The sequence below is a fragment of the Sphaeramia orbicularis genome, chromosome 7 (genome assembly GCF_902148855.1).
Source record: "Sphaeramia orbicularis chromosome 7, fSphaOr1.1, whole genome shotgun sequence".
Taxonomy (NCBI): Eukaryota; Metazoa; Chordata; class Actinopteri; order Kurtiformes; family Apogonidae; genus Sphaeramia; species Sphaeramia orbicularis.
In genome coordinates, this window is record NC_043963.1 from 46,801,829 (window position 1) to 46,946,007 (window position 144,179).

The 144,179-nt window shown below is 37.7% G+C and overlaps 3 protein-coding genes and 1 long non-coding RNA gene across 4 annotated transcripts; 1 reads left to right on the top strand and 3 right to left on the bottom strand.

The window, feature by feature from the left end:
* Positions 1-7,858: 7,858 nt before the first annotated feature.
* Positions 7,859-33,139, bottom strand: LOC115422483 (actin-associated protein FAM107A). The gene is made up of 4 exons (XM_030138832.1): positions 33,088-33,139; positions 16,650-16,752; positions 12,996-13,137; positions 7,859-7,981 (listed from the first exon to the last, which is right to left on the bottom strand). Exons 1-4 carry the CDS (start codon positions 33,137-33,139, stop codon positions 7,859-7,861), a joined length of 420 nt encoding a protein of 139 aa, XP_029994692.1.
* A 9,356-nt stretch (positions 33,140-42,495) lies between these two features.
* Positions 42,496-61,778, top strand: efhd2 (EF-hand domain family, member D2). The gene is made up of 4 exons (XM_030139619.1): positions 42,496-43,020; positions 54,610-54,757; positions 54,851-54,985; positions 60,412-61,778. Exons 1-4 carry the CDS (start codon positions 42,731-42,733, stop codon positions 60,541-60,543), a joined length of 705 nt encoding a protein of 234 aa, XP_029995479.1. The 5' UTR covers positions 42,496-42,730; the 3' UTR covers positions 60,544-61,778.
* A 24,151-nt stretch (positions 61,779-85,929) lies between these two features.
* On the bottom strand, positions 85,930-91,692 carry LOC115422485 (ribonuclease inhibitor-like). Its single transcript, XM_030138833.1, has 5 exons — positions 91,653-91,692; positions 90,404-90,701; positions 89,974-90,144; positions 89,691-89,737; positions 85,930-86,848 (listed from the first exon to the last, which is right to left on the bottom strand). The coding sequence occupies exons 1-5, from the start codon at positions 91,690-91,692 to the stop codon at positions 86,313-86,315; spliced, it is 1,092 nt and encodes a 363-aa protein (XP_029994693.1). The 3' UTR covers positions 85,930-86,312.
* Positions 91,693-92,301: 609 nt separating this feature from the next.
* Positions 92,302-92,931, bottom strand: LOC115421828 (uncharacterized). Its single transcript, XR_003935754.1, has 3 exons — positions 92,888-92,931; positions 92,554-92,758; positions 92,302-92,469 (listed from the first exon to the last, which is right to left on the bottom strand). It is a non-coding gene; the product is annotated as an uncharacterized LOC115421828 (long non-coding RNA).
* Between the last annotated feature and the right edge of the window lie 51,248 nt (positions 92,932-144,179).

A 144,179-nucleotide genomic window follows, 5' to 3' on the forward strand; every position in this document is an offset into this window, starting at 1 on the left:
AAAAAATCTTGATTAAGGTTCTCATAATTCATGCATGAAAGGGTTAAATCATAAGCACAAAATGGAGTCATATCTCTCCGACAATAGACATATAAATAGAACTATTTTGAATGAGCGGTGTCCTTGTCTAGAAATAGTCCTTCTTTCACCGTGGGGAGGGTGAGCGACATACACGGGGGTGATAAATGTCTGTTGTAAGGCCGACACTATGTGGGGCAGAGAGCACCTGCCAATATGCAGCAGCTGAAAAGTAAGGACAGTAGTCCCAGAACAAGTCTGTGATTCTGGATCTGGGATTTATTAAACAGACTAATACTTTTGCTAATCTGTCAGATTGAAATGACAAATGTGACACCAAGTTATAGCTTCACAGTTTATTATACAGCTTTAGCTCTCTACCAGGGGAAGGCTGTAAAGAACATCAATAAAAAATCACAGTTAATAGATATTTCTGTGTCTATGGAAACATGAACAGAGACTTTTCTCACAGAGATTTGGATGTTTTCAACACATCAGCTTCAAGGACTAAATGTTCACTTGCTACCCAAAGTATCCAAACCAGTGAAAGGTGCTATTATTATCATTACTATATTTTTTCTTTTTTTTTTTTTTTTCTCAATCAAACCTTTATTTAACCACATCTCTTTTACAAGGATGACCTGGTCAAGAGGTCAGCAGGACACATCATGAAAGAATACAGGTTTAAAACACAGTGATAATAAAGTAAAAACAAACTAAAATTTAGTAATGGGGGGGGGGGCTTAATATCAAATACCACATTAGCCCTTATTTTCTGATGCAACAAGATGTTCTAAGCACTCCTGTGTGATTTTTTTGAAATTTTCGTCCAAAAACCTCCCCCTACCCTGACAATTACTTTTTTAACTCTGAAAATGGCAGCTTTCACAGCTTCTCCACTCTTTTGTCCAGTGAAATGTATAAATATGTTCATGATGGGCCATTTAATGATCTTGTCAGTGCCATATTGTATCGTAAGAGTACTTTGTACTATGAAAAGTCTAAAGTCAAGGTCATGTTGTAGGTTAAAGGTCACCAAAATGCCAGGTTTTTTAAAAAATTCATACCATTCTGACATTTTATCAAATCTGTCCTCAGTTCTCTTCCCTCTGGTTTCCTGGTGGGATCCCCCAAGGCCTTTGGCCCTTTCAAAGACACATCAGAGACTAAATATTGCAACATGTACATTCCATTTGAATTTGCTGCCGTTAGTGTGGCGGGGAACACTAGCACACATTTTGGAATCACTAACACTTCATTCATTCATTTTCTGAACCCGCTTTATCCTCACTAGGTCACTTGGAGCCTATTCCAGCTACTTATGGGCGAAGGCAGGGCACACTCTGGACATGTGACTAGTTCATCACAGACTGAACATATAGAGACAAACAATCACTCTCACATTCACACCTATGGGTGATTTAGATTAACCAATTAACCTATCAGTGCATGTGTTTGGATGGTGGGAGGAGCCAGAGTACCTGGAGAGAACCCACACAGACACGGGGAAAACATGCAAACTCCACACAGAAAGGTCCCACCCCCCGTCAACCGGTGTTGGAATCGAACCCAGGACCTTCTGTCTGTGAGACACCAGTGCTATCCACTGCACCACTGTGTCGCCCAGGGCCAGACTGAGACTCATTTTCAGCCCTGGAGTTTCATACCTCAGACCGGCCCACTTTAGATCATGACCGATTCTTATTAAAATCATGTAATTCTAACCTTACATGTCATCTTCATCTGTGTCATTTGTGCCTAGTGGTTCAGGGTTGTGCTGCTGAGCTGCTCCTCTGTCATCAGCAGACTCTGCTCTCCCTTTCACACTTCCTCCAGTTTCCCTAGACTCACCTGCACCTGGATCACAATAAAAAATAATATCTACAGACATTTTGACTTACTGAACCAATTAAGATATTTACATTGGCAAAATATGCTGGCTTATTTAATATTACATTATGCTATTGCCTTTCAGTTGTGGGCTTTGTGTATTTACTGTCTCACTTTTAATGATAAAAAAATAACATAGGTCAGGACTATGGTTTGGGTCTAGAAAGTGGTTTTAGTGGAACTAATGCTTGTTGACACAGTCTGTTCCAACAGCTCACCTTTTCCTTCCATCCTGACAGGAACAATCCCCTCATCACTACTGGCTCCTGGCTCTGCTTCTGACACTTAAGCACATTTTAAAGATGGTCATAATTCTCAGCACAAATCTTCTATTTTCAAAGCCTTGGTGTCAGTTTCATTCATGTAGTGCTGAATCCTGGAGCATCTCAGAGCACCTTTCATATTGAACAGGCCTACACCATACTCTTCATTGGAGCCTATTTCTTCTAATCCTCTTCCCTCTCTGAGCAGTCCTACCTGCCCACTCTGGACTTGTGGGCTCATGGCTGGTGTCTGCTGCTGGATCTGCTTTCTGACTCTGAGGAGCTACAAGACAAAGTTTCCCAGTTATGTGGCCTCGCATCATACTATTATTTAAATTGCATAATGTTATGTTCCATGCCACAATGCCACACATTTCATTGACTCGATAATTAACTAGCTTAAAAGATGGTTTACCCGTTTCATCGTCCTCATTAGTTGTTTCCAACCGGAGGTCGTTTTTGTGAAAAAGTTGCAGATTTTGTCACATTTGGCTTCGTTTGCTTCCAGAGCTTTTCTCTTTTTAATTCTTGCTTCTCCACACCACCCTTACTCTTTCTATTATCCATGTTTCAAACAGCAAACACAGCTGACCGCCGACAGCCTACAGAGCACAGATGGTATATGCTCCACAGCTACAGTACAGAGCTACTAACCGTATGCAAGGACATGTTACGCCAGGTCACGGTGCGTCCGCAAAAAAAGCGGAAGAAAACAAACAGTTTACTAGTAGAGGGGGTGTGGTCCAGGAACAGCGGCTACAGATTACGTGATCAACTCAGTGCTATGACTGAACACCGGCCCCCCAAAAATAAATAAATAAATAAATAAAATATTAAATACATATTTAAAGTGAACTCCGGCCCTCGCGGCCTAAATATACCGGCCCACCGGGAATTGTCCTGGTCCTCCCGATTCGCCAGTCCGGGCCTGGTGTCGCCCACAACAGGACATATGCATGTAAATGTCAAAGTCATGCGAAATGACTGTTTGTTATTTTTGACATGTCTACATGGAGATTACAATGAGTAAATAGTTCTGTTTAATGTGACTTACGGAATGGAAGTTGTTTGTGGTCAATAGATGTGTTATGAGCCCAACACTTGGAAGAACCCACAATAACAGCTTAATTCCATGAAATACGCATTTTTGACCATTTGAGTGACCTTTGACCTCTAATTTGACCTTGACACTGCACCTTTTGTAGTACAAAGCACTCTGAAGACATGACAGGTCTCACAAAAAAACATTTAAGGGCCCAGCATGAGCAGATTGCCACATTGTACTTAATCAAAAGTGAAGAAGGTTTGAAAGTTGACCAAAAACTCCACATTTTCAGGGTTGAAAAAGTAATTCCTGGGGTGGAATGGGGGGTGGGGGGGGTGGGGGGTTTGGGCTTGATTTGAAATTTTTTTCACATTTTTGTATTCCCAAGACATGGGAGCATTAGAAAATCTGGGCTGAAGTTGAATCTGAAAATTTTCCTGAAATAAGCCCCCCCTATTAGTAATAATAAAAAAGTTTGACAGTTTTTAAGTGCAAGTTTTAAAACTGAACCTTTGACGTTAAAGACATGAGAGGACACTTACTGCATCAGAGTTCAATAAACAGCCTGGACAAAAATAAAAGTAACTGCCTGGATTTAACAAAGCAAATAGTTCAGATCCTTCCGTTGATTAGTAGTGCAGGTTAATGTTTGAGCTGGAACAGGTTATTGAACTGTAACTGATGCACTAAGTGTCCTCTTGTGTCTTTAACGTCAAACAGACTGGACAATGTCAGGACTGATCAGGATCATCAGACCTGTGACAGAATGGTTCAGGGGGAATGTGATGTCATCTGGGCGGCCATGGCTCAGGAGGTAGGGCGGGTTGTCCAATTACCAAAGGGTTGGTGGTGGTTCAAATCCCGTTTTGTCCCAGTCATGTGGCAGGGCAGCTGTGGCTACGTATGTAGTTTACCACCACCAGAGTGTGAATGAATGATGGCTCCATTGTACACGCTTTGAGTATGCGTTATTAGAAAAGCACTATATAAATCTAATTTATTACCCCGCCCCCTGAAAGGGAGGCAAGAGGAAGGTTTTTGTTTTGTTTGTTTGTTAACAAAATCATTGGTTGAATTCATACCAAATTGGGCTTATAGATTGCCAGTGACCCAAAATAGATCTGATTACATTTTAGGAAAAGTATGTGAAAGTTAAAAATTTTTATGAATTTTTACAATCTTTTTTTCCCTAGTTACTATGGGTGAAATTTCAAATATCTGTAGCAGCAAAACTATAGGTTGAATTCATGCCCAGTTGGGTTTATAGATTGCCAGGGACCCAGAATAAATGTGATTATATTTTGGGAAAAGCAGGTCAAAGTTCCATTTTTTATGAATTTTTACCTCTGCCAAGGAACGGTGGAGGTTATGTTTTCATCGGGGTTTGTTTGTTATTGACCTCCGCCAAGGAGGTTCTGTTTTTGCCAGCGTTGGTTTGTCTGTCTGTCTGTCTGTCTGTGTGCAAGATAACTCAAAAAGTTATGGACGGATTTGGATGAAAATTTTAGGAAATGTTGATACTGGCACAAGGAACAAGTTCTTAAATTTTGGTGGTGATCGGGGGGGGGGGGGGGGGGGGGGGGGCACTGATCTGCCTTGGTGGAGGTCTGCGCTCTCTGAGTGCTTTTGTAGTTACATCTTTTTTCGCTCTCATTTATTTTGAATGGGTGAAATTTCAAATGTCTGTAGCAGCAAAAGTATAGATTGAATTCCTGCCAAATTGGGTTTATAGATTGCCAGTGACCCAGAATAAATGTGATTACATGGGAAAAGTAGGTCAAAGTTTTTTTTTTTTTTTTAATATCTTTATTCTCTCCCATTTACTTATAATGGCTGAAATTTCAAATGTCTATAAAAACATTAATTTTGTTTCAATGTACTTCAAACTTGGCACATATATAGAGGCAGCTGATATGCTGACATCAGCACATGCATAGACATGATGACATCAGCTGCATCGATGGCAAAATAAACTACAAAATGTGCGAGGGGCGGGGTTTGTTGTGCCTGGAGCCACTTTTTATTATTATTATCATTTCCACACATGGATTAACCTCCATAAAGTCAAGACTCTAATTTGGGATGTGATGAAGACTCAAAGCAGCAGTCTGACTCTCCATCATCAATAATCAAAAATGATGGATGGAAAAAAATATTATGAACCTTATTGTGACACTACATAAGCAATATGTGTCAAAAAAGATGGCATAGTGCATCAAAACCAAAGGTGGTGTAGTGAAACATTGCTTGTGCAACTTTTTTTTGGGCTGGGCACTATATTAAATATATAAGTATATGGCTCTATTGACGTCTAAAGTCATTCCTTAAAACAAATTATTATTATAGTATTAAGTCATTTCATTCTAAAACACACTTGGGTCAATGAGTCACTTTTGATCTATGTGTGTAAACTTGACACAGTAATATAAAAACTATTTTTCATGATAAAGTATGAAAGAAAAAAAATTGAAATAATGATCTATGGTAATGAAAAACAACATACCTAAAAATGCTTGGGATATTCAATCATAAAATAAATTGATTTAATCCGTATCTGTATCTTTTTTTATTATTATTATTATTATTATTATAGGACAGACCTGATACAAGTTGAGAGTCACATTTATAATCACAGGGTTTCAAACACTTCTAACATTTAACCAAATACTTCCTTGTATCACAAACGTATGGAATTTAAAGTTAATGTTAAATAATGTTGTAAGCATGACCAGTACAGGTACACTTTAAAATGGTGGGAGTCAAGGTTGAAAAATAAATATTCAAATTAAGGACTGATACCTGAAAACTAACAAATGGATGTTTCTTACTGAAATGAAATGTGTGAATCTTCTTAAAATAAATATTTCCAAACACACTCATTCATCTTTTGTACATGTTTCATATATGCTTTGTGTCAGTACAAACTATATATGTGCTTCAAGAACTTCAAATTACATAAACTTGTAGTGATTGTTGGAAAAATTGATGGGATTTTCCACAATCACATTTAAGATCACATAATCACATAAAAGCCTCTAAATGGCCCTCGTGAACTGTATACTTTCTAAATATTAATAAGGTAATACCATAAAAAAAAGTCTCAAAAGACTGTGTATTCATGTCATTTTTAATTTTTCCATCTTGTCAGAATTGTAACATAGTCTAACACAAAGTATTATTTAATGATTATCAGTATGTTCCAAACACCATGAAAATGATCACCAGTAATAAGGTTCATAAGGCTGCACTTTAATCTCAGGTTCTCAATCTGGAGTTTCTGTGTGAAAATCTGTTTGTTCATGTGCTTGAATCATAAAGAAATCTGCATATACAATCATTACATTAACATATCTGATAAATCATGCAAGATCATACAGGTTTTTCTACAATACATACTATTAGAAGTGAAACGAACACAATACAAAACATATTCAGGTTCTAAATCTGAAATGTAAACATTTTCTAAGAAGTTCAGTCAAATATGTGGGACAACAATTTGACTTTCGCAAAATAAACACATGACATTTCCTTAAATTATAAGTTTTAAGCATTCTTTAATTTGTATCCATTTTTGACAAACTTACTTCTATTTGTATTTCTATTACTTGCTGGTCAGAGTGTACCTGTGCAGTATATGTTCAGACCTGGTATTATGTGTCCTGGGTGATCGGGTGGACAGTTCAAATGTCAGACACAGTTTGGACACATGACATCAGATCATTCAGACCATATTCAAAGGCCATCTGGGACAGATGTCTTATACTTTTAGCCACGTCCGCATGAATATGTCCTAATGGACTATTATCATCTAACCAACACTGTAAACCCACAATGGGCAGGTCGTTAGCCTCATAGCATAATGGCCCTAAGTCATACACTACAATAATGACAAGTGTCATAATATAGTTTTATATTGTCATAAATATCATTGCTTTGGTTAGTTTGGTTTAAATTGTTATCTTTGCTTCTAAAAATACCTCAGAGATGGTTTTACTTAATTTCTCTCAACATTGCTTTTTTTTTAATGTTCTAACTCAAAATTTCTAAAATATTTTTCATGTTCTAACTCAAAATTATACACACACACACACACACACATATATATATATATATATATATATATATATATATATATATATATATATATTTTATATATATATATATATAAAATATATATTATATATATATATATATTTTTTTTTTTTTTAAACCACAACTAACCATCTGCTTTCTTCACATCTCACACAGGAAGAAAAATCTCCCATTAAACTTTTGGAAAATATTGATGTTTATAAACTATATGAACAAAAATATTAGGACACATCATGGCTACAGCTGTAAGATGTCCTGTTCATATTGATTTCACATGTAAACATCAACATTTATGATATTTATGACAATATAAACCTATATTATGACATTTGTCATTATTGTTTCATAGCCCAGACCCCTGTTAGAAAAGAAACACTTAAATTCAATGTGTCCACATACTTTTGTCCGTATAGTGTATGACTTAGACAATTATGCTGAGGCTAACGGACTGAGAGCTGACCACTTGTTGTCAGATCACCCATAACACATGTTAATAATGAGTCTGAACAGGACCTTTATGGTAAATCTGGATACATTCTTCTTTAGCACTTCAGGAGGTACCAGCCTTGTTCTGCTGCATCGCCGTGTGGATCTTTCTCAGGTTCTGGCGAACTCTGACAAATTCCATCAACTGAGCTTCTTCACGAACCCTCTCCTCGCTTTCCTTCTCTGTCTGTCAAAAAAGGGGAGACATTTCCATTATGAATTTTTGCAAGATACGTTACTTTATATATATATATATATATATATATATATATATATATATATATACACACACACACACAGTGTCATATCTCCTCTTCTCACAGATCAAATTTGTTGTTGCTTTTAACCAGTAGGGGGCAGCAAAGCATCACCTGAGAGTCTGGATCAGGGGTGTCAAACTCATTTTCATTCAGGGGCCATATACAGTACAGCCCAATACCAGACCAGTAAAAGATTAACTGTTTTGTTTTTGTTTTGTTTTTTTAAGTAAACTTTAAGTACAAATTACATTATGAAAATATTTACATCTACAAAGTTTCCATAAAAATGTGAATAACAAGAACAACCTGAGATGTGTTAGGAAAAATAAGTGCAAGTTTAATAATATTATGATGCAGTTTATCATTTACACACACAGATAATACAGTACAGAAAATAATAACAGACAGAATATTGTAAAATTTACACGTAGTTGTCTTAAGACATTTCATGTTGTTCATATTTGTTCAGGTTATTTGCATTTTTTGTGAAAGGATAGTTTGTAAATGTAAATATTTTCATAGAATTGTACTTTTTTGACTAAAACAAAGGGAAAAATGTGGGGTTGTCATCATTTATAGGTTATTATGATAGTATTTTACTGGTTTGACTCACTTGAGATCGAATTGGTCTGTAGTGGAACCTGAACTAAAAGGATTTGGACACCAGTGACTGTTAATATCTTCAATGTAATTTTTGCATTTCACAGATTCATCCCACAGACCGAACTTGACCTTTTGTTGGGCTGATTTTGGCTCACGGGCCGTATGTTTGTCTCCTGTGGTCTTGATGATAAAAGAAAGATGAAATTTATGCGGAAAAACAAAAACAAAAACATGACAACAATTGTAACAAATGTAAGATGAGCTAGATAGGATGTGATGTCATCAGGTCTTGGTGGGTTTAACATAGTATATACTCCATGCATACTGCAGCTATATTCCATGTCTGATACCACAGGTTGTGTGGACTGATGAAGGAACTGACTTTCCCCTGTCTTATTCATGGGAAAGACAACCGTTTAAGTAAAACAATGCACGGGGGGGGGGGTCACTTTGGCACAGAAACACACAACAAAGTGAATGTGTCCTCAATACAGGTGATGCATTCATACCTGGAATTAGAGCTGCACACTTCTGATCAGATTACCAAAAATGCAGATTAACAAGGGAAGTCTATCTCTTTCTGTGTTTCCTGCTAGTTGCTGTGGCGATTCCTGTACTTGTGTGTGGGCACAGACACAAGAGACTTGGATTTACCTCTAGGGGAGGTAATGAAACAGGTCTCTCAGTCCCAGGCAGTACCTCAAATCAAATGAGGGCGGGGTGACAGTGATGAGATTTATCTATAAAACTGCATTTTCTTCCTCTGGATTTCAATGGATATGTCAGTTATGATTTTTATATTGTACAGTTGGATGAAATTCTTGTAACTTTGAGACTTACAGTTTAAATTCTGTTACTGTTTTTTTGGATATTTCATTCGAGTTTTGTTTTTTAATCCCAGTATTGTAGAAACCTTCAAAAATCATGTGCAGAAATTATCACAGAAATGTGTTCATATCGTCAGCCTCATAGCATAACTGCCTAAATTCTACACAAATGGACAAATGCCGCTTATTTTAATCTTGCATTGTATAATTTATTATCAGGTTTTACTGTTATTATTTCAATGTAGGGCTGCACGATTTTGGCAAAAAATACATTTTTTTTTCTTCTAAAAACTCAATTTTCAATTTCGATTTTTGGGTAAAACTACCAAAGACAACAGAAGTCAGCATGTCATTTTCGTGAGCAGCCCACAATGCAAGACACTGCCTCCTACCTCAAATCTATGATGGTATCACGTGATGGGCCCACTGAAGTTTTTTTTTTTTTTTTTTCATTAAATCTTTATTGAATTAAGTAGAGTATACACACAATGTATACAACAAGAAAATAACATAAAAAGTTTGCCAGGGGAAATACACTACAATACAATGTCCAAATCAGAGCAAATACTGATGGTTTTTAGAGTCTTTTTGTTTCCAGATTTATCTAACAGCTTTGAAAAAAGTTCAACACCTTTCAAAAAATAAATAATATTTGGATTTGTGTTACAGAACTTACATTTGTGAATGAAAAATTTAGCAGGTGAGAGAATTCCTTCCTTCCTTCCTTCCTTCCTTCCTTCCTTCCTTCCTTCCTTCCTTCCTTCCTTCCTCCCTCCCTCCCTCCCTTCCTTGGGTATCTGGGCCCACAGAAGTGACACCATTGTAAGACAGGCATCAGTCGTGTGTGCGTGGACCACATAATATGAGTGATCCCCATGTGGTTCTATTTAAATTGGGGGACCGACTCAGGACACGCTGGAGGGATTCTATCCCCGGAGCTTGTGGATGTGTCTGGGCAGAGGACTGTCTGGGTTCCTCTGCTGAAGCTGCTGACCCCGTGACCCAGTCCCGGATTGGAAGAAGACAGTACAGGGCAGCCATGGCTCAAATGGTAGAGCTTGGCGGATTGGCGGAAGGATTGGCGGTTCAAATCCCACTCGGTCCATGTGCTGTTGTGTCCTTGGGCAAGACACTTCACCCTCCTTGCCTTCAGTGCTGCTACTCACACTGGTGTGTGAATGTGTGTGAATGTTCGGTGGTGGTCGGAGGGGCCGTAGGTGCAGATTGGCAGCCATGCTTCTGTCAGTCTGCCCCAGGGCAGCTGTGGATACAGATGTAGTTTACCACCACCAGAGGGGGAATGTGAGAGCGAATGAATCATGGATCCTCTGTACGCACTTTGAGTATGCCTTCATAGAAAAGCGCTATATAAATCTAATCCATTATTATCATTCATTATTATTATTATAGTACAGTACGGATCTGGGACAGTGTAAGATGAGTGATCCCCATGCAGCTATATTTAAATTGCGGGATCCGTGCGTGAAACCACGGCTTACATTGGTATCACTACTGCAAGCTCATTAACAGATTTAAAGTCCGGCCATTACACAGACTTCTGTGAAAGACCGCTGTCACAGATGAGAGGAAGAGCCTATGATAGCCCGCAGGCAAGAGATGAAATCGATTTGACCGTTTCCCTTTTTTAAAAATGGTCCTAATTAAAAAATCCGATTTCGATTTAAAATCGATGCAGTCGTGCAGCCCTATTTCAAAATAGAACAAATTTTTATAGGAATTTTTACGATGGACATTGCTGGTCCTGAGTACTAATTTTGTGTCATGTATATACATATCATGACAAATACCTTGAACCTTGAAGAGTATTGGGACACGTTCAGGAGGGAAATATGGGAATAATCATTAAAAAAAAATATGGGAAGTATGAGTACAAAAAAAAAAAAAAAGACGGAACAGCTGACCGACAAAAAGTATTATACACACTCTGCAGGAAGGAGTTTCCTTTTCACCAAAGCCCTTTCAGCTTCAAATACCACATTAACGCAAAGCATACATTAGTTGGGGATTCTGTTAGCACTTCAGCTAACGTGTTGCCCAGCTTGCGACAAACACGTTAAGTGCATATATATTCCCTTCTTTCTTGAGTCTCCTCATCCAAAATGGAACGCAATTAATATATATTAAAAATGTATGATATTTAACTGTGATTAATCAAAATCAATCCACAGCAACCCTGTGATTATTCTTCAACCCTGTGATTAAAACTTTTGTTTGACAGCACAAGTCATATTACAGATTTATATTGGGATAAATATCATATTGATTATTAATATTGATGTTTATATGTCAAATCAACATGAAAAGGACATCTTACAGCTGCAGCCATAATGTGTCCACATATTTTGTCCATATAGTTTATAAACATCAATATTTCCTTAAAGTTTAATGGGAAATATTTCTTCCCAAGTGAGATGTGAAGAAAGTAGGTGGTTAGTTGTGGTACAAAATTATTTAGTCAGAACATGAAAAATATTTTAGAAATTTAGACGTAGAACATTTAAAATCATAATCATGGATTAAAAATAACAATAATCATCAATGTTGAGAGAAATTAAGTAAAAACCATCTCTGAGGCATTTTGGAAGCAAAGATAACAATTTAAACCAAACTAACCGATGCAATGATATTTATCACAATATAAAACTATATTATGACATTTGTCATTATTGTTTTGCATCCCAGACCCATGTTAGAAAAAAAACACCTGAATTCAACATGTCCCAATACTTTTGTCCGTACAGTGTATGACTTAGGCCATTTTGCTATGAAACTAATGATATGTAATTCATTAAACAGATGTATCACAACAGTTCTAGTGGACAAATCATCTGTTGCTGAAACTTTTCTGACCTCATCCACATGAACCAGTTAATCCTATAACACCAAACGTATCATATTTGATATGTGAGTTTTGAAGCCCTTTACATGATCAGTGTGATACATTTTTTTTTTGAAAAACGTAATGTATACAATTAGATACATGCAATACACAGATAATCCACTGGGGGGTGGAATTCATTCACCAGAGGCCTTTCCAGTGACACTACAAGACTGTCATTACTGAGGAAAGAGGCAGAACTTTGACAATTTTGAAAAGGAATAACCAATTTGTTAGACATGTTTGTGTTACATTATGTTGTTGTTTGTTCAAAAATAATAATATTTGAGCATTGAGACCCAATATATTAAATATGATACAAAACTGAAACTCATACATGGAAATTGATATTGAAAAACATTTTTTTAGGTTGTTCAGAAGGACTAATAAAGGCTCCAGTTTCAAAGAACTGGAATTTTCTGTCAGTGATTTAATGGTTCAGGCTTTACAGGGTTAACCAGAAAAATGGCATCCGTCCACGCCAATAAAATACTTTATGGAAAGTTAAGTGTTACCATTAATAAGCAAACTCCAGCTGTTGTCGAATTCTGCAGAAGTTCTTAAATACTTCAGTATACTATGCATTAATGCTGGGTACTTTTATCTCCTTACCTCAAGTTGTTTTTGTTGACGTCTGAGCAGCACATCCTCCAGTGGAGTTCTGCTGAGCTCCTCCTCCTCCTGGTCACTCTGGACTCTCTGTCTCCTCTCCAGGGCTTGTTGAAGTTCTGATCTGCTGCTTAGTGCCAGACCCCTGAACCCATGGACGACAAATAGAACTAGACTATCGTTTGGTAGAAAAGTAAAGGCACAGGTCATTTGTAAACAGTTTATATCTAGAAAAAACTGTTCTATGAATTAAATATGGCACTGCAGTGTAACCTCTAATATATGTGTACCCTCCTGGTGAACTGCACTGGTCTGATTTCTAATAAATAAACCATTATGTGAAGTGATTCCTTACAAGAAATAGTCAGGCTACAAACTTGTATGCCTGACGTTATTCTGAAACAGGTGAATAAAATGACCATGCTCTGTGAATTCAGTTTAGCCAGGACTACCATGTGATCTATAATGCTGCCTTCAGGTGCTATCGGGAAGATAATCCTTTCCACTTGTCAGTTTGAAATGACCAGTGACCCCTGTTAACAGTTAAGACTTTACAACATAATTACTCTCTGCAGCATTACAAACAGTCAAGATTTGGTCTGAAAAGTAAAGATAAAAGGTTTTGGCATATTTATGTATTTTTAAGTTCTATTTTAAGTATGTTGCAGTTGCACATTCTGACTACTTAATACTGTATGTCATATTATTTTGCAGGGCCATGCCTTCATTTTGTACAGTTAATTATATTAAATGTACATGTCATACTGTTTTGTATAATTGTACAATAAGCCTTAAAGTCATAATAATGCTGTCTTCACATGTTATTGGGAAGATGATCCTTTCCACTTGTGATTTCAAAATTACCAATGCGTTGTGTTCAAGTGCTTTTGCTGTCAGAGTGAAATGAAAAATAGCTGACACACAATGTATTATGGCCTGTTACCTGTATAAAATAGTTTTGGATGTGTTAATTCATGTGCTACAGGATTTTTTTTTTTGTTTGTTCATTCATTCATTCATTTTCTAAACTTTATCCTTGAGAGGGTCGTAGGGACATGTATACACTGACATAATTTCCTGATCAACATTTTAAGGCCAGTTGAAAAATTGCAAGAATTTACATTTTGCACTGTTGGATCTTAACCCTTTCATGCATGAAATATGAGAACCTTAGTCAAGATTTTTTTTCTTGAGTGTTTTTATTCTTCCTTAGGCATGAAAAAAACAATGCGATCAAGGTTTTTTTTTTTTTTTTGTCATGGAGTTACAAAAATGTCCATGCATTAATTTTTTAAAGTAAAGAAACGTGTTTAAATTTCAATATCAGAAAGTGATTTGAAAACAATGAAATAAAAAATATTTTTAATGCTGCTAATCTGATTTTTTTTGGTCACATTTTAACATATTCTAATGTTAGTTATTGCTCACTTCATGGAGATAATATGCAAAAAAAAAATGTTTTGTCTAACAAATGGCAATTGATTTACACTAACACATGTTACTGCAGATGAGATTTATCTAAAACAGCAAAATTACAGTAATGGTCTGAATGTCAGTGTATGGGATGATGCACAAGCGCCCACTGTGTTGACTGATATAGAACTAAAACAACAAAACCCATGAATATACTAGAGAGCAGCTGGAGAATAAATGCCCACTGTAGTGACCACTATGCATGAAAGGGTTAAGAAGGTTCTAAGTAGAGTTTCAAAATGCAAAAAGAAGAAATGGGAGACCAAAAAAAATTTGAGTAAGCAATTTATTTAACAATTAAACTGAAACAGGCTGTACATCAGCCAATCAAAAGTTTAAGACCACAGGCTTCAAAAGCCAAAATCTGTCCAAAAATGTGGATTCAGTGTCATTTTGTGTCAGGTATTCACACTGTCAGGACCTCCTGATGACAAAGGGAAAAAGCTTTCTCTCTTTGAACATGGTCAAATTGTTGAGCCGCATAAACAAAGCCTCTGGCAACGCAACATCACAATAAATTGCTTACTCAAATTTTTTTTGTCTCACTCCCATTTCTTCTTTATGCATTTTGAAACTCTACTTAGAACCTTCTTCCAACAGTGTGAAATATAAATTCTTGCAATTTTTCAACTGGTCTTAAAATTTTGATCAGGAGTGTATATAGAGATAAACAACCAATCACTCTCACATTCACACCTACAGGCAACTGAGCTTAAACAGTTAACTTATTAAGAACCCACAGAGAACCCACATACATGAGGAAAACATACAAACTCCACTTTATTTATTTTGGTAAAACAGTATTTTTGCAAATTCTGTATATGCTATAAATGTGCAAACTCATCATTAACAGCAGCTGAACATTAATAAACTAGTGTTAATCATTCACGATTAAACCCTCATTGCTCTCCGACAAAGTTCAAAGGTCATTTTCACTTCTGCAACTCATGTATCAAATTTTTTTCCAATTCCCCAGGAGAAAATAAAAGTTGTATTATTTATCCATAATTCCCATAGCACATGAAGGCAGCATTGACTTGTACATAGCTTATTCTCATTCCCTGAACCCAAGTGAAAGGATCCCTTAGTTCTGAGATGAGCCAACTAAATAATTTAGACACAATATGGGTACACAAAGAAACAACTGGTGATGGGAAATCAGCACAGCTCATAACTGGATGCATACCGGTCAAGTTTAGTTTTGGCTCTGGTGTCATTCCATCAGAAAACTGCATATGTCATTCCTTTCCATAAAGGTGGTAAATAACATGATCTTGTACATGCTTGGGTTATGGGTTAATGAGCAGCTAAAAGGCTTTTTATCCACATATTCCATTCTAACTCCATTGTAATCTGACTAACCTAACGCTGGTATTGCAATATTTCCACTACTCACTTAGTAATTAACAATATACTGTAGTTTCACCTTGTATATAACAAAAACACTGTGCTGCTTATGCTGTTTTTTTTTTTGTTTTTTTTTAAAATTGATTTTACAAATGTCTTTGACACAACTGACCATTCTTTTGTTCTTGCAACATCATCCTTCCTTGGATTTGATGAGGGCAGATGCCTGTGATATCAGAATTATCTCTCAGATGAAAGGGTGCAGTGGTAATATTGTGGTAAAATAGAACATTCAATTGCCCAAACTTCCTTGGAGACATTTAAAACGAATCAAATATTAAAATAATCATACATTTTAGATGTTAAAATTTCAATAAAAGTCTGACTGTAATGCAGCTATGCCACTATTCAGCATTGGAGAGATTCACTGGTGCATTGTTTGTTATCAGGGCAAAGCAGTGGTGGAGCCAGGTCAGTCCTTGTTTGCATAAATATCACTTTACACTGCTTGCAAGAGCTTACAGGGCTGTAGCAGCATGGAGAGAAGGTGTATGATTGCAGTTCTGTGACAGAAAGAAAGAGACTCTCATGTATTCTTAATGACACCTGCTTCAGAGAAGAAGACTGAGGAGAGAGGGATTAGAATTAGACGCATTATAATGATAGACAGCAAAGCAAACACATTCGAAGAAAAAATGGGTGAAGATGATTTTCCACCTTTGATCATTTCAGGAAAATTGGTAAAAAGGGAAACCCTGTTTTATATATTTAAAAAATCATATTAGAATTGGAAGCAGACACATTTTAGGAAAGTATGACTATTGTGTTGTTACCAACCTTTTGTGGGCCAGTAGCAGTTCCCTGTGAAGCTCATTGTGTGTCCGGGAGACCTTAGAGACATTTGACTGACTTATAGACGCTTCAGTCTTAATTCCATTATCTGAAAGAAAAATAGGCTAATGTATAAAACATGAAATGATATGTAGGGTTGTCATAAAAAATAAAAGGGTCACATTAATTTATGTCTTTAATTTAAATCTCACTGAGATTAAAAAATCTCTTTTCCAAAAGTGGCCTCACCCAGAGAACAGGATGGACATAGTTAAAACAAATCAAGCCAGAACAAACAAACAACTTGCATTTGCTACAAAGAAATAAAATATCTGGTTATATACAACGAAAGACCAAATTAACCCATAACAACCCTTGCATCAATCAGTGACCAAAAGCATCTACTGATCTAAACTGTTTAATACCTGTTGATCCACTAATCCTATCAATACAAGTAAGTAATTGGTGTAAAATGCAGTTTGTCTTCTTTTCATGGTCATCAGATATGACCCATTTGGATGTTCAGAGGTTCTGTAGTTACCATGGAAACACTGCCATCTTCTACAACATTGATTCACCAGTAAAACCCATGGAGTGGATGGACACACTTGTTTTTATGGTCAGTTATTGATATATTTTACAGAAAAAGTAACTTTTTCTTCAGTTTTCTCTGTTTCTGATATAATAATAACCCTCAACTTTAATCTGAGCTTTAATGAACATCTACATGATCAGTGAATTATATAGAAAAAAATCCGATTTTCACAGAAAAAAATACAAAACACTGAGGATAACATTATAATAAATGGGAATATATGACTTAAAGGTTAAATTGAGAGAAAAGTTCATTTAGGAACTGCCATATAAGTAGCACTGGGTCTGTATGGGTTAAGCCAGGGGTGTCCAAACTTTTTTTAAAGAGGGCCAGATCTCATAATGTGGAGATTGCCAGGGGCCAGTGGTCGCTTCAGATGTTTTTTAAACAGTAAAAATTACATATAAAAGCGCTGTTCTACAACAATTTTATTTTCATTGTCACAATATCATTTTTTTTAAAAATGGCAATGTAACCAAATCTAAGCCACTCAGGTGTGAACAAATTAAAAAAAAAAAAAAAAAAAAATTCTGCCTTCCTTTCACATCTGGAGTCAGATAACATAGAACAAACTGTGTGGAGTATCTTAAACGTCCAAGAAGTTGATAAAATTCGTAACCCCACATTCATTTTAAACATGACTTATGTGAGTAATCATTACTCATATATTACTCAGTAATGCAAAGTCTGTTACCATTTAAGATGAAAACATATGACTCTTACTCTTGTCTTTCACAAAATCCTTCAGAAAGTAATATTTTGTGTCACATCTACAAGTACATAACACCAGCAGTTATAGGCAACTAACCTGGCAACTTGGTATCCTGCCTTGGTGGTGAATTCATTGAACTCCCAGGTTCACATGAAGAGTCACTGTTGTGAGTTTAAAGCAGCTTGCATTTGCTTCACTTTTTCGGAGCGCTCACTCCCTGCTAGCTTGTTGTACGTGTTAGCTTGTTTTGTCTGCTAGTGTGTCTTTACATTGAATTCCTTAAACAAGGCAACAGTCTCTTGACAAATTAGGCAAACACAATCGCCTTGATTTTCAGTGAAAAAAAAATTGTAATTCCCATCTCTCCTGGAAGCGGCGGCCCTCACTGTCAACTTTTTTTTTTTTTTTATTTACAGGCGCCGTGGTTAGAAATTAGCTAAAAGGGTTCACGGCAAAGTCACAGAGCCAGATAGAGTTAGAGTGGTGCTGCCACCATGAGGTGAAAGCAGAAACTGCATTTTGAACCTTTTATGATTCATGCACTCGGTTCAACAGTCCAAGCGGGCCATAAATAATACATTCTAAAACTGAAGCTGTGGGCCATGTAAAATCTGACCGCGGGCCGTGATTGGCCCCCGGGCCGGACTTTGGACATGCCTGGGTTAAGCCATTCATATATTACCCATTTGGTTTTGGGATGAGAGAAAAAAAAACAAAACACTTTTTCTTCAGTTTTCTCTATTTTGTTAAAATAACCTTTGAATTTATGCTGTTTTCATTCATATCTAAATTAGACATAGGAAAATACATGATTTACAGTAAAAAATGAAAAATACAGTGCATAACATTATAATGAATGGTGATAAATTGCATGAGAAAAGTTAAATAGAAAGGAAAATTCATTTGGGAACTGACACAAAAGTAGCACTAGGTCTTAATGGGTTAAATTAAGTAACTCGTTCTGACAGTTTCATATCTTCAGATCATTCCATGAAGAAGGCCGAAAAGCTGTTTCACTGAGCTCTGCTCTGACTTTGGGAACCACAGACTCCACTGCTTTTAATTTTTACACAGAGATTTGTAAATAAATGCTAACCAGTGTGAGAGTGTGTGGATATACAAAGGACTAGACAATATAGTGATAAACAATCATTTAGTCATGAATGTCTCATTCTTGCCTGAGAATAAACAAGACAAAACAATGCAATGATCCCCATATCAGAGATAAATTAGAGATAAATTATTTTGTTGAATTAATAAATAATGAAAACATATACCTTTTTTCTGTGTTCCTAATTCTAAAACATTATTTAATAATTTTTATTGACCATGTCTGAAGGATTCTTAAAGTTTTCAGCTGTCCTGTAGGTCTGGCTTTGTGAGGTCACTCAGACCCCAAGTTTTACCTGAACTGGTGAGAAAAGACATAGATGATAACGGAATTTATACGGAAACATAATGAATTTTGATTTGCCTTTTCTTACTATAGCATGACGGTCATGTAATTTGCCTATTTTTTTCTTTTTCCCCTGACCATTTTTCCTAACACTAACAAAGTTGTTTTTGTGTCTAACCCAATTAAACTTTAGCCATGACATTTTCACATCCTAAAAGTGCATTATGTTCTAAATTTAGTGCCTCACCAATCTCCAGCACTGGCATCAGTATTCCGTCCAGAAAGAACAACTGAAATGAACTGCAGGATATAAATTGGGAGCAAATTAGAGGCTGATATGTATTGCCTATTTTACATCACAAGAAGAGCAATGACTGTGTGAATAGACTAAATAGGCAGAGAGAGCAGCGATAATGGGAAAACAGCTGTGAAATAGAAAAATAAAACACTGTTTTGATTGTTTCAGATCAGTGATGTTCTAAAACACACACAGGACAGTTATAAGGGGGGATAAAACTGAAAACACATGCTTCTTCCTCCTGTCTGGTGTGGTTCACTGATAGACCTGTTAGACAACAGGATGAAAAGTTTGTCTATGAATTTTGTTTTCTTGAGATATTTTTCTTCCTGACTAGTGACTGTGCTGTAGGTGAATCTACAGAGTTATAGTAACAAAAGAGGATGGTATGATAAAGGTTACTGGTACTTAGTAAGTGTTAACCCAGAAAGACCCAGTGCTACTTACGCAGCAGTTCCAAAACAGCTTTTTTTCTCTATATTTAACTTTTCTTAAGTGACTTATCACCATTTATTATATTATCCACTGCATTTTGCAGTTTTTCAGTGAAAATCAGTTATTTTCCTATATGTCATTTACTGATCATGTAGATGTTCATAAAAGCTTAGATTAAAGTTGAGGAATATTAGCCTAAATCAGAAACAGAGAAAACAAAAGAAAAAGTGACTTTTTCAGCAAAGGTATCAATAACTGAACATATAAACAAATGTGTCCATCCACTGTCATCAATCCACCTCCATGGGTTTTACACATGAATCAGTGTTGTAGAAGATGATGGTGTTTCCTTGTTCACTATGGAGCCTTTGAACGCCCAAATGGTTCATATCTGATGACCATGAAAGGATGACAAACTGTATTTTACACCAATTATTTACATGTATTGATAGGATTAATGGATTACCAGATATTAAAGATACATCAGAAGATGCTTTTGGTTGGCGGTGGCTATTTGGATCTTTATGCGTTAAATTTCCTGGCATAATTTAACTGCGTAAGCTAATATTAAAATTAATTCATACTGAATTATATGGTCTGCCAGCTAGCATGCTAATTAGCTCAGGTACTGATAATTAGTGTGTTTATGCACAAACTGGACAAAAAAGTCCCACACCATATTTAGTCTTAACCCTTTCATGCACAGTGGTCACTCCAGTGGACAGCTGTTCTCCAGCTGTTGTCTTGTTTATTCATGGGTTTTGTTGTTTTAGTTCCATATCAGCCAACACAGTGGACACTTATGCACCATCCCATAATAATACACTGACATTCATACCATTACTGTAACTTTGCTTTACTTGATAAACCTGATCCGCGGTAAGATGTTTGAGTGTAAATCAATTGCTAATAAAAATTGGGAATATGATAAAATGTGAGAAAACATCAGATTAGCTGCATTAAAAATATTTTGATTTTATAGCTTTCACACAGTAGATCACTTTCTGATATTGCATTCCTCCCTTCAAAAATTAAACACAAGGTGTCCAGTGGAGTGGACATTTTTGGAACTCCACAAAAAATTATGAAGGTAGATTTGTTTCTTTATTGCTTTAACCAAAAAAACATTTTTATTAAAAGAAAAAAAAAATCAATTAAAAAAACATTCACTTCAGAGAAAAAAGTGTTCAAATGCAATTTTTTGGGTTGTAAATTTTTTTTTCTTTCACTTTTTTCTATTGATTTTTTTTTTATTAAGGCAATAAAGAAACAAATCTACCTTCATAAAAATGACTGGTTTATTTAAAAAAAAAAAAAAAAAGAATTCAATTGCATTGTTTTTTCATGCCTAAAGAGGAATAAAATCACTCAGGAAAAAAATCTCGACTAAGGTTCTCATAATTCATGCATGAAAGGGTTAATCTTATTTATCTTTTAGCTTTGACAACACCACACACTGACTGGCATCATTTCAGTACATTCATATCCATCAGTTTTTTTTAACATAATGTTGCTGACTCCAGATCTGAACAACTGAACCAAACCCAGAGAACCCCACAACCACAGTCTGTAAATACTAATGATGGGTAATGACTTTGCCCACCCGTCACCCCACCCATGACTCTGGACTCATCCTATATGTACGTCCTCCAGCGAACTGATGGCTTTTTCAGAAATGACACCCTGCTCACTGCATCAGCCAGGATAGAACCTGCTGCAGCTGAAACCACAATAGGAAGTCACCTATGTGCACAGTTAAATCCATGTTGGGGCTTTTTTGTTGACCAGGCAGTGTACATGTCACATTACTGTTATCAAAGCAACTGTATGTCTTCACATTTATTATTACATATATTATTTATTATTATACATTTATTAACCAGCTAAAATTACTAGGAAGCACGTAACATTACACCGTTAGTCAATGTATTTGATGATTTCAGTAACTTTTGGTCTCCACCCCTCACTCTTCTCAGACCCCACCTTCTTCATCCAAATATGGGCACTTTTTCCAAAAAACAACATGGTAATGACCACATCAACCATCCTCAAGGTTTAAAATGGCAGAAAACAACCAGTCAGTGACTAAGGGTTCATTCAATATTTATATGCAGTCTCTGGAAAACTAGAAGAACATATAAAATACAGGCAGGTAAACACACCACTGTACACTGACGGAGTAACTGAGACTGACAGTATTGTATGACTCCAAATAATATTTTTTACGACAACGTCACAAAATTTACCTTTGACAGTTCTAATAATGATCTAGTAAATTAGTTTTTTTTGTAAGTATGGTATAGGGCTATAATGTAGTCACACTAATAAAAATATAGTTTATACTGAACAAATAAATGAATTCATTTTTTTGTTTTGTTTTATATAATAGTCATAGTCAGTACTTTATAACGGCAAATATAAATAGAGCACTTATCTAGTCCACTGTCTAGTCTGTCAGCCATTAACTTAATGTTGTACCATCTAACACTACAAGAAAAGCATTAACATTTCTACAAAGTAATGTCAATTAATTAAAAATTTAGGATGCAAAATAGGTGATTGCGTAAATATTCACCCTGTTATTAATCCAGAAATCACTGAATGGTTTAGGCCCAGAACACATTAGGGATATGTTTAAGGACTATAAACTGAGTAGGACTCTTAGATCTATGGACTCAGGTCAGCTAGTCGAGCCCAAAATACAGACTAAATGTGGAGAAGCAAAATGTAACTGTTATACTGCAACCAACTGGAACAAACTGTTAGTAGAGTTTAGATTTGCCCCGAATGTGGAGATTTTTTTAAATCCAGGTTAATACAATATAGTTCTTTTCATGTCCCTGAGAATGAACTCTTTATATGGGGCCATTATTAACTTTCACTCTGTTTGCACTCTAAGTCTCAATCAGTTCCATAATGTTCCAGGTAAGTGGTGCTACCAGCCTCAAAACTAGTGAAATGGAGATCACCTGAGTGCAGTGAATGTGTCTCAAGTGAACGTCGTATAAAGACACCTGCATCTGGAAGGTCCAGTCACTGGTCAAACAGTATGCCTGTCTACAATTACAATTACACCACAAAGACAAAATGACACTGAGCAGCTCCCAAAAAAAAAAAAAAAAAGAAAAAAAAAAGGGGGGGGAGGGGGGGCGCTACTGAAAACTGTAAATCCACATCAGACCATTCCCTGGATGTCAGTCAGTGTCCTTGTTCTTGCTTATGACATTAACCCATAAAGACCCAGAGGTACTGTCGTGGCAGCTCCCAAATGACTTCTTCTCTCTATTTAACCTTTCTTAAGTGATTTAGCACCATTTATTATAACATTATTCTCTACATTTTAAATTTTTTCAATGAAAATCAGGTATTTTCCCATATTTAATTTACTGATTATGTAGATCACAGGTGTCAAACATGCGGCCCAGGGGCCAAATCCGGCCCGCCAAAGGGTCCAGTCCGGCCCCTGGGATGAATTTGTGAAATGCAAAAATTACACTAAGATATTAACAATCCTTTTAGTTCAGGTTCCACACTCAGACCAATTCAATCTCATGTGGGTCAGACCAGTAAAATACTATCATAAGAGCATAAAATAATGACAACTCCAAATGTTTCTCTTTGCAAATGTAAATATTTTCATGTATTTACACCAAAACAAAGTATAATTTTGCAAAAAATGCGAATAACCTGAAATGTCTTCAGAGAAGCAAGTACAATTTTAACAATATTCTGCCTGTTACTAAATGTTTTTTTGTGTTTGTAGATCCACTGTGATTTGTAAGTTCTAATGTACATGTGTAAATGATAAACTGAGACATAATATTGTTAAAATTGCACTTATTTTTTCAGTTTGTTCATGTTATTCACATCTTTTGAAAGGATAGTTTGTTGATGTAAACCTGTTCCTTATGTAAATTAACTTTTTTTTTTGCTCTAAAACATAGAGAAAAGTTTGGAGTTGACATTATTTGTATATTATGTTATTATTTTACTGGTCCGGCCCATTTCAGATCAAATTCACCTGAATCTGGTCCCTGAACTAAAATGAGTTTGACACCCCTGATGTAGATGTTCATAAAAGTTCAGATTAAAGTTGATTGCCATAATATCAGAAACAGAGAAAAATGAAGAACACTTGACTTTTGTCATTAACTGAACATTAACCCCGTGTTTCCATCCACTGTCATTGATTCAACTCCATGGGTTTTACTGGTGAATCAATGTTGTAGAAAATGACTGTTTCTCCACAGTAACTACGGAGCCTCTGAACGTCCAAATGGGTCATATCTGATGACCATGAAAAGATGAATAACTGCATTTTACACCAATTATTTACATGTATTGATAGGATTGATGGATCAAAAGGTATTAAACATTTTAGATCACAGGTCTCAAACATGCGGCCCGGGGGCCAAATCCAGCCCGCCAAAGGATCCAGTCCGGCCCCTGGGATGAATTTGTGAAATACAAAAATGAGACTGGAGATTTTAACTATCTAGGATGTAAGAATCATTTCAGGTCAATTCAATCTAAAGTGGATCAGACCAGTAAATTACTATCATAATAACCTATGAATTATGAAAACTTTAATTTTTTCTCTTTGTTTTAGTGTAAAAAAAAAGTAAAAGTACACAAGAATATTTACAGACTAGCCTTTATCAAAAAAAACGTGAATAACCTGAAATCTCTAAATAGAAGTATGTGGAATTTTAATAATAATCTGCCTGTTATTTAATGTTTTGTGTATTTGTAGATCCACTGTGACCTCTAAGTTGTGATTCACACGTATAAATGATAAACTAAGGCGTAATATTGTTAACATTGCATTTGTTTTACTTAAGAATTTGCAGGTTGTTCATATTTGTTCATGTTATTTTCGAGCGCAATTCATAGATGTAAACATTTTCATTAGAGAATTTTACTTTTTTCACTCAAAAATTCTTATCCTAAGTATTTGTATTATTTTCCTGGTCTGGCCCACTTTAGATCATATTAGGCTGTGTGTGGCCCCTGAACTAAAATAAGTTTGACCCCCCTGTTTTAGATGAATAGATGGTTTTGGTCATCAGTGGATGTTTGGGTCTTTATGGGTTAACTGTACTTTGTGTATTACTTCAAAGCAATTCAGTAAAAAATAAAAGCCACAAATGCACCACACTGGACCTGTCTATTATGTGAATTACATGCGGGGGCAGAACCTATGGGGAGCAGACATTGCCGGCCAGAAGTGACATACCATCGTAGATTCCCGGTGATCAAATATGAGTAAACAAGCAGCAGTCAGTGAGCAAGATTGAGTGGAAAGCTTAAGTTTGTGCTCGTTGATTGTACAGCCATGAGGTTTGCACTCCAACATTGTTCTAGAGACCCCTAAACACCCCTAACTGTTAACCCTTTATCAGGCAAGTGAGTATTTTTAGTAATGTCCACACACATTACAAGACAGTGACAGCAACAGTTCCAGTGAGGACAGTGAGTCCACAATCTCAGGTCCAATGTGGTCTCCAGGGTCTGTAAGGTCCACCTCTGCATGAACAGTGAGTGGACCTGCTTTGTTCAGTACCATGAAGTAATGGTACTAATGTAAGGAATGATGTTCAAAGGGATCATGTGGATGTGGACAGGGGTCTGGATCAGCACTGATGTTGTAATGCTCTAAAAGTGATGTTCTAAATGTTCGAAAACAGGGGTGTCAAACATGCGGCCCGGGGGCCAAATGCGGACCCCCAAAGGGTCTAGTTCGACACCTGGGATGTTTTTGCCAAGTGCAAAAATTCCACAGTCTTGAATTGAATTAAGCAAAAAAAATTTAGCTTGAATTAAGGAAAAAATCTTGAATTAAGCCAAAAAAATAAAATAAAATAAAATCTTCAATTAAGTAAAAAAAAAAAAATCTTCAATTAAGCCAAAAAAAAATCTCAAATTTAGCAAAAAAAATCTTGAATTAAGCAAAAAACAAAAATCTTCAATTAAGTAAAAAAAAAAAAATCTTCAATTAAGTAATAAAAACTTGAAGTAAGCTAAAAAAATAAAAATAAAAATCTTGAATTAAATAAAAAAAAAATCTTGAATTAAGCCAAAAAAAAAAAAAAATCTAGAATTAACTTAATTTTTTTTTCTTTGTTTTAGTGCAAAAAAATAACATTAAATTATGAAAATATTAACATTTACAAACTATCCTGTCACACTAAAATGTGAATAACCTGAACAAATATGAACAATCTGAAATGTCTAAAGAAAATTCAGTACAATTTGAACTATTTTCTGCCTGTTCCTCAGTGTTTAGTGTCTTTGTAGATCTGATCCATAACGCACATGTAGAAATGATAAGTTGGGGCATAATATTGTTAAAATTGCACTAAATTTTCTTACGTTTTTTAATTTAAATTTCAGTTTTTTCAGGGTTGTTTTTTTTTTTTTTTTGGATAGTTTATAAAAGTAAGTATTTTCATAATTTAATGGGGGTTTTTTACACTAAAACATAGACAAAAATTTGGAGTTGGCATTATTTATATGTTATTATGTTATTATTTTACTGGTCTTCAGATCACATTTAGCTGAATATGGCCCCTGAACTAAAATGAGTTTGACACCCCTGTTCTAAAACATGTTTCTTTCAACTTACATCTGTTTTTCTTGTATTTTTTTTTTTTATATATACACTTCTTGGATTGGATTTTTACCACTTATGGGTAAGGAACCAAATATGGCAGCTTCATTAAAGGTGGGGTATGAGATCTTAGAAAAACAGTTTGAGCAAGCTACATTTTGAAAATACTTAATTCAAAAGTCCAAACCCCTTTCTTCAGACATCCCCCCAAAGCCACGCCTCCAGAGTACTGGCACATGCAATGCTTGTTCCTGAGGGTTCACGAATGCTGCACAGCAACAAGTCGCCAGCTCCGGCAGCCCCAGCCCTGATCCATGCATACCTCATTCAGTCTCCTCCAACACCTCCACTCAAACCCATCCCAGTTCAAACCTATCTGACTAACGTTACATTTCCTTGTGATTTCTGTTAGTGACTAAACAGTTTGCCAGTGCACTTTCCATCTGAATATAGCTAGTATAGCCAAGCTCTGGCTTCGTTTCCTGTACAAGTGCTCCAAGCCTCTGAGAACGCACAACTCATGCACGAAGAGGAGTACGCGCAAAGGGGGGAGGGACAAATGACAGTTGAGTTTGATAGACATCTCACCATTTAATCATTTTGATTGGGTGCTCAAAATGATTGGATGGTGTTTTTTCAGTCCAGGTGACTACATTTTTTTAATTTTTGTGTTAGAGCATTTAATTAATTGGTTGTAATCGGGGTGTGAAGGGGATTTTAAGCAATATAGTAAAGAATGCTCCAGGAAAACATTTCGCACCCCACCTTTAACCTTCATTTTCTACATGACAATAAAAAAAAAAAAAAAAAAAAAAAAAAAAAAGAAGATAAATTTCCCAAAAGTAAAAAAGTCTTGTCATGTCCTCCAATAACACACTGAGGTTGAAATTTGGAATTTCAGAGTATTTCTATGAGTGACTTATAAAGGGTTAATATTTTCAGTGTCATTTTTGCACTTTGGAAATTCTTCCTGTGAGCCGGATCGGACCATTTGGCGGGCCAGTTTTGGTCTTATGTTTGACACCCCTGGTTTAAAATAAAGTGGAAAGCTATTCATAAATGGTTTGACGATAACAAGTTGAATATTCTGAAACTGCAAATCAAAGCACAAAACTCAATCCAGACTTGTGGCCGGACTTCCAAAAGACTGTTCATGTGCTACCTGGCAACCACTTGAGCAGTTTTGCAAATAAAATGGAGAAAAATTGTTGTGTCCAGATGTACAAACCTGAGTGAGACGTATCAACACAGACTGTGATTCATACCAAAGCTGCAGCTTCTAAATACTGACTGTGAGGGGGTGAATATTTACGCAATCACCTATTTTACATTATATATTTTTTTAGCTGAATTAATCACTTTGTTGAAATGCGTTTGAACTTTGAATATTCTTTTTATTTTTAAGTATTAGATTGTTTATGAATTCTTGTTAATAAAGCCAAACCATACTTGACCATAATTTTATTTCGCAAGGTGTGAATATATTTTATAGATACTGTAAATTTTACTTTAGCATTCATTTTTCTAACAACTACTTAGTTTTACTCCTTCCATTTTAACATGAATAGCTCTGTAATTTCCCAGTTTGATATAACTGAAGAACATCTACCTATCTATTTATCTACTCTGATTTAGACCTAAATGGATGGAAAATAACACATTGAATACATACAAACAAGAACAGACTAAACTTGAACTAAAGATGTAAAAAGATGAAAAGTCAGTAAGACCAAAGTGAAAATGATGGGGAAGAAAAATGACGCAACAACACAAAAACACACCAGGTAATCTCTGATTTTGTGAATCAGTGCTCAGTTCTCATTCAACAGTAGAAAAACACAGAACACAGATGCAAACATAGAACATAAGGAGAGAAATGCATTGTAATGTTTGGAGCTCTGTCGCAAACATTGAAAATTAACATTAACATTGGAGTGAGGTTAATATCAACTTTTTTCAGAATACTGTTTTTTTTGTTTTACTTTGCACAGAGGACCAGTGGAAATGTCCTTCAGATGTCTACTTTTGGTTTTTATACTTTGAAGACTAGGAATGCATTGATATCGATACCAGTATTGGTTATCGGGTCCGTACTGAGCATGTGTACTTATGCTCGTAAAAGTACTCCAATACAACCGCACTGACACCTCTTACTGCAGCGTGACATTCGCAGTTAAGTACAGCAGGTAGGCGGCGGAGGAGTAATGTCAGCGGTGTGGAGATTTTTAAAAATAAATGATGGTGATAAAAGTGACGCTGACTGCAAGTAATGTTAAAGACAGACAGATATGGACGGAGCGTTCTGTTCGTCCTCTGTGTACGTTCTATCCATTTTCCAAGTACCCAGGTTCCCCAGACGGAGAATACCACCAGGAACTGTGGAGGTGGCGGATCTTTTCAAAGAACGATTGTGTGAGTTAGTGAAAAACTACTGACATATTTATGACAACTACCCTCATCAGCATCAATATCAACATTAATATCCACATTAGTGTTACCTCTGTCATCTCCATGTTTGTTATTATTGACTCTTCTTCTCAAAAAACCTTACTCTTCTTCGTGGTATTTGTCCAGTATGGTTAATTAAGAGCCCTCTCATGGATTGACTGAGAAACGTTCCTTCCAAAACATTAAATGTCAGTAGCAGCACTTTGTTACAGTCAGACCAAGGTTAGAATAGTTTTGGATTTTTCATTATAGTTTAGTTTTATTTAGTTTTGACTTTTTTTTCTCTAAGTAAGTTAGTTTTAATTAGTTTTTTAGAGCAGGTTTGCTAGTCTTTATTAGTTTTCGTTATTTTGTAAATGCTTAGTTTTATTTATTTTTTTTATATCTTTTCCCTTCTTCACTGTCATATTCAAATAAATCCCAGACAGGACTCTGCTGCTTTCTCCTAAATTTAGTCTCCAAGTTTCCAGGTAGAATGGGGACCAGAAGACGACTAAACGACAAGTGACGGACCGTTAAATATCATATGGTGCCAGCAGCTAAAATTGCTTGAGGGAAATAAATCGATTTCATATCAATCCGATATTGACAAAGACGAAAACGAAGGGAATTTTATCCAGAATTTTTATATATTTTAGTTAGTTTTGTAAGCACACAATACAGTTTCAGCTAGTTATCGTTTTTTTCTTCTAATTATAGTTTTTATTTATTTCAGTTAACGAAAATGGTTTTACAATTCTAGTTTTTGTCATTTCGTTAGTTTTCGTTAACGATAATAACCTTGAGTCAGACTAATGACAACGACAATAAAGCACATTTTCAAAAGGAACTAAGAACTGTAATGGGATTATTAAGTACTCATATCAGTACTCGATATCGGCAAGTACTCAAATGTAAGTACTTGCGCTTGGTTTGAAAAAAAGTGGTATCGGTGCATCCCTGTTGAAGACATTTCAGACTTTGAACTTTACCATTTTTACTATAGTAAAGAAGCTGAGTGTCTGTACTGCTACTTGAGAAACAATGGGCCTTAAATTTGCCTTATGTTTTCTCTTATTTTTTCCATTAAGACAAAAAAAAAAGAAAAATCAACTCTGGGTGCACCAAACCTTCTGCCCATCCAAATCTGCTCTTACCCAGGTGTGCTGAGTGTTGAATCTCACTAGATCATAAATGGGATGCACATGGTCGATTAACATACGGGACACCCACCAAACAACAGAAAAGGGCAGGCGTTGTTCCGTGTACAAACAGTTAACTATGGGTCAGTAATTTCAGAAATGCTAGAGTGTCAGTACTAGTGTTTGTTTGCTTATATGCTCAATTCATTTTCTTTTTTTTCCCTTTTTAGTCATGGGCTATTATAACAAAAAAAAAAAATCTGAGGGACGACATATTAAAGTGAAAAATATGTATTTCTACTGTACCATAAAGTGTCCCTTTATTAAATTATTATGATTTTACAAGTTATTATTTTAGCTGCTTTTATTTGTATTTTTATAGTAGCTTTTATATATGATGTACAGATTGGATAGCACTTTTCAAATTTGTTCTACTTGTTACAATGAAAACATTCTATTATATTCTACTGTAATCTATTCTCTTCTATTCTCTAGTCCAGGGGTGTTAAACTCATGTTAGTTCAGGGGCCACATAAAGCCCAATATGACCTGAAGTGGGCTAGATCATTAAAATAATAACATAATACATAAATAATATCAATTCCAAACTTTGTATGTCTAATTTCTATGTTTTAGAGTGAAAAAAGTAAGATTACATTATCAAAATTTCTACATCTACAAACTATCATTTAAAAAAATATGGAAAAACATAAACCATGACCAAAATTAAATTTATTAAGAAAAAAAGTGCAATTTTAACAATTTATGCCATTATTTGGCCTCAACTTCTCATTTTTACATGTTCATTACAATGTACAGATCACAGTGGATCTACAAATGCACAAAACATTTAATAACAGACAGAATATTGGTAAAATTACTCTTGAATCTCTTAAGACATTTCAGGTTGTTCGTATTTGTTCAGGTTTTTCCACATTTTTTGTAAAAGGTTAGCCTGTAAATGTTCACATTTTTGTGTAATTTTACTTTTTTCACTCTAAAACAAAGAGGAAAATATGTGGTTTTCATTATTTATACTTTATTATGATAGTATTTTACTGGTCTGACCTACTTTAGATGGAATTGAACTAAATTTATTTTCACATCCTTGACTTTTAATATCTTCAGTGTAATTTTTGTATTTCACTAATTCATCCTATTGGGATCCCTTGGCCCACCAAGGGATTTGGACCCTTTGGTGGGCCGGTTCTGGCCCCCGGGCCACATGTTTGACACCCCTGCTCTAGTCTATTCTATTCTATTGTGTTCTATTCTGTTCTGTTCTATCCTATCCCATCCATCTCATCCTATTCTATTCTGTTCTATCATATTCTGTTGTATCCTATCCTATCCTATCCTATCCTATTTTATTCTGTTCTTACATATTCAGTTCTATCCTATCCCATCCCATTTTATTCTATTCTATTCTGTTCTATTCTTTATTTTTGTTTTTATTATTTCTAATACAAAGGCGCCCAATCAGACGCTCCACTTGACAGCAATGCTCTGGTTCAATTAACGAATAAGCTATCTTTCAACCACAAATTGAATAATCAATCATAGAAATTCCTCTAAAACATAAAATAACCTGAATGAGTTTGTCTCATGTGTCTCTGTGTTCCTAAAATTTAAACATATGTTTCTGTGCATTGAACAAAAACATCCTGGGCTGTGATGTTTGTCTTGGTTAGATTACATGCAACCACTTATTACATTTTTATCTTACCTGGAGTAAGAGCAAAAATAAGAAAACACTGGTAAATCTCACAAATATATGGGTAGTAAGAAAATAAGGTACATGTCAAATATGGATAAAAATAAGTGAACATGTGTTGCATGAGGCCCAGTGTGTGTCCTTGTGCCACCCCTACTTACCTCTTTTGTGGTTGTTGCTCTGCAGATGAGTCCTGGTTTGTGAAGCCACTGGTATATGATTACTGTTATGAAATGAACCACCGAGGGACATGGTTGTACAGAACTGAGAGGTATTCAATTTAGGATCAAAATTCAGAGAGGAGGATTTGATTGTTTGATGACAGGGGAGACAGAGGGGTTGTTCTCAGTGCATGAAAAGGCTCGATGAAGGGCAGAACCCGAAGATCTGACATGAGTCCCCGGCTCCTGCTGCATGCTGCATGACAGCTAGAGTGAGAGATAACACAGCACGACGGCAGGGTAAGCATCATGGGAAGATAGACGTGAAATCAGAGAGCAGGGCAGATAAATACAGTGGTGTGAAAACAGATAGCTTAAGCTGAGATGTACAATGCATGATCTACCTAAGCAGGTGTATATGACTGACCAGTGCTGATCACTGAACAGATAAGAAATGACTAAAATTCACTGCAAAAACTACTGTGGAGCTCACTGAGCTAAAATAGGGGAGAGGAGTAAGAGGAGAGAAATGGTGTAGAATTACAGAATTAGACAATGCAGATTCTGGTGACTGGGTAATTGCACGAGAAACATCTAAATAATGCCTGAAGTAGAAAGTGTAAACACTATTGTCTGCAAGACTTTTCAAAAGATACTGAAATTATTATGCAATAGAGAATTGTCTTTATGGTACAATTTATTGAGCCACTGTATATTAGTTATGTTTTATTCTTGCATGTGAAGAAGTTTTAGAAGTCATGAAACAAACGTTACAACTACTGAAAAAGCAAACTAATAGCATTTACCATAACAAATGACATCTTTGCCCTTTTGTGCTAAATAAGGTCCCTAAATTATATAGAAGCCCTTTTACAAAGGTAGACTACAAACTATACTGGTTGTTTTTTCCTACATACTTTAATCAATGCAATAGAATCCAAAAAAAATTCATACCTGTGTTATACTGGTCCTTCATGAGAAGCTGCTCTCTGTGAACATTAGCCATCATGTGGATCTGGCCGTCAGTGATACTATTCAGAGTAGTGTTACTTGAGAGGCCTCACTGACTGTCCAGCCCCTTGTGTTCACAGTCCACAGGGAGATCTGTTTGGCATTAACACTAAGCACCAACAGGGCTTTCACCTGTTTCACAAAAACTACTGATTCAACATATTTACAACAGTACAACAGCAAAAAAAAAGGAGAAGAAAAAAAAGAAATCCAGTCCCTGTAATGTAGTCAAAAGTAGACCTTCGAGGTACATTTAAACCAGCTGTTATTGTGTAAACAAACTGAATCTGATGGTATTAAACCAATCCAGCATCCATTCAAATGAATTATGCACACTGTGAAGGAGCTGTAGTGATCCCCTCCCCCCCACTAATCAGGTGTATGCCATCCACCTCACACTCATTTAGTTCAATCATTTTGTATTTACCCTTACACCTATTTAGTTTAATTATTCAGTATTTGCATTTAACCCTTTAACTTTATCAGCCTGAGTTACTGATGATCACTTTTTGTGTTGACAGCTAAAACAGTACCTATTTAGTTTGTCCTCACTTAAAGTTTGCTCATTTCATTTTGTTTTCTCTTTTTCCTTTTCAGGTCAGCGGGTGGGGCACTCACATGGAAGCACGCCCATGTGAGTGCAGGCCAGGTATCGAGGACTTGCAGCTGACGTCACTGTTCATGTGATTGCTGTTTACACCGCCATATTGGTAGGCACGCTATCTGGATCCAGAAAGTCAGAACTGTTGCTTTATATCGTGTTTTTCTGTGGACTCGTGTTTGCGTGTTTTGTTATTTGCGAGTATGTCTGCTTGTGATAAAGGCACCATACATGAGTTTCAATGTTTACTAACAACAGTGATGCGCGCGCAACTCAGAGGCAAAAACAGTAGTACCAGCTACCAGCCGGCTCACATCAGCCGTACACCTCCAGGCTCTCCCCTGGAACTCGTGAACAAGCCAATATGTTAGCTCTGAAACGGTCCATTAACTGTCTCTGTCCAAAAGCCGATCCCATCTTCTCTTTCACGGCCGCATAATTTGACTTGACCGCATGGGGAAGGCTGTCCCATAGTAGAAAAGCAGACTGGCACAGACGGGTGGGCAGTATTGTCACCAGCTCCCCACTGAACTCACCGGTGTCGCCTGCCGTAGCTCCGACTGTCACTTCCAGCTGAGGAAACTCTGGCTGCCATTGCTGGCAAAGGGAGCAGGTAGATCCACAATCACTCTCTCTCTACAGGGTGATAGTCCAGGGGAAGCCCTCCTGGTAGGTTTAAAGGGGTCTTCATCACCGGACCACATGATGACAATTCTTTTTTTCCACACCGCTAAGCTAGGCTAACTATACTGAGAAGCTAGGCTAACCACGGTAATAACTATAAACAGCGGTCGGCAGAACAGAACCACCGCTGCCGCCAATGGAACCCAGCGGTCTTTCTGCCGAACTTATACTTGGTGAAAGCTAAGGAATAAACGGCATACAGGAGTTTAGCAGGTCCATCCTTTAACACGTTGTACGAACGAAGGAAAGCTTGCCTACCAATATGGCGTCGTAAACAGTAAACCACGTGATCATGTGACGTTTGTGCAAAACCTCAATAGAAGATCTGCCTGATCAGACCAGACCATGCAGCCCAAAGGGAGGGGAGGTTTAGCAGGGGAAGGAAATAATTATCTGTCACAAGGGGTGCATTTTTTGGAGATAGATTATTATATGGAATACAAAGGTTGATATTTACGTGTATTTTTGTAGATGGGTGTAAGTGAGGTGAAGGTTTATTTCAAACTTAAAGCTAGTCTACACTGAGTTCACCTGTGGTTGGGAGGTTAGTGTTGTGCGCCAGACCTATTTAAAGGGGTCTGGAGCCTTGTAAACTGTTCTTCATTTTTCCTGGTGTCTGTGGCGGGGGAATATGCTACCTGTTTGCAGTGTTGGGCAAGCTACCAGTTCTTCTGCCATGAACGAAGTTTCACTACACAGCTACCACCCAGTCAAATGTAGCAGCTAAGTTACACAAACGCCGCAGAAGTAGATCACTACATGAGAAGCTACTTTAAGTTGCACCAACTTAACATGGCAATTAACATAAGAAACTACATGTTTAAATTACCAAATGCATGCAAAGTCAATTCCATTGGGTTATCAGTATGCCAGAGTAACTATAATTACAGACCAAAGACCAAAAATTGCTGACCAAATACTGACATCTGCAGACCAGGTAGTTAACAATGCTCACTACGGTCCAATTGGAGTTCAAAGTCACGTGGAAGTGGAGGGCAGTAAACAGAATACTTTGGATGGCTGTGCAGGGCAGGGGACTGACTAAAAACCAGGCGTTTCACCCAGGGGTGGGGCCCTGCATCACACACATCGTGGACATTGTGGACAGTGCACTTTTGAGTTTACCTGATTGGCTTTGATGTGTGGAAGAGAATGATTTATTTAAGGTGAAATATGAACAAGGATGCATTGTCAACTTAAGATTTAAGAATTTTATTTAAACAAATGTTCAAAAACAACTGTAACCCTATGTTTGCCTCATGTTGAATACATTTCCATTCATGCAGCTGTTTGTGTGATCAGTAAAACCTACAAACTGCTCCTGATTAAGTCATGTTAATTTTATAATAGTGAACAAATACTACTGATGGATTTTTGGGTAAACTAAATAGAGTAGTCTGACATGTCACTGTTTCTACAACATGTGTTTTTCTGGACTACTTAAAAAAAAAAAAAAGAAAGCAAAAATTGGGAGTATACCCACTTCACCAGGGACCACTGCACCACTGACAAACTGGTTCCTTTAGTGCAGTGTTTGTCAAACTGGGGGGTGTGAAGTCTTTCAGGGGGGTCATGGGGTCAGTCCTGAATGTTTTTTTGTTCTTCAGGTTAAAACATGTATCAGGTGGAACTAATGTTTGATGTTTGGAGCACCCTGGACTCATTTTTTTTTTGTAACTTTTTTTTTATTGTATACATCAGCAGCAAAGCAGGTTATCAAAACATTTAAGAAGCAATGTGTAGTTCTCCACGATGTGGACATTTAGCTGCCATGCAATTTTTTTTCATAATACATACAAAAGTGTAAAAAAAACAAACAAACCCCAAAACAAATAAACAAAGAAAACAAAAAAAATATAAATGGGTGCTTACGGTTTCAGTATTTCTCACAAAAAAAAAAAAAGGCAATCATAGCATTACAATACTTCTGGGTTCTTCAAACATCACACATATTCACGCAGAAAAACACAAAACGAAGAAAAAAACACAGGGAGATTACAAAAAAAAAAAAAAAGGGGACACCTTTAGAGGAATAACAGAGATTCTGGATGGCTAAAGGATATCCCCTTTAATATCTAAAATCAGGTTTGACCTTCAAAGATGGAGAAGTTTGCCCCTTTCACTTATAGGACGAATTAACATAATTAAAATGAATGTTTTACCAAAATTACTTTTTCTTTTTCAATGTCTACCTTTATTCCTTCCAAAAAGTTTCTTTAAAAGTATCAATCAAGTTATTTCTAGTTTTTTATGGTGTGGTAAGGCACCCAGAATACGTATCGCTGTTCTCCAGAGATGTAAATTTAATGCTGGACTGTCCCTTCCAAATTTCCAATTTTATTATTGGGCATCACATATACAAAAATTATTATTCTGGTTTAAATCTCTCCATCCTCCATGGTGTACGTTAGAGGTGAAATCATGTGGTACATCCTCACCTATGGCCCTGCTCACTTGCCCTATTTCCACTAATCCTTGTGGCTTTACCAACAATCCAGTAGTGAGATCCACTCTCAAGATCTGGTACCAATTCAGAAGGCATTTCAAATTTACTTCTGCCTCTCTTCTAACCCCTGTGCTGAAAAACCATTTATTCCAACCAGGTTTATCCGACCCCATTTTCACCATTTGGCACAATAAAGGCCTCAGAACTTTTAAAGATTTTTATAACAATGGTTTATTTTGTAGTTTTGCAGATTTATCAAAGGAATTTCATCTTCCTCCTTTTCATTTCTTTCGTTATCTACAAATTAGACATTGTGCTAAATCTATATTTCCAACTTTTCCCTCTTCACCCTCAAACCAGCTATGCGATGAGTTTCTCTCTTTTAACCCCTCACAAAAGTCATGTATCTCAAAAATTTATAATAGACTCTTGTCTGCAGACAGCTCAACTACTACTAAAATTAAGACTGCTTGGGAGAGTGAGTTAGGGCTTTCTTTACAGGACGATTGGTGGGATGCTGCTCTTAACAGAATTCATACCAGCTCAACTTGTGCTCGACTTACGCTTATTCAGTTTAAGGTGTTGTATAGGGTTCATTTTTCTAAGTCGCGCTTGTCGCAGATCTATCCCACCATTACTGATAGCTGTGATAAATGTCATACTTCACCCTGTAATCTCTCCCATATGTTTTATTTGTGCCCAGCAATCTTTTCATTTTGGCAAAAGTACTTTGACATAATTTCTAAGGTACTTTCAATCACAGTAGATCCTTCTCCTCATATTGGCATATTTGGCTGTCCGGAAGATTCCAACAGATATAGTTCTAACCAGTTGGAGGTTATCGCTTTCACCTCACTATTGGCAAGACGCCACCTTCTCCTCCATTGGAAATCCACAAAGAGTCCTTGTAGTACTCAGTGGCTTAAAGATATTATGTCCTTCTTAAAAATTGAAAAGATTGGGTATTCTTTGAAAGCCATCCCTTTTAAATTCTATAATAAATGGCAGCCCTTCTTAACTTTTTTTGAATCACTTCCTTCTATTTCTTGTGATTAATGGACCCCCCCCCCCCTTTTTTTTTTTTTTTTTTTTTTTTTTTTTTTTTTTTTTTTGGAGGGTGCGTGTGGGTATGTCTAGCTTTTTGTTTTTGTTTTGTTTGGTTTTTTGTTTTTGAATTCAAAGGGATACATTTTGTCGTATTTGTGACAAATGGATCAAGTTTATACCCTGGACTCATTTTACGGACATCCACCAAACCAGTCTACTGCCATGGTGATCTGTCACTAGACAAAGAGTTTAGGTTTGGACAATGGACAAGGATGGGACTGGAAAAGACACATGGGACATGTTTATGTTTTGGACTAGTTTGGACAGTTTGGGCTTTAATGTTCTGAGATGTGCAATGGAAATGAGCTCACTGACCCACTGATATTGGTCACATGTTCATCTTTGATACCAAAATTTATTTGTTCTAAAAAAGTAACTTTATTGTCATAGTTGATATTAAAAAGCATTCAGCTCAACAATTTCTCCATTTCCTCCAAGCACATTTCCTATTTTTATTTGGAAAAAATATTGCCACAGTCAGCAGTGTGGTTGAGTTTATTTAGCAAAAATCTAAGTTATTTTTAAGAGGGAATCCGGCTGTAATGCTCTTTACTGTGGGTTTGGCGGCTCTGAAAAGAGCCTTTGTGGTGATCACCGTCCACATACCTCAGCCAACAACCATCAAATGGAGTGGCATGCACAGACATTTTGGGGGGCAGGTGCTCATTGAAAAATAAGGGCACTTTGTGATCAGTCAATCACCATTGTTTTATTTCTCTGGAATAAACACTCATTGAAGGCTTTTAGCAAGTTAGGCAGCTGCAATGATAGATCAGTGTATTGGTTGCAAAATAAGAAAACTGTGTTTTTTCCCCCATCAGGACCAAAGAAGTGTACAATTTTGAACTGAGGAGTGAAGAGTGCAGCATTACCACTCTCTAAAGCAGAATCCTCCTCTGTGCCATGTCTTTAAAGATTCTGATGACCTCACTGTGATTTATCTGGATGTCTTTCTGTATGGCAAGCAGGAGAGCTGCTTCCCTGTTGTAGCTGCCTAGAATTGAATAATAGTAGTTTTAATAATAGCCTTTTTTTTTTTTTTAAGTTTTAATAATAGCCTATTAAGGTAAATACAAGATTACTGCAAGTCTTGTAACATAGAAATAACTTATGGTTGGTACAAAATGGCGGGGACTGGGGCATTATTACACGTTTTTAATCGTCCAGTATTTATAGATGATTATGTTGGCATGGGCCACAAACATTCTTCACAAAAAAAAACTAGAAGCACTCGGAGAGCGCAGACCTCCGCCAAGGCTGATCAGTGGCGCCCCCCGTGGGCCCCCCCCACCCCCGATCACCACCAAAATTTAATCATTTCTTCCTTATCCCATTTCCAACAAACCCTGAAAATTTCATCCAAATCTGTCCATAACTTTTTGAGTTATGTTGCACACTAACAGACAGACAAACAAACAGACAAACAAACAAACAGACAAACAAACAAACAAACCCTTGCAAAAACATAACCTCCTTGGCGGAGGTAAAAACAAAAAAAACCCTAACTTTTAAGAGGGCACCTGGTTGGTCCAGAGGGCAAGGGGCAGGTGCTAGAGCACCACCTAGTGTCTACCTGTGCATGCCACTGACTACCAGTCAAAAGTTTGGACTCACCTTCTCATGTAAATGACATGAGATGAACCACAGATGGCCAACAAGTGCTCAGCATCACTGGGAACTCCTTCAAGACTTTTGGAAAACATTTCAGGTGACTGCTTCATGAAGCTCATTGAGAGAATGCCAAGAATGTGCAAAACAGTAATAGAAGCAGAATATGGCTATTTTGAAGAACCTAAAATATAAAACATGCTTTGAGTTATGTCACACTTTTTTTTTAACTACATAATTCCATGTGTTCACTCTCAAACATGTTACTGCAGATCAGGTTTATCAAGAACAGCAAAGTTACAATAATGGTATGAATTGCAGTGTATGAGGTGATGCACAAGCGTCCACTGTGTTGTCTGATATGCAACTAAAACAACAAAACCCATGAATATACAAGAGAACAGCTGGAGGATAACTGTCCACTGTAGTGACCGCTATGCATGAAAGGGTTAATATAAACATGTGAATTCATCAATGTGAGCCACTAGAGGGTACCACACACCTGCAGGTGTAGCTGTGATCAGTCTGATAACAACAGTGTAGTACCGCCTGTATGAAATGGTTTTTGTTCAACACTATTTCCTTGAAAAACTGCTTTCTCCAGCTCTGAGGAGCTTGCACTGACATTTCTGAAGATTTCAGTTTTTTCCTTAACTACAGGTAAGAGCTGTGGGTTCCATGTGTGACATGAGGAGTCGTCTCTGCACTTGTGTATAAAGAGGAATGTTGATCAGTGGCAGATTTGGTAAAAGAAATTGTGACGTGTAATTCTTACACAGACGTGTCAGGTAATGAAGAACAAATACTTCATTACCTTACTTGAGCAGAAATTTTGCTAATGAGGATTGTCATTCATCACAAGCACAGATATTCATAATACTCCTCAAAAGTCCATTATCTGTACCAGATACTTGTTTCAGATGAGTGTCTTGGTCATCCCTATTTATAAGCAAATTATATTATTTTGTACCAACCATAAGTTATTTCTATGTTACAAGATTTGCAGTAATCTTGTATTTACCTTAATAGGCTATTATTAAAACTTGAAAAAATAGGCTATTATTAAAACTACTATTATTCAAGTCTAGGCAGCTACAACAGGGAAGCAGTTCATCCAGACATCCAGATAAATCACAGTGAGGTCATCAGAATCTTTAACCCTTTCATGCACAGTGGTCACTACACTGGACAGTTCTTCTCCAGCTGTTCTCTTGTATATTCATGGGTTTTGTTTTAGTTCCATATCAGCCAACACAGTGGACACTTATGCACCATCCCATACACTGACATTCAGACCATTACTGTAACTGTGCTGTTCTTGATAAACCTGATCTGCAGTAACATTTCTGAGTGTAAATCAATTGTTTTTTGTAAGACAAAAAGTTTTTTTTTTTTTGCATGTTATCTGCATGAAGTGAGTAATAACTAGCATTAGAATATGTTAAAATGTGAGAAAACATCAGATTAGCAGCATTAAAAATGTTTTTATTTCATTGTTTTTATCTCACTTTCTGATATTGGGTTTTCAACACATGTTTCTTTACTTGAAAAAGTAAATGCATGGACATTTTTGTAACTACATGAAAAAACTCAATCGCAATTTTTTTTTTTTTTTTTTTTTTTGCCATGCCTAAGGAGGAATAAAAACACTCAAGAAAAAAAATCTTGACAAAGGTTCTCATAATTCATGCATGAAAGGGTTAAATACATGGCACAGAGGAGGATTCTGCTTTAGAGATTGAAACCTTCAATGAGTGTTTATTCCAGAGAAATAAAACAACAGTGACTGACTGATCACAAAGTGCCCTTATTTTTCAATGAGCACTTGCCCCCAAAATGTCTGTGCACGCCACTGCTGGTCGGATAGATAGATAGATAGATAGATAGATAGATAGATAGATAGATAGATAGATAGATAGATAGATAGATAGATAGATAGATAGATAGATAGATAGATAGATAGATAGATAGATAGATAGATAGATAGATAGATAGATACAGGGTGGGGAAGCAAAATTTACAATGAACATTTAGTTGTTTTTTCTCAGCAGGCACTACGTCAATTGTTTTGAAACCAAACATATATTGATGTCATAATCATACCTAACACTATTATCCATACCTTTTCAGAAACTTTTGCCCATATGAATAATCAGGAAAGCAAACGTCAAAGAGTGTGTGATTTGCTGAATGCACTCGTCACACCAAAGGAGATTTCAAAAATAGTTGGAGTGTCCATAAAGACGGTTTATAATGGAAAGAAGAGAATGGCTATGAGCAAAACTATTGTGAGAAAGTCTGGAAGATACAATTAAAGAAGAATGGGAGAAGTCACCTGAATATTTGAGGAACACTTGTGCAAGTTTCAGGAAGCGTGTGAAGGCAGTTATTGAGAAAGAAGGAGGACACATAGAATAAAAACATTTTCTATTATGTCCATTTTCTTGTGGTAAATAAATTCTCATGACTTTCAATAAACTAATTGGTCATACACTGTCTTTCAATCCCTGCCTCAAAATATTGTAAATTTTGCTTCCCCACCCTGTAGACAGACAGATAGATAGATAGATAGATAGATAGATAGATAGATAGATAGATAGATAGATAGATAGATAGATAGATAAATAGATAGATAGATAGATAGATAGATAGATAGATAGATAGATAGATAGATAGATAGATAGATCATAAGTATAAAAAACATCTTGTTATTGATTCTTGATAGAACATAACCCAGGGCCACTGGTCCTATATTTCTATTATTTCCATTTGTATATTATTATTATTATTGTTGTTGTTGTTATTATTATTCTCTGCTGTATCCCTCCCACTCCGCAGTAGTAGGTGGCGGTATGTGCCTAGAATGGCTTGTGTCGTCCGTCTGTAAATAAGGAAGCAGAAGTCAAAACTAAACTACAGAATGGGAGGGAGGTCATGAGCCACTGTGACACTTCCCGGAAAACAGACACTCGTGTCAGCTTGGACTGAGACGGCTGGGTTACTAATAAAAAACACACTTTAGATCAAGTTGTTTCAGATCAGTTTGCCTGCGCGAGGACAGCCTTCTGAAGTGACCGCGCGGATTCTCCAGACAGACACGCGCGCGGTGACGCCTACTTATTCCTCCACTTTTAGAAAACATGGCCACGGACGAGCTGTCCAACAAACTGAACCGCCGGCTGCAGATTGAGGACGGAACCGAAGAGCCCGTCGCCTTGGACAAATCCGAACACCAGAATGGGTCAGAAGAAGACAAGTCCACCACGGCCAACGCGGACTCGGAGCTGTTCGCCAAACTGACGCGGCGTGGGGAGCTGAACGAGGGCCACGGAGAACACTGTCAGCCCAGCATGAAGGCGTTCAACCCCTACACCGAGTTCAAGGAGTTCTCCCGAAAACAGATCAAAGACATGGAGAAGATGTTCAAGATGTGAGTGTGACATATGCATACAAACATACACACAAAACACACACTAAATACACACTCAACTTCCCCGTTTAGGCTGAGGGCTCGAATAAGGAAGTAGAGTTTGCAGGTTGACCATATTAGGAATATTATAAGGCAGATGTTATCTGGCTGTAACTTCCAAAAATACAACCACATGTCTCAGGATAATACAACACTTCATGATAGAATGTTTTTTTTTTAGTCTTACTTTGTACATATCCTATACTGCCTCTATATAAATATCCTTATTTGTTGTATATATCACAGTAGAGATTGAAATCCAGTAGGATTCGTAATCCTACTAGGACAGATAGGAATTGTAGTTTGTCCAGGACAAACTACAATTCCTATCTGTCCTAGTAGGATTTGTAATCCTACTAGGACAGATTGAAATTTTAGTTTGTCCTAGGACAAACTGAAATCCTATCTGTCCTAGGGTTAGGGTTGGGTTAGGGTTAGGGGGGGTTGGGGGGGGGGGGGGGGGGGTTAGGGGGTTAGGGTTAGGGTTAATCTTCAGATCCTAATTTCTTGTAGGATTTCAGTTTGTCCTAGGACAAACTAAAATTTCAATCTGTTCTAGTAGGATTACCTAGTTGGATTACGAATCCTACTGGATTTCAATCTCTACTGTGACACATATATTTGTCATCTAGTATAGAGTTAGCTTTTAGTGTATTTTACTAGTAATTAATAGCATTTTAGTAGTATAGGCTATGTATATTTAATATTTCATCTTATAGCTTTTTGTTGCCTACATTTTTCCGTATTTTGTGTGATACTTTTATAGTCTTTTTGTGCAATTTCGTGCAGTTTCGTTGTATTCACTATGCAATGACAATAAAGCTTCTATCTATCTATCTATCTATCTATCTATCTATCTATCTATCTATCTATCTATCTATCTACAGGGTGGGGAAGCAAAATTTACAATGAACATTTAGTTGTTTTTTCTCAGCAGGCACTACGTCAATTGTTTTGAAACCAAACATATATTGATGTCATAATCATACCTAACACTATTATCCATACGTTTTCAGAAACTTTTGCCCATATGAGTAATCAGGAAAGCAAACGTCAAAGAGTGTGTGATTTGCTGAATGCACTCGTCACACCAAAGGAGATTTGAAAAATAGTTGGAGTGTCCATAAAGACTGTTTATAATGGAAAGAAGAGAATGACTATGAGCAAAACTATTACGAGAAAGTCTGGAAGATACTATTAAAGAAGAATGGGAGAAGTTGTCACCTGAATATTTGAGGAACACTTGCGCAAGTTTCAGGAAGCGTGTTAAGGCAGTTATTGAGAAAGAAGGAGGACACATAGAATAAAAACATTTTCTATTATGTCAATTTTCTTGTGGCAAATAAATTCTCATGACTTTCAATAAACTAATTGGTCATAGACTGTCTTTCAATCCCTGCCTCAAAATATTGTACATTTTGCTTCCCCACCCTGTATCTATCTATCTATCTATCTATCTATCTATCTATCTATCTATCTATCTATCTATCTATCTATCTATCTATCTATCTATCTATCTATCTGCATTAAATGTTTTTGCTGCTAAACAGAACAGAGCCAATAAAGCACAGGTGTCAAACATGCGGCCCGGGGGCCAAATCTGGCCCGCCAAAGGGTCCATTCCAGCCCCCAGGATGAAAGTGCAAAAATTAACCCGAACAGTCCAGGTTGTCCAAATCCTTTTGGTTCAGGTTCCACATACCTGAACCTACAGTAAAAATAACAACACAATAACCCATAATTAATGACAACTACAAATTTTCTTTGTGAAAAATTATGTGGGAAAAAATGTAAGTGAAAGAAATAACATTACACTGTGAAAATATCTATATTTACAAAATTATTCTTTCACAATAAAATGTAATTAAAAACAAAGATGAACAACCCGAAATGTACAATTTTATCAATATTCTTCCTGTTGCTAAATGTTTTGTGCATTTATGGATCCACTGTGATCTGTAGTTGTGTTAATAACAAGAGATGTAATATTGTAGATATTGTTCAAATTTTAGTTCCAAACTCCAAAATTTTAACAATATTCTGCCAGTTACCAAATGTTTATGTAACATTGTGTGTAAATGTACATGTATAAATAATAAGTTGAGGCATAACATTGTTAAAATTGCACTAATTTTTCAAATGAAATTTCTGTTTTTTCAGGTTTTTCACATCTTTTTTGTCAAATGTAAATGTTTTCATAATTTAATTGTGGTTTTTTTGTACTAAAACAAAAAGAAAAACTTGGATTTGTCATTAGTTATAGGTTATTAAGTCATTATTTTACTGGGTTGGCCCGCTTGAGATCAAATTGGGCTAAATATGGGCCCTGAACCAAAATGAGTTTGACACCCCTGCAGTAAAGTGACAATATAGCTCTATTCTATTCTATTCTATTCTATTCTATTCTATTCTATTCTATTCTGATGCAGTTTTAACCTCCTAAGACCCACTGTCCTCGTTTGTGGACAAGAGTGTCACAACTTTATACAAAAAAATGAAAAGAAAACTGTGCACCACAAAGGACATTCCATAAAAATTTTAAAAACTGCATCTGAAAAAACTGTTGCATCATGATGTTTCCAATATAGGCACTTATTTAATAAAAAACAAAAAAGCTTGTACTTTGCTGACATGTCCTGGGTCTTAGGAGGTTAAGAAGCACATGGGACCTGCCGATAGGCCTTTGGTTATTGTAGTCGTCTGGCACTTTTAGGGATTAAATAATGTGAATTGTATGGATTGAGTTGTATGTAATTGTATGCTGTTTAAATTACTGTTAGTGTACGTGCATCTGTGTAGAATTCAGTGCATGTGTGGTGATTGCTGGGTGGGGACGTTATGTAAGTCCCTGATAAGGAACTCAAACAGTGCATTGTTGTTGGTTGCCTTCACTGTCCACAGAAAATGGCACAGCGTTGTGTTGTGAGGGTCTGGAATAAAAGGGAACCTGAATAAAAGCTGAATTTAGGGCACATCCACACTAATATGTTAACACAAACTTCATAGATTATATCTAAACATACTTACTGAAACATGCACTGCTGCTGAAAAAGGAAGTTTTCACCAATGACTTGACTAGAGCTGAAGTCCCAGCCCTTTGGCTATGACCCAAAGGACCCAACTTCAGAAAAAACAGCAGTCATCGAGCCCGTTTACATGACCATAAAAAATCTGATAACTGTTATTAATCTGATAATTATAATAATCAGATCTGACACATTTACATGCACTTCAGAAACGTGATAATAGAAAAATCCTGGTTTACATGTTTGAGCTCATTATCGGGTGTCTATCAGAGGATGTGATGATACACTTACACTTCCTGTTATCGTCTTCCGCTCATGTTTGACTACATCACGTCCGTTTTCTACAATTTCAATTGTGTTTACACATGTTCGGATGTAAAAGAATAAAATAAATCAGATTACCTTTGTACATGCAGGAAGACATTGGAGTATTTGGGAGAAATCCAGGTGTGTTAATCCGATTTCTCATCATCAGATTACTGCTGTTATCTAATAAAACATATCAGATTATCCTGTTTACATAATCAATCAATAATAATCTGATAATGCCAGATTTTTAGTGTGCATACAGGCTAATTTTTTTTCCTCTGTAACAGTTAAGTGACATGTTTTTATTTGTTAATTTTCCGAGCCAAGAAATTTGCCATTATCAGAATTTGTATATGAAGTAAAACGTAGTTTGTGTGACATGTGTCACCAAGACACCCAATACTTGATGTTTCATCATATTGCAGCTTGTTCTTCAAGAGGAAGGTGAAAAGCATTAAAACAAAATGTCTCTACAGTCTGGACAGTTATAATAACATCATTTCCCTGACTTTTTGCATGTGAAGTCTCTCTATGTACGTATTTTCATAGACTGTTACTTCAGTAGTTTTACAGTGAAATGCAACTTTCTTGACTTGTAAAATTGTCTTTTGAATTGATGAACAAATGTGTAAATGATTTCAAATTCACACAGGATCACAAAAATGAGCTATTGTCGACTGTAATGCATTAAAAAAAAAAAAAAAAGTATCCATTTGCCCCTACCATAAGGGGTGGGAATTCAGCTCTTTATAACACCTTACCTGCTGTAAATGTCAGTAGTATCATGATAAAGTATTTAACTGCACAACAGCTGCCACAAGAGACATTTTTTTTTGTCTTTTTGGTTAATTTTATTCACATTCTGTTGAAAGTGTTCTATCTTTAAATTTTTCCTGGGTTTCTACTTGGGGTAGGTCGAAGTCTGTGAATGACAGATGTGTATGACATCTCGCTGCTGAGTTCAACTTTTGAAACTTTTTTCTCTGACAGAACTTGCAATAACAAGACCATAAAATGACTTTGTTACTCAAATGCTTGATGAACTATTTTACTTCATCCATGACACCTTACACTCCTGTATCTACACACTTTTTTTTCTCCAAATATGGTCATTTCTGGGTCACAAAACATACTGATAGGAAAACAAAAATAAATTACTAATAATTAGTTGAAAATGTTCAGCACAAAACAACATTAGAGGGTTAAAATGTCGGAGTAATGTGGACACTAGGTCTAAATACAGACATACCAGGAATTCCGTTCGCTTGAGGTTTCTGTCCAACTGATTTCTCGGACAGTATTCACCTGATTCTTTTCCAATTTCACACACATGTTCTTCATCACTAGGAGACTTGCAGTGCACAGTTTGACGGATGAATTTCAATTTTTGGATTTTTTTTTTTACACATTTTTGAAAATTTCAACTTTATCCAAATGAGTTCTCAGACACTATTCACCCAATTCTTTTCAAGTTTCTTTAGGTGTGCCTTTCACTCAATTTTTGCATTCTTACAATTTTTTTAAAAGATTGAAAGTTAAGTTAAGACTCAAATTTAATCCCTGGGTATTCAGGGTATCAGTGAGCAGGAGGGGCAAAGGGTTGTGTGACTGGGCAGGGCTATTAGTAGGCTCTGCTTACCTTTTCACTTGTTTTGATATTCCATTTAGGTTATTGTTGACTGTGAAGATATGTTACTCTCTTCTGAGAGACGCATTCAGGTCATAGTTGTGTGATTACAGATTGCATATTTAACCCATAAAGACCCAAACATCCACTGGAGACCAAAACCATCTACTGATCTAAAATGTTTCATAACTGTTGATCCACGAATCCTATCAATACATGTAAATAATTTGTGTAGAATGCAGTTTGTCATCTTTTCATGGTCATTAGATATGACCCATTTGGACGTTCAGAGACTCCATGGTAAACATGGAAAAACCGTCATCTTCTAGAACATTGATTTACCAGTAAAACCCATGAAGTTTGGCAAATGACAGTGGATGGAGACACTTGTTTTTTTGTTCATTTAATGATGTATTTTACTGATAAGTCACTTTTTCTTTAGTTTTGTCTGCTGCTGATATAACAACCCTCAACTTTAATCTGAGCTTCTATAAACATCTACATGAGCAGTGAATAAAATATGGAAAAATGTTTGATTTTCACAGAAAGAACGCAAAAATACAGAGGATAATATTATAATAAATGGTGATAAATCACTTAATAAAGGTCAAATAGAGAGGAAAAATTCATTTGGGACCTGCCATAAAAGTAGAACTGGCTCTTTATGGGTTAAACCATTCACAGATTACTCATTTGGTTTTGGGATGAGTAGAGCTTTGTTAGTGAGGCTGACAGGAAGTGTGATTGCAGGCTGAGTCAAGCCCAACCATTGACAGGGAGCTCAATTGTTTGAGTTTCAGATTGACTGCATTTACTCTACCAGTAAATATAGTGGATAGTGAAAGGACTGTTTACTATACAACTAACCTCAGCCTTTTATACTAACATATGTTCTGACTATTCCTGACAAACTACAGTATGTACAACACTAGGAATGGATGCTAACACAGCAATTATTGTTAAGACAGTAGTTGTTGTTTTTTTTTTTCTTATTGTGATTATGATAATTATCTCATTCCTTCATTCAGGATGAAAAATCAGCCCTCAAACTATGAGGTATGATGTATGATAATGGTAAGTACTGGCTGATAAATGTTTGACCTTATTGCCCAGCCCTGTCCAACATGCTGCTGAATACATGAAGCTGATGTTCTGAGTGTGGATGGGTTTTTGTGTCCCCCCCTTTGAAAAATCTTGTGTATATTCTGATTGTTGATTTGGGGTTGAAATGTTATCTCCAGGGGGAATTCTAGTCTTCATACTGATCACTTTGGCTGTAAGGTTTTGCCATTGCATGTAGAAGATTTTTGGCTGTTGTTCTGTGAAGTCTCACCCAGATTCTTTAGGTTCCTGCCATGTCCAGGCCCGTTCAGGCTTTTGAAGGAGATTGCTAACTTTCTTCATGTGGGCTCTTTGTACAGCCTTAACTCTAATATATGATAACAATATTTAAAGTATAAATCAGTCTATTCATCCACCCTTTTCTTAATATCTGAGTTCTTATTTTACTTTTTTGTGAGAGTTTGTAAAGAAAACAGGCAACTACTGTTCTTAGTGGGAAAGATCTGCTTTCTTCTCTGAGTTAAAACTTGGGCAAGAATTAATGAAGGGACATAAAATGAAAAGCTGCATCCTTGTTGAGGAAGCCAAGAAAGGAGGAAATGAAGTCTGTTTGGAAAAGGAACCAAATCCTTTGAAAATAAAGGTCTTAAAATAGATGTGGAACTGTGCCAACCAGTGAAATGGGCTTTGGAAATGCAGATGGGTAAGATTTACAAAAGGGGAAGTAAGTTATGGAAGTTCTCATTCAAAAGTAGAAGGTTATATATTTTATGGCATCAAGAAGGGTTAAATTAGGTCAATAGATTTATGAGGGTTAGGGTGGAACAGCAGTTTATATTACAGACATGTATAATAACAAGCAGTTTTGGACCCACTGCCATACACATAGTTTATACATTTCAAGAACTATACATATTGGGGAGAAAACATATACAAACTGACAAAAAAGGAAGATTAGGGAGAAGGATTAGATGAGGTTAAAAACTATAATATATGCTGAAACAATGAGAATAAGGTACAGTAAAAGTTACAGTTCAGGCTTCCACAAAATGTGGTTGTAAAGGCTGAATATACTTGACCCAGTTGGTCCAGAGTTTAAAGAAATTTGTTTTCTTAAGACAAAGACAAAAAGTAATCCTTTTCATTAAATTAATGTCATTCACTATATCTCTCAACTCCTGTATGATGGAGGGTTCAGGAAGTAACCATCGTCTCGTGAGGGCTTTTTTGCAGGCAACTAGCAAAACATTAAACAAATATCCATCAGATCACCCTATGCTAAATTCAGCATTCCATAGAAATAATGTAGGGAATTGCAAGGGTAAGTCACATTTAAAGGCTTTTTAAAGCTTTATTAACCTCTCTCCAGAAGGGTCAAATCACAGGACATTCCCAAAATATATGCTGGTGCTTCCAGAGACCAAAGTGTGCTTTCTGCTGGGGTGTAATAAAAAAACGAATAATACATTTCCACCTAAACTCGTGCCAGATGTGAAACTTAGTGCATTTCCATTGTGGTTTACAGACTTCCAACCAAACTTCATTTGACATTGAAAGATTACTTTCTCTTTCCCATCTGTCTTTAATATATCCTGTATTGTGGCACTTTTTGCCACCAAGCCTTTATAAAATTGAGAAATAACACCTTTATTACCTCTGCCAAGGAGGTTATGTTTTTGCTGGCGTTGGTTTGTCTGCCTGTCTGTGTGCAAGATAATTCAAAAAGTTATGGACAGATTTGGATGACAGTTTCAGGAAATATTGATACTGGCACAAGGAACAAATGATTAAATTTTGGTGGTGATCGGGGGGGGGGGGGGGGGGGGGGGGGCAGGCACTGATCTGCCTTGGCGGAGGTCTGCGCTCTCAGAGTGCTTTTCTAGTTTATCGTATTTTGGTAAGCATCACAAAATACTTTGAATATAGGATCGTCTAAGTCAGTTTTGTTTCTGATGCTGTGCTCAAAATAGTTACATACTTGGAGGTATCTATAAAAATCTGATTTTTCAAAATGGTGTTCTTTTCTCAGATTCTTCAGTCTTTTAATTGCCCCTTTTCTGTTAGGGAATAGAATGTTGTTATTCCCTTCAAAATCAGAACCTGTAGTCCATAGTACTGGGTGATCAGTTTTTAATGACTTTGATGTTAATGTTCTGGAAGCGGTGCACTCGTTTGGTCATGAACTATGACTGTCAAACAGGAAGGACAATCTGATGACCGCAGAGCTCCTCAGTTCAACAGAATGTTCTGACACAGAGCTGACAGCAATTCTGAACTGTTGGCAAAGGACACTCTTTCCTGTCTTCCCCTTGTTTTTGAGGAAAAAATACTTCAGGGTGGAGATTCTTTAACTTTTTGCCCCAAATTGTAATGTGGTGCAGGTCGCAAGTCAACTGATGGTAGGTTTTTAAAGGCTGATATAATGACGATCGATCGGACCAGGAAGAATCCAGAGGCTGATTAATCGGCTGTAATCGATGCCATCACTTTGACTTTATGTATTTTTTTTTACCCTTTATTTAACCAGGTTGATCCCATTGAGATGGGGGATCTCTTTTTCAAGGGAGACCTGGCCAAGATGGCAGTGATATAGACACATAATTACCTCCGCCAAGGAATGGTGGAGGTATGTTTTCATTGAGGTTTGGCTAAAAACAAAACACTTTATTCTGAGGCTGGGGTGCTGATAAAGGGGGCTACACATGACAACAGAGGGTACAACAGAGGCACAGAAGGCGGGTCGGATGTTCAAAGCATGTTAAGTTTTACTTTTGGTTTTTGGTAGTTACCCCCACCCCCCCAATGGTGTCCTTCACTGTACCGAAAATGTATTGAACCAAAGACCCCTGTACCAAAAATGTACTGAACCGAAAATGTTCTGAACTGTTACACCTCCATGCAACAATCAATCCTAGAAAGTCCTAGAAATCAGTAAGAAGTCCTTAAAAACTTAGAGGATCTGAGAGGTCAGGATTGAGTTGATTCTTGAAATGTGCAGCTTAAAACAATCGTTAATACTACTTTAGACATGAATAATTGTATCATGCCATTGTCTTTGTGCATGGTCAAAGTGTAAAATGAGGTTTTCCATCATTAACATTATTTGTGACATACTTTGCTAATCTAAACATAGCACTTTCTTGGTTAACATGCACATAAGAATCCTGGAGGATGTGGGAATGTTCTGTCACAACATGTAGAGACAGTGAAAAAGATGAACAACTCTGTACTTGTCTGTAATGGGTTTGGAACAGGCTTGGACAGTAGCCAAGTGGACGTCTATGTTAGGTTCACCAGGGCCCTTGGAGGATTTGACAACTTAAAGTATTTAGTTTTTAGCTGAGGGTGGGGGTGGTGGTGCGTTGGAGAATATTTACACAGGGATGCTAACTTGTCATGTTTTTAGATGTAAAGCACTTTGGGCTTCTTTATGCTGTAAAGTGCTACATAAATAAACTTTGATTTGATTTAATTTGAACTTTTGGTGCATAAATTCAGGATGGATTGGTACTTGGACTAGGTACAATGTGAATGTGTGAGTATCCAGTATTTCACGGTAAACAGACAGTGGACTGATCAGGAGCCATTTAGAGGTGAGATCTACTGAAACAACACTTCAATAGCTACCAAAATATTTAGCATGATGTTACATATTACATTGTTGTATGTGGTTCAGTATTTCACCATTTGTCCAAAGGGAATCAGAGTTTGATGAGCAGCCAACCTCCATATCTCTAATAGTTTAGTATCCCTTTAAGTGATTCTGACAGACATTCTGTCTCTATTATTATTATTTTTTATCAGTATTGGCACAGTATTGCATCACAGTATTACACAGTGTTTTAATTCAGGAATAGGAGCAGGAAACCAGCAGAAGTTTTTTTTCCGCTACTGAAACAACACTTCAGTGGCTACCATAACTGATTCTGATTCTTGAAATGTGTCGCTTAACACTTTCAGTGCCATGGGCCGATTAAATCGGCTTTACGAAAACAACCTGTAAAGTGCCACGGGCCGATCAGATCGGCTTTGGAGAACACGCCATATTTGTGTACAAACAAACCATCCACCCCCATTTCTTTCTCACATTTCGATGACGTTCTTTCTGTGTCCCCCTTTTGAGACCAATCAGACGGGAATTTGAGGTCACGCGACCGAATAATATTTTTATATCTTTTTAATGTTTCTTATTCTCCGGTGTTTCATCAGAGGGAGCCCTCCATGCCGGGGGGCGGCTGTGAACTCCGGGGGCTGTGGCGCCTTCTCTCACTGGGGTCCGCTCCTTTCTGGTGGGTGGGGGTCCCAGTTGGCCCTCTCCCACTAGTTGGGATGCGGGGCTGTGTTGCTGGTGCCTGGTCACCGGGGTCGGCGGCTGCATCCTGGTGCGGATGGCTCCCTGAGACAGCGCCTCCTAAATTGATGTTTTACTTTTACTTGTACATTTTTGTTCTGGTCTACCCGTGCTCAGTCAGTCTTCTAAAGTATGTGTGAGCTTGTGGGTTTGCATGTATATGTGTGTGTGGGTGGGGGGCGGTACTGATTTTTAAACTGATATGTAAAGCACTTTGTGCTACAGTTTTTAATGTATGAAAAGTGCTATATAAATAAAGATTATTATTATTATTATTATTATGATGAATTATGCAAATTACGATCAATAATGAATCGGCTGCGTCCGGTGCGTTTTGGATCTAATCAGCAATCGGTCGGATGTTACCGAGCGGTTTCCTGCAGGATTCTTCAAATATTATGAAAACGACGCGAAATACTGAAAAACGGCCAAATTCTGTGGCACTTTTAAGGCTTATTATCCCCTTAACTGTCTGGCACTTAAAGAGTTAAATCAACTTTTGAACACTACTTTAGACATGGATAATTGTATCATGTTATTGTGTTTGTGCATTGTCTTCAGAGTAACTGGTTTATTTGTTTGTTTATTTTTTATTTTGAATATCAACATTTAAAACCAAAAACAATGAGGAAAAACTTAAAAAAAAAAACATTCGAAAAGGAGCTGGATGAATGTCATTTTATATACTCCTCTCCCCCTGCTACATCTTCCTATACTGTCCACAAAGTCCCATGCCAGCTCCACAAAACTTCGAAAATCTTACACATATCAAAATAAATTCTGACCAAGCCTGCACACATATCATTTTCCATTATCATATAATTTACTATACTGTGTGTATGTATGTATGTATGTATGTATATCTATCTATCTATCTATCTATCTATCTATCTATCTATCTATCTATCTATCTATCTATCTATCTATCTATCTATCTATCTATCTATCTATCTATCTATCTATCTATCTATCTATCTATCTATATCTATATCTATATCTATATCTATCTATATATATATATATATAAAACTACATTCACATGGTTGACCATAACAGCAGCACATTCACTAAACCTACTAATACATTTGATGTGAAAGTGGGCATTTTGTTGAAACTCTGTGGCAGAAATGATATTGTCAGATAATAATGTGATATTCCTATTTCATTCTGGCTAGGTATGACGCTGGGAAAGACAACTACATCGATTTGATGGAACTGAAGCTCATGATGGAGAAACTTCAAGCTCCACAAACACACCTTGGTTTGAAGAACATGATCAAGGAGGTCGACGAAGATCTTGACGACAAGCTTAGCTTCAGAGAGGTAAAGGCCAACCCACTGAGTAGACCAGGTTCAGAGTAGGTACTGACTGTCCCCTCTGCAGAAGTCTCACTCTGTCCTTCCTGTCCTTCACAGTTCCTACTGATTTTCAGAAAGGCAGCAGCAGGAGAGCTGCCAGAGGACAGCGGCCTCGGTGTCCTTGCTCGTCTCTCTGAAATTGACGTCTCTACAGAGGGAGTCAAAGGAGCTAAAAATTTCTTTGAAGCCAAGGTAAGTTACTACAGGGGTTCAATATCAAAGTCATCTTTTCATTAGTCATTTCACAACCACACTCATATCAGAGTCAAAATACTTTATTAATCCCAGGGGAAAGATGAAGAAGCAAACTTTTTTGTTTTTTTAAAATATGCTCCTCACTGAACCCAACTGAAAAGTCCCCTGTACACTAGGGCTGCACGATTTTGACCAAAAATAAAATCCCGATATCACGTAATATGAGTGATCCCCATACGGTTATATTTAAACTGGGGATCTGTGCTTGAAACCAAGGCTTACATTGGCATCACTACTACGGGCTCATTAACAGATTTAACGTCCGTGGTCATTACACAGACTTCTGTGAAGGACCACTCTCTCAGTTAGGAGGAGCCTACGGTAGCCCACAGGTGCGCGGCCTGGAAGTGCGCGGCTCGGAGGCATGCGGCCCGGTGAGATAAAATTGATTTGACGATTTCACTTTTTTAAAAATCGTCCAAATTTAAAAAATCCAATTTTAATTTAAAATCGATTAATTGTGCAGCCCTACTGTCCACACCTGAATAATTGTGCTTGTATGTCAATACTTGCCATTAACAAGAAGAAGCTAATGCGACAGTAGTTAATGATAGCACTAACTTGGTTAATAAAATACAACTGTTGGTAAGTTGTCAGGTTATAGTGCACCTCACAGAGGGCTAAAATCTTTTGCATGTTGTGTCGTAACAAAATGAATTTTCTATTTTGTGCCACGATGTTTGTATCTCAGTTTCACATGACATGTATATTATTACTTAAGATTGGCAACGCTGTCACACCACAGGTAAAATAAGTTGCTGTGTTGATAAGGATCCCTGGGTTATCTTTCCCACAATAACTTAACTCTGCATTTTTGTATTCTTGGTGCTGGATATTTTCAATACAGATTACCTTTTGTATTAGAAATTCACACAGATTTTAAGTTCTGATTGAAACATGATCATCACGTTTGGACATGTGCATATTTCTGTTTGTGCTAAAATGTGTCACAAACTTGCATGTTTTCATGTCTTTGCATTGGCTTTATTTGTAAGCGTGTAGCCAAAGAAAGTTGATTCACTTTTCATTCAACTGATGGCCATATGATTCCCCCTCCCCAGTTATTCATATGAAAGTGTTTGATCCAATCCGTTACTGTTAATTTGCTGTAATGAGTGGAACAACATCAAAAAGATGCATATTTTTCAAATACCATGGCTCTTACCAATTTTCTTTATTGATGAAATGAGCTGGTGCTTTATGTTACCAGGCAGCCTAACAAAGAGCCCTAGTGTGTGTCCTGGCTCAGCTTTCACTGGTGGATTACAACACCGCTATCTGGTGGCAGGGTGGTCAAACCACCACATAAACTATCCATAAGACCAGAGACAGGAGAAGGCTCATGTCATTCTAGAAAGGAAGATAATGAAATGCAGGAGAGAATTAGAGTTTTACTTCACAAAGACATGGAACTAACATTGATGGAACTGCTTCTGCCTCTGTGCTGCCTATGTTAAGTCTGAAAAAGTGTTTAAAGCCTGATCAAATTAAATGGTATTCTTAAGGTTCATCCACTTCCTGGTTGGTCAGTTTTGTTGATTATTATGTTTTGGTCGAGGGCAATAACATCATAACTAATGATTAGGGGTGTGTATTGGCAAGAATCTGGCAATACGATACAAATCACAATACAAGGATCACGATACGATATATCACAATATGATATATCACGAAATATTACAATATATCACGATACTGTTAAAAGGCAATTTTGTATTGGTTTTGTTTCTTTTTTTAAAAAAAGATTAATTCCTGGAAGAATGGAATTACACCACAAATATGCGCAAATACTAAACAAAAAACTAAATGAACCTCCACAATATCTGCATTTGAATAAATACCTAAAAATATTGATACAGTACTTTTTAATATCGATACAGTATTGTAAAATGAAATATCACGATATATTGCAGAACCAATATTTTCTTACGCCCCTACTAATGAACTCAAATTGGCTTCATTATTCAACTTCAAAAACTAATTAAAATGTCCATCTCTTGTAGGTCAACATGTTACACAGGGTATTTAATATTTCTAGCTGACATGCTTTTTTCGGAGTATTGGATGTGAGTGTGTTTTGCTGCGTTCAGTTTTCTGTCATATGGTAACGACTCAACTCACCTTTGCTGGTTTTGTGGTTGGTACCAGATACTTTGTTTGGTGTCACCTCTATGACCTTTTTCTATTCATTTATTAGGCCTTTCAAAATAGCACATTAACATCAAAAAATAAAAATAGATTCAGAGACAGTTTCGATCCTCACATGAAACTGCAACAGGAAATAACTCTGGTATTTCTTCTTGTACAATCACTTCCTTCAATGCAGTCACTTCCAAAAATGTGCAGTGACCCTGCTAATGTGAATTATGTGCAATAAGTTGTGCAATAATCTTCTTTTCTGCAACAACAATGTAATATTTATTCAATAATTAGCAAAACATAAATGCACTATTCTGATACAGACTTGAATTCATAGGTATACGTAGTGTTTTCATAGGTAATGCATACTGTTAATACTGTAAAATTTGTTCATAGATATACCTACTGTCACATTCTATTAATATTCAAAATATTGTATATATTCATATTTAGTCTATTTTTTTAAAAATTATTTTTAGCTCTATTCTTATCTTTTGTAGAATGTTATATTCTGTTTTAATTTTTAGTTTTTGTAATTTTATATCTGCTCTATTGTTTCTGAAGTATCAGTGTTTTATTACCTCCGCCAAGGAGGTTATGTTTTTGCCAGGGTTTGTTTGTTTGTTTGTTTGTCTGTTTGTTTGTTTGTTTGTCTGTCCGTTAGTGTGCAACGTAACTCAAAAAGTTATGGACAGATTTTGATGAAATTTTCAGTGTTTGTTTGAAATGGGATAAGGAAGAAATTATTAAATTTTGGTGGTGATCGGGAGTGGGGGGGCCCACGGGGGGGCCCATTTCCAACAAACCCTGAAAATTTCATCAAAATCTGTCCATAACTTTTTGAGTTATGTTGCACACTAACGGACAGACAGACAGACAGACAGACAGACAGACAAACAAACCCTGGCAAAAACATAACCTCCTTGGCGTGGGGGGGCCCACGGGGGGGGCCACTGATCAGCCTTGGCGGAGGTCTGCGCTCTCCGAGTGCTTCTAGTTAATATTGTTGCACCGACTGGAGTAGCACTCCCAACTCAATGACAATTAAGGCTATTCTCTAATCTAAAAATGCATATTTATCATGTTCTGTGAAATCCTTCAACCGCATGTGTCGCTGAATACGGATATTTTCCAAGTAGTTATTTGCCTCTGTGGGTTTTAAAAAATATTCTGTCCATACAACCTTGATTTCACAAAATATCTGTGTCTACACTACAACCTAAAAACTACTCACTGCCACTCAGTGTAAACACTTGGGCAAACCATAGTTTCTGTCTGGACCATCAGATAATATTGGACAGCGCAGATGCAGAGGCTTTAGTTGAAGTTAGTGAAGTTACTGTACATGTTGGTACATGTGTGTCTGACCTCAGTTGTTCTGCAGGGAATCAACCAACTTACACACATACGATATCAGGGTCATTAAAAAGCATTAAAAGTCATTAAATAGATTTTGTGAAAATTAAGGCCTTAAATCGCATTAAATTCGATGTCCAGTGGCATCAAAAAATTAAATACACTTGATGGAAAAACATCATCACAGTTTATTTTGATTATATAAACATTTAATAATTTTGATTGGAAGTATAGTGGGATGATTGACAGGGTGAACCATTTAATTGGCTATTGTTTATGGCTGATGCACGAAGTCACAACGCCAGATGCTTGGAATGCAACATGCTGTGAGCATGGAGGGAGTATTAGGGTCAAGTCACGTGGTTATGTAGGGAGTGCCCGACTACATTTTATACTGTAATTCAAAAAGTTGCTGCGACCCCATTCATACCAGGTGACAGACTGCTCAAGTTGAGTCTCATCAATACCCTGTGATAACTACCCTTTGATCTCAATTAAGAGGAAATATTTTCCAGAGAATGTAATATTCATGTATACCAAATCCATATGAAGACAATAGAATATCATAATTATTGATTTCGAAGTTAAATCTATAGAAAGTGAAAGAAAAAAATCCTTCACAAGCTAGCTATTTCATGTTGAGACCTATTTTTGGTTATGTAGGGAAAAAAAAAAAATATTTTTTTTAGATTAGTGACAAAATAATCTTAAATTCCAATGAAGCCATGCTTAAGCAGAGGGTTACATGCTTACTTTTAGAAACTTCCATTGGTTTAGCTCATTTGATTAATTAGTGATTTAAAAAAAAACATGTTTTTTGAAAAAAGTGAAATTCCCTACATAACCGGCACCATCTGATATTAAAATGCTTAAAAAAGCAATTCACATCAAATTTTTCAGAAAAAAAAAAGATTTTTATAATGATAAAAGGGTGTATAAAAGGTCATAAAACTATTGAAAATAGAAATATATGATTGAGAGTTCAAATTATAGCAATGATAAGTTATGTTATTATTCATTCTTAGAGAACTTTCTGAGGGACTGAATTTAGTTCATATAAAAAGTTCTGTAATTTTCTTGAAAATCCTTTTGTGGCAAAAATTTTAATGGATTTAGAAACTTAATATGTTATGCTATTGAACTACAAAAAGTTTGAAATTATTATCTCAATTCTAATTTTTTGATTCAAAGTCAATAGGTGCGTGACTTGACCCATTAGCAGATGTTGGAAAAATGGGAAAATGGAAGTTTCAGCAGAAGTGGTTGGAGGAGGAACTATTCAGAACCTGGTTAAAGCCTGTTGATGGTAGACTGTCATAAAACTATATATAAAACTATATCTGCAGTTGGACATGGGCATTAACTTTGTTTAATGTGGCTTTAAAAAGCATTAAATTTGATTTGCTGATACCTGCAGAAACCCTGTATAAAACTTAGATGTGATGTTTCATGTGCAGGTTCATTACACAAAGCAATAATAGATGTGCACATCTGGGTGAGACACTATTGTTTAGTAATCTCTTTTTTTCCCCTGTTCACATAGATATACAGGAACCAGAGTTATAAAAATCTGCAATGTTAAGAAACTCAATTTGTGACCTAAAATGCCCATTACAGGTGGACAAGAGGCCCAACTCTAAGGAAACAAATATCTGTTTTGCTAAATATCTGTATTGTTGTGTACTACGTTAAAATGGGAGCAATATCAATGTCTGATATGCAAAGTAGCTCAAACTAAATATGTTTACTAGCTCTGAGTAAACCACTATGTGACACCACAGGGCACACAGGTGTTCTGACATGTTGGTGAAACAACAAAAAATGACCAAGTGATGATTTAATTGACCTGAGAGTTGTTTGCGTTTCAGGTTCAGGCCATCAACGAGTCCAATAAGTTTGAGGCAGAGATCCGTCAGGAGCAGGAGGCCAAAAAGAAGCAGGCCGAGGAACAGAAGCAGAGGCAAGCAGCATTCAGGGAGCTACAGAAGGCCTTCAAATGACCACCTCTGTCTGCTCTCAGGACCACAGGCTTCAATAATGCTGTCTGTGTGTGTGTGGGTGTGTTAATATGCTCCATGTATGGATGACTGTGAGAGTCTAAGTCAAACCTAGATCCTAGATTTTACACAAGCTCATTATTAATCTAAAAAAAATTTAACTCATAAAAAGCCAGTATGATTTATGCCTATAGACAAACAGATAAATCATTCCTTTTCAGTCTATTGAAACAATCTTTCCATTGTGCTGTACCTCGAGAAAGCCTTTCCACACCAAGTCTGTATTCTTACTCCAACATTGTTGCACATTAAAAAAAACCACCTGATGATGTGTTAGTCATGGTTAAACACTGACTCTAGTCTCACTTAGAGACACATCTATGCCCTTAGCTCATTCCACTATTATGAAATATGAGGAAAAACCTCCCTGGGCTGTTTGGGAGAGGACAAAGATAAAACACAGAGGGTGAGGGGTGAATGTGGAGGTTAAGGGTCCTTTTTTTTTTTTTTTTTTTTTGCATTTTTACCTTGCACAGAATGTAAACCTGAAAATCTGTGTAAAACCTTGATATATTGCTAAAAAGTCTTGAGAGAAATGAATGATCAAATCAAATAAGTCCAGTGGAAACAAAAATAAAAGGCATATTAGATAGGAAAAAACAACGGAAGACGCCATATAGGATGAGCAGCGTGAACATGTAATACAAGGGAGAATGGAACCCAGATATATGATAAAGCAGAGGTTCAGCTCCACAGTTAACAGCTCAGGTAATAGTATGTATTAAATACTAACTAGCAGCCTTTAAATACTGATGAGAGAACAAACTTAATTTGCCTTTTTTCTTTTTTTTTTTTTTTTTTGGGGGGGGAGGGGCTGATTTTCTGAAAATTCTGTTAAAATTTGCAAAGCATTTGTATGTTAGTGACAGCAGGTAATAACGTCTGGTGTAGTCTTGCTTATCCACGTATCTGCTTAGTTTTAGTTCACCTTAGTCCGTCTGGATCAGAGAGAAGCTATAGAGATGGAATGGGACAATGAAAACAATGCTTACGTAATGTGTTGTCTCATGCAAGTCTTTAGGGGTAGCTGAATAAGTAACATGTTGAACTCACAACTACTACAGACAACACAAACACAAAAAATATAAATGAGTTATGTTAAAGGCTTTACATAATGCATGTTGGTGAATTGTGTGCATGCAGCAGAATAGTAGATGATTGTGAAGAGCCTTAAGAAAAAAACAGCCCATTCACAGCATCTGTATGTGTCAGATGAGGTTTTTCATCATTAACATTATTTTTGACACTTTTTGCTCATCTAAACATAGCACTTGCTCGGTTAAAATGCATGTAAGAATCCTGCAGGATGTGGGAATGTTCTGTCACAACATGTAGAGACGGCGAAAAAGAGGAACAACTCTGAACTTGTCTGTAAGGGGTTTGGAACAGGCTTGGACAGTAGCCAAGTGGACGTCCACATTAGGTTCACCAGGGCCCTGGAGGATTTGACAACTTATAACATTCAGTTTTCAGCTGAGGGGGTGGGGGGGGTTTGAGAATATTTACACAGGGATGCTAACTTGTCATCTTGTGGTGCGGAGAATAAATTCAGTATAGATTGGTACTTTGACTAGGTACGATGTGAATGTGTGAGTATCCAGTATTTCATTGTAAACAGACCGATATTGGACTGATCAGAGGCCATTCCGATCAAACCTAGCTACTGTAGTATAATGCTACTGTTAGCATGATGCTACATGTTGCATTGTCGTGTGTAGTTCAGTATTTCACCATTTGTCCAAAGTGAATCAGAGTTTGATGAGCAGCCAACCTCCATATCTCTAATAGTTTTAATATCCCTTTGGGTGATTCTGACAGGCATTCTTTTTTATTATTATTATTATTATTATTATTATTATTATTATTATTATTTTTAATCTGTTCTGGCACAGTGTTTCATTATAGTATTGCACTATAGTGTTATTAATAATAATAATAATAATAATAATAATAATAGAATAGAATAGAATAGAATTGTCTTTACTGTCATTTGACAGTACAAAGTACATCAAACGAAATTGAGTTCGATGATTAGGGACATCAGGCCGCTGCTCCTACTAGAGCGCTGCCACAAACCCTTTTCTTCAAAAATTGCAGTGAAGAACAAAAGATAATGCAAAGCACAAACATAAGACATCATACAGTTTTCACACAGTACACATGGACACATGCTATAATAATAATGGATTAGATTTATGTAGCGCTTTTCTATGAACGCATACTCAAAGCGCATACAGAGGATCCATTATTCATTCACTCTCACATTCCCCCTCTGGTGGTGGTAAACTGCATCTGTATCCACAGCTGTCCTGGGGCAGACTGACGGAAGCATGGCTGCCAATCTGCGCCTACGGCCCCTCCCACCACCACCAAACATTCACACACATTCATACACCAGTGTGAGTAGCAGCACTGGAGGCAAGGAGGGTGAAGTGTCTTGCCCAAGGACACAACAGCACGTGGACAGAGCGGGATTCAAACCACCAACCCTTCGGTTATTGGACGACCCCACTCTACCATCTGAGCCATGGCCGCCCCAATTACATATTACATAGTATTTTAATTTAGGAATAGGAGCAGGAAACCAGCAGTTAATCCACATAATTTTTTTTCCCACTACTAACTAGTTTATGTTGAAATTAAAAAAAAAACAAAACAAAACACCTGATTCATTTGACTTAAAGGTTTCACTTTGTGGAATTTGGACCAAATAAATTCAGTAAACTGTGTTTCAAAGCTGTTCAGTGAAACAAATTCCCTGACGTTACTTTAATAGCAGTACATTTCCATTCATTCCAGGTTAGGTTTCCTCTGTCTTCATGCTAGAATTGAGGAGTTTTGCACCTTTGTCACCTGTTTCCCCTCTGATGACACTGTATCCCTGTCTATAGGCTGAAATTCTTGAAGTGTTTTTTTTTTCTTTTCTAAGTAGCTTTGTGGCCGTTTGTCTTCAGCTCAGCTCAGTTTCCCTGATTTTAGGTCCATAACTGCCTGGGCGATGCAAATGAGAACGCTGCATTTGAACTGTGCAAGATTTGGTAAATGTCAGGAAGTAGCTCAGTGCGTCCTGTTCATCATCCAGGGTTTGCAGTCTTAGTAAACTGACTCTTTAGAGAATGTCACATTTTACTTTCAAGTTGTACTGATGCTGTTACCTGGTATTTACCAACCTGCTGACACTTCACATGCATGTAACTTCGTATCTTAAATTTAAGCAGTATTTGAAACATAGGGTTGGGTTTTAATCCAACTGTAGTATTTCTAATCCTGGCTTTTTTTTAAATTCATTCCCATTTTTATCATTTCCTTGATTTTAATTTTAATTGCTTTTGTATTAAGCAAATAGTATTATTTACTGTTTTTGTCATACATTTAATTTATGTATGTGAGGCATATTAACCACTGCCAAATAATATAACTTGCCCACAGCTTAGTTTAATCATCAAAGCAAGCAAACAACTAACAGATAATAAGCTTCCCACATAGACTGCATTTTCCCATATTGGTTTTCTATTGTTTTTAACCGTTTCCTGTAAAAGGTCCACATCATTCAGACAGCTCCTGGCAGATAACTACATAAGGTTACAGATTTGTGTCTGTATTTGAGCAGAACTAAAATTGTAATTTATTTAAGGGTACCCAGTTGTGGAAGTTATGTAACATGGGAGCAACTTCCAGTTCCCAAACCCCATTTAAACATTAGAATTTAAACCAAATGTGGTTCATAAACCTGTGGCAGTTCCTTCTAAAGTCCTCATTGCACTTTTCTCACAAACTGTCTTCTCACCAGCATCCTTTAATGAACAATCCTAATTAGTATCCTGCTTTTAACATGCAAGCCATCTCTAAAGCTCAATTCAGACCATTTGTGACAAGACAAAACTATTATATAACATTGCTGGTACCAGGTACTTCTACATTTTTGCCGTTTCATCAGTTCCAGAAATGCACCTGCAGTAAATAACTTCCTATTTTAGACCTCTGACAATCTATGTACATACAGTGAAGCATATCAACCTACAAAAAAGGCATGACTATGCAAATAAGGCCTGGGGTGTCCTCAGTGAACCATGAGTGCCATTATACAAATAATACTGTTTTATTTTTGGCTCAAAACACCATCGTAACTAATATGACAGTGTTTATGACAGTGCCTTCTCATGTTTCATGTAAGTGACTATTTTTACAATTATACTTGCATCTTGCCAAGATAAGGAAACACTTCCTCAATCGGGTACATGTTTTTAGCTGTGAGATTTGCTCAATTTGCACTTGATCATTTGATGTGTCTTAATTAACGGATAATAAAAATAGCTTCATATAATTATTCATTTTTCGCTTCATGTTTGTGAGACTTGAAGCGTCAGTCTGAACAGTCTGTCATGGTGAATGAATGAATGAATTGCTCTTAAATGTCAGTTTCCTTTTGGTCCTTAATAGGAATTAATATATATATATACACACACACACACACACACACACACACACACACACACACACACACACACACAGACTCGTATGTCTGTTTGTGCTGTGGAGACTTTTTGTTAAGTAATTGTTTTGTATCATATTGTTCCAGACACAATTCAAGCCTAATGCATTTCCTGTTGTTACACTGTTGATTTTTCTGTACTTTTTTTAACCAAATATCTTAAATATATACAGCAATATAATTAAATCCTACTACTTTTATATACAAATCTTTTCTTGTTATGTCTTTAAAATTGTCTTAAACCAGGGGTGTCAAACATGTGGTCCACAGGCCTAAACTGGCCCGGGATGAATTTGCAAAATGCAAAAATTACACTGAAGATATTAACAGAAAAGGATGTCGAAGTCATTTTAGTTCAGGGGCCACATACAGACCAATATGATCTGAAGTAAAATGATAGCATAATAAACTATAAATAATGATAACTACAAATGTTTTCTCTTCGTTTTAGTGCAAAAAAACCCATCAAATTATAAAAATATTTACATTTACAAAATATCCTTTAGCAATAAACTGTGAATAATCTGAACAAATATGAAGTACCTGAAATCTCTAAAGAAAATTAAGTGCAATTTTAACAGTATTCTACCTGATAGTAAATGTTTGGTGCCTTTGTAGATCGGATCTGGAATGCTCATGTATAAATGATAAGTTGAGGCGTAATATTGTTAAAATTGCACTTATTTTTCTTAAGAAATTTCAGTTTTTTCAAGTTATTAACATCTTTTTTTTTTGTTTGGATAGTTTGTAAATATTTTCATAGTATAATGTTTTTTGTTTTTTGTTTTTTTACTAAAACAAAGATACATAATTGTAGTTGTCATTATTTATAGGTAATTATGTTATCATTTTACTGGTTCGGGGATCAAATTAGTCTGAATTTGGCCCATGAACTAAAGTGAGTGCGATGTCCATGTGTGAAACGCTGCATCGTCACTGGTTGATTCTACTCAGAGCTGAATGGGCCTGTAGCTCATTCCATGTTCATTCCACTGAATTTTCCTTCCATGTCATTCCTCAAAGTCCTTTTTGTGACCAGATCCAAGTGTCCTTCTTCTGTCATGACGCTAGTCCAGGTCCATATGGTCAGACCTGCAGGGTTAAGGGACTCAACTTTGAATATAGGAATCCTTGTTGAGTTTCAGCGCCTGGTTTCATTTTCCATCATAATAAAGTCAGCTGTGAACCATGTCGATGTAATTTCTGGAAGATTCAAGGCTTTTTGGATTTGGAGTTTCTGGGCTGTGTAACAGAAATTAGAAATATGTTTCTTCTTTGCTTTTGTTTAGTTTCTCTGTGGTATTGTCATAAAGCTGTTTGAGAATGTTTAAAGCATATCTCATGTCTTGATGTCTTGGTGAAAAAAAGAGGATTTAATACACATTTTATTGTAATTTCTAATTAAATGCATTTTTTCTGTGGCATAAAACTTGTGTCCACATGTCTATTACATGTCCTACTGTGTGATTATTCCTTCATTTTCTGTTACTGCCTACTCCTCTGTAGCCACTGGACAAGTTACCAGGTTGCTGACACGTAGTGACAAACAACCGTTTACTTTCACATTATCTATGGGTAATAATAACAGAGCAGCACAAGGATTGTAGCGCCGCTAGGGCGTCTCAAAAATCACTTTTCTCTTCAGATCACGGTGTTATTTAAACCAGTTAGTGTCCAACATGATAATAGCCCCCCCAAAAAATTTCAGCAAAATCTGTCAACGTTTGACACTCCCCCCCCCCCCCCCCCCGCCACCACAAAGTATGAAGGGCCCATCAAAAAATGTCAAAAATGCTCATTTTAACCCAGAAAATCACATATAATGAGGTCTTAAGTTTCCACAAATTGCTTTTTTCTGGTATTTTATAGCATCCCTGTAATATATAAGTGAAAATAAAGTGATTTTAAGATAAAATAACTCAATTATAGGCTAAAAACTTGAAATAGAAAGAAGTTCAGAACAGTAAATCTAGTTGAACACAATGTCTATTTTCTTAACCCCCTTTTCAGCAAAATACAGGTTTGAGTTAAAGACAAATATAGCTGAACACTTAAATAATAAGGCTAAATACAAGATTTAAGGTTGCATAAATCAAAGACTTTAATGATGACATGGTTCTGATAATCTGGACATACTTTTATACATGTGCATTTCACTGTTTAGTCAGATATTACTCGCTCTGTAGTTTCTCTTCCATTTCATTCCTGAGAAACTCTGGTAGCTTGATTCTGTGGGAACCAGACACTAAGATGTTCCCTCTATGGACACCATCCATGGAGCATCATTAACAACAGATAGCTCCGAGACATTCATTCATTTTCTGGACCTTCTTTATCCTCACTAGGGTCACGGGGGTCGCTTGGAGCCTATCCCAGCTACTTACAGGTGAAGGTGGGGTACACATGTAACCAGTTCATCACAGGGCTGAACATACAGAAACAAACAATCACTGTCACCTATGGGCAATTTAGATTAACCAATTAACCTATCAGTGCATGTGTTTGGATGGTGGGAGGAAGCCGGAGTACCTGGAGAGAACCCACGCAGACACAGGGAGAACATGCAAACTCCACACAGAAAGGTCCCACCCCCATCGACTGGTGTTGGAATCGAACCCTGGACCTTCTTGCTGTGAGGCTCCAGTGCTATCCACTGCACCACTGTGTCGCCTGAGACAATAGCCCTCGTTTGTCTGTACTGTGGCTCTTCCTCCCACTGCTCTGGGGGTGCTTCCTGCCATGCCCCATCCATGCCTAGAAGGTCACATATCAGCCAGGACTGGACTGGGGTCCCACAGATCCTCCAGGTCAGGACTGGACTGGGGTCCCACAGATCCTCCAGGTCAGGACTGGACTGGGGTCCCACAGATCTTCCAGGTCAGGCTGCTGTCCATGCAGGAACTTCTGTGTGGGAAAGGTGGGCTTTCCTCTGGTGAATCCTGCAGCTTTGGGCTTGGCCTGCAGTTGTCCTGCCATGGCTGCTTTGGTTTCTATTGGTACTTCTTTCTAAAGGGACTTAGTACCACAGTAGACTCAGTCAGGTACCACATGTGAGGCAGTATGGATGTCTGTACTTTAGGCACTTTAATACCCATTTAGTATCCATTAAGCATGGTAATGCATTTAAAAACAGCATTTTTTGGCGTTTTTTTCACGTTTTTTGATGGGCCCTTCATACTTTGCGGTGGTGGTGGTGGTGGTGGTGGTGGGGTCAAACGTTGACGGATTTTGCTGAAATTTTTGGGGGGGATATTATCATGTTGAAGATTAACTGGTTTAAATAACACCGTGATCTGAAGAGAAAAGGGATTTTTGAGACGCCCTAAGCGCCGCGTTATGTAATAATAGTGCAATATGTAATAATGTAATAATTATTCACCTCATTATTTAATAACACTACAGTTGGTAATAACATGCCACATTTTGTAAAACAAAATTCTTGAACGCATTTTGTAATAACTTATTGCAACAGTTATTACAAAATGCGGGTGTAGCATTTTTTTTAATGTAATAATTTGGTGTATTATGTAATAAACCGTCGAAAAACCTCTGAAATTGATGCGTTTAATGGAAAAACCTTCATACCAGCTGAACAACATTAAACATTCCAGCTTAATTAAAATTCAGTTTAAAAAACTAGTAGGTTGTTTCATTGGTCATTCATTGAAAATATTCCAAAAGTCAAAGTTGAATATTAGTCCCAGACATTGCATTTTTCTGAGCTTATAAAAAAATAACAAAGACAGTATTTACAAATTTGCGAAGACAGTTTTTTGAGAAGGGTTTACTCTATCTTTTGGTGCTATTTAGAAGCCAATATGACAAATGGCCTCAAACTAGTTTTAATTTGAGGGTTTTACTTTGAAAGGCAATTTGCCGACTTCCTGTTGGAGACAGCTCTTTGATGTCCACCCAAACATTCATAGTTCTCGATGTAACGAACATTTTGGCATTGGTTTCATGTCTCTCGGACATCCCTGCTGGCCGCTATGGCAGTTTCCGTGTTTTTTGACATAGGTGGCGCTAGAGAGCACCTACGGAGTTAATTTTCACATTTTTTTCAAATTTTTCACCAGACCTGACATGCTTGCCAAATTTGGTGAGTTTTTTTTTTTTAGGGGGTCAAAATCGAGTTCAAAGTGGGGGCGGAAAAATAATAAAAAACGAACGAAAAACAATAGAGGCCTTGCCTTCTGGCAAGTCCACTCACACAGTGAGTGCCCTCTCAGCTCGGTCCCTAATAAATATGTATGTATGTAAAAAAAAAAAATATATATATATATATATGTATATATATATATATATATATATATATATATACAGGGTGGGGAAGCAAAATTTACAATATTTTGAGGCAGGGATTGAAAGACAGTGTATGACCAATTAGTTTATTGAAAGTCATGAGAATTTATTTGCCACAAGAAAATTGACATAATAGAAAATGTTTTTTATTCTATGTGTCCTCCTTCTTTCTCAATAACTGCCTTCACACGCTTTCTGAAACTTGCGCAAGTGTTCCTCAAATATTCGAGTGATAACTTCTCCCATTCTTCTTTAATAGTATCTTCCAGACTTTCTCGTAATAGTTTTGCTCATAGTTATTCTCTTCTTTCCATTATAAACAGTCTTTATGGACACTCCAACTATTTTTGAAATCTCCTTTGGTGTGACGAGTGCATTCAGCAAATCACACACTCTTTGACGTTTGCTTTCCTGATTACTCATATGGGCAAAAGTTTGTGAAAAGGTATGGATAATAGTGTTAGGTATGATTATGACATCAATATATGTTTGGTTTCAAAACAATTGACGTAGTGCCTGCTGAGAAAAAACGACTAAATGTTCATTGTAAATTTTGCTTCCCCACCCTGTGTATATATATATATATATATATATATATATATATATATATATATGTGTGTGTGTGTAAAAAACTAGAATAAAAATGAGGACATGATATGATGTGAATGGTACACACACACACACACACACACACAATAAAGTTTTTCAAAATCAAAGCCTTAATAAAAATGATAAATTATGAGTTTTATGCTCAGCTGTTCATACACTTTCAAGTCACACACACACACACAGATCCCCACCAAAATTTAATCATTTGTTCCTTGTGCCAGTATCAACATTTCTTGAAAATTTAATGAAAATCCATCCATAACTTTTTGAGTTATGTCGCTCACGGACAAACAGACAGACAAACAAACCCCGATGAAAACATAACCTCCGCCATTACATTTGGCGGAGGTGATAAACCAGCTCAACAGCTAATAAGCAGATAGAAATATATAAACTAGGTCTGCAAGTCTGCAGATCTTTATTGACCCTTTGCACCAACGTCAAAGTTGTCATGTGACTAGAGGTGCAGTGCCATGGTGGATGGCAAAATTGACACAGCAAATAAATGAATGAGTGACGGATTATGGCTACCAGCACCAGGGGCACAGATAGGAGGTGATTTCAGCAGAAAGGTGCAGGTGTTCAGTAGGGATGAAAGGAGGATGGACACAAAAGGGTGGGAGCTGGTGTGAGTGGAGCTGAGGTGTTGAGGGTCACGGGAGGTGGAGCGTCTGGTGCAAGGTCCCGCCTAATGCTACTTGCAGCTTTAATTTAGTGTTGGTTCATGTTTTATCCAATACAATATTAGTTTTTAATAGTGCAGTCACTGATGCTATTGTAAAATAAAGTGAAAGTGACACATTCAATTTTCTAATATCAGCTCATAACATCATATCGACAGCATAAGGCAGGAGTGTCAAACTCATTTTAGTTCAGGGGCCATATCTTCCCAATATGATCTGAAGTGGGCAGGACCAGTAAATTAATAGCATAATAATATATAAACAATGCCAACTCCAAACATTTCAATGTGTTTTATAGTGAAAAAAGGAAAATTATATTATGGAAACATTTATATCTATAAACTGTCCTTTTGAAAATGTGAATAACCTGAACAACCATGAAAAAATTGAAATGTATTTGGAAAAATAAGTGCAGTTTTGACTGTGTTTTGCCTCTGTTTATCATTTGTAAATGTGCATTATAATTTACAGATCACAATGGATCTGCAAAATACACAAAATATTTTAGTAACCGGCAGAGTACTGGTAACATTGCACTTACTTCTCTTAGGACATTTCTAGTTTTTTTTTCTAGTTTTTGGTTCATTTGTAAATTTACACATTTTCATGTAATTTCACTTTTTTATTCTATAACAGAGGGAAACTTTGGAATTGTCATTATTTGTAGGTTTATACGGTAGTATTTTACTGATCTGACCCACTTGAAGTTAAAGTAGGGCTTTATATGGGCCCTAAAGTAAAAGAGTTGACTGTTAATATCTTGAGTGTCATTTTTGCATTTCACAAATTCATCCTACGGGCCAGATTGGACCCTTTGGTGGCCGGTTTTAACCCCCGGGCCGTATGTTTGACACCTGTGGCATAAGGCATGTGATGGTGTTTTTGTGTGTGTTGTCCAATCCTCAGCAGCTCAGTAAGCTCTAAGCTATTTCACTGAGGTTGACGGTAAACCTTTGTCCACTGTTGGTGAATATTAAACTCAGCTCATTGTTGCTCTAACATATAGGATACAGGAGTTATTGAGCTCTAACTTGTGGAGTCTTATCACTTTCTCATCATAAATGAACCCCAGAGTTTTGTAGGTCCAGATCATCACCCAAACGCAGTGACTGTGTTCACACCTGCCCAAATAAAGCCGCTCAAAGCTCAAACAAAGGCTGCTGGAGTGAAAACATACTTGGACACAGTTTAAGTCCAACTGCTGATGCATGACACTGGGATGTGAGAGCCTGTGCACATTATAAGAGCCAAACCAGAGGGTTGAACTGTTTGTCCTCTAGGTGTCACTACTGCTCTGTGTTGAGGCTCCGGGTATGAAGGCAGGTGTGTCACCTAGGACATCAGGGGCTCGTTTCTGGGTTGAGTAGTGAACGCAGCTGTTTGCGCGCCTCTCAGCGCAAATAGAGAGCGAACGCAGAGGCTTAACGAACCCGAAACCCGTTTCTGCGCTCGTTTCGTTCACTAAGCCATCAATCACTCACTAATTGCGTTGAAGGGTACAGAAAGAAAACTGTGGGTAAAAATACTTAAAATGACTGAGTGTGACATGGGGACTCAAAATTAATATGTTTTTTTTTTTTGTTTGTTTTTCATCTTTCAAAAACGCATGTACAAAACATGGTGGTCTCATAAGAAATGGATCCTAAATGAATCAACGGGCTTTAGCTATGATGGTGAAGTACAATTGTAATCAATATTGGATAAAAATATTGAAATGATAAGTTTTTATGAACGCTAGTATGTTGTGACACAGGGACAGCAGTTTGTACCTTTGTTCAGTAGTCAGAGTAAAAGACTTTACATTAACTAAAGCACTACAAATATGCTAATAAACTGTTATTTACATACATATTCCAACTGTAGTGATATATACAGATAATAGCAGAGCATATTTGACTAATAATTGGATTGGACTGAACCTTTCTATATTATTGTACTGTTGAATTGTTAGTTCCTTCAGATTCACAGACTTTAAATATCACTGATACAATCAAGAACAAATATTATTAAAGTTAATAGTGCATTTACATATTTTAGTCCTTTTAGGTTAATTTAATATTGATTATATCTTTCTTTTTTTCTACAAGTGATACTGAAATTTCTTAAACAGTTCAATAAAATAGAGTTCTTAAGTTAAAAATGAGCCTATTTGAGAAATGATAGGTGAAACTTTAATTTATGACCCTGATGTTCACTTTTGCTTGATCTGGCCCCAATGGCATCTTAACGGTCCATTAATTAAGACATCATGTACACCATTAAATGACTGAAATGTTAGATAATAACATAATTCGAGCCCTTGAAAGAGTGGAATTTTTTGCCTCCTTTTTATTTTTCAGGCATTTTCTTAGCCATGGCTGAAGATTGTAAACAGTTCACTTACAGGTTTTGACCCTAAATATAGTATTTTCTTTTGTTCAGACAAGGAATAGTTTTTAGATGATACCTGTTTGACAGTTTCGACACGTCACGTCAACAACACGTCGGATGACGCTTCTGAGTAAGACTGGAGTCACAGTCGAAACTGTCAAGCAGGTAACATCTAAAAACTATTCCTTGTCTGAACAAAAGAAAATACTATATTTACATAAACAGAAGACAAAATGAACGTCTTTAGCCTTAGGTTTGGACCCTGTTCAGCAGGTCTGAATGCTAACATAGAAACAAAAAAGACAACTTGTGTTATGCTTAATGTTAATTACTGATGTTTTTGTTTACCTCCAGGTTATATTATTCATTCATTCATTCGTTTATTCCTTATCTGAACCTGCTTTATCCTCACCAGGGTCACAGGGTCGCTTGGAGCCTATAGGGGCGAAGGCGGGGTACACCCTGAACAAGTCGCCAGTTCATCGCAGGGCTTTTTATTTATTCATTCACTCTTGTTGATTTGAAACGTCTATGTCTTGTCTTGTCACGGGCTGTTGAATAGTTAATTAAAGTCCAGCTGCTAATGACAGTTACACATCTTGTCTTGCTTACAATACATTTACATGTAGATAACACATGACTAGTCTTTCATGATCTCACTTATGTGTGGATGCATACTTTATGAAGGACCAGCTCTGTCAGGGCTTGACTTGAACTTCTTTGCCCATCAGCTACTGTGGATCCTGACTGCAAATATTCATCTTCTGATGTCATGTGCAAAGTCCTTCCCGCCGTTTACAGCGTGTGTGTGTGTGTGTGTGTGTGTGTGTGTGTGTGTGTGTGTGTGTGTGTGTGTGTGCGTGCGTGCGCGTGTATGCATGTCGGTTGGTCTATACGTTGTCCATATAAGGTCCAAATGTAAATCTCATAGAACTTTAATGTCTGTTGTGAAATAACAACGGTTTAAATTAGTACTTACAAATCAGACACACCACCATTTCTTTCTTTATTTTTTATTAATTTTTTTTTACCCCGCCCAAACCCCGGCGGGGTTTATGGTGTTATGGAAAAAATATTACTCTACTAATTCGTCTATAATAATGAAGGGTAAGATCAAACGTTCAGTGTCAAAGAAATCACTTTATTTGGAGCTCCATAGAAAGAGATATCACTCAGACAAAGACTGAGACGGTCTGAACCCAAAAATACAAATCACCCTGTAGTCTTCTGTCTCCCATGAGAAAATTATGATATGTAGAAAGTGTTTTGGCTAGTGTCAGGAACTTAGAGATAAGACCCCTGTGAGAAATCTTCTCTATGCTACTCAGGTGTTGGCCTGGCCTTCTACTCTGGACACAACACAGAACAAGTCACACTATCTGAAATAAAGTTAGAAACCCATATGATATATGAAATACATGTGGATATAAGTAATATTTCCATTACAATGGTATATCATAATGCACGTTTCTGTGTCCGACGCATGTATCGATGATATCAATAACTGATCGATGATTGTCGTTGTTGGATCACGGGAGTACACTATCATACAATGGCACCACGGGTAGAATGCTATTAATAAGTAAAATAATTTCTTTAGCTGAGGTAAATTATAAGGACGATGACGGCGCTTGTAATGAGCCAAACATATGACATCAACTTACAGGTGGTATTTTTAGCTCCAACATTGCAGTGATCAGTATTCTTCCGCCGTTCCACTACATCTGCCAACGCAAAGCTTTTCACCAGGTTAGGCCTGGGTTTGAAGATCTGTCTGCACTGAGGGCAGCTGTAGATGTTCCTCATACCTACTGTATCCCAGTAGGTTTCAATACAGCTCATACAGTAGCTGTGTCCACAGGGGATTGTCGCCGGATCCTTCATTAGATCCAAACAGATCGCACAGGAAAGCGCTTCCTCACAATACTTATTCTTGTTCTGTGCCATTTCTCCTTCGTGTCGTCGTGTGGACTGGTTACATTTCCGGTTTGAGCATTGATTTATACATGTAGTGTTTCATGTTGGCTCCACCCACCTGTAACATCTTGGGTTTTTTTTTGTTTTTTTCTTTTTCCACCTGGAACATCTACAGCAGTGGTGTAGTCTACCTGATACGCAGGTATACGCCGCATAGCCACTACAAAAGGCGCCAAATTTCCGTATAACCGCTGAAAATGCGCAAAGATACGTATCGGCATGATTTAGGTAAATATTAGACAACATATAAAGCTGGTAGAAACCATGTAAATGTACAAAGTTAATGCTATATTCAAATGTTAATATAGTTAATTCATAAAATTGTCAATGAAAATTTAATTAATTCATTGGACTAGATCCAGCCGTGCCACAGGGACACATTTCCTGTTCAATAGTCTGTGTTTAAACTAAATTACTTATCTCCATGTTTAATACATGTATAAATAGGTCTGAGTATGTACTTTCACATGACATGTTGCAATTTACAGAAAGAAAATTGTGGGTAAAAATACTTAAAATGACTGAGTGTGACATGGGGACTCAAAATTAATATGTTTTTTTTTTTTTTCATCTTTCAAAAACGCATGTACAAAACATGCTGGTCTCATAAGAAATGGATCCTAAATGAATCAACGGGCTTTAGCTATGATGGTGAAGTACAATTGTAATCAATATTGGATAAAAATATTGAAATGATAAGTTGATGATATGAACAGTTCAATAATAGGTTTTGACCCTAAAAATAATATTTTCTTTTGTTCAGACAAGGAATAGTTTTTAGATGTTACCTGCCTGACAGTTCCGACGTCACGTCAGCAACACGTCGGATGACGCTCCTGAGGAAGACTGGAGTCACAGTCGAAACTGTCAAGCAGATAACATCTAAAAACTATTCCTTGTCTGAACAAAAGAAAATACTATATTTACATAAACAGAAGACAAAATGAACGTCTTTAGCCTTAGGTTTGGACCCTGTTCAGCAGGTCTGAATGCTAACATAGAAACAAAAAAGACAACTTGTGTTATGCTTAATGTTAATTACTGATGTTTTTGTTTACCTCCAGGTTATATTATTCATTCATTCATTCATTCATTCGTTTATTCCTTATCTGAACCTGCTTTATCCTCACCAGGGTCACAGGGTCGCTTGGAGCCTATAGGGGCGAAGGCGGGGTACACCCTGAACAAGTCGCCAGTTCATCGCAGGGCTTTTTATTTATTCATTCACTCTTGTTGATTTGAAACGTCTATGTCTTGTCTTGTCACGGGCTGTTGAATAGTTAATTAAAGTCCAGCTGCTAATGACAGTTACACATCTTTTCTTGCTTACAATACATTTACATGTAGATAACACATGACTAGTCTTTCATGATCTCACTTATGTGTGGATGCATACTTTATGCATTAATGAGCGTGGTGGTTCTAACAGTTTGCTAGTAGAGGGGGTGGTGTGTGTGTGTGTGTGTGTGTGTGTGTGTGTGTGTGTGTGTGTGTGTGTGTGTGTGTGTGTGTGTGTGCGTGTGTGTGTGTGTGTGTGTGTGTGTGTGTGGTTGGGGGGGGGGGGGGTGCAGACTGCTGAGGGGGTCCATCTATAGTCAGATGAGGGTGAGGGGGTCCATCCAGACAGGTGAGGGTAAGGGAGGAGGTCACAGATCCGGGCTCACAGATATCCTCTAGTTCTTCATACTGTTGTCAGATCAGATGACTGGAAACAGTGGGAGCGGAGGCGTTCATTCTGGGTTAAATAGTGAACGCACCTGTTTAGCGCAGCCTTCAACGCAAATAGTGAGCGAACAATGGCTTAGTGAACGAAACGAGCGCAGAAACGGAATTTGGGTTCGTTAAGCCTCTGCGTTCGCCGACCCATCGTTTGCTCTCTATTTGCGCTGAAGGGCGCACAAACGGCTGCGTTCACTATTTAACCCAGAAACACACGCATGGAAGGGCTGAAGCTGTGGTTTCCAACCTTTTTTGGCTCGTGACCTCATTTAAACATCACAAATTTCTGGCGACCCCAGACATTCAAAACTGAGATTTATTTATTTATTTATTTATTTATTTTTTGCTAAAATGAATGTGTTTTTGATCCGGTAATAGTTTTCTATACTCTGTTTCAAATCCAGGTTAATTTTAGATGACATTTAGTCTATATAATGTATATTATTATGGACGGAGGCAGAAAAGCCAGATGTAGATTGCTGCACAAAGGGAGAATTTGATTTTCCTTGGTCAGGATATGTACAGTCAGTCCAGCTTGGATTTACAAGGCTGACAATTAATACTGAACAAACAAGAACTCAAACTATGAATTATGAAAGAGCTGCAGCATCTGAAACCGACCACAATGAACATTTGACAGATAAACAGAACCACAGTGCTTCAGTTTCACAACCACAGTTTGTATGTCTTTTATGTATGGGATTGTCTCTGTCAACTCACCAAATATTTTTTATTGTTAAGGGTTTTTTTTGTTTTGTTTGTTTTTTAAATCACTTACTAGAAATTCCAGGCGACCCCACATGGGGTCCTGACCCCAAGGTTGAAAAACACTGGGCTAATGGGTTTTAGGGCTGTTGTGTCCAGTGAATGTTTGGTGTGTGGATATGTTTTTTACTCTCACCCTGAACAAAGGAATGGACTTAATGCCATTCACACCTGAAGCAATAAATGTGTGGTTTTCTGTGCATGTGAAGAACCTGACCACAGCTTCTCTCACAAATACACAACATGCTAACAGACAGTGAAGTAACCACAAACCCATCCACCTGGTCACTGGTAGAAGACATCCCAGTAGCTGAAGAAGTAGACTGATCTTCTACATGCGTTTCTATCAAATGTTGTTTTTCTTCACCTCATCCAGGACATAAACAACAGACAGTGCATCCAGAAGGTCCACAGGACCATCAGGAACCCAGATCAGACCCAAACCCAACTATTGGTGGTGGTCCATCAGCCCACACTGACAGAGGCTCAGAAGTTCAGACTGACAGGAGGATTATTGGGAGAGTGTCCACAGTGTTTGTTGAGGTAAAGGTTCCGTCCTGTGGATTTGAGTCCATATTGATATTAGATTAGATGGACCAGGGCAGGGCTGCACACACCTTTACAGTTGGACAACTACTACTAACATGACCAAGTCTAAATGATCAAGTACAATAAACATGGATAAATATATATTTATTTACAGTGATGAACACATTTATTAGACCACCACCCAATATAAGGTTTATGTCACAGCCCCCCTAAATGAACAGCATTGGTCATTACATCATTATCAGTTTGAATGTTTCTGTAATGGTTCATACACCAGTATGTAGAAGATATCTAACAAATGAGGTTTTTAATGTTCAAATATATTTATTATTATTATGACCCATGAATTTTAAAATGTAATGTTTTGCAAAAAAAACACCCTGAAAATAGGAAAGTACATTATTATTTCTTGATGAAATATGAATTTATTGTTATTTACTTTTATTTGTGAACAGAAAAATGGAAGTTTCCATCAACAGTTGAAGTGAAACCCACCAAACTGACCTGCTCATATAATCACCTCAGTCCAACATATAGTTCTGACTGTGAATTTAATGTTATGAATCCACATAAATAATGAGTTTCCTGGGTGTTGAATGTTTCCTTTCCAAACATTCCGTTGCTTCTTAATCCAGTCGGTATTTGATGCCATAGATTCTACAGTCCATTTGTCAGTGTAATAACTGTGAGTTTGCTCCAATGTGTGAAAGGGTTAAATCAGTGCAGTTGATTTGGTTCCATCTCCATGTTGTGTTGATGGATACTCAGTGTCTGTGGAATATGTTGGAGTTGACCCAATTTGGGTTCAGGAGACAGTTTGACCACCACTTGATGTTGAGTTGGTGTTTAATGGTGGCTTCTACTCCACCCAGCTGGTTTAACATGGACTTCAGACTGAGGTCAGTTTAAGCCTGGACTGACTTTAGAACTCAACTATTTCTACATGTTTGGTATTTTCAGCTAATATAGAATATGTTTGTGTAAGTTCGTACATTAAATATCTGCTAACACTATGGATTATTGACCAGCCTCTGCATTTAACGTCATTCCTTGGTTTCTCTCCATTACCTGGAGCTGCTGCGTTCAGTCGTAGTCTCTGGTTTTGTTAAGGTTAAAGGTAAACATACTTTATTATTCCTGCAGTTATCAGCTAGCATTAGCATTTACCAGATGTTCCTCACTACCCTGTTGTGTTGTTCTGTTGTAAAGTCCATGATATGAGCCAGCTCATATTTCTACTTTATATTCAGCTTTGTTCATCACTTCACTGGTCACATATTTGTGTTGTTTCAGTATTTTGTAGTAAAACAGTGCAGACAGTCTAAACTGAACCCCAATAACATGTCCAGTGTCAGTGCAGGTACATGATGTTTGAGTTGATTTGGCAGATGTTAAATCTCTGCACATTGACCATTTTTCTGATCCTTGGTTGGATTCTGTTTTCAGTGTCCATTTGCAACAGGTGTGGTAGACCACTGTCAGGGTCCAGTGAGCCCCCTTGTGTCCATTTGATGGACTACACTCCATGTTGAACGTCATCCTAAATGACTGCTGTTGTGGTTCTTTTGTTGTTCAGTGCAGTTTATGAATGACATTGGTGTTAATTTGTATTTTGCGTCCAACCACAGCTAACCTACAGAATTGTGTGTGGTTGAGGACCATCATTAAAGTGAGTCAATTAAACTCCTGGAGCGATGGTGTCTTTATGGCAGAACACTGAGGCTACACTTGGAAACCCCAGCATCCATCCATCTACATACACTCACACTAACCAAGGCAGCTCATTATGTTGGAATGTAAATTTATTTGTAGACTTTGATCTGGACTCTGAGACAAATGTATGGTTTTTGTCTGTGGATGAAAATATTTGTCTTTTACAACTGAACCTGATCTGTGTAAAGCTGTTTCTAACATGACCACATTAATACAAGTTAACAAGTAAAGGTTTATGTCCTTTTAAATGTCCAAAAATGAATCTGATCAAGGCGTTAAGTCCAGCTTCAGACATTAATGAGAGTGAAATAATGACAGTGAATATTTTCTCCAGTAAATATTAAATATCTGTAATAATTTATGGTTTTATGACTAAATTTAAAAATAGAATCAAAGTGATGGATTGACACATACACCTGTGTCTAAGGCTCACAGTGTTGTGTTCGACACCTGGTGGTCATTTTACAAACTGCAACATCAAGCACTGTCTTAAAAGAGTGGTATTTGTCTTTTTTCAGTGTCATTCTTCCTTTTCCCACATTTCCCTGTGGTCTCCATAAACTGTAAATGCTCTGCTTGGGTCTGAATTCTTCATTCATTCAACTCCACAGGTCCATCTTCAACCCTATTTCTGAGGAATGACACCAGAAAGGTCGTTTTGAGCGCCGGCCGTTTAAATGCATATGAGCCACTTCAGGCCCCGCCCCCTCCAGGTTGTCTGCTGTGCTGCTCTGTCCTGTTCAACCAACAACTGAACATTTTAGGTAATGGGCTCCAAGTTTGGACATGTTTTCAGTATGGACTACAACCGCTGCTACTGATAAACAGTTATGGTGAAATACTGGAGAAATGTTTGTCTGATGTCTTGACCTGACATGAGCAAATATGGAGATGGACCTAGTTAGAGACGCAACTAATTAAGAAGGAATTCAAACAGGTTGGAGAAATCCACTGGATTTAATATACAAATGAATCTAAAGATAGTTTAGCAGCAGCTGGAGGGTTCAAATTCAAACTGTCTGAACTATTAGGGTCCAAATACACAAAGAAATGAACCACAGACTAAGAACAGTGGGTTTAGACAAATATGAACCATTTAAACAACAGCAGAGATGTGACCATTAATGATCACAGCTCATTATCAGAATACACACCATTAGACCATGTTAAAATCTAATTTATTAGATTTTATCTTTCATCTTTACATTGTGTTCAATTGTCTGATATAAGTCACTGTATTTATTACTTTATGGCATTTATTCATTGTATACATTGTATTTGTGATAGCTCGAGCGTCTAGGCACATTTAAAAAGGAGCACAGACCCAGGATTTTAGCAAAAATACAAATTTCTTTTATTTTCTTCAGAGCGTCAAACCAACACAACCTTCACCGACCCACATCCAACACTAAATGACCTACATATATACAAAAATGCACTGTGCATGTGACCAAACTGCACCATTTTTCCACAGGGGAGACACAATTTACACACACTAACTAAACAGTTCTTTCTACCTTTAAAAACACCCCAGACTCATAAAATACACTATTTACAAATATTAAGACAAAACCAAATACACAAACCTCACTATACAAGCACATATATATGTATTTACATTTATCCCGACACCAAAACACCCTTCCTTCAACCACCCCATGTGTGCTACCCTCCCGGAACCTATAAGTAGTGTCCAAGCCCCCCAGGGATTCTTTTAGCTGGACACACTAGAAACGGAAGCCCTAGTGATGGTGAGATGAAGCCTCATGAGGCATTGAACCACTTGAGCCAATTGGTTCGAGAAAGGGTTCATTTCTCGAAGCTTCATGTGCACACGAAACCACCTACTGGCCATGTGTATAATCACAGGCAGCTGGATCTGAACCACAGAATGTGTGATGCAGTGAATTTTTGGGTCTGTTATGGCTCTGTGGAATGACTATGAATAACAAAAAATGTATGACTAAATAATTTCTCTACATAAATTATCGCATATGTGAATAATAAAATATTTTTCAATGTATTCTCTGTGTGTAAATTTCCTCCAAATGGTAGTATCACAAGTGGGAGGTTGTATAATGTTTTTTTTTTTTTTTTTTTGGCCACTTCAGGAAATTGTCAGGGACTTAAACAGGCAGAAGACAGTGAAAGTGTTTGTGGAATTAGGAAGAGGACACTGAACATGCGTGTGTAACTTGGACAATGATGTACAGGACAGGGGAGATTTGATTTATTTTTATTCAGAAATATCAGTTTCTCAACAGTTTTTGGTTTGAATTAATTTATTTATTAACACAACCTCTCTGGTGTTTGAAAACACCCTTTCACATGGTACAGAAGATGCACAAAAACACAAGAACAACATTATATACATTGGGGTACAGTAATTTTTTGTCTCTCCCAGTCCTCCAGATAAGCAAACCTTATGTGTCTGAAATAATGTTAGTTTACCTTATTAGGAGTTATCAAATCCAAATGTTCCCACCCAGGGAAGTCCTCCTCTTCTTCACTGGCTCCATCCTCTTACTCATCCTTCTCTCCTCACTCTCCTAAATCTTCAAATGACCTCTCTCTCTAAACTCTTCAAACTATCTCCAACTATATAAACGCCATCCAAACTCTAGTATCCAAACTATCCAAACTCTGTTAAAACTCTGCACTGACCCTAACTCTCAGTCAAAAACCCACATTTTGAACAGAGCCTGAGGGGTTTGTATTGCTGTCAAACCTGAATCACATAGAACCACCTCTGAACCACTGTGCAAAGCAGTCACATGGTACAGCCGGGTAGCGAGGCTTCGGACATCATCATTTTCAGCTCCTCCCCTAAATGAAGCAAGCCTCGACACGTGCTTCGTGGAAACGCCCCCTCCATTACTTGACACTAGTGATGGAACTTTTGGCTCTTTGAAGGGAGTCGTTCAATCAGGAGCTGTTCATTGAAAAGAGCCGTTCAAAAGATTGGCTCTTTTATGTTTTTTGCATTATTTTGAAACACCAATGTTTTAATGACTAAATAGGCTACATGTGATGACTGACATTACATTTTAAAGGTGTTTAATTGGTGCGGCAGTAAATATTATCTTACCGTAAAACAGAATAGTTAGTTCAAACGTGTGGGCTAAATCCATGACATGAGAGGTGACATTAGCCAAATGCTGGAATTTGACCAAAAACATCACAGTACATTATGTGGACTAGTGTGTAGCCTAAAAATGAAGAAGAAAATAAAACGTTTTCTTATGAAATAACATTTTATTCTCCTCAAAACAAGAATAATAAATGTGTGTAAACATACAGGAAAAAATTGCACAAAACACAACAGTGATTAATCACTGCAATTACTTAAATACCTGAACTATGGTGGAATTCTCAGAACAAGAACAGTATGTTGGTAAACATACAGAAAAAAATGCACAAAAGACAAAAACGATTTATTATTGCAATTATTTAAATACCTTAACAACTGTAGTACATTTTCCCTCAGAACAAGAACAATAAATGTGTGTAAACATTAAGAAGGAACTGCACAAAACACAACAGTGATTAATCACTGTTATTAATAAAAATAAAAAAAAAAAGAAAGAAAAATGAACGGCTCTTTACGAAGACTCAGTTCCCATCATTCATTTCAAAGAGCCGTTGAAAAGATTCGATTCATTCGTGAACGTCACATCACTACTCGCCACATGCTTGAAGCCTTGGCACATCTCCTAACATCACTAGGAAGCCCACATAAGGTAAGTTAGCGTCTACACATTCCTCACAATATTCTAAAAAAATAATGCCGATACATTAACTTTATACAATTTTACCACTGCTATACACCTTTAAGACTGACTATGCACCGACTTTGTGATATACACCGGCACATTACGCACGCCCAGCGAAAGAGGACCACCGCACACACGGCTCACCATCCCCTCGCTGGACCCACTCCATCACCAAATTAGTCTCCAACAAGATTCAATAAAGATACGTTTAAACATATTGTGTGTATATTTCTTTGTGCTATTTAACGCTTACATACAGTTATTCAATATGCTAAAATAATTAATACCGGACGTAACAGTGACCCGCTGTTACAGTTTTTATTGTATTAAGTATAGTATTTTATAATATTCAAAAGCCTGACCATGGACAAAGACTGCAAATTAGCTGAAGCTAGATGTCTTATATGCGTCACATTTTCCCTTTGGTTTCAGTGCCGTATTCATCATCCCTGTTAAATAAACAATAAATAAATAAAAACATGAGACCCATTTGTGTAGATTCAGGCCATTTACTCAAAAACATGTTGAATATGAATCCAACAGAAAACCATTAAAGCTGCATTTGAACACCAACACCAACCAGACTAACACTGTTCAGGAGTTTGGAAAAGAACCTCCTTTTCATAGACATATTGGACAGACGTGTTGGAAAGGGTCCATGTTGACCTGGAGAACCACTGGGTCCCATTTGGAGCCTGGATCCACATTCAGAGGACTTCTGTGATGATGAGATGCCTGTTTCATGTGGTTTACTTGGTGGTGTTTGTGTTGGTATTTGAATCGGATTCACTGTCTTTCACTCACATTCACACACTTTTAAACAGACTGAACGTCAAACTGAGGTTCTGGTTCAGGATCAAATCTGTCTTTGTTTTGATGCTAAATAGAGTCTTGTTGGTTCTACTTTGATGTCAGTGTTGGATTATGGGAGATTATTTCTATGAAGGCATCATCATTGTGTTTTCATGCTGTTGATACTGTTTATGTCGATGTTCGGAGGTTTGATCCAAACCTTCAAACATGACCTCATCATTGTGTTTTATCTGCTGCAGTTGGATGGACAGACTGAAACACTGCTATTCTTTGATTCATACATGTATTTAATTAGTGTTTCCTTCATATTTTCTGGTTTACATCTGTTGGAATGACTTTAAGTTTGTGTAGTTGAACAGTTCCACATTGGCGTAAAAATCCCGCATGTAAACACTGATCAACCTTTACACATGTTCATTTAATGGCTCATATATTTATTTTCATAGTTCATGGATCAGATCCTGTCACAGATATACACTATATTGCCAAAAGTATTGGCTCACCCATCCAAATAATCAGAATCAGGTGTTCCAATCACTTCCATGGTCACAGGTGTATAAAATCCAGCCCCTAGGCACGCAGACTGCTTTTAGAAACATTTGTGACAGAATGGGTCGCTCTCAGGAGCTCGGTGAATTCCAGTGTGGAACTGTGATAGGATGTCACCTGTGCAACAAATCCAGTCGTGAAATTTCCTCGCTCCTAAATATTCCACAGTCAACTGTCAGCTGTATTATAAGAAAGTGGAAGTGTTTGGGAACGACAGCAACTCAGCCACGAAGTGGTAGGCCACGTAAACTGAGGCGCATAGTGCGAAGAGGTCAATCGCTACTGACCTCCAAACTTCATGTGGCCTTCAGATTAGCTCCAGAACAGTGCGCAGAGAGCTTCATGGAATGGGTTTCCATGGCTGAGCAGCTGCATCCAAGCCATACATCACCAAGTGCGATGCAAAGCACCGGATGCAGTGGTGTAAAGCACGCCGCCACTGGACTCTAGAGCAGTGGAGGCGCGTTCTCTGGAGTGATGAATCGTGCTTCTCCATCTGGCAATCTGATGGACGGGTCTGGGCTTGGTGGTCGCCAGGAGAACGATACTTGTGGGACCGCATTGTGCCAAGTGTAAAGTTTGGTGGAGGGGGGGTTATGGTGTGGGGTTGTTTTTCAGGAGCTGGGCTTGGCCCCTTAGTTCCAGTGAAAGGAACTGTGAATGCTTCAGCATACCAAGACATTTTGGACAATTCCATGCTCCCAACTTTGTGGGAACAGTTTGGAGCTGGCCCCTTCCTCTTCCAACATGACTGTGCACCAGTGCACAAAGCAAGGTCCATAAAGACATGGATGACAGAGTCTGGTGTGGATGAACTGGACTGGCCTGCACACAGTCCTGACCTCAACCCCATAGAACACCTTTGGGATGAATTAGAGCACAGACTGAGAGCCAGGCCTTCTGTCCAACATCAGTGTGTGACCTCACAAATGTGCTTCTGGAAGAATTTTCCAAAATTCCCATGAACACACTCCTAAACCTTGTGGACAGCCTTCCCAGAAGAGTTGAAGCTGTTAGAGCTGCAAAGGGTGGAGCGACGTCATATTGAACCCCATAGACTAGGAATGGGATGTCGCTTAAATTCATATGCGAGTCAAGGCAGGTGAGCAAATACTTTTGGCAATATAGTGTATTTATAAATGGTGAAGATGAGGCTTTAATTAGATTCAAATAATTGAATAATGACATAAATGAGTAGTTTGGTCAGTTTGGACGTACAGTTGTAGTTCCCACTCCAGACCAGGTGGTGGCAGTAAGGCTCACATTCACATTTATGGACCAACACCCCCCATACATTAAAACTAAAGGCTGTTTATGAAATATGAGCAGTAGAAAGTCCAGATGTTTGTGTTAACATCTACACAACCACATGTCCACAAACACAACTACACAACAGAACTACACATCACACAAATACACTGAGGATCCAGGATCATAGAGTCCAAATCCAGCAAACAGCGGTTCAGTGAATGTGGTTTTGAAGGTGTGGAGGTGGATCAGTTTGTCAGAGGAGACTCTGTAGAAGGACACAGATCCAGCAGGACAGTCCACATACACTGATACTGAACCAGAGGAGGAGGAGGAGGACTGTGGGAGGGGTGTGTGTTTGTTTTCATGCCAGACACTGTATCCACCTCCGTAACAGAACAGATTCCAGGACTGATCATTTCTTCCAAACACACAGTCTAAATCTATTCCTTTCCTTCTGATTCCTCTGTAGGTCACTGATATATTAACCCGTCCACTCCACTGGACCTCCCAGTAACAGCGACCAGTCAGACCAGTTGAACACATTAGCTGAGACCAGTACTCAAATCTGCCCTGATGATCAGGATATGACTGAACCGCCTTCACTCGTTTCACCTTCTTGTTGTTTTCAGACAGTTTGAGGCATTTGTGCGCTGTGTTTGGATCCAGGGTGAGTTCACAGAAATCTGATGGACAGAAGAAAACACAATTCAGCAGCAGTTATTGATCAGTGATCAGCTGATTGACTGACAGTCTGATCACATCACTGGGTTCAATTCAACTGTTATTGATGGATGGATCATGTGTGAGTTTGTCTCTGATCAATACTGATCAATAACAGATCAATCCAGTGTTTTATAGATGGATCTGTTGTTTCTGAGCACATTTTCACCAACAGACGTTCAATAAAAACAGAAACGAATTGATTTTCCTGTTTGATTTTCCTGATCAGAAACAGCAGATTCAACATTTCTAAAGGACTGAATTTTCCGTCTTTGTCAAACAGAAAATGGTATTGAACACATTTTCAGTTACTGACAGAAACACAAAGAATGGGACAAATGATGGATTTGAGCCCCAGGTTTAGATCAATTCAATATGTGAACCATTAAAGGAAGTGTTGAAAAGAACAAGTGAGTGGAGGTGTCCAAATGTGTGCATGGATTTGTTAAGAGCATCATCCAAACAGTCCAGAGAGAGGCTGGATGGAGGTGACAGCCAAAACCATTGGGTGGTTTATGACCATGAATCTGCATTGAAGATAATTAGAGGATGGAGCCAGTGTTCAACATGAAGGGTGAATGTTTCTGTCATGGTTTGGACTGAGTTCAGATGTCCCAACAAGCTTCAGGGCTCTGATCAAATGTGTGTGTTTACAATCATGTTGACAGCAGGAAAAAAACCAACAATACAAATGGTCCAGTGAAGGACGGCCCACTGGAACCAACTGGTTTAATGGATCCACCACAGGACTGAAATGTGGAAATGGACTAAAAACACATATGTGACAAATGTTGGATTGAGTTGATGACTATATATAGAAAAGACTGGAGTGAACCACAGACTGAACCACAGACCGAACCACGGACTGAACCACAGACTGGACCATGGACCAAACCACAGACCGGACCACAGACCGAACCACAGACTGAACCACAGACTGGACCATGGACCGAACCACAGACTGGACCATGGACCAAACCACAGACTGGACCATGGACCGAACCACAGACTGGACCATGGACCAAACCACAGACCGGACCACAGACCGAACCACAGACTGAACCACAGACTGGACCATGGACCGAACCACAGACTGGACCATGGACCAAACCACAGACTGGACCATGGACCGAACCACAGACTGGACCATGGACCAAACCACAGACCGAATCACAGACCAAACCACAGACTGGACCATGGACCAAACCACAGACCGGACCACAGACCGAACCACAGACTGAACCACAGACTGGACCATGGACCGAACCACAGACTGGACCATGGACCAAACCACAGACTGGACCATGGACCGAACCACAGACTGGACCATGGACCAAACCACAGACCGGACCACAGACCGAACCACAGACTGAACCACAGACTGGACCATGGACCGAACCACAGACTGGACCATGGACCAAACCACAGACTGGACCATGGACCGAACCACAGACTGGACCATGGACCAAACCACAGACCGAATCACAGACCAAACCACAGACTGGACCATGGACCAAACCACAGACCGGACCACAGACCGAACCACAGACTGAACCACGGACCAAACCATGGAGTGTGATTGGTTTGTTTTATGGTTCTGATGATTTTGTGTTTGGTTGAATTGTTGCTGTTTTTGTGGGTTTAATGGTTTTGGTGTTGATGCAGTGGTTCAGACAGACGTTCATAATGAAATCCATCCATGTTCAGATGTAGAATGGCCCCTGGATTATTGTTGGTACTAGTGATGTCCCAATCTGGATTTTTTTTTGCTTCCGATCCAATTTTTTTTATGATTAATTTTGCTGATACTGATCTGGTACCGATCCGATACTGATACTTTTTACAATGAAATTTTGATTTAAATTTGGAGTAATTTATAGGTCATTATTCTATTATTTTACTGTAGATCCCAGTTGGTCTGAATGTGGAACCTGAACTAAAACAACTATGACACCTCTGACTCTTAATAACTTTAGGATCATTTTTACACTTTCCAAATTCATACTGTGGGACAAATTAGAGGTTCTGGCAGGCCGGTTTTGGCCCACGGGCCATATGTTCACCACCCCTGCTATAGCGTGTCTATGGACAGGTCTGTCCAGGGATTAGACAGGGGTGCGTTCCGTACCATATGTACTTCACAATGAGTACACGCATATCACACGACCATACAAACTGAAAGTGAAACTTACAGACGTTTTATAAATTCCCTAAAAGATCCCACAGAGTTGGGTGCACTGCGCACGTACTGTGACCGACGTGGACTCTGTGGATGTTTGAGGTTTCATAGTCGAGCATACCAATTTCCTACGTTTACATCATCTTACATTGTGTGACACAGAGTATGTGTACGCGGAGTCGTAAAAATTGAGCTTTGCACGAATGTGTCCAGTGGACGTCTGCTTTGGGTCCGAGTTTGAGCGGATGCCCAGATCGGCCCAATGTCGTGACTAAATCCAGTCTTCTAAAAAATGCCAGACCAGCTGCTGATACTTATCTTTAGATCGGATCGGGACATCCCTTGTTTGTCCATTTAATTCTTTGTCAGTCAGTGACAGTACAGACTATAAATGTGCATTAAGACACTAGAGCTCTGATGTGCACTAAATAGTCTGGGACTGGACCTGAGGACTCACTGCTAAGGGTATACAGGTCCATGTAGTACCAGTCCAGACCAATCAGCTATCAGCTCATCCTTTCACTAAACTGACTGTCTTCATGAACACTTTAGATGTTTAGAATGTGGAACCAGGTCCCAGTTTGGGTTCAGGTTGGTTTTAATGAATCTAATGAAATCACACTTACACTTCCTTGGACCTGGTTTCAACATTTGGACTCCAGCAGGCTCCAACCTGAAAGGAGGAGGAGGGTCAGAGCAGCTGGAAACATGGACATTCCATCACTCTGATCCACTGAAGCTTTTCTGTTCACATCCACTAAATGGTTCCTTCTGAATCACTGACTGAGTCTGTCTGTGAACATGTGCTGGACCTTCATACAGGATGGATCCCAGCTCTGACAGATGGTTCCTGTCAGCTCTACCTGTTCTATCTGCCATTATCTGTGGATGCATCAGCTCAGTCCATACCTGACAGTGTCCAGTCTCCAGTATGGATCCTCCACTAGAGCAGACAGCTCCTGTCCAGAGTCTCCTGGGTGGTTGTGGCTCAGGTCTAGCTGTCTGAGATGGGACGGATTGGACTTTAGGGCTGAGACCAGAGAAGAACATCCTTCCTCTGTGATCAGACATCCTGACAATCTGCAACACAAAACATCACATCCATCAACTGAGGATGGAGATCAGTGGAGCTGGAGTCATTGAACAGTCTGTGAATGCATGGGACTTCACCAACATGACTTCACTGTGTAAAGTCTATGAGTTCCAGACTCTGAACACAGTTGAAGATCAGTAGAACTGGTCTGGAGTTCAACACAAACAACCACTGACAAGTTCAATCCATTCAACAACTGGAGACAAACATTGAAATGATGTGTTGTGTTCTTTGTTGAACCCTGACCTGAGAGTGTCCAGTCTGCATCCTGGACTCTTCAGTCCATCTGACAGGATCTTCACCCCTGAATCCTTCAGGTCATTGTTGCTTAGATCCAGATGTGTCAGACTACAGGACTGGGATCTGAGAACTGAGGACAGAGCTTCACAGCTTCTCTCTGACAGGTTACAGTCACTGAGTCTGGACAAAACAAAAGGGAGGAATATAAAGTTATTGATCTGTTTGAAATGATAGATCCATATTTGAGATGTTTGATCAAACTGATTGTTCTCACAGAGCTTTGTTGGAGGCTTTGACCACTGGCAGCAGCCTCAGAAGAACCTCCTCTGAACCAGAGTATTCCTTCAGGTCAAACACATCCAGGTCTTTTTCTGATGACAGTAAGATGAAGGCCAGAGCTGACCACTGAGCAGGAGACAGTTGTTCTGTTGACAGACGTCCTGATCTCAGGTACTGTTGGATCTGATCCACCAGAGACCCATCCTCCAGTTCATTCAGACAGTGGAACAAGTTGATGCTTCTCTCTGCAGACACATTCTTACTGATCTTCTTCTTGATGTACTCAACAGTTTTCTGGTTGGTCTTTGAGCTGCTTCCTGTTGGTTTCACCAGACTTTGTAGGAGACTCTGATTGGTCTGCAGTGATAGACCCAGGAGGAAGCGGAGGAACAGGTCCAGGTGTCCATTTGGACTCTGCAAGGCCTGGTCCACAGCAGTCTGGTACAACTGGACAGATTTGTCCTTTGATAGTTTAGATTGACCAGATGTTTGTTGTTCTGACAGCAGATTGACTCCAGTGTTGGTGAAGGTCTGATGGACATGAAGAGCAGCCACAAACTCCTGGACACTCAGATGGATGAAGCAGAACCTCTTGTCCTGGTACAGTCCTCTCTCCTCTTTGAAGACCTCTGTGAACACTCCTGAGTACACTGAGGCTGAGCTGATATCGATGCCACACTCTGTCAGGTCTGATTCATAGAAGATCAGGTTTCCTTTCTTCAGCTGCTCAAAGGCCAGTTTTCCCAGAGACTCAATCATCTTCCTGGTCTCTGGACTCCAGTGTGGATCTGTCTCAGATCTTCCATCATACTTGACGCTCTTCAGTGTGGCCTGAACCACCAGGAAGTGGATGTACATCTCAGTCAGGGTCTTGGGCAGTTGTCTTCTGTCTGTGGTCTTCAACACGTCCTCCAGAACTGTAGCAGTGATCCAGCAGAAGACTGGGATGTGACACATGATGTGGACACTTCGTGACGTTTTGATGTGGGAGATGACTGTGTTGGTCTGTTCTTCATCTGTGAACCTCTTCCTGAAGTACTCCTCCTTTTGTGGGTCAGTGAACCCTCTGACCTCTGTCACCATGTCAACACACTGAGCAGGGATCTGATTGGCTGCTGCAGGTCGTGTGGTTATCCAGAGGCGAGCAGAGGGAAGCAGGTTCCCCCTGATGAGGTTCATCAGCAGCACATCCACTGAGGTGGACTCTGTCACATCGGTCAGGATCTGAGTGTTGTTGAAGTCCAGAGGAGGTCGACACTCATCCAGACCGTCTAAGATGAACACCACCTGGGGGTCTGCAAAGATCCAGATTCCTGCTTCTTTGGTTTCAGTGAAGAAGTGATGAACCAGTTCCACCAAGCTGAACTTCTTCTGTTTCAGCACATTCAGCTCTCTGAAGGTGAATGGAAATATGAAGTGGATGTCCTGGTTGGCTTTGTCTTCAGCCCAGTCCAGACTGAACTTCTGTGTGGAGACTGTTTTCCCGATACCGGCCACGCCCTTTGTCAGCACTGTTCTGATTGGCTGATGTCTGTCAGGTGGTGTTTTAAAGATGTCTTCACATGTGATGGTTGTTGGTGGTCTGTGTGGGTTCCTGGATGCTGTTTCAATCTGTCGGACCTCATGGTCCTGGTTGACCTCTGTAGCCCCTCCCTCTGTGATGTAGAGCTCTGTGTAGATCTGGTTCAGGAGGGTTTTGGGGTTTCCTGCTTTAGCGATGCCCTCAAACACACACTCAAACTTCTGCTGCAGATTACGTTTCAGTTTCCTCTGAACAACTCCATACTGACTTCCTGAATGCAGACCCAGATCAAACCATCAGTCTCACAGTAAATCCCAGTATTTTCATCTGTTCAATCTGTACAGAATGGTCTTACTGCGGTGCAGACGCTCAGCCAGCTCCTCCTGCTTCAGCCTCCTCAGGAAGTTCAGTGTGATCTTCAGAAAAGCCTCTGAGCTCCTCCTCTGCTCTTCATCCTCATCACTCAGGCTTTCTAAGCATTCTGGGTAATCTGTACTTAGAACCTGGTGGAATTTCTTCAGTTCGTTCTTGACAAAAGTGCAGATGTTCTCCTCCAGCAGCTGGAACACAAAACATGATGAAAGACACAAAGTCCGTCCATGGACCAAAGCTCAGGTCCATGTTGGACACAGTGATGTCCACTGATTGGACAGAACAGATGGACCAGTAGATGTTGGACATGTACACACCTTAAATATGGAGTCCAGCTGAGTCTGATCCTGAAGACCAGTGGGAACCTCTGAGCTCTGCTGCTCCACTCTGTGGACCAAACATCAACAATGAGCTCACATTATGTCTGTCCACACAGATACCGACAGGTGGACACACCTGGACGTCAACATGAGTCACATGACCCCCTGTCATGGGAAAGGTGTCCTGGTCCTGCTGATCCCTCCCACTGAGAATCAACATCTGAGTGAGTTTGGAGCTGGTCAAGGCGTCAAAAACAGTGGAAAACTGAATTCAGTCCAAAGCACTTGAAGGTTTTTACCCTTCAGCTTTAATTTCAATAAATCATCAGCAAACATGAATCAAAACAGACCATCCATCATCAACTCAAACCCACTCCACACCATACTCAACCAACCCAAGAAAAACTGAAGACAACTGAGGCTTTTGTACACAGTGCTGCCTCCAGTGGAAGGAGATAGAACAACTATACAACCATTTACACACACAAGCTATCAAACAGTGAATGATACATGACCCAAACCCAAACTATATTCTACATAAGTATATATACATACACAACACGACTATCCAACACTAAAATACCAGACCCAAATATAGAAATGAGTATTTCCATGAAACCATCAGCTCAAAGCCCTGCTCAAACTCACCTGTGTGTGCATCACCTGGGTGGAACTAGAACTGGTCCATCAAGCCCCTGGGGGCTGTTTGGGCCCACAGACCATTCCCCCAGGAACACCACACAGGTCAGTTTGTGTCTGCCGTGCATTTATCAGTTTTACATGAATCCTTTTGTGTCGGTACATGTCCAAACTCCTGCTATATTCAGTATTTCCTTCATATACAGCTTCTCTTTGTAGCTCGGAGACAGCCCAGAAACCCGGCTCCCACGGCTGGGCACAAACCCCTCATCATAGACGTACACCAACCAACAGCTGAATCATTTTAGAAGTACTTTAATAAATAGTTGTCCCTAACTGAAACATGTGTTGTTCCATTCCCCCTTATGTCCAGACTAAACCAGTTCTCTTTAAACATCTTCCTTTGTCCTTCAATAATATAATCCAGTTCTCCCCATGCTGAACATGCTAACGGCGGCTCGTCGTTCCAGAGTTTCACACTCACTGTTTGAGTTGATCAACAGGTTCAGCTGAGTTCAGTTGATCGGGATCCCCATCAGACACATCATGGCAGCAGGACTGAACTGAGTTTAGTCACAGACATGTCATTTCAGACACTGAAGAACATTTACTGAACAGTCACTTTAAGACTAAAATAAGGGACACCTGTCAGCCAATCAGAATGCAGAATGGTCAGTAACCATGGAGACGCCTCTGTGTCAGGAGGGCACATCAGTTTGGTTAGCAGTTCTAACGTCTATTTATTTTATACTCATGAAACCTTTAGACAATAAATGATGTGAAGAATCTGAAAATGAAACCATTATAAACCTTCAAACTAAAGTCAATGTTTAATATAGATTTAATAAACAGGGTGTCCCAATAAAATGGACATTATATGACATGTCCATATCTGAGTGACTACATGGTCAGGAGAAATTATACTTAATAGGATTTAGTTTAGACATAAAATGTTTTATTCTCCAAATTTTAAATGAAAAATTCTGGGGGATGATAATTTTATAATTTTTCAAAGTTATTCCAAATGGTCAACATGTGCGCTGCCTGTGATGCGGCACACATTCAGTCGACAGTGGAGTTTCGTCCACACTCGTTGCAGCATGTGCTGTACCTTATGCCACGTCCAAATCTGCTTTCCTGTTGGCACTGGATTATGAAATTTTCTAACTAATTCACTTTGGACATTCACATTTGACTGAGTCTGGCCGTACTTCAACACACAGAATACCTTTTCTGTCGCAGTAAACGCCATGTCTATTCTTGAAAGCAGAACATTAACAATGATGACACTTTTTTGAGCAAAAAGAGCAAACAATATTTTAACAAATCATTAGGTGATTAAATGATGTCAGATTTTCTGGGACATCCTGTATATTTAATAAATGATCGACACATCGGACATTTACATCAAACTTACGTCTCTGTGGAAAAGAACGGTTTGTTCTCCATGGACCAATCACTCCTGAAGGACACACAACTGGGTCCAGGTCCAGGATCAGGTCCAGAGGACTGTGGTTTCTGATCAATCCTGGTCATCAGGAAAGAAGACATGAGTGATTATCTGGGTCAATATGTAATTGAGGGACTTTTGAAGTCCATGGGATATATCTTGCATACATCTTTATTAAAAGTAAAAAAATAAAAAAAAAAAAAAAAAAAAAAAAAAAATATATATATATATATATATATATATATATATATATATATATATATATTTTATTTTTATTTTTTTTGTTAATTATGATTAAAATTCCATAATTATTTAATTACAGAAACAATCACTTATTAATAAATGACTGGATATACTAAAATGTCAACTAAATAATCATCCGAATTTAATTATAACCACCTTCTAATTAGCTAAACAATAATAAAATGAGCTTATTCAAAAATTGTTTTGATTGTGTTCTTTTTATTCAGTCCAGATAATCATATTTATAATATATAATCATCAGATATTTCTTTTTTGGCAATATATCAAATTTTACATGGAAAATAACAAATTGTATCTGTGACTGAGAAATCCCTTTCATCTAAGTTACCCATGACAAAAACACTTCTAATGGAAGTGTGTTAATTCCAAATCACATGACCTGCTCCACATGATGTCATTTCCTACTAAACAAAACACTGGCAAGACTCCAACGTATGTTCTGTATTTAATATAAAGTATGTGTGAGTCAAGTGTGGATTTATTACACTCTTGTGTCAACAGTGTTACTACAATATCTTTATAAATAACTTTCAATTTGACTCAGTTTATATATAATATTTAGAAGAATCACTCTGTATAAATACCATGTGGTGTTATGGTTCTGTTGATTTTAGGCCTGAAAACAGTAAAAATATCAACTCTACCTGTCAATTATGTTACCCTGGAGAGGGACCTCCAAAAGTCCCTGTTATATATGGACCCATCTGGGTCCAACTTTACCTCCAGTTCTATCACATTCAGAACCAGAATTGGATTAAACTGACTTTGGGGTGAATCCTCAGTGACAGATCTTCAGTATTTCTTCTTCTTCTTCCATCCTTTATGTCAGCAGGTCCAATCTGCCCTCAGATGAAACCCTCAGTAAATGAGAACAGGACCAACACCTTTCCTCCATAAATGAGTCCATAGAGGATGGCTTTGGGTTCAGTGGTACAGAGGATTCCTCAGCTGGGTGGGACGGGCTCACATGGTTGACCTTTGACCTGTTTCCTGTTGGTTTCCAGTGTTGCTGAGCTGTGGTTGTGTGTTGGAGATTCCAGCCAGTCCAGACTTGTTAGTGTGAAATCAGACCCAGGTGGGATTAGGGCTGGGTAAAAAAAATCGATTCAATCGATTTTGGATCAATTTCTTTTTAATCTTGCGTAATCGATTAATGATGGATGAGATCGATTTTTCAGAGCAGGACCACAAGTAAATGACCCAAAAACCGCCGACGCGGAAGCACGGCCGGCTCCGTTTTGCGAGCCCCTCGCGGAGACGTCATGCTCGTGGCGGTTCTGGCGTGGGAGGAACGCAGAGTAAGGGTGTGGAAAACCCCTCAGTGGGAGGAAGGGTGGGGAAAACCGCTCTGTGGGAGGTCCCCCCGGCCTCAAACTCGAACCTGCAGTGCAAAGGAACTAGAGGCGGGTCGTAGAAGCCAATCGTTCTAGAAATATTAACTTGGATCACCTGTGGCTGAGTGTGGAGTTAGAGGAATAGTAAAGCGGAAATCATGAAGCTCCGCCCATCCTCCCCCTCCAGTGAGTTTCTTGTACCAAGGGCCCAACATGATTCTGTTTCAGGGGGGCCAAACTGGTGTGGGTGCCCCAGGGTGATAGTAATGTGCCTTAAGGCTGGGAGCACCAGGTATAAAACAGAATAAAGATGACGAAGAAGTGTGTTCTGATCCACTGTAGAAACATGGTACTGTTTGTGTCCTGTTTATTATTTCAGAGCAGATTCAGCTATTTACTGCTGAAATGTCAGATTTATTTTCTTTCTAATGTCAATACTGATTCTGTGCTTGCATGGCTGCAGTAGTCAAATAATACAGTTACAACTCAAAATTGTACTTTGGTATCACTAAATGAATCTGAATCAATCAGTTAATACTGAATCAAATTGAATCGCAATTAATCAGTTCAGAACCTTATGAATCGAAATCGAATTGTTTAAGGACATTGGCCATGATACCCAGCCCTAAGTGGGATTCAGTGTCTGTTGAAGCCACTGCTGACATTCTAACCAGACCATTTCTCCTCAGACTAAGCTCCAGCTGAGCCGCTCTGGAACTGGATGTGTTGGACGACTTTAACCCGGACTAATATTAGTTCAGTCACTACGGTAACATTGCCTTGGTTAGCAGTTCTAATGTCTATTTATTTTATACTCATGAAACCTTTAGACCCGGGGTGCCCAATACGTCGATCGCAATCTACTGGTCGATCGCAATCTACTGGTCGATCGCAAAGGTAGTGTGGGTAGATCGCATGGCATTAAAACGTAGACGTCAGCCTATTGTCCGTCCTCACTATGAAATTTGTAACTTGACTGACATACAGGGCAGCCGGTCTGACCAATCTGACCTTTTCTGACGCAGGTGCCACTGCGCATGTGCACGTAACGGCGCATTCTAGCAAGCTAGTGAGTTAGCCTCCAATTTATGTCTTCTAAGGGTATAAAAATGAGTGGGGGAGCTGGACCAAGTAAAAAGACAAAAACGTACCACTTCCATATGGAATGAGAGATGGACTTTTATTACACCCTGTCATTTTCAAAGTGCATTTGCCTCATCTGCCAGCCTGCCATCGCTATACTGAAAAAGGGAAATGTGGAGCGGTATTTTCGGACTGTTCATAAAAACTACGACACTGACTTCCCTCTGAAAAGCGAGGTGAGAAGGAGAAAGGTGAAGGAACTAAAATCCCAGTTGTCCGGACAGCAGTCATTTTTCTCACAGCTAACTTCAAAACCAAAGGCAGCCACCGAAGCTTCGTTCCAGGTGAGTCAAGAACAAGATGGAGAGATGGTAAAAGAGGCATTTGTTGAAGCAGCTGACTCATTGTTCCAAGACTTTAAAAACAAAGCAGAAATTCTATCTTCGATCAGAGCTCTGCAGCCATCACGAACTACAGTTACATGGCACAGTGAAGCCATGGCAGAGGATTTGACCAAGCAACTTTGGAAGGACATCACAGATTGCGAGTGCTTCTCTCTGCAAATGGATGAGTCTACAGACATGAGTGACACAGCCCAACTGTGAATTTTTATTCGGATGGTGCTTACTGATATGACCACAAAAGAGGAGCGGTTAACAGTCCTGCCCACGAAAGAACACATGTGAGGAGAGGACATATTTCAGTCTTTTAAAAACTTTATTGAGAAAACCCAGCTCCCAGTGTGCAAATTGTTGTCCATCACCACGGATGGAGTGCCTGCAATGGTTGGCCGCTCGAATGGGTTTATTGCCAAGTGCCTGGAGGACGATGCTTTCCTGGACTTCCTTAATTACCACTGCATAATACACCAACACGCCTTATGTGCAAAAATGCTCAATATGAAAGAAATAATGGATGTGGCAACAAAGATCGCCTGTTCTATTTGCGCCAGATCTCTTCAAAGACGGCTATTCCGTGCACATCTGGATATTGCTGACAGTGACCACTCTGAGTTATTGTTGCACACTGATGTCAGATGGCTTAGTCGAGGGAATTTTCTGCAAAGATTTTGAGACCTCTGAGATCAAGGTTTTTTTACGTGAAGCTAAACTTGCAGAATATAACCAACTAAATGACGACCAGTGGCTGCTAGACTTGGCATTTTTAACTGATCTGACCAACATGTTGAATGACCTTAATCTAGAGCTGCAAGGAAAGACAAAACTGTGATCAATACGATAAGCTCAGTTAATACTTTCAAACGAAAAATGCAACATCTCTCCTCAAAGCTCCAGTGCCATGATTTGGCAAACTTCCAGAACCTCGCGTCAGAGCTGGAGATGCAAGGGGAGTCATGTGTGCAGCTTGACAGTGTACGCTACACAAAACAGACTGACAATTGTCTGTCAGAGTTTGACAAACGATTTCAAGACTTTGCTTTACTCGAGACAATCGCTACATTCATGTGCTACCCTTTTCGGGAAGATGCTGAGGTTGTTTCACTAGCATCAAAAATTGCAGCACTGTTTCACCTGAACTCCTCTGGAGTGGAGGATGAGATTTTGACACTGCAAGCTGACATTGAGCTGAAGTCCAGAGCTCATGGACAGTTCTGGAACTTACTCACAGAGGAAAAGTGCCCCAACATGAGGAAATGTGCAACCTCCTTGACTGTGTTATTTGGCTCCACTTATTTATGCAAATCTGCCTTTTCCCACATGAAGATCATTAAGTCCAAGTACCATTCCACCATGACTGATGAACATTTGGAAGTATGCTTGATGCTGGCTGTCAGCAGCTTCTGTCTGAACTATGCATCCCTGGCTGATTCCATTCAGTGCAAGTCATCAGAGTAAGGTAATGACAAAAAATGTACAGTTGTATTGAGCAATATGGGTTCACGCAGTTATGCAAGGTACACCAACATGTGTGGTTCATGTAAAGAATTCTCAATATATATGAATAAATATATGTTTTGCAATGTCATAGTAGGTAGATCATTTTGACTTGGTCATTTTTTAAGTAGCTCGCATGCTGAAAAATTGTGAGCACCCCTGCCTTAGACAATAAATGATGTGAAGAATCTGAAAATGAACCCGTTCTAAACCTTCAAACTAAAGTCAATATTTAATATAGATTTAATAAACAGTCCACACCTCAGACATTTACATCAAACTTACGTCTCTTTGGAAAAGAATGGTTGGCTCTCCATGGACCAGTCACTCCTGAAGGACACACAATTGGGTCCAGGTCCAGGTCCTGGTTCTGGTCCTGGTTCTGGTCCAGGTCCAGGTCTGTGAACAGTGATGTCAGTGGTTTTAGTGCTGAGCTCTAACATGGAGAACAGTGGAGGACAGATCCAGATGGTGGTCTCACCTCTGAGCTTTAGGAGGTCTGCCTGGTCCAGGTCCAGGTCCCATGGGGGTCCTGTCGGTGGTTTTTGGGGGAGGGGCTCCCTCCTCTCTGGTGGTCTTTGGGGGAGGGGCTCCCTCCTCTCTGTCCTCACACTGATCCATGTTGCTGAATCCACATCAGTCACACGACAAACCCTGAAAACAGCAGAGTTTGAGACGTGGTTATATGATGGAGAAGAGTCAGATGTGGACCAGCAGTTCAGAGATAAACAAGACTCAGCGTTTAGGATCAAGACCTGCATCCCACATTTCATATGGTGTGTGTTTAATATAGATGTGAGTTCATGAAGGTGTCTGTGGTGAGTGTGAGTTGAAGTGTAATGGCTGATCCGTGTGTTGGTTCTGCTGTAGTTCTACTGTCAGACCACTAGATGGCCTCCTGGAGCTGATGATGGGACCTGAAGGGAAGGACAAGCACAGCTGATCTGAAGGTGAACTGGTTTAGTCTACTGGTTTGCAGTCTGACCAACACCATGTGATGATGGTTTCCATTCAAACCCGAAGGACTAAACCAGTCCAGAGCAGAGGTCACATGACCAGAGGAGAGGTTCAGTCACCTATAAAACATAAACATCAGGTGGTTATTCTGAACTGTTCACTGCTCATGTTCTCCACTGGAAACCTGCCTAGAACCTTTAATGACACTAATGTTCTGTATGTTTCAGGGTCTGGACTTAAACCTGAACATGTGGTTTATTTGATTGCAACAGCTGATTGGTTTAGATTTGACGCCTGAGGGTGACATCAGAGGTCAAAGGTCAGTGTGTTTGATCCTCCAACAGGAGTCCTCATATCTGTGAAGTAACTCAGCTGTTCAGAGGAACACAAAACCAGGACAGCGTGTCTGTCAAATACTACAGTTTGGGGTGTTTTGGTCACATGATGCTCAAACTCTTGAGTCTGTGCTGTTCATTCAAAGCAGATCTGGATCCGTCTATTACATGTCCCACTGAAATGGACTCAGCCCATATTTTAATCTGGTGTCATATACGTTTCATTTCCATCTGTTTACAGACCTACTATAGTCCAGCTCTTTGATCCACACTGATCTCATGAAATCCGGTTGTATGTCACACCAGTTCTTATGTCATTTGGCTGCTATACGTACGTATTTTTGGCATTTTGCATGTTATTCAACACTATTTGATCACACGTCAGTTTACGCCCAGATCTGCGGTTCACATAACCCTAACCCTCAGTGTGTGGTATTCAACGCAGTGTGAACATACACGTGGAAAGCTTATAATGCGAACAGAAAACACACCAATTAATGCCAGTTCAAAGTGGTTTGTATGTTTATGTGAGTCATGATGTCTCGTTGCTTTGATCATTACCCGCTCCAGAGACCACATCACCCCTATTCTCAAACAACTCCACTGGTTCCCCATATCATATCACATCCAATACAAGCTCCTCCTCCTCACCTACCAGTCCCTCCATAACCTGGCCCCTCCCTATTTCACCGATCACCTTCAGCAGCACTGCCCCACCCACCGCCTCAGATCAGCCAACACTCACCTCCTCACTCCCCCCACTAGGACAAAGCACCGGACCTTCGGGGACCGAGCCTTTGCTGCAGCCGCCCCCACCCCCCCACCCCCACCCTATGGAGCTCACTCCCACAAAATATCAGGAACTCAGACTTAAACAAAACTTCAAATCACTACTGAAAACTCACCTCTTCAAACTTGCATTTTCTTGAGCCTCTTTTTTTCCCCTCTCTGTTCTTTTTGTTTTGTTTGTTTGTGAAGCATCTATGAGTGTTCAAAAAAGTGCTATATATGTGTGATGTATTATTATTATTATTATTATTATTATTATTATTATTATTATTATTATTACTGAAATGTATTGATGGTAAAGTTACCAGTTGAACACTCGGTCCAGTCTAATCTAACCGCTGAACTTCACATCACCTTCTACTCTGAGGCTTGGTCTCATCACAGTCACTTCAGACAGACTCCAACACATGGATTAAAGCTCATCCAGTTTCTACAGTTTCTACTGAAGTAAAGAACCCACAGTGAAGGAGGTGAGAGTCAAACAGGTCCAACATTACCTTCATGGAGAGATGCAGAGACTCACAGCTGCTGCCGTTTGGAGAGGAAGTAAAAATTAAACCAACATGAAGTGGATGAGAGGAGGAGTCAGAACAGACAGAACAGGTTCCACCAGCTTTTACTGTTTGCACCTGATGGACTGAAAGGACAGGACTGACACATCTGAACTAACTATTCTTTTTTACAGTGAGATAATATTTACTGCCGCTTCAATTAAACACCTTTAAAATGTAATGTCAATCATCACATGTAGCTTATTTAGTCATTAAAACATTGGTGTTTCAAAATAATGCAAAAAAACATAAAAGAGCCAGTCTTTTGAACGGCTCCCTTCAAAGAGCCAAAAGTCACATCACTACTAGGCCTATCTGTGGGTAAAATTTGGTAAAGATGGTTGAAATAGTTTTCTCGCACAGTTGCTTACAAATAAACAAACAAACAAGCACGCAAACAAACAAACACACAAAACAAAGTGATCACAATATCTCCTGGTGGAGGTAAAAATAAAGTGCAGGGAAGAAAGAAACAGAAAATATACCCATGTGAAACATAAAATATAAAGAGAAGAAAGAATTGTGCTATTTACATAAGTATTTATATGACCTTAGATTTAAAGGTACATATTATATACCTATTTACATTGTGGTTGCACATGCACATGGTGTGATATGGGGTGGGGTGGGGGGTGTTACTGAGAACATTAGGACAGTGACAACATCCTGCTATGAAATTATCATTTTATTACTACATGGAGCCCCATGATGGTGAAAAAGCTGTGCTTAACGACAGTTCTTCTCCTGGGGCTGAAAGAGGCAGTGGCATATGTTAATGCACTTCTCATCTTGACCACAGGGTGTCACTGCTGGGCTTTACAACCATCTCTTCACTGTAGCATGACTGAAAATCATCAGTCAGTCCAGAGGTATTCACAAACTGACCCAGCACTGTCACAGATGAAACCATGGAGTCATGAACACCTCTGATATGGTCAGCTCATGGTGGCAGGTGAAGGGTGGGGCCGTTACTGCTGCACCTGCTTCAACTGGGAAAATTAAATGATTGTTTATTATTTGGAATACCAACAATCTAATTATGTCATAGCTTTTGTCACAATATAATCCATCACAATGACGTGACTCTTGACTCTGATTTAACTCTTGACTAGTTTTAGTGAGATTCAGAATGATCTAACTGTGATCTAAATGCAGGAATGAAATGAACCTTTATCATTTCTCCACCCATAGCTGTTGTGGACTCAAAGTATAGCCCATTGTAGTATGTAGTAATTTATTGTACGTCCCCTGCACTGAGAGTTTAAGAAACATTATAAATAAATATCAGTAAATAATGTAAATATTCCAATAATTAAATATTCCAAGCAACAAATGTATTTAAATTTGGCTAACTAATATAAAATTCAGTGGAAATCAAGTAATGTAGGTGTAGTGTACACATTTTGTTGTGTAATGTTGAATTTGTTCGTTTATTCTTGCAAACTGAAAATCAAAAATCAATAAAAAAAAAAGTTGATTACAAAAGCAAAAGAAATTCAGTGGAAATCAGATTTATTATAAGTGTTCATGTGACCCACTGTCTTAAAAACATCAGGTATGTAAGGATGAATAAATGAAAAACACATTCCATTTTCCTATGATCCTGTTCCATGCATAAGACAGGGCAGTGTTATTATTATTATTATTATTATTATTATTATTATTATTATTATTATTATTATTATTATTATTATTATTATTATTATTATTTATGGCAGTTCACAGCCATTAAAACTATAATCTAAAATGCGAAATCGTAGTCAGTCCTTTTCTGAATTTGGAGGTCCATGCAGTTCTACTGATTTGCTGGAGCATATATATTTTGTGGTCTGAATAAATACATATTTTCATTTCATATTTTTTTATTTATTTATTTATTTCGAACATGCAAAGAAACAAAATAAAACAAAACAAAGCAAATTAAGACAAAAACAAAATAACATTTAAATGGACAGAATCTATCTTCAAGCACATACAAGTCTGAATATTGCATGGTCGAAAAGGAGTAGGAAGAAGTATGAACTTATTTAATCCTACCCCTCAGTGCTTTTACACCTTTATCATTAACTTAATACAACAAAAAAACAATACTATTTTCCTAATGACATATACTATATCTTGTATGGTGTTGACCACAGAATGTTCTGCCATCCTTGGTCTTAAAGACTATAGCACTAACAGCTGCTTTGAAACCTAAAGTCCATGTTGCACATATACTGTCCTGAATCTGGGATGAGAATGTTTCTTTTGTTTGCTGAATGACTTTTTGCCCATTCTGTTAGGGGATCTTTTCCGGTCCTAAAGGAACAGTCCATGAACCCTGACTGAACTGGTGTCCGATGCCAAAGTCAGACAGTTCAAGGGACGTCTACAGAATGTTTATTATGATACAAAGCCTGACAGAATGGTTAAAACCTCCACTTTTGTATCTCTGCTCCACATGAGGTAGAGGAAAAAAAGTCAGATGGACACTTAGACTGAGCGTGGATTCTTTATCACTAATTAATGCTCGTATAATATTGGGACATATACTACATATTCTACCTTAAATGTATTAACCCTGTAAATCCTGAACCATTAAATCAGTGACAGAAAATTCCAGTTCTTTGAAACTGGAGCCTTTATTGGTCCTTCTAAACAACCAAAAAAAAATGTTTTCAAATATAAATTTCCATGTATGAGATTCAATTTTGTATCATATTTGAAACATCGGGTCACAATGCTCAAATATTATTAGTTTTGAACAAACAAAAACATAATGTAACACAAACATGTCTAAAAAATTGGTAATTCCTTTTCAAAGTTATCAAAGTTCTTCCTCCTTCCTCATTAATGACAGTCTTGCAGCGTCACTGTAAAGGCCTCAGGTGAATGAATTCCTCCCCCTGGTGGATTATCTGTGTATTGCATGTATCTGATTGTATACATCAGGATTAAAGTTACTCCCCGCCTGTGTCCAAAGGTTCTTCTCAACACGAGTCTAAATATGATTTGCGAGATGTTTGTAAATTTGTTGTACAAAAAGCTAAAAAAGAGATAAAAAGAAGATGTGCATCTGTTGTTGGAGTTAAACTATGGAATAAGACCAGCATGGATTTAAGAATGTGTAGCCTATTTTTAATATTTTTAAAAAAAATGGTACGTAAGGCAATTTTTGAAGGGTACAATTGTTAAGATCTAACAAGTAAAACGTTAATAATTTATTTTTGATTCTACATTAAATTACCATTAATTTGGTGGTTTAAATTTTCTATTTTTCTGGTTTATTTTCACCTTTTTATGTTTTGCTTGTTTGTTTGGTTGTATGCATTGTTGTTTTTTTTTTTCTTTTTCCTATATTGGATGCTGGGTAGCTGAATTTATTCTGTAGGACAGGCATTAATATAAGCATTCTCCTTCTGCCTGGGCCTTTCAGTCATTAACCTGTTGGTAATGTTTGTAATGTTTGTAGTGTTGTTGTTGACACTGGTTGTATTATTATGTGATGACTGAATAAAGAATTTCATCATCATCATCATCATTTTTCAAGAAAAAAAAAAATCATGTAGAGGGCTTCAAAACTCATGTATCAAATATGATACGTTTGGCGTTATAGGGTAAATTGTTCAATTTAATTCAGTTCAATTTAAAAGAGTTTTATTGGCATGAATCAAAAGCATTATTGCCAAAGCTACATCACTTCATAGTTTTGCTCTTACCATCCAATCAGAGAAATGATAAAGGCTGACGACACTGTGTCCCTGTGAGGCAAATGTGAAATCTGATTGGTTAAATAAACAGTTTAACCCATAAAGACTCAAACAGCCGCTGGCAACTAAAACCATCTACTGAGCTAAAACGTTTAATAACTTCTAAACCACTAGTCCTATCAATACATAGAACTGATTGGTGTAAAATGCAGTTTGTCATCTTTTCATGGTCATCAGATATGACCCATTTGGACATTCACAGGCTCCGTAGTTACCATGGAAACACCGTCATCTTCTACAACATTGATTCCCCAGTAAAGCCCATGGAGTTGGATCAATGCCAGTGGATGGACACACTTGTTTTTACAATCTGTTATTGATATATTTGCTGAAAAAGTCACTTTTTCTTCAGTTTTCTCTGTTTTTGATATAATAATCCTCAACTTTACTACAAGCTTTTATGAACATCTTCATGATCAGTAAATTAAACAGGAAAATAACAGATTTTCACTGGAAAAAAGCAAAATACTGAGGATAACATGATAATAAATGGTGATAAATCACTTGAAAATGGTTAAATATAGAGAAAAAATAATTTGGGATTTTATGGGTTAAGTTACATCGGTCAGCACCACTGATTCTGAAGGCCCAGGGCAGATTAGATGGACCCTGGAAACACAGACAGACTGAAATCTGATTGGACAAAATATCTTACATCCACATTTACGGACTACAGAAAGAGTACAGACGAGAGAAACACTGAGAAATGAAGAGAAAATTCTATTGGGAATAAATTCATACCATTTATGGAACAAATATTCAAATTTAGGGTGTAAATGTAGGTCAGTGTTTCTGATAGTGTTTAGGTCAGCAGAGGTGGACCGCCACTCCTGCCTTAGACCGCAGGTGTCAAACATGTGGCCCGGGGGCCAAACCTGGCCCGCCAAAGGTTCCATTCCGGCCTGCGGGATGAAAGTGCAAAAATTAACCTGAACAGTCAAAGTTGTCTAAATCATTTTGGTTCAGGTTCCACATACAGACCAATGTGCTCTCCAGTAAAAATAACAACACAATAACCCATAAATAATGACAACTACAAATTTTCTTTGTGAAAAATTATGTGGAAAAAAATTCAGTGAAAAAAATAACATTACACTGTGAAAATATTAACATTTACAAAACTATTCTTTCACAATAAAATACAAATAAATAAATGAATAAAAACAAAGATGAACAACCCGAAATGTGCAATTTTAACAATATTCTGTCTGTTACTAAATGTTTGTGCATTTATGGATCCACTGTGATCTGTAGTTGTGTTAATAAGACATGGAATATTGTAGAAATTGTTCAAATTTTAGTTCCAAACTCCAAAATTTTAACAATATTCTGCCTGTTACCAAATGTTTATGTAACACTGTGTGTAACGTACATGTATAAATAATAAGTCGAGGCATAATATTGTTAAAATTGAACAAATTTTTCAAATGAAATTTCTGTTTTTTCAAGTTTTTCACATCTTTTTTTGTAAAATGTATATATTTTCATAATTTAATTGAGGGTTTTTTTGTACTAAAACAAAAAGAAAAACTTGGATTTGTCATTATTTATAGGTTATTAACTCATTATTTTACTGGTCTGGCCCGCTTGAGATCAAATTGGGCTGAATATGGCCCCTGAACCAAAATGAGTTTGACATTGGACATTAATCTGGACAAACTGAAAGGACTGAGGTTCAGTTTGGAAAACGGTTAAACACGTTGGTGAGACGTTACTTAATCAGTTCATAATACTGCAGTTCCAGATTTTAGTTTTGGTATATCTTGCAGTGAATCAATCCATTAAACCGGATCTGATGTGTTCAATGGTTCCCTCTGCTGCTGTATGCATGACCAGGTACCCCTGTAATAATGGAGATTAGGTAATGAAACACTGACCATGCATATTCACTGAGCTCAGCCGTCTGTGCTCAGCCTCATAGGCCCTCGGAGAGCGAGAGGAGGAAACAAAAGCTTTGGGACATTAATGACTCTGGCATATTCTTCATCCTGCTCTGATTTCCTCTCCCTTTCTCCTCATTTAAATCCAATTAGTTCAACAAATGCAACAACAATGCAAATGGTTTGGTAGAAAATAAACTGTTCACAGCTGAAATGTGGGTGTGTATCTTTAAACAGACTCTGGAAACATACACAGTAAAAAATGCAGTGTCAATATTTCAGAGTCAAGCTATTTCAGCCTAGAAAGAGTATTTACAGCTCTATGGAGTGTAAACCAGCTCTAACAGTAGAGTTAAAAGTCAGTGTAAAGTTCTGCACAGATGCAGAGTAGCATTCAGGTTGACAGGGTGATGATTAGTGCCAGTCTGCCACATTGCATTATGGGTACTGGACATTTTAGTCATTGTGAAATTTTGACATGGCAGTTGTGGCTCAGGAGGTACAGCAGGTTGTCCAGTAACCAAGGGGTTGGTGGTTCAAATCCTGCTCTGTCCCAGTCATGTGCTGTTATGTCCTTGGGTAAGACACCTCACCGTCCTTGCCTCCAGTGCTGCAACCCACACACGCTTTGAGTATGCATTTGTAGAAAAGCGCTATAGAAATCTAATCCATTATTACCTCCACCAAGGATGGCAGAGGTTATGTTTTCATCAGGGTCTGTCTGTCTGCTAGCAAGATAACTCAAAAAGTTATGGATGGATTTTGATACAATTTTCAGGAAATGTTGATACTGGCACAAGGAACAACTGATTAAATTTTGGTGGTGATCAGGGGGTTACTGATCTGCCTTGGCGGAAGTCTGCGCCCACCAAGTGCTTTTCTAGGTATTATTATATTATTCTATGTGCAGAGGCTCGGGGGTGGGGGGTTGTGTTAATGTTTATTTACACTGTACAAAAAAATTCCCCATATCTACTCAATAAAAATAAGGCAACACATTACAAGCAATTTTATTAATTAAATTTCACTCTGGTTGGTTTTGAGTAAATGTTAATTAAATGAAGCCCTTAATAGTTATCTACTTAATATGAGTAGATTCGAATGCTAAACCAAATGGAATTAATTAAAACCTAAACAAAAATATTGAGTTGATATGAAAAAGATAAACTTCTTAATGTGTAAATAGTATTTATAAAAATTTATTCAGTTCTACATTTCAATGATATACTGTATATTTGAGCAATCATCACCTACACTGAACAGTGCATTAATTTGAATTCAATCAATGCAATGAATTAGATCTAAATTTTTTTTTTTTTTCTTAGGAATAACTGCACTATAAGAAATTTAATTATGGTCTACTCAATTTACTCAAACAAATATGTTTACTAGTGATGTGATGTTCACGAACGAATCAAATCTTTTGAACGGCTCTTTGAAATGAACGATGGGAACCGAGTCTTTGTAAAGAGCCGTTCATTTTTATTTTTAATTTTTTTTAAGGAGGGAGTTTCCGATTGCCTGTCAATTTAGCGTCACTGGGAAGGTATTGGGCAGGAGGAGAATGTTCGAGCAGAAAAAAAGAGTGCTTGTGCACTGTGCATGTCTCATGGCAAGAAGTTAGCAAAACAAAAAACAGTTTGAAGCGTGAGGTGAGCATAGAAAAGTTTCAGTGACCACCTGTGAGTAATGAACTAAAGAAAAAGGAGGTATTTAAGTAACTGCAATGAGGAGGCAGATTTTTTCCGTATGTTTACACACATTTATCATTCTTGTTTTGAGGAGAATAAAATGTTATTTCCTGAGAAAATATTTTATTTTCTTCTTCATTTTTAGGCTACAGACTAGTCCACATAATGTACTGGGATGTTTTTGGTCAAATTCCAGCATTTGCCTAATGTCACCTCCCATGTCATGTATTTAGCATTTGAACTAACTATTCTTTTTTATGGTAAGATAATATATACTGCCGCACCAATTAAACACCTTTAAAATGTAATGTCAATCATCACATGTAGCCTATTTAGTCATGAAAACATTGGTGTTTCAAAAAAACGCAAAAAACATAAAAGAGCCAATCTTTGAACAGCTCTTTTCAGTGCACGGCTCCTGATGGAACGGCTCCCTTCAAAGAGCCAAAAGTCCCATCACTATTTAGGAATAACTGCACTGCAAGAAATTTAATTACGTTCTACTCAATTTACCCAAAGAAATATGTTTACACTTACATTTATTGAGTAAACTTGAAGGCAGTGAAATCATTTAGATTCATTAGTTAATCTTAGCAAAATAATAATCATAGATGAACTGTTCAGGCATTGTTCAGCCTATGGCTTTCACTCATGGTGCAACTCAACAAAAATACAAAACAAACACATAAAGGCCAATAAACATTACCATACACACATTAACCCCAAATTCATACCAACACCACAACCCTACTGAACCCCTGCACAGAAAAACAACACATAATCAAGCAACATGCCCAATACCCACAATGCACTGCAGCAAACATGCCACTATATGCAAATGACACAAGTCATGACGTTCTATGTAATAAAATGTACTTTTTTAAAGTTGTTGTTGGAGATGAAGACTACTGAGTTAGAATGAGTAATAATTAAAGTTCTTCAAACTGATGGCTATAACTGGATATCTTAAGAATATCATTCATTACTCAAACACTCATTTCTTTCTGTTAAATGAACTTAAATAATAGATGTAAATATGAGACAAAATTAACTGTTGGATTATTAAGGATTTATTTTGGTACGTCCAACTCAAATAAGAACTTAAGTGATTTTCACAGATTTTTATTAAGGTAGTATACCTTTATATTAATGTGATATTTACAAAGGCGGAGTTATTTTTTAGAGTGTACTAGCCCAGTGAAAACAAAATAAGTTTCCTTACTTTAGCCAACCAGGAATTGTGCAAGATGAGTAATGGGGACGAAGATGGGCAGTCTGGACTCTTTTCAAATGTCATGTGATGATGGTCCGCTGCATTAAAAAAAAGCACTTTGGCAGGAAGTGCTTTTCAATTAAAAATTGCCTGATTACATTGATTTGAATTCACTCAATATTCTCTGTGTTTGGAATTAAATAAACTGAATGCTTATGTTTTATTTAACTGCAATGAGTAGATTTTATTTCAGACATTTTTATTTGAAATTTAATTAAATAATTGCCACAAAATCAAAGACACAATTATATTGGCTATATTTTACCTAATGTATTAATTAAAATCTACACGACCACAGAATCATTTATTACAGTGTAGGTTAATGTGTTTGTTTTACATTTATTGTCCTTTTTATTTATTTATCTATTTTTTTTATTAATGTGACACCATTAGCCAAACCTGTAGGCAGAACAATGCCTTACCTGATTGTCGCTACGAAGCTGTAAATGTAATACGCACTGGGAGGACTTTGTGCTTTCAGAGGAAAGGTATGTCCTTGGATGGAAGAGCAAACTTACACCCTTCATGACCCCTGTTTTGGGGACCTGTGCTATTCCACAATGTATTAGTGTAGGATGCAAACTGATGAAGAAAAGAACACTAGAGAAAAATAAATATTATAACATTATAGAGTCATTTTTAAGCTAAATTTGGAGTAAAAATACCTCTATGCAGTGTATTCATATTTCTCTTAACAGTGTGAAAACATCACAGTGTTAGATTTTTTTTTTTTACACATTTCATTGTTAATTTTGACACTGAATTGAGTAGAATTAACTCTGAAAATTGGACACTGGCCATAGAGTAAATTTTATTCTAATTTTGAGTGCGACCAAATGTTATCTGAAACAGTTAAATTCAGTTCTCTAAGAGTTAAATTGCTACTGTTGTTTTTACCAGTTTTCTTTTTTTCTTTCTTTCTTTCTTTCTTTCTTTCTTTCTTTCTTTCTTTCTTTCTTTCTTTCTTTCTTTCTTCCTCCATTGGAGGAATTGCTCAGACAGTGGAAGGAATACTTTGAGTGGAGAACTGGTGACTTCATGCTGATTATCGTCAGGTTTTTATTCTAATGTAACACAAATTCTAACCTGCATGATACAGTGGTTATCTGTTCCTGTGACAGAGAATAATAATAATAATGGATTAGATTTATATAGCGCTTTTCTATGAACGCATACTCAAAGCGCGTACAGAGGATCCATTATTCATTCGCTCTCACATTCTCCCTCTGGTGGTGGTAAACTACATCTGTATCCACAGCTGCCCTGGGGCAGACTGACAGAAGCGTGGCTGCCAATCTGTGCCTACGGCCCCTCCGACCACCACCGAACATTCACACACATTCATACACCAGTGTGAGCAGCAGCACTGAAGGCAAGGGGGGGGAGGTATCTTGCATAAGGACACAACAGCACATGGACAGAGCAGAATTCGAACTGCCAACCCTTTGGTTATTGGACGACCTGCTCTACCATCTGAGCCATGGCCACCCCATAGCCTTGTCCTCAATGAAATGTGGTGGAAAACAACACAAAAATGTAAAATATAGCAATTCTCATATTGTCTAAAAAAAGTCAAAGGTGCACTCGGAGCCTCTAATAAGTTTTCGCAACTTAACAAACACCACCGTCAACTGCTGTCTTATGCACTTATCGTAGCAAAAAGACTTGTTTTGTTGCTCTGGAAAAAATCGGAAGTTCCTTCAGTTAAATTATGGCTGGAAGAAACAGTTAAACTCTCTCATCAAAAAAATTAAGAGAACACTGCAATTTCCTGTTAAATCAGCATGTGTGCATGTATGACAGCCATCCCATTCCATTCCATTTGTGTGTCTGTTGAATTTCAACACAAGCACACCTTATTCTACTAAATAAACACCTGATCCATGTCTTATTTAAGAAGAAGTATAAACAGCACTACTGTGTCCATCACTATCTTCTTACAATAGACAAAAACAGTGCTGTTAGTACCGCAAAAGTAATTGGAATCAAAAAAAAAAAAAAAAAAAATTGAAAACTATTGGACTTCAGCTCTGACAATATTCCCAAACTCTGAGGACTGGTTCTTCTATCAGGACAATGCTCCTGGCCTCAGCTAGATCAATAAAGGTGTGGATGACGGACCACCAGATGAAGACCCTGTCATGGCTGGCCCAATCTCCAGACCTGAACCCACTTTGAAAACTTCTGGGACATAAATTTTGGAGTAAAATATTGAATAGTCTCTGTTTTATTGACATGAGAATGTGGTAACACGTGGACAGGTTGTCATAGTAACACATGGATGACTCTTAACCATTGTATGCATCACCTGAATTGTTGACTTATTTTTTATATCAGCAAGCCAGATATGATCACAATGTTTTATTTAATGTATTTAATATTAACACAGTGTTGGGTCATACTGATATAGGTAAATTACAAATACAGAGTAATTTCTCACTAACAGTTCACAAATAGTCTTTTTAAATGTGACCAGTGTATGAATTCACAAACTTCATCATTCAGAATTTGAATTTCTCATAGTAATAGACAGTCTTTTCATGTCTTTTCATTTTATTTATTACCTCCGCCAAGGAGGTTATGTTTTTGCCAGGGTTTGTTTGTCTGTCTGTCTGTTTGTTTGTCTGTCCGTTAGTGTGCAACATAACTCAAAAAGTTATGGACAGATTTTGATGAAATTTTCAGGGTTTGTTGGAAATGGGATAAGGAAGAAATGATTAAATTTTGGTGGTGATCGGGGGGGGGGGGGGGGGGGCCACGGGGGGGGGGGGGGGGGGGGGGGGGGGGGGGGGCACTGATCAGCCTTGGTGGAGGTCTGCGCTTTCCGAGTGCTTCTAGTTTTTTATTTAATGCAGCCTAGCAGAAGGTTTGGAACTTCTCTTGTACTGTGTAAGTGGTATTTTAAAAAGGATAACAGTTCCATAAAATAGAGATCATTAGCTAAAAAATGAGCCCACTTGATAAATGTGTTTGATGAGTGCAAATGTACTTTTTCATGTTGACGTTCATTTTCACTTGATGAGACCCTACTGCAGCTGATAGTAATAGTAGTAGAAACCTCTACTATCGATGTAACTATATAATAAACACTGTTATATACAGAAACAAATAGAAATTTATAGAAAAACAAAACAAAACAAAACAAAACAAAACAAATAGAATAGAATAGAAGAGAAGAGAAGAGAAGAGAAGAGAAGAGAAGAGAAGAGAAGAGAAGAGAAGAGAACAGGCTTTACTGTCATTACACCAGTTGTACAATGAAATTGCAGGTGGTCTCTACCAGCGACAGGACACTTACATCTAAGTAGCAACACAAAATATACAGACGTAGAATAGAAAATATCAGATATTAAGTAGAGTGCAGTCTAAATATGTGCAAAACAAGAACAAACAAAGCCTGAGTTCATAATTTGACAAATCAGAGCTGCACATGAGGGTTAAAATTTTGACATCAAGTCAACCCAAAACTTGGTGGTTTGATGTTATTAATATCTGTAGATAGATAGATTTACTTTATTCATCCCCAAGGGGAAATTCAAAATATAGTCATCGCTCTACAGAAACAGTCACACCACAGAAACAATAAATACAGACTGTAAATAGCCAAAAATAAGTTAGATTAAAAAGAAAAGTAGAATTAAAAACGGTATGTGCTCTGCCTAACACATAAAACATAGAACCCCCCATAGGAGGCATACTGTTCTTTAATTTGTTGATTAAATTTAATCTGATATAAAATCATGCCAAATGTTCCTCATACAGAGTGAAAGAGCCTAAATGTGTGTTTTCAGTTTTCTAAATACTCAGGAGTTGCCAGTTGCTGTTGCTGCAGTTGTGCATTCACAACTGGACCACAGTGACGTCACTACAGGACAGCTGCTGTCATAACAAAGACCACAGTGAATGTGTGTGTGAAACACTGTCAACATTTCCATTTTGACCTGGCAGATGAATAGAATAGAATAGAATAGAATAGAATAGAATACTGTCATTGTAATGTGTACAATGAAATGAAAAAGAAACGCAGACTGATAAGGTAACAGTCAAACAAAGAGCCTCTGTCTGGAGTTTGTCTGGAAAATAAGCACTACATCACAGAGTCAATGGCTTCAAGCGTGGTTTTGTCTTCTGTTTGCTTCGTAGTATTTATCATTCATTTTCTGAACCTGTTTTATCCTCACTAGGGTCACGGGGGTCACTTGGAGCCTATCCCAGCTACTTATGGGTGAAGGCGGGGTACACCCTGGACATGTCACCAGTTCATCGCAGGGCTAAACATATAGAGACAAACAATCGCTCTTACATTCACACCTATGGGCAATTTAGATTAATTGATTAACCTTTCAGTGCATGTCTTTGGATGGTGGGAGGAGCCAGAGTACCTGGAAAGAACCCATGCAGACACAGGGAGAACATGCAAACTCCACACAGAAAGGTCCCACCCCATCGACTGGTGTTGGAATCGAACCCAGGACCTTCTAACCACTGCACCACCATGTCGCCCTTGTAATATACAGTATGCATTAATTCTGTTATGTCATTTGCATCATATTCTTTGTACGTTTTTGGTGTTTTGCATCTTTTACAAATATTTTGAAACCACAAATAGCCATCTACTTTCTTATCCACTTTTCACTCAGGACCAAAACAGCTTTAAAACTATAAAAAATATTGATTTGACATTTATTGTTATCATCATTGATATCCACTCATGTGAACATTTTTAGGCTGTACTGTCCAGTCAGTTAGTCCATTGAGCTAAAATTAAATAATTATGTTTCAACATATTATAATGGTCTAATATAATAATAATAATAATAATAAATATAAAATAATATAATAAATGGTCTGACAGGAAATGAGAGCTCTGCACTTCCTCTTAGCTCTGTTTACAGGCTGCAGAAAAATGTACCATATGATGCAAGATGCACCTGGAACAGGTCTGACTTACTGCCGGCAATGCGAACCAGGCTCCTGCTTCAGTCATACAAGGACCGGACTGCCCTTAACAGAGGGCCCCGGACCCCATACTCCCGAAGCACCCCCCACATGATACCACGAGGGACACGGTCGAACGCCTTCTCCAAATCCACAAAACACATGTGGACCGGTTGGGCGAACTCCCATGAACCCTCGAGCACCTGATGGAGAGTATAGAGCTGGTCCAGCGTTCCGCAACTGGGATGAAAACCGCACGCTTTTTGCAGATGACGTTGTCCTGTTGGCATCATCAAACCTGGACCTTTAGCGTGCCTGAGGGCGGTTTGCAGCCAAGTGTGAAGCGAGTGGGACAAGGATCAGCACCTCCAAATCCGAGGCCATGGTTCTTGACCAGAAAAAGGTGGTTTACCCTCTCTGGGTCGGCGGAGAGTCTTTGCCCCAAGTGGAGGAGTTCAAGTATCCTGGGGTCTTGTTCACCAGTGAGGGAAGGATGGAGCGTGAGATTGACAGACGGATCGGTGCAGCGTCTGCAGTGATGCAGTCGCTGTATCGGTCAGTTATGGTGAAGAAGGAGCTGAGCCAAGAGGTGAAGCTCTCGATTTACCGGTCAATCTACGTTCCTACCCTCACCTATGGTCATGAGCTTTGGGTCATGACCGAAAGGACAAGATCCCGGATACAAGCGGTCGAAATGAGTTTCCTTCGCAGGGTGGCTGAGTGCACCCTTAGGGATAGGGTGAGGAGCTCAGCCACCAGGGAGGAGCTCGGAGTAGAGCTGCTGCTCCTCCACATCGAGAGGGGCCAGCTGAGGTGGCTCGGGCATCTGTTTCAGATGCCTCCTGGACGCCTCCCTGGGGAGGTGTTTCGGGCATGTCCCAGCGGGAGGAGACCTCAGGGAAGACCTAGGTCACGTTGGAGAGACTATGTCTCTCGGCTGGCCTGGGAACGCCTCGGGGTCCCCCTGGAAGAGCTGGAGGAGGAGTCTGAGGAGAGGGAAGTCTGGGAGTTCCTGCTTAGACTGTTACCCTCGTGACCCGGCCCCGGATTAGCAGCAGTTAATGGATGATGGATGGATGGATGGATGGATGGATGGATGATGCAAGATTTTGACCAATCATAGGAGTTTTTAGAGAAGTGGATGGAGTATATGTGCTTTTGATAGCTTGAAGTACTGCTAATCATGATCTCCTACATCATGAGACATCACAGAAGAACAGGTGATCCTCAGAATGTTATAAACCTTTTTCAACAGCAGTTTGGAGATAGTTTCAGGTCACCTATCTTATATTCAGTCTTTTGAGTGGGCACAAAAAAAAAAAGGGATTTATCTTCAAAATGTAGCTCTTTTCCCCTGATTCATGTCTCCTACAAACAATTTTCAGCAACTTTAGAGACTAGCTGTTTGTTTTACATTTTACATAATTTTGAAAGTTGTGTTGAAATATTCATTAACCTTTAGTAAATGAACCCATTAACTTCAAATCATAAAGAAGCAATTAGTTGTAGAAACTAATGAAAGTTGCCACATAGTGCATACGGGATTGGCTGACCATATAAAATTATATGTAATGTAAAAAAAAAATATATAGGACCAATGTCTCACCGCTATGGTCTATCAAGAATCAATAACAAGTTGAATTTGTGAGGTTGTCAGGTTCTGTTCTATGTTAGAGTCCTGTGGTGTTGATGCAGGAGATCAATCTCCCAATAGAAGTGGGTGGTACTTTCACTGGAGGAGAACTCAACTAATTCAATCAAAGTCCATATATGACTTCTATCAGTGCTCAATAGGAACTACATTGATATCTGTTACCATTTCTGTCATTAAAATATGGCCCATTATAAGTATAGGCACATTTTTAATATTTCTAAAATTCATCAAAAATTCACAAATCAAAATTTTTCATAAATGTGAACAAACTTCGTAGACATTGTCCCAAGGAAGATACAAGTAAAATGTGAAATGAATCCGACCAGTAGTTTCAGAGAAAAAGATGGTTGAAATGTAGGCATTGGTGACCTTGAGTTTGACCCTTCAAGGTCAGTCAAGGTCAAAGGTCATGAACCCAAACAAAGTCCATATATGACTTCCTATCAGTGCTCAATAGTAACTATATTGATATCTGTAATCATTTCCATGTTATAAATCATTGAAGTATGGACCATTATAAGTAAAGGCACATTTTTAATAGTTCTAAAATTTGTCAAAAACTCAAAAATCTAAATTTATTGAAACTGAACAGACTTTGTAGACACTGTCCCAAGGACGCTACATGTAAAATGTGAAATGAATTCAACCAGTACAAACGATGAAGAAGATGCCAGACACAATAACGCAGTGTTTTTCAACCTTGGGGTCGGGACCCCACATGGGGTCACCTGGAATTCAAATGGGGTCACCTGAAATTTCTAGTAATTGATGAAAATAATAAAGAAAAAACTTAACAATAAAAAATATATGGTGAGTTGACAGAGACAGTCCGAATACATAAAAGACATGACAAACTGTGAAGCTGAAACTGAAGCACTTTGGTTCTGTTTATCTTTTAAATGTTCATTGTGGTCAGTTTCAGATGCTGCAGCTCTTTCATAATTCATAGTTTGAGTTCTTGTTTGTTCAGTATTAATTGTCAGCCTTGTAAATCCAAGCTGGACTGACTGTACATATCCTGACCAAGGAAAATAAAATTCTCACTTTGTGCAGTAATCTACACCTGGCTTTTCTGCCTCCATCCATAATAATATATACTATATAGCCTAAGTGTTGTCTAAAATTAACATTTATTTGTAACATAGTATAGCAAATTATTACATGATCAAAAACAAATTCATTTAGCCAGAAAAACGTCTCAGTTTTGAATGTCAAGTCACCAGAAATTTGTGATGTTAAAATAGGGTCATGAGCCAAAAAAGGTTGGAAACCACTGCAATATAACATATGGTGAGCTAATTACACTAGACTGAATAAGTAAAAAATTATTTTACAGTTAAATTTAATAGTTACTGAAAATGAAAGAGAAGGATGTGTACAATGAAAGAGGGAGAAAACACTGCTGCCCTTCATTGTCCTGCTGCTGATGAGAAGAAAAACATTATCATCTCTCAGTTCTCTCTCTCTTTTCTCATTACGCAATTCTCTCTTATTGGCACGACATCACAAGCACCAAAACACACACACACACACACACACACACACACACACATGCACACAGCACATAGAGTGTACATCTGTGTAGGGGCAGTGAGTGGGGGTAGGTGTGGGGGAGTCTCAGCTGTTGGACTTGTCAAGAGCCTGGGAAAGTGGTGTGTCAACGCCCCCCCAACCCTCAGAGTAACACCAGAGGGCTTAAAGAATCATCTGGACCCAAATATGAGAGCTTTTATTTGCCAGTGATTCATGGGGAGTTATGACTGATGTACAGTTCAGGTTTCTCTGCCCATTTGTGATCGTTGTAGAGTCAAAACACACAGCGTTATAATTTCCTAAAATGCTGAGTAAAAGCCTTTGGTGTGGTCAGTAGTCAGCGTGATTTAAAGGAGTGATATTTAGCTTTTTTTAAATGGAATTATACATTTTAAAACATGTCCTGTGGTCACATGGTCTACGTAAATTGTAAATGCTCTGTTTGGGTCTGAATTGTTCATAAATTCAACTCCACAGGTCCGTCTTCAAAAATATTTCTGAGTAATGACACCAGAAAGGTCGTTCTGAGTGCTGGCCCTTCAACCCTTTCATGCATGAATTATGAGAACCTTAGTCAATAATTTTTTCTTGAGTGTTTTTATTCTTCTTTAGGCATGAAAAAGGCAATGCAATTGTCATTTTTTTATGAACCTATTTTTCATGGAGTTACAAAAATGTCCACTCAGCTAGACACCATACATTTAACTTTTGAAGCAAAGAAACATGTATTTAAAACCCATCATCAGAAAATGATAAACTGTGTGAAAACTATGACACAAAAATATTTTTATTGCTCCTAATCTGATGTTTTCTCACATTTTATCATATTCAAATACGAGTTATTGCTCATTTCATGGAGACAATATCCTCCTGCGACCCAGGAAATTGCCAGTTTTAGCTTTTTTTTTTTACATTAAATAATTGTCTTGATTGGAAACTGCATAATGCAACAGTTTTTTTCAGATACATTTTTAAAATTATTTTTATTTATTGATTGATTTTTTAACGGAATGTCCTTTGTAATGGACAGTATTTTTTAAGTTAAACTGTTAGACTTTTATCCCCTACAGAGGACAAAATGCATTACTGGGTCTCAGGAGGATAATTGTTAATTACAGTCTAATAACAATTAGCAATTAATTTACACTAAAACATGTCACTGCAGATCAGGTTTATCAAGAACAGCGATGTTGCAGTAATGGTATGAATTGCAGTGTTTTGGATGATGCATAAGAGTCCACTGTGTTGGCTGATATGGAACTAAAACAACAAAACCCATGAATAAACAAGAGAACAGTTGGAGAAGAACTGTCCACTGTAGTGACCACTATGAATGAAAGGGTTAAATGCAAATGAGCCGCTTCAGGCCCCGCCCCCTCCAGGTTGTTGGCTGTGCTGCTCTGTCCTGTTCAACCAACAACTGAACATTTTAGGTAATCGGCTTGAAGTTTGAACATATTTTCAGTATGGACTACAACCGCTGCTACTGACAAACAATTATGACGTACTCGGAGAAATGTTCGTTGGAAGTCTTGATCTTATATGTACAAATGTCGTGATGTAACTAGTTATAGACGTAACAAATTAACCCTTTCATGCATGAATTATGAGAACCTTACCAAGATTTTTTTCTTGAGTGTTTTTATTCCTCTTTAGGCATGAAAAAAACAATGAAATTGAATTATTATTATTCTTCTTTTAAATTAACCTATTTTTCATGGAGTTACAAAAATGTCCACTCATTTGGACACCATGTGTTTAATTTTTGAAGCAAAGAAACATGGATTTAAACGCAATATCAGAAGGTGAAAATGTATGAAAACTATGAAACAAAAGCATTTTTAATACAGCTAATCTGATGTTTTCTCACCTTTCATCATATTCTAATACTAGTTCTTATTCACTTCATGGAGATAATATTTAAAATAAAAAACTTTTTGTTTCAGAAAACTGTTAATTTCAGTCTAAAAACAACTAGCAATTGATTTACACTCAATCATGTGACTGCAGATCAGGTTTATCAAGAACATAAAGTTACAGTAATGGTATGAATGTCAGTGTATAATTATGGGATGGTGCACAAGCGTCCACTGTGTCGGCTGATATGGAACTAAAACAACAAAACCCATGAATAAACAAGAGAACAGCTGTAGAATAACTGTCCACTGTAGTGACCAGTATGTATGAAAGGGTTAAACAGGAATTAAAACAGGTTGTAGAAATCCACTCGATTTTTGCCAAAATTAATTTAAAGATAGTTTTGCAGCACCTGGAGGGTTCAAATTCAAACTTTATGAACTATTAGGGTCTAAATACACAAATAAATGAACCAAAGACTAATAAAAGTGGGTTTAGACAAATATGACCCCTTTAAGAGATACCACTGCACAGGTGTCAAACATGCGGCCCGGGGTCCACATCCGGCCTGCCAAAGGTTCCATTCCGGCCCGTGGGATGAAAGTGCAAAAATTAACCTGAACAGTCCAGGTTGTCCAAATCTTTTTGGTTCAGGTTCCACATACAGACCAATGTGATCTACAGTGAAAATCACAACACAATAACCCATAATTAATGACAACTACAGACTTTCTTTGTGAAAAATTATGTGGAAAAAATTTAAGTGAAAAAATAACATTACACTTTCAAAATATTAACATTTACAAAACTGTTCTTTCACAATAAAACACAAATAAATACATAAATAAAAACAAAGATGAACAAGCCGAAATGTGCAATTTTAATATTCTGCCTGTTACTAAATGTTTTGTGCATTTATAGATCCAATGTGATCTGTCAAAATTTTAACAATATTCTGCCTGTCACCAAATGTTTATGTAACATTGTGTGTAATGTACATGTTTAAATAATAAGTCAAGGCATAATATTGTTAAAATTGCACTAATTTTTCAAGTGAAGTTTCTGTTTTTTCAGGTTTTTCACATCTTTTTTGTAAAATGTAAATATTTTCATAATTTAATTGGGTTTTTTTTGTACTAAAACAAAAAGAAAAACTTGGATTTGTCATTATTTATAGGTTATTAAGTCATTATTTTACTGGTGTGGACCACTAGAGATCAAATTGGGCTGAATATGGCCCCTGAACCAAAATGAGTTTGACACCCCTGTACTACTGTGTGTATGGAAAAAACAAACAAACAAAAAAAACCCAAACAAAAACAAAACAAAACAAAAAAAAATCAACTCCTGCACATACTGTTTTACTGAACTGTACATACTGTGTTTTTACATTTCTTTCTTATATATGATGTACATAGTCTTATGTGCATATTCTTACAGTGTGTTTTACAGATGTATATATTCTTTGCTGTTTTTTTCTATTTTTGTCAAGCTGAGAACTACTTGTAAAAAAAAATTCCGTAATGTGCACATAATGACAATAAAGAGTCTTGAATCTTGAATATTGACAAAAGTCCATGGTGTCTGACCAGCATCTGAAATACTGGTCAGGTAGAAAACAACTGTGTGTCACATAGAGAATACACGTACACAACACACTCCTAGTTGTAACATTTTACTGAATGCTTCTGGAAATTTGTCATTTATTTATTTGAAATAATAAAAATGCCTCATCTCATTAAGCATCCACAAAAAGATCAGTGAAAATAAATGTAATTTAACCTTATTTTAAACATGGAAACTGGAAGATGTTCGCTTTTAAATGACATCTAGTAAATTCATTCTTACCTTGTCCTCATAGGCTACGTTCAGACAGCAGGTCGTAATGCACAATTTGGATGTTTTGGTGTAATCAGATTTTTTTGTGTGTTTGTTCATATTCTTCAGTATTCTTCTTCACTTCTATCAGTTTTGAGCATGAACTGAATGCAACCCTGAAGTGACCTGTACGCACAAAAGAGGTCCTGATGTAACACATGACCACGCAGGCACACACTGTGTTTATAAATAATATAAAATATATAAAAATATAAAAATTTGTTTTTCCCACCACTCCTCCTGGGATGCAGAATTGTGACGTTTGTCGCATTTCAATGACGTAAAAGTTGGATAAATGTGACCTGGCCGTTCAGACTGAAGGTGCATTGCAAAATATCAGATACCTATCGGATTTAGGACCACATATGAAAGTGTCCTGGGTCAGATTTGAAAAAATTGGATTTGTGCTGTTCAAACTGTCCTTAACAGACTGGATACAGGTCACATGGGTAGAAAAAATTGGATTTTGGCCACATTTACTTGCAGTCTGAACGGAGCCATAGAGAGGTAAAGTCCTGGACCAGGCCTTCTGTCATGACCCAAGGAATGTAACAGTGGAAAACATATGAATAACAGTGCAGGCAGAATAACATGTTTGATTCCATTTGAATTTGATCACCATTTGCACATACGATGCTTGTTCATGTAAAACACAATTTAACAAGTCAAGGACGTTGCAGTTTCTGATTTAGTAGTCTCTAGTTTTGTGTTAAGTAAGTCTGTTTCCGTGGTATATTTCACCTTGTTCTTCAAGAGCTAGCTGAAAAAAAAATGAGAAGGGGCAACGATTTCTTTTTTTTTTTTTCTGCTTGAGGCTGATACCAGCGACTGTCCAGATACATAAGTGTAACAGGGACTCAGTATGTGATCTCTGTACCTGGTCAAAGGTGATTCATGATGTGTATTAAGAGGTATAAAAAGAAAAAAAGGTCAGAAAACAAAATTATTCCAACTTTCAAAATAACAGCGTATAAAGAGCAGAGGTGTCAAACATACGGCCCAGGGGCCAAAACCGGCCCACCAAAGGGTCCAATCCAGCCCATGGGATGAATTTGTGGAATGCAAAAATTACATGGAAGATATTAACAATCAAGGATGTTAAAATCCTTTTAGTTCAGGTTTTACATACAGACCAATATGATCTTAGGTGGATCGAACCAGTAAAACACATAATCATAACAAAAAAAGTTGTTTTTTTTAATTAATAAAAATCAGGGCGACACGGTGGTGCAGTGGATAGCACTCGTGCCTCACAACAAGAAGGTCCTGGGTTTGATTTCAACACCAGCTGCTGGGAGGGACCTTTCTGTGTGGAGTTTGCATGTTCTCTCCGTGCTTGCATGAGTTCTCTCCAGGTACTCCGGCGTCCTCCCACCAACACTGATAGGTTAATCGGTTAATCTAAATCGCCCATAGGCGTGAATGTCAGAGTGGGTGGTTGTTTGTCTCTATTACCAGCCCTGCGATGGACTAGCGACATGTCCAGGGTGTACCCACCCTCGCCCATACGTAGCTGGGACAGGCTCCAGCACCCCCATGACCAAAGGATAAAGTGGGTTCAGAAAATGAATGAATGAATGAATGAATGAATGACTAATAAAAATCATAATAACCTTTGAATAATGTCAACTCCAAGTGTTTTTCACTGTTTTAGTGTAAAAAGGTAAAATGACACTTAAATGTTAACATTTACAAACTATCCTTTCACAAAAAAGTTGAATAAGCTGAACAAATATAAACAACCTGAAATTTCAAAGAGAAGTAAATAAATATTCTGTCTGTTACTAAATGTTTGGTGTATTTGTAGATCCACTGTGATCTGTAAGTTGTGATGTACATGAGACAGTTTACTGTTAACATGGCATTTATTTTTCTTAAGACATTTCAGGTTGTTTATGATATTCACATTTTTTAAAGGAGAGTTTGTAGATGTAAATATTTTCATCATGTAATTTAAGTTTGTTCACTGTTCTTATTTTACTGGTCCGGCCCACTTGAGGTCATATTGGGTTTTACTGTGGAACCTGAACCAAAATGAGTTTGACACCCCTGATCTAGAGTATTTAATGTGATATCCCTTTACACATAAGATGCCTTTGACTCTTTCTTTTAGACAATATGAAAATTGCTGTATTTTACATGTTTGTGTGGTTTTCCACCAGATTTCATTCAAGACAAGTTTACATTCTGTCGTAGGAACTGACACTAGATAATCGCTGTATCCCACAGGTTAAGGTTTGAGCTCTATCAGAACAGAAACCCGACTAGAATCAGCTTGAAGTCACCAGTTCTTTAATCAAAATGTGGGACTTGAAACAAAGGATGAAAATGCACTCCCTCAGGAAGTGGAACGTTAGGCCATGGGTGTCAAACATACGGCCTGTGGGCCAAAACCGGCCAACCAAAGGGTCCAATCCAGCCCAGCGGATGAAGGTGTGAAATATAAAAATGACACTGAAAATATTAATGATCATTTTAGTTCAGGTTCCACATCCATCCTAATCTGATCTCAATGGTCAGATCACTAAAACAATATCAGAATAACCTATAAATCCTACAAATCCAAAATTTTCTTTTCGTTTTAGTATAAAAAAGTAAAAATTACATTAAAAAAAAAGTTAAAAAGTGAAATTACACAAAAATGTTTACATTTACAAACTATCCTTTAAAAAAGGAAATAACCTGAACAAATATGAACACCTTGAAATAACAATTATGATGCAGTTTTAATAATATTCATCCTGTGACTAAATGTTTTGTGTGTTTGTAGATCTACTGTGATCTTATAATGCACATGTGCAAATGAGAAGCTGAGGCATAATATTATTATCCCTTTAGGTGCCAGAGTTTGTATTTTGTTTTTACCTCCACAAGGAGGTATTGTGATCATTTTGCTTTGTGTGTTTGTGTGCGTGTTTGTTTGTTCATTTGTTAGCAAGATAACTCAAAAAGTTATGGATGGATTTTCATGAAATTTTCAGGAAATGTTGATACTGGCACAAGGAAGAAATGATTGAATTTTGGTGATCAGGGGTGGAGGGATGGGGGGGGGGGGGGCAGATCTGTCTTGGTGGAGGTCTGCGCTCTCCGAGTGCTTTTCTTGTTTTAAATATTCTATTTGGACATCAACATTTCAAAAGCTGTTTCATTCAGTGTTCTTGCTTAACACAATATTGCCACTTTGGCACTTAAAGGATTTAAATTGCACTTATTAAATATATATATATACATATATATATATATATATATATATATATATATATATATATATATATATATATATATATATATATATATATATATATATATATATATATATATATAATTTTGTTCATGGTTGTTCATGTTATTCACATTATTTTAGAGGATAGTTTGTAGATGTAAACATTTTCATGATGTAATTTTACTTTTTCACTCTAAAACATGAGAAAAGTTTGGAGTGAACATACTTCATACACTACCAGGCAAAAGTTTGGACTCACCTGGTTTCTCTTTATTTTTATGACTATTTCCATTGTAGATTCTCACTGAAGGCATCAAAACTATGAATGAACACATATGGAATTATGTAGTTTAAAAAGGTGTGACAAAACTCAAAGCATGTTTTATATTTTAGATTCTTCAAAATAGACACATTTTGCTTTTATTACTGCTTTGTGCATTCTTGGCATTCTCTTGATGAGCTTCATGAGGTAATCACCTGAAATGTTTTCCAAAAGTCTGGAAGGAGTTCCAAATGATGCTGAGCACTTGTTGGCCATCTGTGGTCCATCTCATGTCATTTAAACAAGAAGGTGAGTCCAAACTTTTGCCTGGTAGTGTATATTATTATACTGTTATTTTACTGCTCTGGATCATATTGGGCTGAAAGAAACTCTCATACATCCACCTCAGTCACCTCAGTTACATACAGAAATATATGCATTGAATATATGTATTGCCCCTTCTTTGCTTTTATTGTTGATGATATAATCCCTATTATTTAAGGAGTTGACTCACTGAATGATGAAGAAAAGTTTTAACTGAAACACATTAACAGAGCCTTCATTATTATCCATAGTGCATTTTAAAACACAGACTACGATGCACAGTTGTTTTATAGATTAAGGTGAGAAGAATTTACACAGCCATTGTTTTCTACACTGTCTTCTTGTGTCTATAACTCCTAAATTAATCTTTCTCTCTCTCTCTCTCTCTCTCTCTCTCTCTCTCTCTCTCTGTCTCTCTTTTTTTTTTTTTTTTTTAAATTGAGTTACCAAGCTCTGGCAGTCGTGTCACTTCAAATCTCCTCCAGTTCACAGCTGGAATAAGGCTGATTATAATCCAGGCCTGCGATCTTAGAAATTAAATTTACCTCCCAGGTCTGGAGTTTTCTCATCCCAGCTGGAGACGGCAGATACCTCAGATGGAGCCACAATGAAAGGTAGGGTCGCAGCGTCTCTCATACAAGGCTCTTGTAATCCTGAGTTGTGGTGTACATGAAATCCTGTTGTAATTGCCTTCATTCCCAAAGGCAGATTGGTAAGAGCTATGATATTCACCGTTCTCCAGACAGCTCACAAGGACAATGGAGGGGGATTTAGTTCATCCACTCCTCAAATGTGCTGCATATTTTTAGTGCAGGTGCTTTAGAAAATCTTTGCCTGTGCTGCTGACTTCCTATTTTGACAATGCGCGCTGATCCCGGCTGTGTCAAAAAGAAAAGTTTGGGGGGAAAAAAATAATAATAAATGAATTAATGTAATTCTGTGCAGCAGTTCTTTGTGGGTCAGCCACATTTTCATTGTGAGCGTAAATATTCATAACTGTGTTTGTTGGAACATGGGAAATCTTACTTATTTTATTTTATTTTATTTATTTTATTTTATTTTATTTTAGTACCTCCACCTAGGAGGTTATGTTTTTGCTGGTGTTGGTTTTGTCTGTCTGTCTGTCCGTGTGCAAGATAACTCAAAAGTTATGGACGGATTTGGATGAAAATTTCAGGAAATGTTGATACTGGCACAAGGAACCAACGATTAAATTTTGGTAGTGATCCAATCCGGGGGGGGGGCCTTACTGATCTGCCTTGGTGGAGGTCTGCGCTCTCTGAGTGCTTTTCTAGTTTTATTTTATTTTATTTTATTTGACTTTATTTTATTTTATTTGACTTTATTTTATTTTATTCAATTTATTGTTTATGTTTTTTCCAACATATCGTTAGCCTCATTGCATAATTGCCTAAGTCATACACTATATGGCCAAAAGTATTGGGACACATTGAATTCAGGTGTTTGTTTTCTAACAGGGGTCTTGGATACATAACAATAATAACAAATGTCATAATATAGTTTTATATTGTCATAAATATCATTGCATTTGTTAGTTTGGTAAAAATTGTTATCTTTGCTTCCAAAATGCCTCCAAAATGTTTTTGTTTTGTTTTTTTTTTTCCTTTATCCATGACTATGACTATAATTTTAAATGTTATTCCTCTAAGTTTCTAAAATATGTTTGGTGTTCTGATTGTAAATAATAATTTTCTGCCACAACTAACCGCCTACTTTGTTCACATCTCACTTAGGAAGAACAATCTCCCCTTAAACTTTACGGAAATATTGATGTTTATAAAGTATATGGACAAAATGTTGGGACACATCATGGCTACAGCTGTAAGATATCCTGTTCATGCTGATTTGACATATAAACATCAATATTAATAATCAATATGATATTTATCACAATATAAACTATATTATGTTAGAAGAGAAACACCTGAATTCAACGTGTCCCAGTACTTTTGTCCATATAGTGGTAGTCATTCAGGTAGTTATGCTGTGATGTTAACAATATGCATGTGAAAGCCAAGAACTTTAGAAAAAAACTTTATTCGCCCTATCACCCATCAGTTACAAAAGTGCTTTACCAATGACCAAGCTATTTATCCAAGCCTGTAATATCTGCACAGAAACAGAAAGGTAGAATAAAACTTATTTATATACTATTTGATTGTTACTTTAAAAGACACAAAACACAATGTTACAGCTCAGTAATAATATGGTCATAATGGTACTGGTAATCGAAGAAGTAATTTTCATTCTTTAATTATTAGTAGATAGGTAATAGATAAACAGTACTAGCCACATTCATTCAAATGTGATCTCAAGAGGGTCACACCAGTAAAATACTATCACAATAATGACAACTTCAAATTTTTCAGTTTGTTTTAATGTAAAAAAAAAAAAAAAAAAAAGTTAAAAATTGCATAAAAAAATAAACATGTGAAATTACATGAAATTCTTTACATTTACAAACTATCCAAAAAATACAAGTGAATAACCTGAACAAATATGAATACCCTGAAACGTCTTAAGAGAAATAAAAGCAATTCCCCCTTTCTCTTTCTCACTTTCACACTCCCCTCTTCCCCTTTGCCCCATCACCCCTAACCAAGCTGTATTGTTTAGCTGCTTTTTGCATTTATTATCTTTTCCATTGTAATATGATGTTGTCATTGTTGTTGTCTGTCATTACTCTGTCGTTGTTGTTGTTTTTGGTTTGTTTATTTGTTTGATTTTCCCCTTATTTAGCTGTTGTTGTTGTTTTTCTGTCCACAATGTCTTGTGAACTATCACCAATAAAAAAAAAAAAAAAAAGAAAGAAATAAAAGAAATAAGAGCCATTTTAACAATATTCTGCCTGTTATTAAATGTTTTGTGTATTTGTAGATCTGATGTGATCTGTTAATGCTTATTATCATTAAAGCAGTGGTTCCCATCCTTTTTTGGCTCGTGACCCCATTTTAACATCGCAAATTTCTGGCAACCCCAGACATTCAAAACGGAGATTGATTGATTGATTGATTGATTGATTTATGCTAAAATTAATTTGTTTTTGATCATGTAATAGTTTGCTATACTATGTTGCAAATAAATGTTAATTTTAGATGACATTTAGTCTATATAATGTATATTATTATAGACAGAGGCAGAAAAACCAGGTGTAGGTTACTGCACAAAGTGAGAATTTTATTTTCCTTGGTCAGGATATGTACAGTCAGTCCAGCTTGGATTTACAAGGCTGACAATTAATACTGAACAAACAAGAACTCAAACTATGAATTATGAAAGAGCTGCAGCATCTGAAACCGACCACAATGAACATTTGACAGATAAACAGAACCACAGTGCTTCAGTTTCAGCTTCAGAGTTTGTCATGTCTTTTATGGATTGGGATTGTCTCTTTCAGCTCACCATATATTTTATTATTATTATTGGTTTTTTTTATCAATTACTAGAAATTTCAGGTGACCCTATTTGAATTTCAGGCGACCCCAAGGTTGAAAAACACTGCATTAATGGGTCTGTTTGGCACATGACATACACAAAAAATACATAATCTCCCTCTCTACTATTACTATCATATGTGTAATAAGGCTATTATTACCAAACAGCGCCTCCTCCTACAGCAATGCGTCATGGACCAGAAGACACAGCTGGAAACACTCCCCTTATGCATTCATGAGGGCTGTATGATTATGGTAAAATAAAATGGCATCATCATATGGCTAAAGTCTTTCTAATGATATGTGCCTGTCAAAAGCCTCCTGCAAAATGGAATGTGACACACCCAAATGAAAAACCACTTCGAGGCCGGCTTCACTCATTCCAGAATTAAATATTCTGTCACCATAATGTCATACCAAGCTGTGAACATTGTCTGTCATGACCCCGGTGTTCACCTGTCTGCTTATCCCAGCCATTTGAAGATGCTCACCCTGTGTCTGGTTCTGTTGGAAGGTTTCCCCACTAAAAACAGGTTTCTTCTCCAATAGGTGTGTTAGAAAATATCGGTTCTGCAATATATCGCGATATTTAATTTCACAATACTATATCGATATTAAAAAGTACTGTATCGATATTTTTAGGTATTTATTCAAATGCAGATATGGTGGAGGTTCATTTTTGGGTTTTTTTGGTTTTCTTTATTGTTTATATATTTTTTTTAAAAAAAATTTTCTCCTTTTCGTCTTTTTTTTTTTTTTTTTTCTCTCTTCCTTTTTTTTTTTCTCTTTTTTCTTCTTTATGGGCTCAGCTGGCTGACAGGCAGCTGTCTGTACCAATAAGGCAGCAGCCGACACCAACTGTACTCCCAGTCATCATTGCCCATTTTTCTGACACCTTTGCTTGTGTATCCTCTTTTATTTGAACATTTTACCAGGGAGTATCTCACACTACTTTTTTTTTTTTTTTTCTTCCTACTTGTCTTGTCCAGCGTTCTAACAGCAGAATGGTAGTCTGGTTCCTTTTGGTGCTGAACAAATTTGCTTTGCCAAGGGTAACTTCATAAAGTATATGAAGCGCCCTTTGATATTCTACTGTGTTTATTATGATTCTACGTCACTACCATGTTCCACCTATTGCATATATATTATCTATTATTATTTAACACTGTTTTATTAAATAATGGTTATTTGAATCATCCTAAAAACACTTTTTGCTGTCTGAGAGGCAGATGGTAGTTCCTCTGGAAACTAGGAGAATTAGAAAAATGTTGTGATATAGCATTAGATCCTGTTCTGATCAAATAAAAATGTGTTTAGCATTTGTACATATTTTTGGTGTAATTCAATTCTTCCAGGAAATGATCTTAAAAAAAGAAGCAAATAAAAAATTGCCTTTTTAACAGTATCATGATCTATCGTGATATATCATATCGTGATCCTAGTATCGTGATTTGTATCGTATAGCCAGATTCTTGCCAATACACAGCCCTATTCTGCACTGTTCATAAGGAGCCCACTCAAACGGATGTAAGTGATTACTGCTGATTATAGAATAGAATAGAATAGAATAGAATAGAATAGAATAGAATAGAATAGAATAGAATAGAATAGAATAGAATAGAATTGTCTTTATTAGATCCAGTTGAATTTGTTTTGATTCATCTTAATATTTTTACAAGAGTCATATTAGAAAAAGAGGAGAAAAAAAAGATGAAGAAGATGCAATCACCAGTGGAGAACAATAAAATAATCTCATCTGATGTTCAAGATGAACAAAATGAAAATGGTTTCTTTAAAGGGGTCATATTTGTCTAAACCCACTTTTATTAGTCTTTGGTTCATTTATTTGTATATTTGGACCCTAATAGTTCACAAAGTTTGAATTTGAACCCTCCAGGTGCTGCAAAGCTATCTTTATATTCATTTTGGTAAAAATTGAGTGGATTTCTACAACCCGTTTAAATTCCTTCTTAATTTGTTACATCTATAACTAGTTATGTCATGACATTTGCACATATAAGGTCAAGACTTCTGACAAGCATTTTCTCCGAGTACGACATAGTTGTTTGTCAGCAGCAGTGGTATTAGTCCATACTGAAAATATGTCCAAACTTCAAGCTGAATACCTAAAATATTCAGTTGTTGGTTCAGCGGGACAGAGCAGCACAATCAACAACCTGGAGGGGGTGGGGCATGAAGTGGCTCATTTGCATTTAAAGGGCCAGCGCTCAAAACGACCTTTCTGGTGTCATTACTGAGAAATAGGGTTGAAGATGGACCTGTGGAGTTGAATTAATGAAGAATTCAGACCCAAGCAGAGCATTTACAGTTTATGTAGACCACAGGGAAATGTTTTAAAATGCAGAATTACATTCCATTATGAAAAGCCCTGAGTGTCTTTTTTTTTTTTTTTTTATGTTTTTATATTATATACCTGTTGTGAAGCACACTGAGTCAGCCTTGTGCGTGAAATGTCCTCTATAAATAAAGTTGAATTGATTTGAATTTTAAAAAGCAAACTATCACTCCTTTAAAACATTGGGTTTTGCTTTGATTTTCCTTATTAGAAGAATGTGACCAGTTCAACATATCTATCGTACATCATCTTCTGTGTACATCTGTGGAATGACTGCATGGGCAGGTCGACAAGATGATCAGTGAACATTTAATACAGGTACGTTGAAACAGTTGGCTATTGTTTTTTTCTTTTTGTTTTTTTACAGGCATCCAACTCCACTAAAACAGGGTTGTCAAACATACGGCCCGGGGGCCAAAACTGGCCCCTCAATGGGTCCAAACTGGCCAGTGAGATGAAATTACACTGAAGATATTAACAATCAAACTCATTTTAGCTCAGGCACCACATGAAGCCCAAGTGGATCCCAAATGGACCGGACCAGCAAAATAATAGGATAGTAACCTATAAATAATAATAATAATAATAATAATAATAACTCCAAATTTTTGTTTGTTTTGATGCAAAAAAAAAGTAAAATTGCATGAAAATGTTCACATTTCCAAACTGACTTGACCATATATGAACAGCCTGAAATTTCTTTTGTAAAATAAGTATTATTTTATCAGTATTCTAAATGTTTTTTGCCTCTGTCATTCCACTGTGATCTATAAGTTGTAATGCACATGTGTAAATGATAAACTGAGGCAGAATATTGTTAAAATACACTTATGTTTTTTGAGACATTTCAGGTCATTCATGGTTGTTCAGGTTACTCGCATTTTTTGTGAAAGGATAATTTGTAAATATAAACCTTTTCTTAATGTAATTTTACTTTACTATGTTAAAACGAAGACAAAAATTGCAAAGAATGAGTTATCATTATTTATACTTTTATTTATGTTATTATTATGCTGGTCCAGCCCACTTGAGATAAAATTGGGCTGAATGTGGCCCCTGAACTAAAATGAGTTTGACACCCCTGTTTTAAAAGACAGTTTATGTGGTTTAGTAATAACTATTGGGTTGTAAAATAATTAAAAAAAAAAAACTCATTTTAAAAACAATGGTCCACTGCAACTTTAAACATGAGTGCGATAACAGATTATCAGATTAGCAGTTTCTGGAATGTGTGTTAATAACAAAATGAATATGTGCAATGTTATCTCAGTGTTGTCCAAAATGTCTGCCACAGTCTCCAACAGTAAGGAACTAACTGAAAAAATAAAACAAAATAAAATGGACAAACAAACACTAATATCAGAAGTTTGGGTTGAAGCCTTACTAGACGAGAGAGGAAATCCAAGAATTCCACCAAAAGCAAATCCATGGTGACACCGGAGGAAAAATGTTTGTTTCTGTTTTAATCATTCTTTCCATTAAGTGTAGGTTAGGTTATATCAAAAGTGTTTATAAAAAGTTAAAATTGTGAGTGAAGTGGAAGTGATGTCTTCAGGTTCGTACTTTGTCCCATACACACATATATCAAATTAGCAGGTCAACACATCTGCAGAACATGCAGGATCTGTGGTTTTGTGTATGATAAACGAATATTTAGATTGCCTGCTTTCTGAAACATTTTCTCTTTTATAAATTGATTTTTCTACTTTTATGTCAGAGATAAATTCGAGGTGAAAATTTGGTTTAATTGGACTGGTCATCAGGGATAACATTAGCATCGCATTGTTTGGGAGAAACTCCTTATAATTAGACATTTACTAAATACTAATGATATTTTACTGATGTTAAAGGTTAACTTGCTTTATTATCCCCGTAGGGAAATTCAGTCTCTGCATTTTACCCAGCATTAACAGAAGCACATGCACACATTAGGAACAGTCACCAATGAAGGAACACACACTGATTTCTATTTTTTTTTTTCTTTCAAGATCTCTCATACATGTTTTCTGTGTCTAAATGGAAGAGATAATCTGCAAATCTGCCATTCGACTGGCATTGTCATTTAACAGTTAACAGTACCAACTCTTTTAACCCTTTATTGGGCAAGTGACTATTTTTGGTAATTTCCTGAAACATTAAATATGAGGCCAACCCCGTGCCTCAGTGAGGTCATGAAGCATGTTGGTTTTATAACACTATACAGTGATTCAGAGAGAGGTTATAGACGTTTTGAAGCTGTAAATAGAGAATATGAGTAATTTTTGTCAGTTTATGACCTGATAACAGTTGTTTTATTGCATGTGTTTACTTTTTAGGAAGTGCTGCTCAAATGGTTTATAGCAAGAGGAGAGAAACTGTTGTCATGGCAACCGACATGGATGTAGATGACAATGTTCAATAACACACTAAGGATGAAATTTAGAATTTCAGAATATTTTAATGAGTGCCCTATAAAGGGTTAACATGATAATTGGCACTTTTCTTTAATCATAAGATAAGATAAGATAAGATAAGATAAGATAAGATAAGATAAGATAAGATAAGATAAGATAAGATATAGGCTTCAAATACAACAGGAAAAGAGAGAAGATAAAAAAAACATGGTCAGGATAGTACCACCTCATTTCAAAACCCATTAAAATATAAACAGAATATCAAATAAACAGTGAATATGTAAATAAATAAAAACTGTAGGTAATATGGACATAAAATGGTAGTAAATCTAACTTCATTTAAATGCAACACTGATTTTATTGAAAAAAAAAAAAAAAAAGCCTCTTGACTATTCCTAAAAACTTGAAAATTGTCCAGTTAAAGTAAAATCAACTATAATGGTGGCAAGTATTTAGAAAAAAAATGTAATCATAGAAAAGCAGAACCATTTGTTCATTTGTCAGTCTTTGCAGTCAGCACACACATCAGTGACTGGGAGCTGTGAACACACACTGAATGAAGTGATTAAAAGACATATCTGAAAAAGTTCAGCCCCCCACAGTTGTAGGCCTGAGGAGCTATTGTTCTCTCAGAGTACTGCTATGTCAAACATTGAGCATTATCACAATGAAAGCACTTACAAAGCCTAACATCTCCCTAAATCCCATAATTATTCCAGGATATATTATGTACCTGAGCTCCAGCTGTCTGATTGCCACAGTGAGGGGATTGCTGCTTCTACAATCAGCTTACAGGAGACAGATTGTTATGATTGGCTAATAATGTCAGCGTGTAAGAAGTGTACTTAAGCAGTGTGAGACAGAGTGAAGGAGAAAATGTGGAATATTTTGTTCGATTCCTTTCTCCTTCATCCCCGCTGTTGTAATTTGCTCCTCTTGTTACTTGTGTTCTATCTTTTATTTACCTCACAGATTTGATTTTCCCAACAACAAAAGAAAGTGAGATGTAGGATCTCTTTGTCACCATTTTCCTCCTCCCTCCCTCCTTCCCTCCCTCCCTCTCTCCCTCCAATCCCCAGCGCTGCTGCTCTTACAAACACCTTCCTCCTCTTTCATTTAGTGTCAGGGTTTTCCCTAAGTCTTGCATCTTTTGTGTCTTATCACAGCGGTCCCCTGAATGTATGATTACTAAGCTCTGTACCAGCCTCTGTTGTTATGTGCCCCGCTCTCACACCCTGCCCCCTCACTCCTAGCATTTAATCTAATCTCCTCTCTCCAGTTCCACTTTGATATTAAGCTGGGGGAAAGCTGAGTGTCTCACTAACCTCTCTGCTCTGACATGAGGCCTTCAATCAGCCTCATTGTGGAAAAAGCCTTCAACATGTCTGAGTCAACATGTCTGACTTGACAGCTGTTCTAAAATCACTTCTTTAAAAAAGGGAACGTGACTTATGGATGCTTAACTTGGTCCACAAAAAAAAAAAAAAAAAAAAAAAAAACAGCATCATTGACTGTTTGTCAGTACTATAGAATCATGAAATAACTGCAATGTGATGTATATTGGAATCCAGCATATATACATGTACTGACTGATTATTGCACTGTTATTATATGTGCAATATTCAATGTTTTATCACAACGTGCAATAATATGTTTACATCTTTAGTCACTTTCTCCTCCCCTTCTTTGTCCATTTATTACCTCTGCCAGGAGGTATTGTGATCGCTTTGCTTTGTGTGTTTGCGTGTTTGTTTGTTTGTTAGCAGGATAACTCAAAAAGTTATGGACGGATTTTCATGAAATTTTCAGGAAATATTGATACTGGCACAAGGAAGAAATGGTTTAATTTTGGTGGTGATCTGTGGGGGGGGGGATCTGCGTGGAGGTCTGCGCTCTCCAAGTGCTGTTTAACAGCCTTGTTTATGATAAATTCACAGTTTTTTTTTTACACATCTGTGTTCACAGCCTTTGTACCAGCAGCATTCAGACCATTTAAGACCATTAACACTGACTGTCATAACCTGGAGACTTTATAGTGAGTCTAGATTTAATTATATATCAGAGAAAGTCAATTGTGCCGTTTTCACAATTTAACTGTCCTGGTGGCCTGCCAAAACCAACCTGACTCTCAGTAAACTCAGTAACTGTCACCTCTGCACTTGACTGGACTTTACATGTCATGGTCAGCATAGTGCTCACTGTCCATTTAGCATTTCTGATTTAGCTTTTTTTTTTATTTTATTTTTATGAACTGCCATTAAACAAAACAGTCTCGTTTATTATTATTATTATTATCTGCACTCTGCTTTTGTTGTTTTTCTATTTTGAAAATTGCATGTTTTTTTTTTATTTTTTTATTTTTTTAAATTTTCTATTTAAATGCGTGTAGTTCTTTTTTAAATGTTTGCTTTGCTTCACTATTGACCCAGTGGATTGGACTTTCGTTCTACATGTCACATGTAGAATGACAATAAAAGAATCTTGAATCTTGAATGTGTCAGTCGACTGTATGTGATGTTATCGGGTCAATGGGTGGTGCATCAACCTTTAAATAGGCATAAGTATAGCAGTTACATAACACTGCCGGACTAATGCATATGATGCAAAAAATAAATTTTAAAAATTGTGCATTGTATTTGACAAAACCATCCTCTATGAATGTGATAAGGGTTTGAATAAAAAAATGTAAAACCTCAGTAACTAGTCTAAACCTTTATTACCTCCACTATGCTATGTGATCAGATCCTCTTGTCAAATCAGATGACCATCCCAGTGGTATAATTATAAAGACAACAAATCTACTAATGTAGAAGGAATGGGAGGTTGGGAAAGAGTTGCAGATGTTACCATCCATCAAATGTAGATTTGGTTCTGATTGAGGACTGGTCTGATTTTGTATGTGAAAAGGCACACATGATATATGTGTATCTGTACATATGTGTGTCCCTTTTGGATACATTATTTGACTTTTTTTTTCTTTTTTTGGTTACTTTTTTAATTAGATATTTTGGACATGCTGACCAGTAATGCTGAGACTGGAAAGCATTGATATTAACCACATCCACCAATAAACCTTCATGATCACACATTATTAATTATTAAGATTTATGTTGTAAGCTTTTTTCCTCTCTAACATAAAAACATCTCAAAAACGTAAAGCTACAGGTATTCAGTTACAGCCATGTTTATTATGAGTGAAGCACCCCTTTACATTCAATACTAAAACAAGATAAGATAGTGAAAACTTGTCCACCACAAGTATTCAGAGAATGCAAACCTCCGCCAAGCACCCCGAACAGTGTGCATGTGTGGATCGACTATTTCTTTTTAAATTAAACAGTGTCAAGGTTGTTCCATACTGCAGAAAAAGTTGAAGCTTGGTACCAGTCATGTGTATGTCAAATTATATTAAATTTCAATCAATATTTGTTGAGTTTTATTAATGAAAAATGTGTCGTAAATGGGATTTTCAATGTTAAATGTAAATGTCCACAGAGTCCACATTCTACAGTGGATGTGGACAATTTTGTGCCAGATACAAGATATTGTTATAAGCTACTGGTGGATCAAATTGGAGGCTAATTAGAGTCGTTTTGAATTTTTTATGAATTTTCGAAAATTGCACAATGATGAGAGATAGGAAAATTTGAGATTTTGTGACCTTGCTGTGACCTTGAACTTTGGCCTACTTGGCCCAAAATTTAATGGGTTTGTCCCAGGGCCTAGGCCTATCTGTGGGTGAAATTTGGTAAAGATGGTTGTAATAGTTTTCCCATAAAGTTGCTAATAAACAAACACGCAAGCAAACAAACAAACACACAAAGCAAAGTGATCACAATACCTCCTGGTGGAGGTAAAAACACTTATGCCTTATTCAACTATTCAACACAATGACATGCCTTTGTCTTAAAGGATGCTCAGTGGTCTGGAAAGATCTGAGATCACAAACCCCCCACAGAGCGTGGGCATGACACAGATAGTCCCAAAGAATGAACACACACACACACACGCACGCACACACACACACACACACACACAAAGCTGTTAGAAGCAGAGTCACCTACTAAAAAAAGAAAAAAAGGGATTACAACAAAACAAGCATTTTGAAATGTTTTTTGAATTCATGTAAATGTGTGTAACCCTCTCCTCTCACTTTTTTTATGTAACCTTTATTAAACCAGGTGGGTCCCCTTGAAATGAGGGATGTCTTTTTCAAGGGAGACCTGGCCAAGACGGCAGCAACACAGTCACATAATTCCAGTTTAAATCAGCAGAAAACACCCAAACATCTAAAAAATCACAAATGGCCTCTGCAACTTTTACAAAAAAAAAAGCACACAAGTAACTAGTCTCTAGTTATTTAACTAGTCTCATGTGAACAGCTATAGACACTTAACATGTAGGTGTTTCTGTGAAGAAGGTTTAGTGTAGTCTTAAGTGTTAAATGTAGTATGAGAGATAATACCATGTAAGGTTTAGTCTCCAAGTTTGTATCAAATACTGATATACATGTAAGATATGGCACATAGATAACTCAGATGTACACAGGCACTGCTAGATTATGAATGTTTTTTTGTTTATTTTATGTTTAGATTACTAATGAGGGTCGTAAGGAGCTGTAATTCCATTGAACTAAAAATAGCATTTACATATAGAGAAATAAAGAAAACATTATTATACATATAACTTTGCTTGAAACATTACAGCTGAAATAAATCCTAATATGGGACTATATTAGTGTGCAGATATAATTTCTTGTTCCATTCTAATAAATGTGCGTATAATTATTGTGTCCTTTGTAATATGCAACAAAAAATATTTGTATTCCAGCCCTGATAGACATAAACCAACCTGCTCACATGTGTGGCATTTTGGGCTATTACCACATCTCTACTGTAGGCATATACAGCCTTATTCAGTAACATTACTGTATTCAAAATTAAAAAATAAAGAGTTTCCTTTTCTTCGGTCACTGGAGCTGTCGTGGTTAACTTCAAAGCCTGAAGGGCTGTAGATTACCAAAGGAGGGATTAGATCATGATTATGGCTTGTGTCATCAATGTAATAAGAAAACTTTTGGATTATGGTCACATCATTTTCTGGTCAGTGACATCAAATGAGTCAGATTTATATGTGTATAAATGCACCGTACAAACACCAGAGACATGAGTTACCACTGTGTTGAATTTAGACTCAGTGAATTAAATTATACCAAGATTTGCAACTCTGCTTTAAAACAAGCGTCCACTGACTTTAAATGGTTCTTTCCACAGATGTGCACTGGGAGGGGCTTCATTCGAAATAACTGCCTCAGAACATTATCTCACGCTGATTACATTATATAGTCAGTTAGCCACAGTTATTAGGTTTCCCCAAATTTTGACAGAAAAACACATTTGTTTGTCCAACCTTGTATGTATGCACGCACTGGGAACCTAGAGTAGCCATGATGAACAATGAATGTCACCATTATTATTTTCCATGCATCCATACAGTTGTGATAGTGTTTATCATAGGGGTTATAGGGGTCACAGAGGGTTTTATTGTTGTATTATATTAGTAACAGCAGTCTTTCTCTTCCTCTACCCTTAAACTGTACAATATAGATCCTTTTACTCGAATCAAAGTTTTTATTACTCGGTACATCATTTTTATGTGCATATGCATTTGATCTGTTATGTATAGTGTCTTGTATTTATTCCTGCTGCCTCCTGTACCATTACATTGAAATCTCATTTTGATATAAATCTGCATAACAGTAAGGTAAGGTCTACACCAGGGTACTGGAGAAGAGGGTACGGTCGATAGTTGAACTTCAGATCAAGGAGGAGCAATGTGGTTTTTGTCCTGGATGTGGAACCGTGGACCAGCTCTTTACCCAAGGGTGTTGGAAGGGACATTGGAGTTTGAATATCCAGTCCACATGTGTTTTGTGGATTTGAAGAAGGCTTACAACCGTGTCCCCAGGGGCGTCTTGTGGGGGGTGTTCCAGGAGTACAGGGTGGATGGCCCCTTGCTAGCAGCCATTCAGTCCCTGTACTGAAGGAGGGTGAGCCTGGTCTTCGTAGCCGGTAATAAGTAGGACCTGGTCCTGGTGAGGGTTGGATTCCACTAAGGCTGCCCTTTGTCACCGGTTCTGTTCATAATGGATTAGATTTATATAGCACATTTTTGGTCACTCAAAGCGCTTTACATTATTGACCCATTATTCATTTGCTCACACATTCCCCCTCTGGTGGTGGTAAACTACATCTGTATCCACAGCTGTCCTGGGCCAGACTGACAGAAGTGTGGCTGCCAATTGATGCCTACAGCCCCTCTGACCACCATCAAACATTCATACACATTCATACACGTGTGAGTGGCACTGGAGGCAAGGAGGGTGAAGTGTCTTGCCCAAGGACACAACGGACTGACTAGGACAGAGCGGGATTCGAACCGCCAACCCTTCGGTTTTTGGACGACCCACTCTCCCATCTGTGCCATGGCTGCCCCATAACTTTTTTGGACAGAATTTCTAGGCGCAGCCGGGTGGTGGAGGGGGTTGAGTTCGGTGGCGGGAGGATCTCATCTCTGCTTTTTGCGGATGATGTGGTCCTCTTAGCTTCATCGAGCAGTGACCTCCAGCTCTCACTGGGGAGATTCACAGCCGAGTATGAAGCATCTGGGATGAAGATCAACCCCTCTGAGTCTGAGCCCATGGTCCTCAACTGGAATAGGGTAGAGTGCCTCAGGTGGAGGATTTTAAGTATTTCGGAGTCTTGTTCATGAGTGAGGGTAGGATGGAGGCGCAGATCGACAGGTGGATTGAGGTGGCATCTGTAGCGATGCGGTCTGTTGTGGTGAAGAGGGAGCTAAGCCGAAAGGTGAAGCTCTTGATTTACCAGCTGATCTATGTTCTGACCCTCACTTATAGTCATGAGCTCTGGGTAATGAGCGAAAGAATGAGGTTGCGAGTACAAGTGGCCAAAATTAGTTTCCTGTCCAGAGTGGCCGGGCTCAGCCTTACAGATAGGATGAGGAGCTTGGACATCCGGGAGGGACTCGGAGTAGAGCTGCTGATCCTCCATGTCGAGAGGAGCCAGTTGAGGTGGTTCAGACATCTAATGAGGAGGCCTTCCAAACACCTCCCTGGGGAGGTGTTTTGGGTGTGTCCAACTGGTAGGAGACCCAGGACATGCTGGAGGGATTATATCTCTTGGCTGGCCCAGGAACACCTCGGCATTCCCCCGGAAGAGCTGGTGGAAGTGGCTGGAGAGAGGGCTGTCTGGGCTCCTCTGCTAAGGCTTCTGCCCCCGTGACCCTGATCCCGAAAAACAGAGGAAGACGTCATCTGAATAACAAATAAAGTCTGTCTATGTCTCTTTGACCCTTTGGTTGTCTTTGAAACCAACGACCATCCTCCAGTGTCATCAGAGTCAGAGTCAAATACCACTGGGTGAAGATGGGGTACACCCTGGATGGATCACCTTCAGCCATTCCCTCTCACATTCACACCCACAGGTGATTTAGATTGACCACCTAACCTATTAACCTTGACAGGCCAAATTTAGTCTTAAAACTATAACATTTCACCATCAGTTATTATTAGTATCAGTGTCAGTGTTGGAACTAGATGCTGCTTTGACATTTCAGTTTAGTCACTGAGGTTATTCAACAAGATCAATCAATGTCACGGTCAATAACTGATTAACAGAATTACGACAGTGAACAAGGAAATACCCCTGGCATGTTTTAGGAAATTCATTCATTCATTCATTTTCTGAACCCGCTTTATCCTCACTAGGGTCACGGGGGTTGCTTGGAGCCTATCCCGTCTACTTATGTTCGAAGGCGGGGTACACCCTGGACATTTCGCCAGTTCATCGCAGGGCTGATATATAGAGACAAACAATCACTCTCACATTGGGCAATTTAGATTAACCAATTAACCTGTGAGTGCATGTCTTTGGATTGTGGGAGGAAGCCAGAGTACCCGGAGAGAAGCCACGCAGACACGAGGAGAACATACAAACTCCACACAGAAAGGTTCCACCCCCCTGTCGACCGGTGTTGGAATCGAACCCAGGACCTTCTTGCTGTGAGGTACGAGTGCTAACCACTGTAGCACCATGTCGCCCAGTAGGAAATTCAGTAACTGCAAAAGACTTATTCCTCATACATGCACTTTGGACCTGTGGACTGGTGACCTGGCTACTCTAAATGACCTGCAGGGTTAACCTTGGTAGAAAACAGATGGACACACTCCTCTGATGTGTTTTAAAGAAGAACAAGAAGCAGAGCACTGTGTTCTTGGTCCAGTCAAAGACTTTTAATGAATAGACAGTTATGCCAGTGATACAGTTGACACATCAGGAGTAAATGCCAATACAAATTTCCCACTAGTCTAATACTCCATACAGGTAGAATAAATTATATTGTGATGACATAAACACATGCCAAATAAAAAAGCAGAAGAAAACAGGCACAGAAAAGACCAAGAGGTAATCAAAAAGGGTAGGGATGAGTGAAAATCTGTACATTTCATACTCATATTCTTGGAAATATATAGCGTATAGACCAGGTCAAGACTGCTGGTGTCCAGAGGGTTTCTACTGCGTTACAGAGGCACAGTCAGCATTTCTATGAGCCTCTGTGTAAGTTAATGACGCTGGCCTTCACTGCAGGTGTACATGGACAGCAGTGGGAATGAGAAGTCTGCACATGTTCACCTCATGGCATCAGTGTGTCACTCATGGACACACTAACCAAGGATGAAAACACTGAACGAATCTATATCATAATACTGGAAGGTCTCAGAGCATCTGTGTGTGTGTGTATCTGCACAGTTCTGAGAAATTTTTAACTGGCCAATTCAGTACCTAGAGTAGAGGAATAGTCCCATCTGCACGTTAAATATCTCAGCGAGTTGATAGGACCAATATTCTGGGAGATATTAGTCATTTTGGAATGCAATAGCCTTTTAATCACGTTGCGTTGCCCATGACGGTTGATGGGAAGTGCAGTACCACACAGCATGATGGGAAATGAAGTCAAAAAAAGGAACAACGCATTTACTAACTTCAGTCTCAAGATATCAGTATTAATATGACCCCTGGTTCCCCACAGGTCAACGCGCTAATATTAAATATAGCACAAAGAATGGAATAAGAAAAGACACATTTATTGATGCAGAAACGTAATTTGATTGTTCAAGTATATTGATGTATGGAATGATGCTGCTGTGGAAATGACTTATGTTTGGTCTACATTTATCCTCTAGCTTCGTAACTTCCACTCTGTCCACAGTTTGACACCACAAAATCGGTACAGCATTGTTCGGGTCGGAGGATCCTGTGAGGAGTACAGATACAGAGGAGGCTTTCCTGTCTGTGATTTTGACTGATCTGTGATAAATCCTCTCTGGTCGTGTACCACACATCCTAACTGGAACCACTAGATGAGTCTTTTCAGAATAGGTTTAGCCTCTTGATGTGAAATTCCCGTTTGTGTGAGTTGAGTTGAGTGGATTTTCCAAAACCATCCA

Coding starts and splice junctions, on each gene's coding strand:
- LOC115422483 (XM_030138832.1), bottom strand. CDS start 33,139: ATGGCTAATGTTCACAGAGAGCAGCTTCTCATGAAGGACCAGTATAAC. Junction 16,753..33,087: donor GAAGGACCAGTATAACACAG/GTATGAATTTTT, acceptor TTTTTCTTTCAG/ATAATGGAATTAAGACTGAA. Junction 13,138..16,649: donor CTGCTACTGGCCCACAAAAG/GTTGGTAACAAC, acceptor CCATGGGTTCAG/GGGTCTGGCACTAAGCAGCA.
- efhd2 (XM_030139619.1), top strand. CDS start 42,731: ATGGCCACGGACGAGCTGTCCAACAAACTGAACCGCCGGCTGCAGATT. Junction 54,758..54,850: donor ACAAGCTTAGCTTCAGAGAG/GTAAAGGCCAAC, acceptor TGTCCTTCACAG/TTCCTACTGATTTTCAGAAA. Junction 54,986..60,411: donor AAAATTTCTTTGAAGCCAAG/GTAAGTTACTAC, acceptor TTTGCGTTTCAG/GTTCAGGCCATCAACGAGTC.
- LOC115422485 (XM_030138833.1), bottom strand. CDS start 91,692: ATGAAGAACAGACCAACACAGTCATCTCCCACATCAAAAC. Junction 89,738..89,973: donor TGGAGACTGGACACTGTCAG/GTATGGACTGAG, acceptor TCCTCCTTTCAG/GTTGGAGCCTGCTGGAGTCC. Junction 86,849..89,690: donor GAAACCAGGTCCAAGGAAGT/GTAAGTGTGATT, acceptor TCTGTCCATCAG/ATTTCTGTGAACTCACCCTG.